At 46.5% G+C, this 143,561-nt stretch overlaps 3 protein-coding genes and 1 long non-coding RNA gene across 6 annotated transcripts; 2 read left to right on the top strand and 2 right to left on the bottom strand.

The window, feature by feature from the left end:
• The first annotated feature begins 21,668 nt into the window (after window positions 1-21,668).
• LOC104301254 (olfactory receptor 10C1) lies at window positions 21,669-22,428 on the top strand. Its single transcript, XM_009901621.2, is given in 2 exon segments — window positions 21,669-21,910; window positions 21,912-22,428. Coding segments are annotated over 2 exon segments (759 nt in total).
• A 31,496-nt stretch (window positions 22,429-53,924) lies between these two features.
• LOC128898749 (uncharacterized) lies at window positions 53,925-57,981 on the bottom strand. 2 transcript variants are annotated; one of them, XR_008462967.1, is made up of 4 exons: window positions 57,546-57,981; window positions 55,515-55,624; window positions 54,376-54,522; window positions 53,925-54,182 (listed from the first exon to the last, which is right to left on the bottom strand). It is a non-coding gene; the product is annotated as an uncharacterized LOC128898749 (long non-coding RNA). The 2 variants fall into 2 exon arrangements; XR_008462966.1 differs by lacking the exon at window positions 57,546-57,981 and having other exon boundaries at window positions 55,515-55,688.
• Window positions 57,982-67,866: 9,885 nt separating this feature from the next.
• ADRA1A (adrenoceptor alpha 1A) lies at window positions 67,867-79,569 on the top strand. The gene is made up of 2 exons (XM_009901594.2): window positions 67,867-68,772; window positions 78,064-79,569. Exons 1-2 carry the CDS (start codon window positions 67,890-67,892, stop codon window positions 78,573-78,575), a joined length of 1,395 nt encoding a protein of 464 aa, XP_009899896.2. The 5' UTR covers window positions 67,867-67,889; the 3' UTR covers window positions 78,576-79,569.
• Window positions 79,570-89,131: 9,562 nt separating this feature from the next.
• On the bottom strand, window positions 89,132-142,997 carry DPYSL2 (dihydropyrimidinase like 2). 2 transcript variants are annotated; one of them, XM_054174845.1, is made up of 14 exons: window positions 142,576-142,997; window positions 133,295-133,383; window positions 131,861-132,045; window positions 111,438-111,602; window positions 110,292-110,353; window positions 108,504-108,584; window positions 107,262-107,330; window positions 103,430-103,550; window positions 99,818-99,974; window positions 99,514-99,655; window positions 98,065-98,235; window positions 94,365-94,544; window positions 92,088-92,253; window positions 89,132-91,371 (listed from the first exon to the last, which is right to left on the bottom strand). In XM_054174845.1, exons 1-14 carry the CDS (start codon window positions 142,924-142,926, stop codon window positions 91,280-91,282), a joined length of 2,031 nt encoding a protein of 676 aa, XP_054030820.1. In that variant the 5' UTR covers window positions 142,927-142,997; the 3' UTR covers window positions 89,132-91,279. The 2 variants fall into 2 exon arrangements, with proteins under 2 accessions (XP_054030820.1, XP_054030821.1); XM_054174846.1 differs by lacking the exon at window positions 142,576-142,997 and adding an exon at window positions 136,836-137,261.
• Window positions 142,998-143,561: the final 564 nt, after the last annotated feature.

Genomic DNA, 143,561 nt, shown 5'->3' with positions numbered 1-143,561 from the left:
GTCGATTTCCATATGAAACATGTTTATTTTCATGAGGAACCAGCAGTTTGAACATGGAACAAGGAGATTTTTTGCCTAACTAGTCACATAACCAGCAGAAACCAAATATTCCACCACAAACCATAAATTCAATCTGTCGATTTCCAGATTAAACATGTTGATTTTGATGAGGAATCTGCAGTTTCAACAAGAAACAAGCAGATTTCTTACTTAAATCCTCACATAACCAGCAGAATCTAAGTTTTCCAACACAAACCATAAGAATTCAGACTCAAAGCACAAGATTTCCAGACCAAATCTATCGATTTCCTGCTGCAACACCTTGATTTTCATGAGGAACCACCAGTGTCAACATCAGGCAAGCAGATTTCTTACCTAAATCCTCACATAACCAGCAGAAACTGTTTCCACCAGAATCCAGTAGAGTTCAGAATCAAAGCACAAGATTTCCAGACTCTGTCAATTTCCAGCTGAAACGTGTTGATTTTCATGGGAAGCCAGCTGTTTCAACATCAAACAAGTAGATTTCTTACCTAAATCATCACACAACCAGCAGAAACCAACTTTTCCCCCACAATCGAGTAGAGTTCAGAATCAAAGCACAAGATTTCCAGTCCAAATCTGTCGATTTTCAGTTGAAACTTGTTGATTTTCATGAGGAACCAGCTGTTTCAACATCGAACAGGGAGATTTCTTACTTAAATCCCCGCATTGACAGCTACAGGCTCTTCAGGAGAGACAGGCAAGGAAGAAGGGGTGGAGGGGTGGCCCTGTACATCAGGGAGACACTAGATGCCATTGAGCTGGCGATCAGAGATCATCAAGTTGAGTGCCTATGGGTGAGAATTAGAGGGAAGACCAACAGGGCTGACATCCTGGTTGGAGTCTGTTACAGACCACCCAAGCAGGAAGAAGAAGTTGATGAAGCATTCTATAGGCAGCTTAAGGCTGTCTCAAGATCTCCGGACCTTGTTCTCATGGGTGACTTCAACCTGCCTGACATCTGCTGGGATCTGAACACAGCAGAGAGGAGACAGTCTAGGAGGTTCTTAGAGTGCATGGAGGACAGCTTCTTATCCCAGGTGCTGCATGAGCCTACCAGGGGCAAGGCTATGCTTGACCTCCTCTTCACCGACAGGGAAGGGCTGGTGGGGATGTGGTGGTCAGAGGCTGTTTAGGGGCCAGCGACCACGAGATAATTGAATTTTCAGTATTCAGGCAAGCTAAGAGGGGCAGCAAGAAGACCTCCACTGTGGACTGCCGGAGGGCGGACTTCAGGTTACTCAAGGAACTAACTCAGAAGGTTCCTTGGGAAACAGCCCTTAGAAACAAAGGGGTCCAGGAGAGCTGGGACTACTTCAAGGAGGAACTCTTGAATGCGCAGGAACAGGCTGTCCCAATGTGCCGGAGATGAGCCCCGGGGCAGATGGCCAGCCTGGATGGGTGATGAGCTTCTAAAAGAACTAAGGGACAAAAAGAGGGTGTATCATCTTTGGAAGAAAGGGGAGGCAACCCATGAAAAGTTTAAGGATGTTGCTAGGTCTTGTAGGAAGAAAATTAGGGAGGCAGAAGCACATTTGGAGCTTAGGCTGGCCTCTGTTTGAAGGACAACAAAAAGTCCTTCTATAAATACATGAATAGCAAGAGGAAGGGCAGGGACAACCTCCACTCCTTGGTGGACACAGAGGGGAATGTTGTAACAAAGGATGAGGAGAAGGCAGAGTTACTTAACACCTTCTTTGCCTCAATTTTTTCTAGCAGGACAGAATGTCTTCCAGACAGCTGGCCTGCAGAGCTGGCAGAAGAAGTCAGGGAGCAGCATAGTTTCCCTCTGTTCCAGAATGGGGTAGTTGGTGATCTGCTTAGCCACTTGGATCCCCACAAGTCCATGGGACCAGATGGGATCCATCCTGGGGTGCTGAGAGAGCTGGCAGATGAGCTGGCCAAGCCGCTCTCCATCATTTTCCAGCAGTCCTGGCTCACTGGAGAGGTCCCAGAAGACTGGAAGCTGGCCAACGTGGTGCCCATCCACAAGAAGAGTCGGTTGGATGAGCCAGGGAATTATAGGCCTTTAACCAGATTTGGCAACGACAGAGGTGATTGGAATCAATACGGCTGACCAATATGATCGGGTATTGATCCTTTATTGTTCCAGTATTGCAGGCCTATGGCTCAGGCCTATGGTGAAAGCATGGTGCAGTAAAGCATGGAAGGAGAGGAGACAGGACAGGCAGGAAAAGAAGTGCGTAGCAAGGAAACTGCTACAATTTATATAAACTTGGTGTGCCTTGTTGGCATGGACTCATTGGTCCCCTATGAGTGACCACACATCACACTATTGTAGATTATTGATCCAACTACGGATGACACACGAGGTTTGTTGATGCAGGTGCATGTCCTGTTGTCCCAAGATAACTTGCTATGTTTCTAGCTACCAGCGTCTTGTTTTAGTTACAGTGCTGCAAGCACAGCACTGTTTTGGCATACTGGTAGCTGGCTCTGCACTTACGCTGAGCATGGCCTACCACCATGTCAGGCCTTAGGCCTACACTGCCGGATTGCTCACACCGCTCATAGCTGGCAATCCCACAGCTAGCACTAAATTCCATGTTCCAAATGATCTGCCTTCTGGAGTCAGTGAAAATGAGCATTTGAATTCTGGCCTACCTCTTTCCTGTGCTGAGATACATGCTGTACTCTGCAGATGCAAAATGCTTGATGTCGAGATTAATCGAAACTAATGAAAACATTGTTGGGGTAAAACGTAAAGGGAAAAGGCTAGTACCAAATTGCATGTTCTAAATGATCTGCCTTCTGGAATGAGTCTAAATGAGCTTTTGAATTCTGGCCTACCTCTTTCTTGTGCTGAGATACATGCTGTAATCTGCCCAGGCAAAATGCTTGACTTCGAGATTAATCGAAAATATTGAAAACAGTGTTGGTGTAATACCTAAAGGGAAAAGGCTAGCACCAAATTGCATGTTCCAAATGATTAACCCCCTGGAATGAAACAAAATGAGCATCTGAATTCTGGTCTACCGCTTTCCTGTGCTGAGATACATGCTGTACCCTGCAGATTCAAAATGCTTGATGTCGAGATTAATCGAAACTAATGAAAACAGTGTTGGGTGAAACCTAAAGGGAAAAGGCTGGCACCAAATTGCATGTTCCAAATGATTTGCCTTCTGGGATCAGTCAAAATGAGCTTTTGAATTCTGGCCTACCTTTTTCCTGTGCTGAGATACATGCTGTACTCTGCAGATGCAAAATGCTTGATTTCGAGTTTAATCGAAACTAATGAAATCATTGTTGTTGTAAAACATAAAGGGAAAAGGCTGGCACCAATTTGCATGTTCCAAATGATTTGCCTTCTGGAGTCACTCAAAATGAGCATTTGAATTCTGGCCTACCTCTTTCCTGTGCTGAGATACATGCTGTAATCTGCCCAGGCAAACTGCATGTTTCTGAGTCAATATGAATATAACCAAAACACTGTTGGGGTAAAAACTAAAGGAAAAAAGCTAGCACCAAATTGCATGTTCAAAATAATTTGCCTTCTGGAATGAGTTAAAATGAGGTTTTGAATTCTGGCCTACCTCTTTCCTGTGCTGAGATACATGCTGTTCTCTGCAGATGCAAAATGCTTGATTTCAAGATTAATCGAAATGAATGAAAACAGTGTTGGGGTAAAACCTAAAGGGAAAAGGCTAGCGCCAAATTGCATGTTCCAAATGATTTGCCTTCTTGAGTCAATCAAAATGAGCATTTGAATTCTGGCCTACCTCTTTCCTGTGCTGCAGATGCAAAATGCTTAATGTCGAGATTAATGCAGGAAATCAAATGATCATTTTTACCCCCACCAGAAGGGAGATCATTTAGAAAATGGAATTTGCTGCTAGGCTTTTCCCTTTAGGCTTTACCCTAACAATGTTTTGAGTGGTTTCGATTAAACTCGAAATCAATCTTTTTGCATCTGCATTGAATCACATATATCCCAGCACAGTTAATAGGCAGGCCAGAATTCAAAGGATCATTTTCACTCACACCAGATGGGAGATGATATGGAAAATGGAATTTGCTGCTAGGCTTTTCCCTTTAGGTTTTGCCCCAACAATGCTTTGGTTTTATTGCATTTTTCCTAGAAAAGTGCCGTTTGCAACTGCACAATGCAGCATGTATCTCAGCACGGGAAAGAGGTAGGCCAGAAATCAAATGCTCATTTTCACTCCCACCAGAAGGGAGGTCATATGGAAAATGCAATTTGGTGCTAGGCTTTTCCCTTTAGATTTTACCCCAACAATGTTTTGGTTATATTCGAATTGTCTCAGAAATGCAGAGTTTGCATCTCCATAGAACAGCATGTATCTCAGCGTAGGATAGCGCAGGCCAGAATTCAAATCCTTATTTTGACTCTTTCTAGAAGTGAGATCAAGTGGAAAATGGAATTTAGTGGTAGGCTTTTCTCCCAACGATATTTTGAGTAGTTTCTCTTAGTCTTAGAATGAAGGAGTTTGAAACTGCATAGAACAGCATGCAGCTCAATACAGGAACGAGGTAGGCCAGAATTTTAAGGCTTATTTTGCCTCTCTCGATAGGAGAGATCTAATGGAAAAAGTAATTTGGTGGTAGGCTTTTCCCTTTACGTTTTACCCCAACAATGTTTTAATTAGTTTCGATTTGCCTCACAATACAGCTGTTTGCAGCTGCATAGAACTCTTAACAGAGGCAAGGTGCATGGAAGAATTTCAAGGCTCTTTTTGATTCTGTCAGAAGGGAGATCAAATTTAAAAAGGAATCTGGTGCTAGGCTCTTCTCGTTAGGTTCTATCCCTCATTGTTTTGATTATTTTCTACTCATCTCAGAATCAAGCAGTTTGTAACAGCATAAAACTGCATGGATCTTTTGAGAGTAATGTTTTGAGCCTGGAGTTACAAGGCTCATTTTTTCACTGTCCTGAAGAGAGCTCATATGGAAAAATAAATTTGGTGGTAAGTAGCATGCATCATGGCAGTGATTTGTATGCATAAAGCCTTGGACATGAAACGCCACCTCCCCCCCCGCCCCCCGTATTTCCTCTGTTATCTGGAATGTCTCCCAGAAGATAAAAGCACATCCTGAGCAGAGCCACGGGGGTTTTGAAATATAAAATTTGTTTCTATAAATGAAAAAAAAAAAAAAATCACAACACTCACATAGGAAAATCCACTATTTTTATATTTTTTTAATAATTTGATTGAGAAATCCTCTGGCTGGAGGCCATCTGAGCTGCTAACCATTCATAGGAGCAAGAGATGTCCCTAGCTGGTCAGTATTGCCACCCCTCTTAATGCGGTGTGTTGGCATCTGTGGTGGATGTGGGTGTATCACAGGGGAATTTGGGGGCATGCAGGGGCATTGGGGGACCAATGGAGGCTCTCCTGGGGGTATTTTAGTTGGAGAGTTAGGGTTAGTTGGGCACAGCCAGGTACTGCTTGCTGCCACCTGCTGGTAAGGCTGTGAGTGGCCTCTGGAGGGTTTGGAGGCAGGGAAAGGTATCTAGAGGAGTTTCAGGTGTCTAGGACCCTCTGGAGGGTCTCCTGGGGGGGTCTCTGTAGGGACCCGAAGTTGCTGGGGGTGCGGGGGTGCTGTCAGGGTTAGGGGTCTCTGTGGAGTTCCAGGTTTTGAGGTCTCACAGGATTTGGGGAGGTCTCACTCTGGTTTTCAGTGTCCATGATGTCCCGGGACCACCCAGCCATGTCTCTCCTCGTATGCAAAGGAGAGCTGGGGGCACCTAAAGGGCTTTAGAAGGTGAGAAAGGGGGACGGGGTACCTGTAAACGGGTCTCGGGGCACCAGGGTGGCACTGTCGTCCGCTGTACGGCACTGCCCTCTCCAAGATGGCGCCACCCTGCCCGCGACGGCGCCCGCCCTCACCAAGATGGCACAGACCTCACCCCGTCGGCTCCGCCCTCAGTAGCGTGGAGCCTGCCGGCTGGACTTGGAGTTGTTGTGTGGCAGCTGCAGGACTCTGCCGTGGATCTGTGAGTGGGGGGCAGCGGGCGGGGGGCAACGGTGAAGCAGCAGGGAGCGGTGAGGGGAGATTGGGAAGCGGCGGCGGGGGAGCAAGCAAGCGGCGAGGGCTGGGGTGGGTGTGCAGCGCTCGGCAGGGCTCTGCTCCCACCCTCACGAAGTGTTCTCCCAGGGCTCCCAGGAACAGTGGGAGACCTCTAACCCTAACCTTCCCACGCCCCCTGCCTTCTCCCTCTCCCTCCTACTGCTTCCCAGTCCGACCCAGTTCCTCCCAGGGTCCCTCCTAATTCTTTCCCATCCACTCCAGGCTGGGGTGGTGGGCGTGGTCTGTTGGACCGGTGGGCGTGGTTTATGGGCCAACAGTGACCCCACGAGGGACTGGGGTTGGTGGATTGGGGGGGGTGGAGGACAGGTCTGGAGGGGGGGGTTGGAGGGGGGTTCCCCGTCCTCTAAAGGACACTTTGGGGACTCCCACCCCCAAATTAACCTCCCCCTGCATCCCCTCCTCCCAACCGCCCCCAGCTGATGTGTGAGCTGGGGAACTGCAGCCTCAGTGGCATCTATGGGACCACGCTGGAGGAGATGGGAAGCAAGAGACCAGCCCCAATTGCTCCCGGTGAGAGACCCATGCCCAAATTACCGGCCCCCTCCAAGCCCTCCTAAATTAAACCCCTAAGGACCAACCCCCCCTCCTAAGAACCTCCTCCAAGCTCCTCAGGACCCCCACTACCCCAAGACCCCTCCCTATATTAAAGCCTCCTAAAATTACACCCCACCAAGACCTCCTCCAAGCCACCCAGGATTCCCCCCCAGACCCCACAAGACTCCCTAGGACTTCCCCAAATTAACCCCCACCCAAGACCCCTCCTAAAATTAACCCCTCCAAGACCTCCCAGGACACCTCCCAATACCCTCCCTGTCCCTCTCAAACCCATCCCAATCCCCTCCCAGTCCCTCCCGGTCCACTCCATGTCCCCCTGTGGTGGTGACAGAAAGTTCAGTTCTCCCTCCCCCACAAAGAAACCATGGCTAACTCAGTCGGAGAAGCAGAGATGAATTAAAGCTATATTTACAAGCAGGATGAGATGCAGTAAAATATATACACAATATACAGTATTTACAATCTATACAGAAATACACAGCAAAAGAACGTAATACAGAACAAAACTCCCTCCTCCAGGCAGGAGGGTCCCCCCTCCTTGTGCCCCTCTCTCTCCCCACACTTCCCTTTTTTCCCAAAAAGGATTGGAGAGAGGGAAAAGGTAATTATTAAGGAGGAAATTCTGTTAGCTCAAAGCATATGCAAGAATTACTTTTCTTATCTATTAGCTCAAGGTTAACTCCGTCCCGCAGCTGATGCTCAGAGAGACAGAAGCAGACAGGCTGAAAAGACAGACAGAACAGAACTGACTGGGATGCAAACTGAACTAAAACTTAAAGTTGCATTTTACCTATCTACCAATGAAATTCATTTAGACTTATCTTTGTTTTCAAAACATTCAGCCAGTGTTCCAGCAACTGTCCCTTTCTTAAAGGCACAGGCTAAAACGGTCACACCCCACCACCAGGTGCTGTGTGCTGCAGGCTGACTTCAGTGGCCAGCGGAGGGCGTGGCTGAGCACCCTCCAGTCCTGCATCACTTCAGCCTTCACCCAGGAACACCCAGGAAGGTGTTTGGGACCCCAAAAATCATCTTGGGGGACCCTTAAATCACCTCGGGGGGAGTGGGGACACCAAAAATCATCTTAGGGACCTCAGGACCATCCTAGAGAGGGTGGGGATTTGGGACCACAAAAATCATCGGGGCGGGGGGGGGAATGTGTTTCAAATAGCCCTTCCTTCCCCCCTTTAAAACCTTCTCTTCCCTGCAGCCCCCTGAACATCCTTGGTCAGTTTTGGGGTGCAGAGGGTTTGGGGGGGGGTGCCCCAGAACTGGAGGTGCTGGAGGTGGTTTTGGGGGGTCCCCGGGAACAGGAACTGCTGCGACTGTAGAGCTGCTGCCCCTGCCTGGGCCAGCATCAACCTGGGCATCACTCTGCATCCAGTGCTCTGGCATCCATCGGTGAGGGGAAGGGGGAGGGACCCCAAAAATCCTTGGAGCGGACCCCAAATATTTATTAGAGCACCCTACACACCCTAACCCTAAGAACAACCTCTCACCTTGCTGAGACAGACAACCCAACCCATGACCCACCCACCCTTTTGGGGCCACTTTAGGTCATTTGAGTTCAGTCATTTAGGTTCATTTGGGGTCATCTGGGGTCACTTTGTGTCATTTGGGTTCACTTTGGCACAATTTGGGGTCACTTGGGTTCATTAGGGTTCATTTTGAGTCAATTTGGGGCTAATTTGGGGCAATTAGGGGTCATTTTGGGTCAATTGGGGTCATGTGGGGTCACTGTGGTCACTTTGTGGTCATTTAGGGTCAATTTGGGGTCACTTCGGAGTCACTTTGTGGTCATTTGGCATAATTTTGTGTCACTTGGTGCCACTCTGGGATCATTTTGGGATAATTTTGGGTCATTTTTGGCCACTTGGGGTCATTTTGGGGTCACATTGGGGTCCTGCCCCCTGGGTGACCCCTCCACAGATGTCCCCTCCCGCCTGGTCTCCGTCCCTCAGTTGGTCACCTTCCTGACCGTGATCATCTACAGCTGCTCTGCTCACCAAGCTACCACCAACAGTGGTGACCTCTGACTCCGAGCCCTTCCTTTGGTGATCTCTTTTCATGGTCCTTTTTTCATCCCTGACCTCCTACTTTCCCCCAACAGACCATGACCCCTCACCCCTCTGACCCTTTTCCCTTGACCCCCCAGGACCCCAAACCCTTCCTTGGTGACCTCCTGACATCCTTTCTTGGTCCCTTTCCTGGCCCTGGTGACCTTCTGACCTCTTCCATTGTCCCCCTTGTCCCCTTTGACCCCTGGTTGGCCCTTGGATGCCCTCTTGACTGGTAAAGAGTGAAAGAAGCATCCTGTTGTGACAGGACCTGACTCACCTTGTATTCTGGGCATGGATTTGCTGAGAGAAGGGCATTTCAAAGACCCTAAAGGTTACAAAGGGGCTTTTGGAGTAGCATCTGTGGAAACTGATGGAGGAAAATTGCAGCTGTCCATCAGACCTGAGCTTTATGATGAATCAGCAGTTGTGGGACAACGTAAGAGAGGACATTAGATTGCCGGTTGCTTCTCAGTTTGTGCATCCCAGACAATACAGAACCAGCCCTGACTCTTTGGTGCCCATTCAGAATCTGATTTGTCAGTTGGAGAGTCAGAAAGTGGTCAGCAAAACTCATTCCCCTTTCACCAGTGCAGTGTGGCCTGTGCCAAAGCAGAATGGAGACTGGTGTCTGACAGGCAACTTCCCTGGTTCTCTTCTAGGCGAGATCCTGGTGCCTGAGGTCTAAAATCCCTTGAACTGGTTCTCTTCTAGGCCAGATCCTGGTGCCTGAGGTCTAAAATCCCTTGAACTGGTTCTCTTCTAGGCCAGATCCTGGTGCCTGAGGTCTAAAATCCCTTGAACTGGTTCTCTTCTAGGCGAGATCCTGGTGCCTGAGGTCTAAAATCACTGAACTGAATCACAGAATCTCTGAATCACAGAATCACCAAGGTTGGGAGAGTCCTCAAAAATCATCGTCCAAGCTGTCACCACAGACCTTATGACTAAACCATGGCACCAAGTGCCACATCCAATCCCCTCTTGAACACCTCCAGGGATGGTGACTCCACCACCTCCCTGGGCAGCACATTCCAATGATGAACGACTCTCTCTGGGAAGAACTTTCTCCTCACCTCCAGCCTAGCTTTGTATGTTCTCCACTGCCAGGATTGAATCGGTGAGATTTCATCCCAAAACATGCCTAGAACAGGGCTCCAAGCGCAAGAAGGTTTGCTACACTGTTTTTGACCTGGGTCTTAGAGCTGTGGAAGTCCTGTCTGCTCCTGCTCTATGTCATTGGTGGTTTTCAGGAGGAGACTTGATGGGGTGCTTGGTGCCATGGGTTAGATGTTTGGGTGGTGTTGGATTGGTTGATGGGTTGGACGCGATGATCTTGAAGGTCTCTTCCAACCTGGTCTATTCTATTCTATTCTATTCTATTCTATTCTATTCTATTCTATTCTATTCTATTCTATTCTAAACTTCACCTGCCACACCAGCAATCAGTGCTTGGCCCCATCCTCTTTAACATCTTCATTGATGATCTGGATGAGGGGATTGAGTCAGTCATCAGCAAGTTTGCAGATGACACCAAGCTGGGGGCAGGAGTTGATCTATTGGAGGGCAGAAGGGCTCTGCAGAGGGACCTCAACCGACTGGACAGATGGACAGAGGCCAACAGGATGGCATTCAACAAATCCAAGTGCCAGGGGCTGCACTTTGGCCACAGCAACCCCAGGCAGAGCTACAGGCTGGGGTCAGAGTGGTTGAGAGCTGCCAAACAGAGAGGGACCTAGGGGTGCTGATTGACAGCAGCAGAACATGAGCCAGCAGTGTGCCCAGGTGGCCAAGAGGGCCAATGGCATCCTGGCCTGCATTAGAAATAGTGTGGCCAGCAGGAGCAGGGAGGTCATCGTGCCCCTGTACTCTGCACTGGTTAGGCCACACCTTGAGTCCTGTGTTCAGTTCTGGGCCCCTCAGTTTAAGAAGGACATTGAGACACTTGAACATGTCCAGAGAAGGGCAATGAGGCTGGGGAGGGGTCTGGAGCACAGCCCTGTGAAGAGAGGCTGAGGGAAATGGGGTTGCTTAGCCTGGAAAACAGGAGGCTCAGGAGGGACCCTATTGCTTTCTACAACTACCTGAAGGGAGGTTGTAGCCAGGTGGGGGTTGGTCTCTTCTCCCAGGCAACCAGCACCAGAACAAGAGGACACAGTCTCAAGCTGCACCAGGGGAAGTTTAGGCTGGAGGTGAGGAGAAAGTTCTTTACAGAGAGAGTCGTTCACTATTGGAATGTGCTGCCCAGGGAGGTGGTGGAGTCACCATCCCTGGAGGTGTTCAAGAGGGGATTGGATATGGCACTTGGTGCCATGGTTTAGTCATGGGGTCGTTAGTGACAGCTTGGACTTGATGATCTTTGAGGTCTCTTCCAAACTTGGTGATTCTGTGATTCTCAGACTGCATCCTCAAGCTGGGGGCAGACATTGCCACATATGAGGAGGAGGATGGCATTGAGCTGCAGGGCTGCACGGAGTCTGTGGGTGAGTATGGCACCATGCTGGGATATCCTGCATGTGCCAACCCATAGAGGCACTATCTGCATCCTTCCTTCCTTCCTTCCTCCCTTCCTCCCTCCCTCCCTTCCTTCCTCCCTTCTTCCCAAACCTTCCCTTCCCAAACCTTCCCTTCCCTTCTCTTCCCTCCCCTCCCCTCCCTTCCTCCCTCCCTCCCAGAACAAACTCTTTAAAGGAAAACACTACCTGCAGGGAGAGTAATTTTAGCAGAAAAATAATCAATGTCATTCTCACTTTGCAGCACAGGTGTATGGGTTTTAAGAAAGGCAGCAAAATTCTTTGTTTATGAAGTTAGAAATGGCTCACTCCAGTTTGGAAAGGGAGAGGCAGAGCAGTTGTCCTGCTAGAAATCAGCCACAATTTATTGTGGTCACTTTGGAGGGACACACCTTCATCTGAAAAGGGTGGAGGGAAGAGGAAAGAAGGGTCCCCTCCCTCTTGACCCCCAGCCCTCAGATACTGATAGACATTGATCAGATCCCTCTCAGTCTTCTCTCCAGACTAAACAGCCCCGGGGCTCTCAGCCTCTCCTCACCAGGCAGTGCTGCAGTCCCTTCTGCATCTTTGCAGCCTTCCCTTGGACTCTTTCCAGCAGATCCCTGTCCCTCCTCAACTGGGGAGCCCAGAACTGGATGCAATATTCCATGCAGGGCCTCACTAGGGCAGAGTAGAAGGGGAGGAGAACCTCCCTAGCTCTGCTGGACACACTCCTTTGAATGCACCCCAGGACTCCATTGGCCTTCTTGTCCCCCAGGGCACATTGATGTCCCACGCAGAACTTGTTGGCAGCCAGCACTCCCAGGTCCTTCTCCCCAGGGCTGCTCTCCAGCAGATCCCCTCCCAGCCTGTGCTGCTGCAGTTTATTCTTCCTTCCCAGCTGCAGGATTCTGCACTTGTCCTTGTTGAACCTCCTTGGGTTCCTCTCTGCCCTGCTCTGTCTGTCCAAGACTCTGAATGGCCTCACAGCCTTCAGGTGTCTCAGCCAAGCCTCCCAATTTGGTATCATCAGCAAACTTGCTGAGCAGACTCTGTCCCCTCATCAATGTCATTGATGAAGATGTTGAACAGGACTGGACCCAGCACTGATCCCTGGGGGACTCCACTGGTCACAGCTCTCCAGCTGGACTTGGCACCACTGACCACCACTCTTTGGAGCCTAGTGTATAACCAGTTCCTAATCTATCTGAGAGTCTGTTCTTCTCCCCCACACTTCCTGACCTTGCTCACAAGGATGTTATGGGAGACAGTGTCAAAAGCCTTGCTAAGGTCAAGGTAGCCTACTTCCACTGGTCTCCCTGCAAGTTACCTTCAGGCTGGAAGCAACACATGGCTTCTGGCCACCAAAACACCCACCAGGTAGCAAAACCAGATCCATCCCTCCCCAGCTCCTCCAGCACTCCTGTGCCTGTTATGTGATCAAGTTCCCACAGCTGTGGGCCTTCAAAGCCACCAAACTCCCAGTTCTCTGCCTAGGCCTGCCCTTGGGAACATGTCCACAAAAGCAGAAGGTCCTGCAGATCCCATCCAAACACCTCACCCTGTCCAAGCAGCTTGGGTGCTCTGCTCCTCTGAGGTCTTCACCCCAAAGGGAGAGAGCAAAAGCAGACATAGCTGAGACCTGCCCTGAGAGCCAGCACTGCAGGGAGGGTCTTAGCAGAGCAGAGCACAGGTGCAGAATCCCCTCCCTCTCCTTGCTGCCCACGCTGCTGGGGATCAGCCCAGGACAGGGCTGGCAGCACTCAGTGCCAGCTCCTCTCCATCTTTGCACCTCCCAGCTGAAGGTTTGAGGGGCAGGGTTCTGCTGAGGCTTTGTCTCTCCTCTCAGGCTGGCCCTGTGTCTCAAGCAGAGCTCTCTCTTCTGGACAGCCAGAAGAGATCTCTGCAGGCCTGGGGCCCTGTCACATCTTCACTGCCCTTCCACTCTGACCCTTTTCCATCCCACCTGCCCCCATCCAGCCTGGCCCCTGCCCTGGCCCCTTCACTTTGGGCACAGTGGGGACATCCACAACACTTTCAGGAGCCTCCTCCTGGCACTGTGGCAGCTTGGTCATGCTCCTATGGCCTCCATCCTCACACCTCCTTAAAGACACTGAGCTGTTGGTGAGCTCTGATTGATTGAGGTGGAGCACAGCCCTTGGCCATTTGAGGTGTCCCTTGACCATCCAAGGTGTCCCTTGAGCACTTGAGGTGTCCTTTGCCCCCTGCTCCCTGAGGTGCTCCCTAACCCCTTTCCCTCCTGGCTCTCCAGCAGGTAGCATGGTGACTGGCACATTCGCTCAGCAGATGGGGGCCATTCTGGTGGAGTCCTCCAGCAGCCTCCCCATGACCCTCAAGTTCTCTGACAGCGCTCCTCAAGCTGAGGGACACTGTGGCCTCCAGTGCCTTCCGCACCTACGTGACAGACTCATGGGTGCTGATCTCCACCAAGGACTTCCAGAAGGCCAAGGACAGCCAGCAGCAGCTTAAACCTGCTGAGATCCCGTGGGAACTGCAACGAGTAGTTTCTGAGTTCCCTTTAAGAGATGAGACAAAGCAAAGAAGAGTTGTATTTTGGGGCCTGAAACTGTGGGATCAAACCTTGCTGGCGTCTGTCTAAAAGCATCAACTATCCAAGCCAGTCTTGACCTTGTAAGCTAAGTGGAAAGGAAGCTATGCTTGTTTCTTTGAGTGTAGCTGCAAGACCTGTTACCTTTACCCATCTGTGATGTCAGTTGTGTTAGAATGAGCTCATTGGTACAGCTCTGGGGTTTGTATCTTTCATCATGGGTTACATCTTTGGGCATGTATAAAAGGACCCTCAGATGCTATAAGAAATGTCTTCAATGACCATATTGGAGCCCATGACCAATCTGCCATGACAAGATCCAGCTCCTGCTGTCCTGCTCCGAGGCCTTCGCCAGCTGCTGCCAGGAGCCCTCCTGCACCATCGGCTCCAACATGGCTGTGCTGCTGGCCATGCTGTGGAAGCAGTCGCCCACAACCAGCACCCAAGGACCTTCCTGGGGCAGGCAGAGAGCATCCTCTTTGGGCTTGGTCATCAGACACTGTTTACCCAGCCAAGTGTCCACACACCCAGGCCAGGTGCAGCCAGGTTTTCCAGGAAGATGCTGCAGGAGGCTCTTCCAAAGGCTTTGCTAAAGCCCAGCCAACAGTTACAGCCTGGCACCCATCCACTCGCCCTGTCAGGGAAGGAGATCAGGTTGCTCAAGCAGGATCTGCCTTTCATGAATCCCTGCTGACTGGGCATGGCCCCCTGGTTACCCCTCATGTGCTGCATCCTGTGCAGGGCAGCCAGGTGCTCAGTGGGGCCTGAGCTCAGGGAGATCAGTGAGCTAAGGGCTTGGAGAAGATCAGGCTTCACCTCATAACCAAGGGGACCTGCAGCTGTTAGCATCAGCCTTGGAGAATTTCAGGGAGCAAAATAACAGAAAACTGGCTCTGACCCTGCCATAGAGAAGTTTGAGGCCTTGGGGTGTGCTGTGCTTTTGTTCTTGTCCTCTTCCAGCAAGAGAAAAGGTTTGGAAAGGAAAAGGAACACTTGGGACGGGAAGGTTAGGGAAGGTTTGGGAAGGTTTGGGAAGGGAAGGTTTGGGAAGGTTTGGGAAGGGAAGGTTGGGGAAGGGAAGGTTTGGGAAGGGAAGGGAAAGGAAGGAATCAGGCCTTGAGCAGCCTGGGCTGGTGGAAGGTGTCCCTGCTCATGGTGAGGGGGTTGGAACTGGGTGGTCTTTAAGGTCCTTTCCTACACACACCATTCTATAAATCAGTAAACTGAAAGAGATGTTTTGTCTAAAATAAAACCAGCACCACCCCCCCTCAGTTTGTTTCTTTTTATTCAGAATAAAACTGCTGAATTCCCAAACATTTAAGCCAATGTGATTCCTCCCTCCTCTTGTCTTCCTGGTGAGGTTTAGAGCAAGAACACTTCTTATTCTGTAAAGAGAATGACAAATGTAGGATCTTTTGTGGTCTTTATTCTCTTGATCTCATTCCAGACTCTGTTTCTACTATGTGCAATTATACCTATAAATTAGCACCTGGAGAGATAATTAGAGATAACAAGCTTCCCCTCCCTTTTAATTTCCTTAAGTGCCACAGGACAATATTAGTTTGAGCCTGTTTGTACAAGGGATGAGAAAGACACAAGAGTCCTTAAAAGGACTTGGGTAGGTCAGAATCTGGTCCACTGCTCATTGCAGGAATTAAAATGCCAGATGCACACCTGGAAAACCTGAGCTGGTAAGTCCTAAACAAATCAGGAGATCATATATGGTGCAAACGATTATGCTGAATGCTTCACAAAGCAGATATTGCTTATCCCACACACTTCCAGCATGTGAACTGCCTGGTCTGTAGTGAGGAGAAAAGCACACTAAGTCTTTCCCTTAAGTTTTTCTTGCCTTGATTTTGATACTCTGTCAATGTGCTTTGGCTGCAGCTGCCCTGGAAATAATGGGCAGAGGCCACTGCTATCCATACTCTCTGGAATATACACACACCTAAAAACTGTATAAAAGATCTGAGCAACTACTGTCTCAGGAGAAGGAAAACGTAAGAGAAGGAAAAGGCCAGGGCAATGCTGCTCTGAAGAAAAATGGAGAGAATACCAGGAGAGAAAAATGACAGAGACATCACCATGAAGCCTGAAAGAAGCAGACCAAGAAGCAGACCAACCCTCTCTCCGTGTCCTAAGTTCTGCCTGCTACAACTCATGGAGCTGAAGAGGCGCCTCAGAGGACAGCACAGCCTGCAAGGACAACATCTCCTCCACACCAAAGCTGCAGCAGCCTTCTCCACAGACCAGCACTTCTCTCAGCTTTGCATTGTCAGCAAACTTGATGAGGATGCACTCTGTCCTATCATCCAGATAAGGAGGTTAAACAGTACCTGGTTAAAAGGTATTAATAGTTAAATGGTATTTATTAATAGTAGTAATAGTTAAATAGTACTTGAAGTAAGGAGGGGGCAGCCACTTTTCCTTAGTGTTACATAACAAGACCAGAAGAAATGGTTTCAAGCTGCACCAGAGGACGTTCAGGATGGAAGTCAGGAAATATTTCTTCACTGGAAGGGCTCTCAGACATTGGAACAGGCTGCCCAGGGCACTGCTGGAGTCTCCATCTGTGACAGTTTTAGGCTGTGCCTTTACGAAAAGGACAGTTACTGGAACACTCTGGCTGAATGTTTTGGTGTAAAAAGGAAAACAAAGATATTCTAAATGAATTTCATTGGTAGATTGGTAGAATGCAACTTTAAATTTTAGTTCAGTTTGAGTCTCGGTCAGTTCAGTCTCTCTGTTCCAGTCTGCATGAGCAGCTTCTGTCTTTCCTTTGTGCTGGAGTTGACCTTGAGCTAACGAGCTAATGAGCTAACAAGCTAAGAAACGAATTCTCTGCTTAGCACATGCTTTTAACTAACAGAATTTCCTCCTTAATAATTACTTCTCTCTCTCTCTAACCCTTTTTGGGAAAAAAGGGAGGAAGGGAGAATACATAGAATACATAGAATACATAGAATAAACCAGGTTGGAAGAGACCTTCAAGATCACCGCGTCCAACCCATCAACCAATCAAACACCACCCAAACAACTAACCCACGGCACCAAGCACCCCATCAAGTCTCCTCCTGAAAACCTCCAACGATGGCGACTCCACCACCTCCCCAGGCAGCCCATTCCAATGTGCAATCACTCTTTCTGTATAGAACTTTTTCCTACCATCCAGCCTGAGAAGGGGGTTTTGGGGGGACCCTCCTCACTGGAGGAGGGAAGGTTTTCTGTGTTACGTTCTTTGCTGTATATTTCTGTATATATTGTCAACACTGGATATTGTGTATAGATTTATCTGCACTTCATCCTGCTTGTAAATATAGCTTATCCATTTTTGCTTCTCTGACTGAGTAAGCCATGGTTTCTTTGTGTGTGTGGGAGAACTGAACTTTCTCTCACCACCACACCATCCCTGGAGGTGTTCAAGCCCTGTGTGGACCTGGTGCTTAGGGACATGGTTTAGTGTTGACTCTTCAGTGCTGGGTGGCGGGTTGGATTGGATGAGCTTGGAGGTCTCCTCCAACCAGATGTATTCTGTCATATATTCTGTGATGCTGCACCTCATCTTGGCTTTTGGAGTACTCCACTAATGCCTGGCCTGAAGCTGGACTTCAAGGCTCTGATCACAACCCCCTGAGCACAGCAGATCAGCAAGTTTCCAGCCCACCGCAGTGCCCAGCCAGTCCAAGCTTTGCTTGTCTGCCTGCATGTGGCAGGCTAGAGTGTGAAAAGCCTTACTGAAGTCTCCCTTGGTCCTTCAGCCGCTCAGCTCACTGTAGGAGACACTCAGGTCAGTTAAGTATAAATCCATGCTGGCCTCTGGAGCAGCTCAACCCCTTCTATGTGCTGCTGGAGTCTCCTTGTGGTAGTTTTAGGCTGTGCCTAGGAAGATTTTCCACAGATCTTGAACAGAAAGTGATAGAATGTAAATAAATTACTATTGGATGTAAAAGGGAAAATAATGATAAGGTCTAAATAATCCCATTGGACAGATATCTAACATGTAGTTCTGTAAATTAACTCTCTTTTTGCTTCCTTTGCTCTGGCAGATACCAGCTGGCTCTTGCTTAGCTGCTGCTGACCTGAATGCATTCTTTGTGTGGTTAAGAACTGATGGCAACTCTTTTCTTCTTTCTTCTCTTGCCCGTGTACAGGGGGAGGGAAGGGAGCAGGGAGGGGGAAGCTGTTGGTAACCTCCTGGTTTTGCCCAGTGGGTTTTTTGTGTTGTTTATAAATTGTATATATATGTGTAAATATTGTATATTTTGGACATATTAATTGCATTTCATTTCTAGATTGTAGTTTTGCTTGTAAATACAGCTTCATTTGCTTTCATCTGAGCTGGTCCGGCAATTTTATGTTGGGGGAAATTTCAACCCTTTTCTTTTAGAGTGTAGCAGCATCCTCCATAGCACCAGCTATAAAACTCTGGAGGTCAACTTTAGATCTCTCTGCCAAAGGCTCCAGATGCCAAATGCTCCCCAGGTGTGATGTAGACCACACTCCTCACAGCTGGTCCTGTCTGACCTGTCCCGAGGGCTGCTGCAGAAACTATCTCCTGTTTGACCTGTTCAAAAGCTTATGGCAGCACAGGGTTCCAATTCAAAGAGTTCTTCCAGATCACTCAACAGAGAGGACTCACAGCAGGGTGAGAATACACTCTCCAGACTTTCCCTAGTCAAAATCGAAGTTCCACAAACTAAATCTGCAGGGTGGATTTACTCAATCAAAACTGTGCACCTGTCTTGTATTTGTTTGTTGTTCCTCAATGAGGAAGCAGAAGTCATGGTTTTGATGTTCTTCGCCTTTGGTTCTCAAGAAACAGTTGTAAAAATAACATGGAAAACATTTTGCCAAAATCACCTGTGCTACAAAAGAATGGCAATAATCAGTGGTTAACTTTGATATCAACAAGAAAAAGTCAAGTATCTCAGCCAATTGTTGTGCTTCCCTTCCTAGTCAAACAGGAGAAACAGTTCAATTTAAAGCACTCTTAGTCTCACATATCTGAGGGAGGTTGTCCTGCTGGAAAGCAGCTCTAAAAAGAAAGACCTTGGAGTCTGGGTGGACACTAAGTTCTGTGCCCTTATGGGCCAAGAAGGCAAATGGCATCCTGGGGTGCATTAGTAAAAGTGTGTCCAGCAGGTCTAGGGAGGTTCTCCTCCCCCTCTACTCTGCCCTGGTGAGACCACATCAGGAATACTGTGTCCAGTTTTGGGCTCACCAATTCAAGAGAGACACAGAGAGTCCAACAGAGAGCTACAAGGATGACAGGCACTGGAGCATCTCTGCTATGAGGAAAGACTGAGAGCCCTGGGGCTGTTTAGTCTGGAGTGGAGGAGACTGAGAAAGGATCTGTTCAATGTCCACAAATATTTGAGGGGTGGGTGTCAAGAGGGGCCAGGCTCTTTTTTGGTGGCCCCTGGTAATAGGATAAGGAATAATGAATATAAGCCAGAGCCCAGGAAGGTCTGCCTCAACATGAGGAGAAATTTCTTTGCTGGAGCCCTGGCACAGGCTGCCCAGAGAGGTTGTGGAGTCTTCTTCTCTGGAGACTTTGAAAGCCAACCTGGATATGTTCCTGTGTGGCCTGCCCTAAGTGATCCTACTTTGACAGGGCAGTTGGACCTGATGACCACTGAAGGTCCCTTCCAAGCCCAACCATTCTTTGGCTCTTTGATTCAACACTCTGCAGAAGACCTTGCCACTGAGCATAACAAACTCGTAGACAAATACCTCAAAACCAAGCATCTACATTTTAGATATCTGAAGGCAGGTGAATGAATTGTCTTAAAAAGAAGTCTTAGAAGCCCTGTCTCTTAGTTCTGAGAATATCAGGAAACCTTCAGGAAGGCTCATGGGCAGAGGCATCATTCATAGTACTTACCTTCAGCAGTTACAAAGCAGATCAATTCCCTCAGCACCAATGAATGTACCCTTTTGATGATCTTTAATCCAGAGATAGAGCACAAGGGAACTTACACCTCTGCAGCCCTGGGGGTGTCTGCTGAGGTGGAATTACTGATCTCATTCAAGTCATGATTTAATCATTTCCTACAAAATATTCCATAGAGCATTTAAGGACAGCCAGTGGCAGGCAGCTGTATGAAGTTATTCATCTGCATGTGAGGTCAGTCACATTTCTGGAAATAGACTGTAAATAAGTTCCAACTCTGTAGTGTGATTTTGGCCCTGAAGTTGTGCTTCTGAGACTCATAGCAGAGATAACCATGGCACAGATTTCTTATTTCTGGGCATAGCTGTTTGCATTTACATATCCAAGCCCTACAGGACAAGCTCTCTAAAGCAGCCTTTTTCTTCTTCATGGATCTTCAAAAGCTGCTGAGTTACAAAAGAATTGTTCCACCCTTGCCTATGGAGATGGATTGTTCACTGTGTGATGGGTTTAAAATTAGTTCCAGATTTTAATGTGGGAAAGCACCAAAAGCAACTGCATCATGAGTTCTGCTGGTCTACAACACATGTACTAGATTGCTTCTGGATCGTTCTTTGCACTACTGAAGCTGGCACAATTCAGCCTTTGTATTAGTTCAAGAACTGTTCTTTCTGGTGCTATGAATGGGAGCTCACTTGTTTTCTTTCTGCCTTTCTGGCCCAGCCTTCCATCCTTACCTCAGCTGGATTTATATCCCTAAATGAGTGCGGACTGAACTCCTCCTGTTGGAGCTTCCTCTTCCAGTGCTGAGGAGAAAGCCTCACAACAAGCCTGTGTGACAAGTCCCTCCTTCATTTGGGTGTGTTATGAACTAACAGTAATTACCTCAAAGCCAAAGACAGCTCTCAGGGTTCCAGTGGGACATCTGGGTTTATATGGAAGGGATCCAACTTGTCTCAACTGGAGAGACAAGAAAGAATGTCTGTGAGTCTGATACGCACACACCATGCGTAGCAACCAGCCTGTGACCATAAGCTCTTTATTTCTCCAATCAGTATTAGGGAATCTCTGTGAACAGCATCTAGTGCTGGGAGAAATAATTTCTTCTGCTTTACTGCAAAGCAGTGCAAAGGGTGCTGGAGTAGAATGCATTTCTGCAGACCATGACACTTATTTTATTCTTCTTCATCTTCCACCACCCTCCCAGCAAGGTAACTCCAGAATGCCTGAATACCATCAGCTGGATTCTACAAGTAAATTCTTGTGCATGCAAAGCCTGTCTGTAATGGCCTCTAACATTCCCTTGCTCTGTAGCCTAGTAATGAATATAGTCACCAGGTAATTTAGATCAGCTGATCTTGGGAGCAGCAATCATCCCCTGGAGCACATCACTTGAATAACAGAGACATTACCTTTGTTATATTCAAAAGCTGCTCCTGATGTACTGACACTGTTAGATCTTCAAGTGATTTGTCCATAAAAAGGTATCAATTATAACTTTTTTTTTTTATTCTGCAGGGTGAAAACTGTAGCTGAGAGTCTGAAGACAGTAAAAAATGTGCAAACTTCAAAAACAATGCTATGAAAGGAAAAATCAGCCAAGAAGCAGAGGAGAAATTATATAGATAAAGCTGCCTGATTGTCTTTTAAAATGTTCATAATCTCTTCAGAAGATCTCTTCAAAATCTGGGTAACTTCTAAATTCTCCTCATCCATTTGCCTGTTCAGTGCATTGTATGTCACAGTTTGCCTGGCTGTTGAGAACCTCATCAAGTGCTGAGCCCTAATGTGAAGAGAGAACAATTCTGGAGGTATCCAGAGGGATGAACCTGAGTGCAGTGAGTGAATTCCAGCTGCTGGGCTTTTCTGAAGTCTCTCACCTGCATTCTCTGCTCTTTGTAGTCTTCTTTTCTCTTTATATCCTCACCCTGATGGCTAACATAGTGATTGCTCTGATAATAAATGGTGGTAACACCCTTCACACCGCCATGTATTTCTTCCTCACTCAGCTGTCCTGTTTGGATATCTGCTATTTGGCAGTCATTGTTCCCAAAATTCTTGAGAATCTAGTGGTGGGGACAGTCAGCATTTCTAAGGCAGGATGTGCACTGCAAATGTGTTTTTCCCTTTTCTTTGGAGTTGCAGAGTGTTTCCCCTTGGCTGCCCTGTCATTGGACCGTTGTGGGACCATATGCTACCCCCTGCATTACACTGTCACCATGCACAGCAGTCTGCAAAAGCCTGGTGGCTGGAGCTTACATTTGTGGGTCTGCTGTAGGCTTAGTGCACACCAGCATAACATTCAGCTTACCCTTCTGTGGTCTTGCCATCAGCCACTTCTGTGAGATTCAGCCCCTCTTGGAGCTGCTTTGTGGTAACACTTCCCCAAGTGAAATCCAAGTCATTGTGGTGGTTGTCTTTGCTATTGTGGGTCCCTTCTTAGTCATCATCTATTCAGACACCTGCATCATTTCCATGATTATTAAGATGTCATCAGCTGAAAGCCAGCAGAAGGCCTTTTCCACTTGCTCCTCACACCTTTTAGTTGTAACTCTTTTCTATGGCACAGGTAGCTCCATGTATTTGAGGCCAAAGTCCAGCTACTCTGCGTCTGGTGATAAGCTGCTCTCACTTTCATACACTGTGGTGACTCCTTTACTAAATCCTATTCCCTACAGTCTGAGGAATGAGGAGGTGAAAAGGGCTTTGAGGAAAAGATGGAGGGAAATTAATTTTCTGTGGAAATGAAATAGAAAATGTCCCTTCCTTCAGGAGTTTCAGTGATATATTTCACTGCAAACACTGGTGCAGTAGAAATTTTTTAACCATTCCCATGCAGATTTCTGGGTTTTGAGGAGGAAAGAGGGAGAACAGTGGAGATTTTCAACCATAAGAGACAGTTTTGGAAGAGTTCTGTTAGGATTTTGGAAGGAAAATTATTTCAAACATTGAAGAAATTCTTATATAAATCTTTCTCTTTTTATTTTTTACTTTTCCCTTACTATTTGCCAGAAAGTTCAAAATTGTGTTTCACGTTTCCAACATTTTGAGCAGAAGAGCCTGATTCTACTGAAAGAACTGAGAAGAGTTGCAGCAATCTGCATTTGTTTCCTGAAAATATTTAGTAAATTTCTTTGGGGAAAGGAGATAATTTAATTCAACAGGAGTCCAGGAAATTGCTGATTACCAGTTATGGGTTCTGAGATATTTAGTGACAGAAGGAGAAGGCTGAGAGAGGATCTGATCAAGTCTCTAAATGAGGGGTGGGGGTCAGGATGAAGGGGCCAGGCTCTTTTTGGTGGTGCCCAGGGATAGACCAAAGAACAACAAGGTACAAACTGGAACCCAGGAGGTTTCACCTCAACATGAGGAGAAACTTCTTTGCTGTGAGAGAGCTGGAGCCCTGGAGCAGGCTGCTCAGAGAGGTTGTGCAGTCCAGAGACTTTCCAGCTCCACCTGGATGTGTTCCTGTGTGACCTGCCCTGGGTGATCCCGCTCAGTCAGAGGGGTTGGACTGGACAATCTCCAGAGGTCCCTTCCAACCCCTAACATTCTGTGATTCTGTGATTTCTGCTCCGGATTTTGTTTTTTAATGACTGAACAGGCATTGTTTTAATAATTTCAGAGCAAGACTCATTTCTTTCCGTCTGGTGAACAGTCTGTGATGTGTAGAATTTGGATCAAAATCTCATGGTATTTTCATATATGGTTCTCACCTTTAATGTTCCTACTACAGATTGCTATGATGCTGTTATTAGGACATATTTCACATTATTAACTAGAGAGATTTATACCCCATGACTGAAAGGGCAAAGTTTACAATCCCTAATTTAAGTGTACAAAGGTCACTCATCTAAGCCTGAGATGAGGCCTTGAGGTGTCACTGCCCATGGCAGGGGGACTTAAACTAGATGGTCTTGAAGGTCCCTTCCAACCCAAACCATTCTATCAGTCTATGAATAATTATATAATAAAGCTAATGTTTCCTTGGTAGTCAAATAGCATTCTCCAGAAAGATTTTTTTGTAACCTAGGTATCAGACGTATTTCAGGAGATGAAACAACGTGGAGACTATAGAGGGGGGATTTACCAGCCTAAGAACAAGTTTTCAGTTTTATCTCATATGCCTTAAAGAGCTAAAAGTGTTTCTCAAATATGACTTAGAATCTATGGGAGTCCCAGAACCTTCTGTAGTGATGACCAGAAAGACATTAAGGGAATTCTAAAGCATCTAAACATTGTTTATTTAATGTGTTTTGACAGGATACTGTGTCCTGTTCACATATGCCCAGTGAAAGCAGAATAATTCCACCCCAAATACAGAATGGAATGGAATGGAATGGAATGGAATGGAATGGAATGGAATGGAATGGAATGGAATGGAATGGAATGGAATGGACCAGACCAGGTTGGAAGAGACCTTCAAGATCATTGTGTCCAACCTATCATCCAACAGCACCTAATCAACTAAATCATGCAACCAAGCACCCTAGCAAGTCTCCTCCTAAACATCACATCCAGTGATGGTGACTCCACCACCTCCCCAGGCAGCCCAGTCCAACGGGCAATCACTCTCTCTGTGTAGAATTTCTTCCTAACCTCCAGCCTAAAACTCCCCTGGTGCAGCTTGAGTCTGTGTCCTCGTGTTCTGGTGCTGGGTGCCAGGCAGAAGACACCAACCTCTGTCTGTCTACAACCTCCCTCCAGGTAGTTGTAGAGAGCAATAAGGTCTCCCCTAATCATCCTCTTCTCCAGGCTAAGCAGCCCCAGCTCCCTCAGCCTCTCCTCACCAACTTTCTTGCCCTTCTCTGAACACATTCCAGCAAGTCAACCTCCTTCCTAAACTGAGGGGCCCAGAACTGGACACAGGACTCAAGGTGTGGCCTAACCAGTGCAGTGTAAAGGGGCAGAATGACCTCCCTGCTCCTGTTGGCCACACTGTTCCTGATGCAGGCCAAAATGCCACTGTCCCTCTTGGCCACCTGGGCACACTGCAGGCTCATGTTCAGCCTACCATCAACCAGTACCCCCAGGTCCCTCTCTGCCCGGCCATTCTCCAGCCACTCTGACCCCAGCCTGTAGCTCTGCCTGGGGTTGTTGTGGCCAATGTGCAGAACCCGGCACTTGGATGTGTTCAGTCTCATGCCGTTGCACTCTGCCCATCTGCCCAGCCTGTCCAGGTCCCTCTGAAGAGCCTCTCTACCCTCCAGAAGATCAACTCCTGCCCCCAGCTTGGTGTCGTCTGCAAATTTACTGATGACTGACTCAATCCCCTCATCCAGATCATCAATAAAGATGTTAAAGAGCATGGGGCCCAGTACTGATCCCTGGGGCACACCACTGGTGCCTGGCTGCCAGCTGGATGTGGCACCATTCACCACCACTCTCTGGGCTCAGCCTTCAGCCAGTTCCTAACCCATCGCAGTGTGCTCCCATCCAAGCCATGGGCTGACAGCTTGGCCAGGAGTTTGCTATGGGGGACGGTGTCAAAGGCCTTGCTGAGGTTCAGGTAGACTACATCCACAGGCCTGCCCCACATCCACCAGGTGGGTCACCTGATCATAGAAGGAGATCAGGTTGGTCAGGCAGGACCTGCCCTTCCTAAACCCATGCTGGCTGGGCCTGATCCCTTGGCCATCCTCTAAGTGCTGTGTGATTGCACTCAGGATGACCTGTTCCATAATCTTGCCTGGTACTGAGGTCAGGCTGACAGGCCTGGAATTCCCTGGCTCATCCAACCGGCCCTTCTTGTGGATGGGCACCACACAGGCCAGCTTCCAGTCCTCTGGGACCTCTCCAGTGAGCCAGGACTGCTAAAAAATGATGGAGAGTGGCTTGACCAGCACATCTGCCAGCTCTCTCAGCACCCTAGGATGGATCCCATCCAGTCCCATGGGCTTGTGAGGATCCGAGTGGCTCAGCAAGTCCCAAACTATTTCCTCGTGGATTTCAGGGGTACTACACTGCTCCCTGACCCCATCACCCAGTTCAGGAGGCCAGTTATCCTGGAGTCCTCCTGCCTTACTGTTGAAAATTGAGGCAAAGAAGGTATTTAGAACCTCAGCCTCTTCCTCATCTTTAGTTACAGTGTTCCCCTCCAGGTCCAATAAGGAGTGGAGGTTCTTCTTGCCCTCCTTTTAGCATTAATGTATTTATAAAAATGCTTTTTATTATCTTTCACAGAAGTGGCCAGCTTAAGTTCTAACTGGGCTTTTGCCTCTCTAATTTTTCTCCTACATGACCTAACAACATCCTTAAACATATCTGGAGTTGCCTCCCCCCTTTCCAAAGGCGATGTGCCCTCTTTTTTCTCCTTAATTCCTTCAAGAGCTGTTTGCTCATCCAGGCCCAGAGCCTTCCCTTCAGCTCATCTTTTGGCACATGGGAACTGCCAGTTCCTGTGCCTTCAAGAGCTCCTGTTTGAAGTAGCTCCAACCATTCTGGACCCCTTGGTTCTTAAGGGCTGCTGCCCAGGGTACTTCCTGAATAAGCTGTTTGAACAAGCTGAAGTTTGCCCTCCGGAAGTCCAAGGTCAGGGTTCTGTTACTGCTCCTCCCTATCTCCCTGCATACTGAAAACTTCACTATCTCATGGTCACTGCACCCTAGACAGTCTCCTGCTGTCACATCTCCCACCAACCTTTCTCTATTTAAGAACTGCAGGTCAAGCAGAGCCTGACCCCTGGTAAGCTCACTTAACAGCTGCATCAGGAAGCTGTCCTCCATATGCTCTAGGAACCTTCTGCACTGCCTCCTCTCTGCTGAGTTAAGTTCCCAGCAGATGTCTAGCAGGTTAAAATCACCCACAAGGACAAGACCTCATGATCTTGAGACATCCTCCAGTTGCTTGTAGAATGTTTCATCTGCCTCCTCATCCTGGTTGGGTGGTCTATAACAGACTCCAACTAGGATGTCAGTTTTGTTAGGCCTCCCTCTGATTTTAACCCACAGGCTCTCAATCCTTTCATCCTCAACCTCAAGTTCTGAGGCATCAAGAGATTCCCTAATATCCAGGGCCACCCCTCCACCTCTTCTCCTTTGCCTGTCTCTCCTAAAGATCCTCAAGAAGGAGCCTCCTATGGAACTTAGAAGCTGTAATGGCATGGTTCCTTTGACTGGAGCTAATAGTTTAACTCTAAATTCTAGTACAAACTCATAGAAATTCTTACTTTCACAGAATTTTGTATTTTTTACCCCAGCTTCTTGTTAGAAACATAGTAGGAGCTGGAATTATCTTCCTGAGGGATCAAAATGCTTGTTACATTTCCAAGGGTATGTACTGCCATGAGCAAGGCAATGTCTGCTGCTTTTTCACAGCCAGTTAGTTGCCTTACTCAGGAAGTTGGAATCACACTTCTCCCATTCTACAACTCCATTTTTGGAACCTTTCTCACTCCAGCTCCACCAGCAGTATTACAGCACGGCTGCCAGGTGAGAGGATTAAGTATATGCGAAGAAATAAATGACAAACAGTACCTTTTAACAGCAGAAGTGACCACTCCAGTGACCAGGTTCTTCTGCACATATTGAGCATTGAGGATCTCTCTGTTGAAGATGCCCTCCCAGAGAACTGGAGCCAACCAGGGTGTTGTGGTGGATTGAGGGAGAGCCTAGCTCTCCCTCCCCCACAGAGAAAGAAACCACAGCTAAACTCAGTCGGAGAAGCAAAGCTATATTTACAAGCATATATGGAATGCAGGTTATATATAACACAATATATACAGTATTTACACTATATATAGAAATATACAGCAAAGGAGAATAACACAACAAAATTCCCTCCTCCAGACAGAGAGGAGGGTTCCCCCCCCGTACCCCCTCGCTCCCCCTACCTCCCTTTTTCCCCAACAGAGGTTAGAGAGAGAGAAAAAAGCAGTTATTAAGGAAGAGAGTTCTTATTAGGCTTCAAAGCACATGCAGGAATTAGTTTTGCTCATCTCAAGGTCATTCCGGCTAGTTTTGCTCAGAAGCAGACAGGCTGGAAAGGCAGAACAGGCTGGAACTGCAGAACAGTCTGGAAAAATTCCCACTGCACTAAAACTTAAAGTTGCATTCTACCAATGAAATTCATTTGGAATATCCGAATGTTTTCATTTTTATACCAAAACATTCAGCCAGAGTGTTCCAACACTGTCCCTTTCTTAAAGGCACAGCCTCAAACAGTCACAGGTGTCAACACCAGCACATCCCTCCGCCTGCAATGAGTGTGAGAATGAAGATTCTCTTTATAGGGCTGATAGAATTCATGCAGACAAACAGAAACCTCTTCAGCACAGCTGTACCTTTACGCTAAAGATCCCAGACTCCCTCTGAAATGTGTCCAGAAAGTGCTGTCAGTAAAAGCTGACAGCTTATCCTAGAGTAGACACCTAAAATAAGTCAGTTGCCACTAAAACATCTGCTTTTCTACAAAGGATCTGACTGGAAAAGGGCTGGAGGAAGTTTACAACCTCTGTTCCAAACTCAGCCTTTGGTGACAGAGCTGCACCTAACTGTCCACTGCCTGCTGGGTCAGCTGCACAGAGCCATCTCAGCACTGGTGTCACACAGCATTGTGTTCCTTCATTCAGTTCCAGCAGCCAAGTCCAGCACATAACACAGCTCTGTAAGAGTGCACAGCCAGGGCTTTAGGCATGAGTGTGGGCTCAGCTGCTCTGAAAGTAGAGAGAAAACCAAAACCGGCAGAATGTAATTTAGGGCTGAGACGTTTGGATCACCTTTGGAGATGCCACTGACTATTGAGCACCTTAGCCCCTACAGCAATTACATTTTTCTCTATGATCCTTCACATTTTATAAACCAGCACCCATGTATTTCTCTGGGCACTCTTCTGCCCATCTGTAGATGTCTCTCCTGTGTGCATCTGAAGTTGTCAGGGACCCAGAACTGTAAAGTGAAAATCAAAAAAGAACTTTATGTATGAGGGTGGTTGGACTCTGGAATAGGCTGCCCAGGGAGGTTGTGGATGCCTCCTTCCTGGGGGTGCTCAAGGCCAGGTTGAGCAGCTGAGTCTAGTTAAGAGAGTTCCCTGCCCATGATGGGGAAGTTGCAGTAGATGATCTCTGAGGTCCCTTCCAACCTGAACCATTCTAGTATTCTAAGGTATGATCAGTGTTCTCCTAGTACAGGTACACAGACAATGGTTATGACACAGACATGTTTACTGTGAAGGGTGCCTCAAGGACTAGACGCAGACACTAATGATCCTTGCACTGCATGGGACTTCTGATAACTTCTTACATCCTCAGTGCAGATTCCTGTACCATGTACAGGGGTTGGGGACTGACTTGTTGAAGAATGACACAAGGGAAAGGGACCTGGGGGTGCTGCTGGAGAGAAGGATGCCCAAGAGCCAGCAATGTGTCCTTGTGGCCAAGAAGGTCAATGGCATCCTGGGGTGCATTAGAAGGGCTGGTGTTAGTAGGTCAAGAGAGGTTCTCTTCTACTGGTGAGGCCATATCTGGAATATTGTGTTCAGTTCTGGGCCCCTCAGTTCAAGAAAGATCTCAGGGAACTGCTTGAGAAAGTCCAGCATGAAGTCACAGAGCTGCTGCAGGCACTGACACACATGCAACATGAACTCCCCACATGCACAAAGACCTCCCTGAGGGATCCCTCTGTAGCTGGCCTTACACACTCAGTCTACTCAGCGGCTGCCCTGTGGATCTTCTCATCTGCAGCTGGGGCATAAACAGACACAAATATGTAAATGAGCCTCTCAGGTAACCCCAGACCTTACAGTCTCTCCAGCAGTTGGCTTGGGCCTTATGGTGTCTCTAGAAGCCAACTCTCAGATTACCTGATATCTGGAGCATCTGGAGTAGCTTTATGGCCACTTTGATACCTGCCTCCCAGATCACTTGTCCTACTTGCCAGCAAATGCAGCTTGGCATTTGTTAGCCCTTACACCTTGGCACAGGTACCCACACAAGATGCTTTGCATAACCCTCAGACGCTCTTCCCTGCCATCCCATACCCTTCTCTCAATCCAAAAGCTAAGCTGAGAGCTGCTAGAAGGCTGAGGCTCTAGAGAGCCTCTTCCTTTGACTCATCTGAAGAGTTATCATCCCTGGACACTGAGGGTGTTTGCTTTCCTGTTACAGTCTTGGTAGCACCTTTACACTGTGACTCTTTCTCTTGTGCTGCAGAGGTTCTCTGCCCCCTGGTGTCCCTCTGTGCTCCTTTGTGCTGTGATGAGCACAAAGATGAATTATCACATAACCTAAAAAGTATCTAAATAACAAAGCTCTGAAGTTATCTGAGAAGAATCATCCTTTGTACATCTTTTTTTTCTTTGCAATACTTAGTGTGATGGGTTGAAAATTCCCCCCAACATAAAATTGTCAGACCAGCTCAGTTAGAAAACAAATGAAGCTGTATTTACAAGCAAAACTACAATCTAAAATATGGAATGCAATTAATATGTACAAAATATACAATATTTACATATCAGTACAATTCATAAACAACACAAGAAGCCCCCTGGACAAACCAGGGGGCTACCAACAGCTTCTCCCTCCCTGCTCCCTTCCGTCCCCGCTCCCTTCCCTCCCCCGTACATGGGACAAGAGAAGGAGCAGAGAGTTGCTGTTAGTTACTTAACCACAAGAAGAACATATTCAAGGTCAGCAAATCCAGCGGAAGGCAGAGGTAGTATCTGGTAGAGCGAAGGAAGACAAAAAGAGAGAAGGTTCGTTTACCAAACTATGTTTGTTGTCTGTCCAGTGGTAATTTATTTATATTCTACTACTTTCTGTTCAACATCTGTGGAAAGTTTTTCCAGGTACAGCCTAAACCACTTAGATTTAAAAATCAAACTTACTGTGGTTTTGTCAGAAGTGGCTGAGGATATAAAATGCTGTAGAAAAGCAAAGATAAGATCTATATTATCATGGGGCAATGTACATGGTCATTCACTAGCACTGCTATCCAATAATAACAACAGTGCTGGAAGTCACATCCCTGAAGGTTTTTAAGAATCACAGAATCATTCAGGTTACAAAACACCCCTGGGATCACCAAGTCCAACCATTAACCATAAGTCTACAAAGTTCACCCCCAAACCATATCCCCAAGCACCACATCTAAATGACCTTTAAACACCTCCAGGGCTGGTGACTCAACCAGCACATGCCTGGGTAGTACATTCCTGTGTCTGACCACTCTTGCTGGGAAAAAGTTTTTCCTGGTGTCCAGTCTGTGGCCCTTTGCTGAACTCTCTCCAGTATTTCCATCTCTCTCCTCCTGCTTTTTCTACTAAAGCCAATGGCTCTAGAATAGGCAATTCTAGAAAATAATTCTTCCCATTCACCCAACCCATCCCTTTCACAGACATTTACAATTCATCTGGAATGCTGACTGCCACCAATAAAATACTATCAACCATGGACCCTTCTAGCTTCTGAGATGGGTGGCAGCAGGGCAGGGAAGAAATCACTTAAGCTCTAGGTAAACTGCAAGCATTTCAGCATTCACCATCATTTGCCCCTTTCTTTTCTGAAAGCAAACAAGTGGAACATTCTGCATCTACACATCTGTTCAGTGGCTTCTGGAAGAGCTCTTTCTAAAACTAGGAATCCTTTGCCATTCACTCAGCCTTGTTCTCAGCTGTCCTGATTTCTGTGTACCACAAACAGCCATGAGAACCATGTCATAGCCTGTTAACGAAGCCAGAGAACTTATCCTTACCGTGGAAGCATTGGAGAGGTTTCAGTCAAGGCTGTTTGTCTGTAAATGAGAGAGCAATAAAATGAGAGAGAAGTAAACCAGGTCTTGGCACAGCAGCTTTGGATTTCCTATTTCATGGCAGAAGAGATGACCCCACCAGAGATCCTTATGGGTTCCAGCATTAATCTTCCTTCATCCAATGTCAGTTGGGCTCCATCGCACAGGCTACTTAACCTCCATATCCAGAGTTAACTACCTCTAAGTAATGGTCCTCTCAATATGTCCAACTACAGCTGTGAAATACTTTGAGATTATTTAAATTTATTTAAGATTACTTTAAGATTATTTAGGATTATTACAGCAAACTTGTTCCTGTAGTGTGGCCTCAGGAAATTTGACTTCTAAATGGTGAGCCTCTGGCCCACTAAGTCCAACCACCTTGAGTACTGTTTGTAGTTTACTCATGAGTGCACATCTCTATGCCTACAGTAGAAAGGAGATAGGATACAGAGCAGATGTCACTGCTGTCCATTTCCATTGCTTATGCAGGGTACCAAATGGGAACCCCCCAGTCTTGGTTCCTACACTTTCCACTAGTAAAAAGGTTCTATAAAGTGGAAACACTCCATGAAAGTGGCCCTCCCTTGGAGCAAGTCCAGAGGAGGCCACAAAGGTCATCCAAGGGCTGGAACAGCTCTGCTGTGAGCACAGGCTGAGGGAGCTGGGGGTGTTCAGCCTGGAGAAGACTCCAGGGGGACCTTAGAGCTGCCTTCCAGTACCTGAAAGGATCTTTCAGGAAGGCTGCAGAGAGACTTTCCCTGAGGATGTCTAGAGATAGGACAAGGGGGAATGGTTTGAAGCTGAGGGAGAGCAGGGTTAGACTGGAGCTGAGGAAGAAGTTCTTCAGCAGGAGGGTGCTGAGACTCTGGAATAGGCTGCCCAGGGAGGCTGTGGATGCCTCCTGCCTGGGGGTGTTCAAGGCCAGGCTGGACGAGGCCTTGGGCAATCAAGTCTAGTTGAGAAGCATCCCTGCCCATGGTGGGGAGGTCGACCTCTGAGGTCCCTTCCAATCTGAGCCATTTTGTGGTTCTATGATTAAGTAACAGATTAAGCAGCCTAAGAGAGATTAAAAAGGAATCATTATACATAGGAGTGTATGTGGGAGTGGGGTGAAAAGACTCTCATGTTGGATCCCTTTTCATTTAAAATCAGTTGCAAAACTAATGAATTCTCTTTTACATTGTTTTTTTGGAGTCAAAGTTCATTTCTAATTCAGCTACACACATCAGACTCCCTGCAGAGCCATGGGTACCTCTGTGAATGTGCTCAGAGCAGCTTTTCCAGACAGCAGTATGACTGTGCATTGACGAAATGATGGAAAGGGGAAGCCTAAGTCAAAAGGCAGTGATCGGATTCATGGCACAATAAAATGAAGCATTTTTTGTTTAAAAATATGGAAGTGTTTTATTCCAGTAAACTACTCAGTGCTTCAGAATCTGTTACTTTTCAGATTGTTTTACTCCTCGGACTGTGGACAATATGCCAAAGGGCAAGGCTGCCATTCAGGGAACCTGGAAAGACTGAAGAAATGTGCTGACAGGAATCACAAGAACTTCAGCTAAGGCAAATCTGCTTCAGAGTAACTCTGTGCAGCAAGGCAGCCTGGGCCATGCCCGACTGAAAATGAGCAGCTAAGATAGGTGTCAACAGTGGGTACTTACAGCAGAAGACCTGCATTGTAGGACATCACAGAAAGAATGCAGCCATCAGCAAACAGGAGAGACTCTTCCCCTCTCTGACATCTGGAAGATACATCTCAGTACAGTGTCCTGTCTGGGGCTCCCCAGGACATGGAGGAGACAGAGGAGACAAGAGATAGGAGTCTAACAGAGGCCACCAAACTAATGAGGCCTGGAGCACATGAAACAGGAGGAGAGGCAGACAAAATGGGGACTTTCATCTATAAATCAGAAAGGCTAAGGGGAGACCTTGTTGCTATCCAGAACTAACTGATAGCAGGATACAAAGAAGATGGAGAAAGGCTCTGTGGTGGTGAGAGAAAGTTCAGTTCTCCCCCCCACACAAAGAAACCACGGCTAACTCAGTCAGAGAAGCAGAAATGAGTATGAGCTATATTTACAAGCAGGATGAAATGCAGATGATTATATACACAATATACAATATTTACAATATATACAGAAATATACAGCAAAGAATGTAATACAGAAGAAAACTTTCCCTCCTCCAGCCAGGGGGATCCCCCAATGGTACCCCCTCCTCCCCCTACCTCCCTTTTTTCCAAAAAGGGTTAGAGAGAGAGAAAAAGGTAATTACTAAGGAGGAAATTCTGTTAGCTCAAAGCATATGCAAGAATTAGTTTCTTATCTGTTAGTTCAGCTAATTCAAAGTCAACTCCATCCAGCACAGCTGTTGCGCAGAGAGAGACTGAAAACAGACAGACTGAAAAAGACAGACTGAAACTGACTGAGATTCAAACTGAACTAAAATTTAAAGTTGCATTCTACCTATCTACCAATGAAATTAGTTTAGAATATCTTGCCCCCAGGCAAGAGATAAGGCATGTGAGGAAGGATTACATCAGAGCAGAGAATGAGCCAATTCTAACCTGGCTTGGTAGATGTTTCAATACAGGTGCATCAGCTCTAATAGTGGGAGACAAGTCAGCATCTCAGCTAGGAACTCTCTCAAAGGATAGTGGAATAGACAGACATCTAGGCACGTGTCTTGGTAAGGTTTCTCTGTGGACATGCCTTTTACTGGCAGTCCTTTGAGATACCCATCCTGAGGCGGCCTTCCATGGAATCCTAAACCCTGGAATACCATGGATGAGGGAATTAAGCATCTGAGAGAATTTGCAGGGAGAGAAGTGCTCTATGGTGACCATGGCATTCTGAATCCTGATTAAATTCCTGTGCAAACTGGTCTTGCTAAAAAGCTCAAACCTGCTCCTCCTAATTATGCTACTATTTTGGCAAGCAGAATGGTGGCAAGAAATTATGGTGGAGCTCATCCTACAGTTGGCCATTTCACTGATCAAATGAGACAATTGAAGGATAGTCTCACACATGTTTCTTTGGTTTCAGCCAATGAAAACTCTGTCTGGAAAAACTGAAAATTGCATGAAAGAGCTGAAAAATTCCATATCCCAACTGACATAAAGAGATTACTCCAATTTTTCCTCCAGATGGATACAAGTTTCAGCTGTTAGAAACAAAAGTCCTCCAAGGAGGTCATTCCAAAACAGATCAAACCAAAACAGACCACAGAGGCAATCACATGGGAGTATTCGGATAACTCTGCATGATCAGTTTGGTGAGAACATGAACAGATGGGATGGATGGTCAAGCAACTTCTTCTAATCTTTTAAGGAGAATAAGGGAACTGCAAAGTGGCAGAACCCGAGGTAGCAATACCAGAAGGGTGGCTGTTACTTCCACAGTTTGCCAGAACAACTCGAAGAGCTCCAACAGTGATTCAAATTCTAACACTGGACAGTGTGCTCATTGCACATGTGGACATATTCCCCTTAACTAGGGATGCCCTGCCTCCTGCCAGGGGGAGGAGCGGGATAATAGGGATAATAGAATCCATTGGGATGTGTACATCCAGTGGCCTGGCACTTCAAAATTTCAGAAGTACAGGGCCTTGGTTGGCACAGGAGCTCAGTGCACCATATTGCCATCAAATTATCAGGGATCAGAGCCTGTAACTATTCTGGGAGTCACTGGTGGATCTCAAGACTTAACTAAGGTAGAAGTTGATATAAGTTTAACTGGTAAACAATGAGGAAGCATACAGTTGTGACCGGACCTGATGCACCTTGTATTTTGGGAACTGATTTTCTGAGAGAAGGGCGTTTCAAAGACCCTAAAGGTTACAAATGGGCTTTTGGAGTAGCATCAGTGGAAATTGATGGACAAAAATTAAAGCTGTCTATTAGGCCTGAGCTTTCTGATGAATCTGCACTTGTGGGACAACATAAGATAGAGGACATTAAATTGGCAGTTGCTTCTCAGACAATACAGTCCTAATTCGCATGGTGCTGTGGTACATTCTTCTGAATGATGTTTTTTGATCCCAGATGATCGATGTTCAACTTCATGGGAGATGCTGTTTCCTCATAGTCTTGATTCTTCTGCTGTTGTTTATTGCGATGATTACAGATAGCAGGGAAAGAAGGCTCGAGGTGACCTTATTGTGGCCATCCAGTATCTGAAGAGAGCCTACAAGAATGCTGGGGAGGGACTTCCTAGCATGTCAGAAAATGACAGGACTAGGGAGAATGGAACAAGGCTGGGGATGGGAAGATTCAGGCTGGATGTGAGGAAGAAATTCTTCACCATGAGAGTGGTGAAGCCCTGGGATGGGTTGTCCAGGGAGGTGGCCGAGGCCCCATGCCTGGAGGTATTTGAGACCAGGCTGGACGAGGCTCTACCCTGCCTGATCCAGTGTGAGCCCATGGCAGTGTGGTTGGAACTAAATGATTCTTGTGGTCCTTTCCAACCCTGACTCATTCTGTTGATAAAATGCTGAAAACCTATTTAGTTTCTTCATTAGCATTGTCAAATGCCAGAACATCCAGCATTTTTACCTTCATATCATGGGTCAGATCTGAATTAGTATTCATGTCATATGTAAGGCATCGACAAAGGAACCAAATGGCTCTGTTAGACCCTGCTGAGTAGTGAAAAGCACGGGATCAGAGTTATTGTCCTGGATTCTGGACCACTCTTTGATCAGTATATCCTGATTTAATTGCAAAGCCTTATCAGGAAGCTGCAATTGCTGACACGATCTAGCAAAAGTCTCACCCCATCCAGCTGGTTAGCAGTGTCACCTTGTAAAAAGTCTGCTGGCTGCCGGGGCGTGGCTTCCGAGGCGTTTGCAAGTGAACTGCCACTTAATTGCAAGGTCTGATGCGGTGTTATTTGCAACTCTCTGCTTGCTGACATGGGCTGAAACTCAGAGAGTACTGTCTTAGGATGTAGCTTTTTTGCAATCAGGATATCATCCATAGAATTACAGGTGAGGAAATCACAATAAGTCTATCTAAATGGGAACAAAAGCCAAGCCAGAGAATTCTGGCATGCCTTGAGGCTACCCATTGATACCGGTGGGTGGAGTATGCCTTAATCGATGACTCAGTAGATGCAGACTTCGTTGAATCCTCCGGATGTAAGTAAATTGTAAAGAAACAATCCTTCAGATGAATAATAATCAGGTCCCAATTTGTGGGGAGTGGGAGTTGGGAGGCCAGGTTATAAGGCACCCATCTCCTCCAGGATCGATTGCTCTCAGATCAAGTAATAAACACCATTTGCTGACATATGTGTGTCAAAAGGGATTAACAAATGTGTTGAAAACAACTGATTGATTACAGCAGTTGTGTATCCTGACTGTAACCCATAGGTAGCTATGGCTTGTCTAGCTTCCTTTACCATTTGTCAGTCCAGAGATTGCCATAGTCGTTGTTCACCTTCTAATACCACAGGGGATGCATGTACAGACTGTGACTACATTTCCCACAATACCTTTCCACCAGCGCAGCGGGACAGTTCCCTGTCCTTCCCACCAGCCGATCATCCTATCAGAACTCGATTGGAACCTCCGTCGGAGTGCTACACTCTGCTGATAATGTCTGGAATGTAGGAGGCGGGGGTTGTAGCGCAGCTGAAACCGCTTGGAGGGGAAGGGCTGCTGGTGCAGGCCATTCCTGTCGCGGCCGCTGCCAGTGTCGGTGCTGGTATCAGTGGGAGCCGTGGGGGCTCGCAGGAGCCGTCACCAGGAGAACTGCCGGGGTGTGGGGGGTGGGCCCCGCCGGGATGGGCGCTGCTGCCGGGGTGGCCGGGGCTCGCGGGAGGGGCGCAGTGGTCAGAATGCTGTAACCGTGAGCCTGCAAGAGCTCCAAGAGGTGGTGTAGAGTCGGTACTGTCTGGCCTCCCAGTACCGGTCCTCTCGTATTCCAAGTCCAAGCTGTCGCTGGCGGCATTAGAGGAAGATGTTGATGAAGGGGATCGAAAATGCTGAACCACAAGTTTCGCGGCCTTTTTATTGCTGTCTTTGCTGGGGGCGGACGGCTGTGGTGGTGTCTAATAAACACAGTGTGCTCGCCGAGATGGCGGGCGTGGCGTTTTTCTCTAATTCTTCATACGTAGTGATTTCGCGTGCCTTATCAGTCCGATCAGGATTTGCTTCTACCGCTATCGACGTGGCAGGAGCAGATTTTTTCGCACAAAAGGACGGTAATAAGAGAGCCACGATTCGTGTAGAGGGAGGAATAGCGGGCAATTGAAAGTGTGACGTGGATGCTGATGGAGCGGCAGACGATATGCAGGGAGAGAGGAGGTGGGGGCGGAGGGCAGGGGGTGCCTTCTGAGTCTCCCTTGTTCATCTTGGTTAGAAACAAACGCCGCAGCAGCTGAATCGGGAGTAGACTGCTCTGCTTTTATCGATTGCAGTGTATGTGACGGTCCGTCACACGGTGCTTTTGCGAAAAGCTTCTTTTTAAGTATTTAGCACCTCATCCCACAGCTGGGCTCTAATTTTGTCCCGTGCTTCGGAAGTAAAAGCTTAGTTGCCGTGGGGATGATTCCGGGCCCAGGCTAATTGTCCTTTTAAGATCCCAGAATCGCCAGTAACACCTCTCACGGAGAGGATAGTTTGGAGGGCGTTTAGCACAGCCTCTTCTGTTTCGTGGAGTGCTCCCCCTTGCCCCTCCTCCGGCCGCTCACCGGATCCTGGTGAGATTCACTTCCTTTTCTGAGCGTGCGCTGCTTATTTGTCAGCACCGGGGTAGTGCTGGTTCGACCGGCTTTCCGTATCGCTCGGATGCACCTCTTTATGCTGAGTCGAGCAGCATCGTAGTCCGAGGATCCCGAGAATCCATGTGTATTCGGGCGCCACTTATAGACGACGGAGATCGGAGTCAATACAGCTGACCAATATGATTGAGTATTGTTCCTTTATTGTTCCAGTATTGCGGGCCTAGGGTGCAGGCCTATGGTGCGAGTATAGCACAGTAAAGTAAAGCATAGAAGAAGAAGGGAAAGGAAAGGCAGAGGTGCGTAGCAAGGGAACTTCTACAACTTCTATGAACTCGGAGTGCCTTGTTGGTATGGCTTCATTGGTTCTATATGAGTGACCACATATCGCACTATTATAGATTATTGGTCCAACTACGGATGACACACAAGGTTTGTTGATGCAGGTGCATGTCCTGTTGTCCCAAGATAACTTGCTGTGTTTATAGCTGCCAGTGTCTTGTTTTAGTTATATGCTGCAGGCACAGCACTGTTTGGTACACCACCAGCTGGCTCTGCACTTATGCTGAGCATGGCCTACCACCATGTCAGGCTCTAGGCCTGCACTGATAGATTACTCACACTGCTCGTCGCTGGCATTGCCACATACCGGATGTGATGGAACTCCAGTTGGAATCCAAAGAGGCCAAATGGTTATGCTACCATAGACACTGCTTATGCTTTCTTCTCTGTTCCCATATGTAATGGGTTGGGGCAAAAACCCTCCCCACCACACGCAGAAATAACGACTCAGACAAACTGATTGCAAAAGTAGTGGAGAGTTTAAATAGAGAACAGTGAGTGTGCACAAAGGAAACAGTGACAAGAAAGAGACCCCAACCCCACCTGAGGGTGAACCCAAAACCCCCACGGCTCCTCCTTCCCCCCCCCTACTGTTAGGCTAGTCTCAGCTGGCCAGATCTGAGACTGCCCATCCCCCAGTGGCCTTGGGCCCAATCAGGCCCATGGCCGGGAGATCTCTCCCCCAGTTACCAAGTCTCAGAGAGGGAAGGAAAGAGGAAGTGCCAGAACCCACTGCAAAATTTATAATGGTGCAAGGGATTATGGTAGAAATACAGAATTTCCTGCGTCCACCCACTGGGCTGGACTTCTGGACACAGTGCAGTGGCAGGATGGACGCCGACACATTCCAGTGGGTGTGGTAAACAGTCTCTACCAGGGCAAATCCCATGACAAGCAAGAAACTCTTCGTTTCTTGGGTATAGTGGGATTTTGGAGACTGCACATTCCTGGATACAGTCAGATTGTGAGACCTCTGTATGATGTGACTCGAAAGAGGCACAGTTTCCACTGGGGACCTGAACAACAAGCAACCTGTGACCAGATAAAGCAAGAAGTAGTCCAAGCAATGGGTCTGGGACCTGTCCAAGATGGTCCAGACATTAAGAACATTTTGTAAATGGCTGCAAGTGACAATGGTCCAACCTGGTGCTTGTGGCAAAGAGCTCCAGGTGAGACACGTGGATGACCTCTTGGTTTCTGGAGTCGAGGCAACAGAGGTAACAGAGGTTCAGAAGCAAATTACACTCCAACAGAGAAAGAGATTCTAGTTGCCTATGAAGGAGTAAAAGCTGCTTCTGAAGTAATTGGAACTGAGTCACAACTTCTTTTAGCTCCCAGGTTTTGAATTGGATGTTCAAAGGTAAAGGTTCTACACCACATGATGCCACATGGTCCAAGTGGATGGCTCTAATAACACAGAGAGCTCAAACAGGAAATCTTGAAAGACCTGGTCTGGTGGAGATGATCACAAGTTGGCCTGAAGGTACCAACTGTACTAAACCTCCAGAGGAGAGAGTAACTCATGCTGAGGAAGCTCCTCCTTACAATGACCTTTCTGATGATGAAAAGAAATATGCTTTGTTCACAGACGGTTCCTGTCATCTTGTCGGGAACAAGCGAAGGTGGAAGTCTGCAGTGTGGAGTCCAACACGCCGAGTTGCAGAAGCAAAAGATGGAGGAGAATCCCATTTGCAGAGGTGAAAGCTGTCCAGCTAGCTCTCGACGTAGCTGAACGTGAGAGATGGCCAAAGCTTTATCTCTACACTAACTCATGGATGATAGCCAGTGCTCTGTGGGGTTGGCTAAAGGACTGGAAAAAGAATAGTTGGCAAAGGAAAGGGGAGCTGATCTGTGGCAGGACATTGCTGATCGAATCAAGAGAAATCCAGTGAAGGTGAGACACATTGATGCTCACATTCCTAAGAGCAAAGCTACTGAGGAATAACACAACCATGAGACAGATCTAGCTGCAAGAGTTTCTCAAGTAGACATGAGCTCTGATCTTGATCTTGACTGGAAACACCAAGGTGAGATGTTCTTAGCTCGGTGGACTCATGATTCATCAAGACATCAAGGCAGAGATGCAACCTACCAATGGGCTTGTGACAGATCCATAGACATTTCCATGGATGCTATCATGCAAGTCATCCATGACTCTGACATTTGTGCTGCTATTAAGCAGGCAAAGCCAATTAAGCCCTTGTGGTATGGTGACAGATGGTCCAAATACAGGTATGGTGAAGCTTGGCAGATTGACTATATCACTTTACCACATTCTCGTTCTGGTAAGCAATACATGCTTACTATGCTAGAGGCAAACACTGGATGGTTGGAAACTTATCTAGTTCCACATACAACTGCATGCAACACCATTCTCGGTCTGGAGAGGCAAATCCTATGAAGACACAGAACTCCAGAGAGGAATGAGACAACAATCTTGTAAAGAGCTGGGCCAAAGAGCACAGCATCAAATGGATATTCCACATCCCCTACTATGCACCAGCTGCAGGGAAGATTGAATGCTACAATGGTTTGCTGAAGACCACTCTTAAAGCCATGGGGGGTGGATCTTTGAAAACCTGGGAGAAGTATCTAGCACAAGCAACCTGGCTGGTGAATAGTAGAGGTTCAGTGAGCTGAGCTGGACCTGCACACTCAGATTTGCTACAGAAATTAGAAGGTGATAGAGTTCCTGTTGTTAGAAAAAACAATTTGTTAGGCAAAACTGTTTGGGTATTTTCTCCCTCAGGAGAGGCTAAACCTTTTTGGAAGGGTGGTTTCTGCTGATCACAGTTACTGGGTAATGCGGGAGAATGGTGAAATTACTGAATTTGATACTGTATTCCACAAAGAAATGTAACTGTAGCTGAGAGTTTAATTTCAGAATGTTGTACAGATACATCACGCCCAAGGAAGAATCTATGGTACACAAACCCTGAAAGCCCTGATTCAGCTGAGAGTCCCCAATTCCATTTTTTCACTTTGTCCTCAAAGAGACAAACTGTTTTAGAATAGAATAGAATAGAATAAACTGGGTTGGAAGAGACCTTCAAGATCATCACATCCAACCCATCAACCAATCCAACCCACCTAAACAACTAACCTATGGCAGCAAGCACCCCATCAAGTCTCCTCCTGAAAACCTCCAATGACGGCAACTCCACCACCTCCCCAGGCAGCCCATTCCAATGGGCAATCACTCTCTCAGTATAGAACTTCCTCCTCACATCCAACCTAAACCTCCCCTGGCGCAGCCTGAGACTGTCCTCTTGTTCTGGTACTGGCTGCCTGGGAGAAGAGACCATCATCCGTCTGTCTACAACCTCCCTTCAGGTAGTTGTAGAGAGTGATAAAGTCACCCCTGAGTCTCCTTCTCTCCAGGTAAGCAACCCCAGCTCCCTCAGTCTTTCCTCATAGGGCTTGTGTTCCAAACCCCTCACCAACTTCATTGCCCTTCTCTGGACTCGTTCCAGCAAGTCAACATCCTTCCTAAACTGAGTGGCCCAGAACTGACACAGGACTCAAGATGTGGCCTAACCAGTGCAGTGTAAAGGGGCAGAATGACCTCCCTGCTCCTGCTGGCCACACTGTTCCTGATGCAGGCCAAAATGCCACTGTCCCTCTTGGCCACCTGGGCACACTGCAGGCTCATGTTCAGCCTACCATCAACCAGTACCCTCAGGTCCCTCTCTGCCCGGCCACTCTCCAGCCACTCTGACCCCAGCCTGTAGCTCTGCATGGGGTTGTTGTGGCCAATGTGCAGAACCCGGCACTTGGATGTGTTCAGTCTCATGCCCTTGGACTCTGCCCATCTGTCCAGCCTGTCGAGGTCCCTCTGCAGAGCCTCTCCACCCTCCAGCAGATCAACTCCTGCCCCCAGCTTGGTATCATCAGCAAATTTACTGATGATGGACTCAATGCCCTCATCCAGATCATCAATAAAGATGTTAAAGAGCACGGGGCCCACCACTGATCCCTGGGGCACACCACTAGTGACTGGCTGCCAGCTGGATGTGGCACCATTCACCACCACTCTCTGGGCTCGGCCCTCCACCCAGTTCTTAACCCATCGCAGTGTGCTCCCATCCAAGCCAGGGGCTGACAGCTTGGCCAGGAGTTTGCTATGGGGGACGGTGTCAAAGGTCTTGCTGAGGTTCAGGTAGACCACATCCACAGGCCTCCCCACATCCACCAGGTGGGTCACCTGATCATAGAAGGAGATCAGGTTGGTCAGGCAGGACCTGCCCTTCCTAAATCCATGCTGGCTAGGCCTGATCACTTGACCATCCTGTAAATGACCTGTTCCATAATCTTGCCTGGCACTGAGGTCAGGCTGACAGGTCTATAATTCCCTGGCTCATCCAACCGACCCTTCTTGTGGATGGGCACAACGTTGGCCAGCTTCCAGTCATCTGCGACCTCTCCAGTGAGCCAGAACTGGTGGAAAATGATGGATAGTGGCTTGGCCAGCTCATCTGCCAGCTCTCTCAGCACCCTAGGATGGATCCCATCTGGTCCCATGGACTTTCGGGATCCAATCTGCTGAGGAGAGTTCCAATCACCTGCTCATGGAACATAGGGAAACTGTGCAGCTCCCTGGCTCCTTCTGCCAGCTCTGCAGGCCAGCTGTCTGGAACACGTTCTGTCCTTCTAGTAAAAATTGAGGCAAAGAAGGTGTTAAGTACCTCTGCCTTTTCCTCATCCTTTGATGCAACATTTCCCTCCATGTCAACCAAGGAGTGGAGGTTGTCGTTGCCCTTTCTCTTTTTGTTGTCCTTCACAGCAGAGGCCAGTTTAAGCTCCAATTTTGCTTTTGCCTCCCTAATTTTCTTCCTGCATGATTTGGCAACATCCTTAAACATTCTGTGGGTTGCCTCACCCTCTTTTTTTCCGTTAGCTCTATTAAAAGTTCATTACCCACCCAGGCTGGCCATCTGCCCCAGCAGCTCATCTTCTGGCACATTGGCACAGCCTGTTCCTGCGCCTTCAAGAGTTCTTCCTTGAAGCAGGTCCAGCCCTCCTGGACCCCTTTATTTTTAAGGGCTTTATCCCAAGGAACCCTCTGAATTAGTTCCTTGAGTAACCTGAAGTCCGCCCTCCAGCAGTCCACAGTGGAGGTCTTCTTGCTGCCCCTCTTAGCTTGACCGAATACCGAAAATTCAATTATCTCGTGGTCACTGGCCCCTAAACGCCCTCCGACCACCACATCACCCACCAGCCCTTCCCTGTTGGTGAAGAGGTGGTTTTCTTGTTTACTGATTTTTTTCTTGGACTTGTGAATCATCTACAGCTGAGATCAGCCAGAAATGGACCGTGAACTTCACTTACGAATTGTAGATATTGTTTTAGATTAGATGGACAGTACTAACAGCCAATGAAATTGTATAGAAGGGGTGGATTGTGACAGTTTAGGCTGTGCCTCTAAGAAAAAAGATAACTGCAAAACTCTCTAGCTGAACAGTCGGGTGTAAAAAGGAAAACAAAGATTAATTCTAAACGAATTTCATTGGTCAGATGTGAGATGTACCATAGCAAATATCTCTCACATTCCTTTCTCTCAGGCACTCTGACTTCTGTCTTTCTCTTGGCATGCATGCTGTTCTTGGACACAGAGAGAGGCCTCCTATCTAGCAAACCTTCAGATAAGCATTACTAGCTTTATCTAACAAAGCTTTGAGCTAACTAAAATACCCCTAACATCTTTTTTCCTACTCTTCTCTTTCTTTCTAATTAACTGGAGGGAAAAGTGGAGGGAGAGAAATTGGGAGGAACCTGAGGTGGAATCCTCCTCCCAAGGAGGTTTTCTGTGTTGTTTCTTTCTTGTAAATTCTTGTATGATATTGTAAATACTGTACATTTCATATATATTTATTGTATTCCATTATTGCTTCATTTGCTTCTGTGACTGGGTTTCAGCTGAGCTTTTTGTTGGTGTGGGTGGGCTAAACCACCACACTACAACATCCCCCTCCTTGAATACCTCCTCCTTCTTTCTTTTTTTTTTTTTTTTTCTTGGTCTCAGATTTTTTTGGTTTCTTAGTTTTTAATACAAATGGAAAAACCTCTGAGCAGAGCCCAGCAAAGCCACTCCCCATGCATAGGGACAGGAGACACCCCTCAAAACAGTCAGTATTGCAACTCCTCTTACAGGAGTCTGTGGGCATTTGTGGTGGGTGTGGGGGTAACAAAGGGAAATTTCAGAGTGCAATGGAAGGTGTCCTGGGGGTATTTTAGCTGGATGGTTAGGGGCTGTTTTTGGATCCAACTAATCCCAAATATCCAACTAAAAGATCCTTTGTGACCCTCCAGAGGCTCCCCACATCGTCCCCAAATTCCCCTACAATAACCTCACACCGACCATAGATGCCAACAGCCCCCTTAAGAGGGGTGGCAAGATGGACCAGTTGGGGGGGGCATCTCTTGCCCCTGTGCATGGGGAGCAGCTCAGCCAGCCTATATTCAGAGGGTTTTCTGTTCAGATAAAAAACCAACCAAACAACAAAATCAGTATTTTTAAAAAAAACCTACAACACACACAAAGAAAAATACACCCTTTTTATATTATAGATACACACTGTGTATGTATATATTTCAGAACCCCATGTAGCTCATTTCAATGCCTCCTTTCATACAAATTAATGCCAGCCACAGCCACAGCCACCCACAGCCACACACAAAGGCTGGAGCCGCAAAACCACTACACACACACCCCCCAAACACAAAGGCCAGAGCTGCAAACCCCACACCCCCCCTCAAACACAAAAGCCGGTGCCACAAACTCCACACCCCTCCCCCCAAACACAAAGGCCGGAGCCACAAAACCCACCCCCTCCCACATCTAACCCTAACCATCCAACTAAAACACTCCCAGAAGACACTCCATTGGCCCCCACATGCCTCTATGTGCCCCTAAATTCCCCTTTGATACCCCCACACCCACCATAGATGCCAACAGACCCCCTCAAAAGGGGTGGCAACACTGACCAGTTAGGGGTCCTCTCCTGCCCCTGTGCATGGGGAGCTGTGGAGGGTTGGCTGGTTACTAAAGGACATAAGAATGAGCTGACAGAGAATGACTTAGCAAAGCACAGAATACAGCTGGTTTAGGCCAATCATGAACAAGGACAAAGCGACCCTGGAGAGTTTCATGAGGAACTTAGCTAGTAGAAATAGGAACTTGTGGTTAGCTTAGCAGGCTGTAAAAACCGCAGGAGGTAGGCTTGACATTTAACATGTAACCAATAGTATGATGAGGATTTGAATATATGAATGAGCTATCCTATATAAACTGTGTGATTTTGAATAAAGATTGAAGCTTGCTTATCAATCATATTGATTGTCTTGTCAAGTCTTCCCGCACTGCAACAGGGAGCAGCTCAGCTGGCCTTGGTTCAGAGGGTTTTCCATTCAGATAAATAACAACTCATCAACAACTAAACAAATACATTTTAAAAAGCCATACAACACGCACAAAGCCAAAGTCACACAGTATATTTCAGAACCCCACATACCTCATTTCAAAGTCTCCTTTCATGCAAACTATTACCATTTTTCTACATCTAGTTAAACAGGAGAGCTATTGAGTTGGATTGGTAGGGTCAGAGTCAGCTGGCCTCTTAGGGGTTTTAATCCCCTCCAAGAACCTTCAGGCATTTCAAAGGCACTAACCTGGTGTGGAGCCAAGCCACCAAAGGGAGCCCATGGAAGCCAGTAAATGCAGAGCAAAGAGACGATATCAGAAGAGCAGGGAGGCATCTGGAGGAGCCAAGCCTTGCCAATCCCAGTTGGAAGTAGCCAAGCCAGATGGAGCCTCTGTCCTTTTAGGGGAAGGAAATCCTGTCTTCACTGAGAGAGCTAAGCCAACTCACCCTAAGACTAAAATTCCAACTAAAAATCTCTCCCATTTATCTAGATATTGAAGATAGATATTAATTGCTATGTAAAAAGGCTTTGAAATCACCTCCACTGTATCTCTATTACATACAAAGGCTTCTGGAATGTAAAAGCAAATTCTAGGGAGAGCAAAACAGGGTTTCAAAGCATAAACATAAAATGTGTGTCAATTAATTAAAAACAGTGGACCTTCTTTTTTGCCTATCATGGGGGGGGGGGGGTGTCGTTCTTTGTTTCTTTGGGGGTTTTTCTTTTTGTTTCTTTGTTTTCAATACAAATCGAAAAACCTTCAAAGAGGGCCCAGCTAAGCTGCTCCCCACACACAGAGAAGCCCCTAACTGGTCAGTGGTGCCACCACTGACCAGTTGACCATGTCTCTCCCCCTCTTCCCCTAAGAATTTTCAAGAACTTCAAGCATCCAGCGCAGTTTCCTGCAGCACTGAACGTCCATGGGGCAGTACACGCCGCTGGACAACTGCAGTGCCGACCGTTACACACGTGGGGACAGCACTGAGCACTTCCCTGGGCGTGGGGAGCAGCTCGGCTTGGCCCTGTTCAGAATATTTTCTATTTACATTAAAAACCACAACACACACAAGCCCCTGTTTTTCATTTGTACAGACATAGGCTGTGTTTATAGTTCAAGGCCCTATGTGATTTTATTTTTTCAATTCTAAAAGCCTTTAAAAAACAGAGGAGAGATGGGGTCATTTCAAAAGCTTTTTTACACATCAGTCAATCCCATTCTTCACTCTCTAGGTGAAAATGAGGTTTTTCTCTGCATCGCCTCACACCAGTACTTACATTTTTTAATATTTTGTGGTCCCCTCTGAGAATTTTCAGCATTTTTGGGGGGTGCTCCCAGCCCTCGCACACTTGCTCCTCTGCTGCATCCCCCTGCCCCACGTGGCAGAATCAGTCCACCCAGAATCCCCCCACTCCCTTTGGTTCACCCCCAAAAAAGGCACAAAATAAAGCAAACTGCCCAGCTAGCAGCTCGTTCCTTTCACAGAAATAACTAAAAATTGTATCTTTGGCCAATATTATCTGCAGAAAGGAAGGCCTGGCCCATGATGAACTAAATGTAAGAGTACTATATGACAGAATCACAATCCTGTGAATATTGCAAAGTAATAGTGCATGTAAAATAAGTAAATTATGAGAAACTTAACTGCTGCTCAAGCTTTACTCAAAGTATCCTATTCAGTTTTGGATTCTACTTAACACAAAGAAAGTAAAAATAAAAAATGTCAGAGGGAAAACCAACTCTGCCTATGAAATACATAAAGAAATACCACAATGAAGGGGGCATTTATTCTGCTATTAATAGATAAAGATAACATGAAAACTGACGGGCTAAATCAACAGGGGAAGATTAGAATAAATATTAGAACAGAATATACAAAGCTTCAATTACATCTATTTATCAATTACTCCAATTAGATAACTTTAATTACATAACTTTACTGAATTCAAACAAGCCAGTTTGTGAAGTGTCTTTGTTACAGTTGGTAGACAAGGAGACATGCAGAAGTCAGATGCAAGTGAAGAAGTTCTGAGCTTTGCTGCAGGTTGTTCTGCAGGTTCCAATACTGTCTCTTTAGTATACATCACCGCAGAATGAGTTATGTGAATTTTGTCTCAAACCAGATACTAAGACAACCTCTGCTTTTCCCATGTGTGTGCACTTGGGTTTTGTTTCATCTGTCATGCTCAATATTGCATTCAGGTGTAGAACAAGGCTCTGGAAAGACAAACCAAACATACATATTGAAGAAAAGAAAGTGGAAACACAGGCTGATGCCATGAACTCTAAGCATTCACTGAGCCCCAGGAAATGCTTGTAATGTGTTGGCTGCTACCACATCCTTGGTGTGTAGTGAAGGATGCTTATGGTCAGGATTGTGCCCCAAACATTTCTGGAACATACTTCTCTTGAGTGTTAACCCTCCTTTGTTTCCCCCTCCTTTCTGGAGGCAGCAGGGGGAATCCTGGTGCCACTGAGTCCAGGTAAACAGCCTGCCTGGGCGTGGTCTCACCCCTGTGGTACGCAAGGTCCAGGCTATATGTTTTGTTTCCCTGGGTATGGCATATACTTACGCCATATTTGGTAGGTGTTAGTCCATTGGTTAATCTTTGCGTTAGCAACAGACTGCTCATTGGACCAGTATTCACTGGGGCAAATGGTAAATAGGGGTCGTTTGGTAAATGAGCCCCCCACATCGTGTTGGAGCCTGTGAGTGTGTGCGTGCCAGTGCTGCCATGGTCCACCTTGCCCGGGACTCAAGCCAGTGCCCCAAGAGGCCTCACGCTCCTTTGCCACCATCACCCAGCTGCAGTGCCGTGGACAGTACCCCGTGGGATCAACCACTGCGCAATCCATTTGCTGCAGGAGGAACGCCAGCAGCCCGTGTGAGCCAGCGTCGCTGACCTGACACAGCCCCTCCTCGAGCGGGAGATCTTTGTGTCCTGGGAGAAGCAGCAGCCACGTGGTGCAGCCACGCGGCCGGCGCCATTTCCTGTCTCCATCTTACGGCACATCTGCGCCACAGTCTCTGGACTATAAACATTATTAAGGGGAGACTTCATGAAGTTCTCAGCTTGTAAGTCAAGCCTTTCTTTATAGAGTTTTCAGTTAGGGTAGCATTCAGATTGCTCCGGGTGGAGGGTTGTGGGTCACTGACCGACCCCTCCCCTGCCGCTTTCTGAATTCGTTTCGATTCTAAGTTCTGTGAATTGTTTGATTCAAGTGCCCATACATAAACATTCTGTAAAGACAGTTTCACTAACCAAATATAGATACCTGTGAAGGGTGACTGTAAATATCCCGTTACAGAGTTTGTATATGTTGCAAGAGTATCTGTAAACACTGCATTCAAGTTGTGGTAGCAAACCCTATGATGGACTCTGATGGACTCTACATGGCAAAGGTGAGGGGTCTGAAGTGAACTTCTGAGCATATGCCCTGTATTGAATTAAATTAATTAAAATATTTACTAAACCATGGTGATCTTTGGGGAAATGTGACTTTTTTTTTTTTTTGGAGAGCCTGTCTCTAGAGAGCATATGGATAGGAAATGTTGAAGAGCGCTGGTGAAAGAGTCCTATTTAGTCAGTAGTCAGGAAAACGTAAACACAAACAGTTGGGTCCTAGGCAAATGCATGGGTTTTTTCTCACAAGTTTAGAACTAAGAAGCATATAAAAAAAGCTGACAGATGTAAACATACTGTGTGAGATACTGAAATGTAAGATTACAATGGATAGGTCAGGCTGTCCTGAGGAGTAGGCATTACTATACCTCGAGAGCCTCGAGCTTCGAGGTTCACTGAACAATTTGCTCTTCATGTGCCAAGTGTCTTTTTCAAGTGAAACAAACTGTAGCATCTGGATTGAGTTTAAATCCAAGTGTATGGCAGTATAGATGATCCTAGAATATCCTCATATGGCCAATCTACATTACGTTGTCTTTCAATCTCCAATCTGGTTCAACAAGACCAAGTGCAGGGTCCTGCATCTGGGTCGAGGCAATCCCAGGCACAAATACAGGCTGGGCAGTGACTGGCTGGAAAGCAGCCCTGAGGAGAGAGTCTTGGAGGTGCTGGTGGAGGAGAAGCTCAACATGAGCTCTCAGTGTGCACTGGCAGCCCGGAAAGTCAATCAGATCCTGGGCTGCATCAAGAGAAGTGTGGCCAACAGGTCACGGGAGGTGATTCTCTCAGCTCTGGTGAGACCCCACCTGGAGTACTGCCTCCAGTTCTGGAGCCCCTATTACAAGAGGGATATGGACATGCTGGAGCGTGTCCAGAGAAGGGCCACGAGGATGATCAGAGGGCTGGAGCACCTCTCCCATGAGGACAGACTGAAGGAGTTGGGGCTGTTCAGTCTGGAGAAGAGAAGGCTCTGAGGTGACCTAATTGTGGCCTTCCAGTATCTGAAGGGGGCCTACAAGAAGGCTGGAGAGGGACTTCTCAGGATATCAGGTAGTGATAGGACTAGGGGGAATGGAATGAAGCTGGAGGTGGGGACATTCAGGCTGGATATGAGGAGGAAGTTCTTCACCATGAGAGTGGTGAAGCCCTGGAATGGGTTGTCCAAGGAGGTGGTTGGGGCACTGTCCTTGGAGGTGTTTAAGCCCAGGCTGGATGAGGCTCTGGCCAGCCTGATCTAGTGTGAGGTGTCCCTGCCCATGGCAGGGGGGTTGGAACTAGATGATCCTTGTGGTCCCTTCCAGCCCTGACTGATACTATAATACTAATCTGATGTTTTGCAGCACAGCCATCACATTATTTCTGTCAAGTGCTCTGAATTGAAAAATCATGCATGAGAATAAAAATTTAAAAAGAATACAGAATTAACCAGGTTGGGAAAGACCTTTGAGATCACCGAGTCCAACCTATCACCCAACACCATCTAATCAACTAAACCATGGCACTGAGTGCCTCATCCAGTCTCTTTTTAAACACTTCCAGTGATGGTAACTCTACCACCTCCCTAGGCAGCACATTCCAAAGGCCCATTTCTCTTTCTGTGAAGAACTTCTTCCTAACATCCAGCCTAAACCTCCCCTGGTGCAGCTTGAGACTGTGTCCTCTTCTTTTGTCACAGGTTGCCTGGGAGAAGTGAATGACCCCCACCTGGCTACAGCCTCCCTTCAGGTAGTTGTAGACAGTAATATGGTCTCACCTGAGCCTCCTCTTATCCAGCCTAAACACCCCCAGCTCCCTCAGCCACTCCTCACAGGGCTGTGCTCCAAACCCCTCACCAGCTTTGTTGCCCTTCTCTGGACACATTCCAACAACTCAGCATCTTTCCTAAACTGAGGGGCCCAGAACTGGACACAGGACTCAAGGTGTGCCCTAACCAATGCCGAGTTCAGGGGCAGAATGACCTCCCTGCTCCTGCTGGCCACACTATTCCTGATAATGGCCAGGATGCCATTGGCCTTCTTGGCTGCCCATGCACACTGCTGGTCACAACCAGAAGACATGGATCAGAAGAGCCTTTGGCCAGGCTGTAAACCTTGTAAAGGTGCAGCTAGTTTTAAGCAGTGTGGTCAACAGTCTTCTCTGCATAGCCTGACTTGAGGCCCAAGGTTGTGCAGTGGTTTAAGTGCAGATGAAGCCAAACAAGGCAAACAAATTAACTGCATCAACACAAAATGTTCTCTCTGATCTGAAAATGTCAGCTCTAAATAGAAAGAATACTGTAAGAAGGTTGTGTTATTAATCATTTAAATACAATGGAAAACTCAGAAATAATGAAAAACTCAATTATTCCCACAAAGATTGGTAAGAAGTAATTTTGGGACACATTCTAAAACTACTTTTAGATGGTATAAGGATTGTCTCTTGCAGCAGTTATTTTTATATAGTTCTGATTAGACCCTAAGAACTTACTGAAATTTTTATTGTTGGAGAGTCATTTCAAAATCCTGATGGCACTACATTTACATTCTTCTTCCCTAGAGGAATGAAAGGAAAAAAATATAAAATTACACACAGAGAGAGACACAGAGACCCTATTTAGGTAAACAAGGGGACTCGAGAAAAATGAGCGATGCTAAAAAAGAAATTAAAAGGAGAATTTTAAGAGATGAAATTTTTAACTGTGCAATAGAAATTTTGTAAAGTTCATGACAAGAAACAAAATCATGTTACTGATAAAAAGCAGAATAAAGAAACTCCCTAAATAAAAATCCTACTCACAAAGTGAAATCTGCAGCCATGTAAGGAAGATGAGAATATCACTTTATCTTAAAGTGTCAACAGAAGTGATTTTAGACCGAAGAGATCCATGGATAGTAACAAATTGCCAAGACAAGATGGTATAAACTCAGAGGTTCTTAAAAAAACTCAAATATGACCTTGTTTTGAAAAGTTGCAAAAGCTCCTTGCACAACCAACTGTGTGGTATAAAGGCAGAGGCAACGAATACCAGGCTATGCAGATGGGAAAATGACAAATTGAAATTTTCACTGTCTACCTCTACACTAGGTATTTTGAACCCAGGAAAGATACCTTGGGGATACACCTAAGAAAATGTCAGTTCAACATTCAGTGACAAACAAAAGCAAAAAAATCAACCAAACACAAAACCCTAGGGATGATCAGGGCAGAAAATCAGAACAAGTCCTTTACAGAGCAAAGTAATTATCAGAGCATTAGGTGAAATTATAGTGGAGTGGGTTTAATTTTTAATTTTTTTTTAACATATGACTAAACCTTGGGATTCATTGTTACAGCTTACTTTGGATGCCAATGGTGGAAGCGAGTTCAAGAACAAGTTAAGAAGATAAATGGAAACTCATAAAGGGCTGTAAAACATTGAGATACAAGCTCTGGTTTAGGAAGTCCCCTAAGCCACACAAAGCTGAAGAAGTACCCTGAGGAGTACACTGGTCTGCACCTGCTGGTTTGGTGTGTAATTGAAACTGATAAGCACCAACACTTGACTGAAAGAAAGTAATATAGGGCTGGGCTTGGACCTTTAATCTAATCCTCAAGAGCCACTCTGATTCCATTTTCTACTCCCATGACACCAGAATGTTGAGAAATGCCATTTGCCCAATAGATGGAGTCACCTTTCAGACTGCAACAATCAGTCTCCTGCTGATGGGGATTAAGAAGAGTTCCCTTCTTTTGGTATGAAAGTACTGGGTTCAATGAAAGATCTGGCTCCACCTGAAGGACAAGTATGAATGGAGCATTCAAAGTACCACACTTCAGACCCTCCTACTTACTAGCACTAAGATAATTGTTAATGTAGAACTACTGGCTGTAGAAAACACTGCTGCAGTAGCTCAGCTGCCTGACTGTCTAAATTCAAATGGCTTAGGATCTCACAGAGGGTACCACAAGAACCGAGTGTACTGCAATGTTTGCAGCTTGAACTTTTATTCTCTGCTACTTCTTTTTTTTCAGATGTATTTTTTTTAAAAGGACTGCTGGATAAAAGAATAGGGTAGATGACTGGGCCCAAAGAGCAGTGGTGAATAGAGTTAAACCCAGCTCGTGGCTGGCTGGGCACAAGTAGTATTCCCCAGGACTCAATTTTGGGGCTAGTTCTCATTCATGTCTTTATCAATGATCTGGATGAGGGGATTGAGTGTTCCCTCATTAAATCTGCAGATGCCACCAAACTCAGTGGGAGTGTTGAAGGTGTGAAGGCAGGAAGGCTCTGCAAAGGGGTCTGGATGTGCTGAATTTATGGGCTGAGGTCAGTCGTAAGAGGTTCAACAAGGCCAAGTGCCAGATCCTGCACTTCCGTTGCAACAACCCCATGCAACACTGCAGGCTCAGGGCAGTGTTTGGAAAGTTGGTGAGCAGAAAAGAAATGGAGGTGTTGGTCAACAGCCATCTGAACATGAGCCACAGTGTGCTCACATGGCCAAGAAGGCCACAAACAGCTTATCTTGTATCAGAAATAATGTTGGCAGCAGTACTAGGGAAGTGATTGTCTCCTGTACTCAGCACTGATGAAGCCACATCTTTGAATACTGTGTTCAGATTTGGACCTCTCACTACAAGAAAGACATGGAAGTGATAGAGTATGTCCAGGGCAACAAAGCTGGTGAAGGGTCTGGATAACAAGTCTTATGAGGAGTGGCTGAAGGAACTGGAATTGTTTAATCTGTAGAAGAGGAAGCTGAGGGAATTATGGTGTGGTCTGGCTTCAGCTCTCAACTATTTCAGTGTTGAACAAGGACAGCTTGTACTCACAGAAATCACTTGGTGGGTTGTGTGCAAGGTTCCTGTAGAGCTCAGGTCTCTGAGCCTTTACAGCTGTGCTTAGCCCAAAATCAGACAGTTTCACATGACCCTGAAAAAAAAAAAAAAATCAAAGAAAAGAATTCAGAAAGATTGTGCTTGAACAAAAGAAAAGGTTTAACAGCTGCACAGCCTTCTGAGGCCATGGCAGACTCGCACAGAGCTACTGTGAGCCCCACTCTGCACGGCCTCAGCTGCAGACTGGGGGGTTTCAAGCACTGGCACTTCACCTGCACACCACTTACCCTCACACCCAGCAGAAGGCTCTCTGGTGTAATACTCCTGCGGATGACTCCTGTGGATGAACAGCACTAGTGGCCAACACAGATCCAGGCCTGTCAAACTGTGTCTCCTGATAAGGTATCTCTTCATTAGTGAGGTCATCCTGTCACCTACACAGAGGGAAGAAAACACAGCTGTGAAATCAGACCACTTGAATCATGAGACTCATTCTGTGTGACCCCAGGAGAATCCAAACCTAACCTTGTAGCTGGCCTTAGAGCTCCTCTTTGGAAAACTATCGCTACCAGGACCCACAAACCCAACATCCTCTGTCAGCAAACAGCTTAGCTCCATGATGAGGTCAAGATTTCTTTTTATCCTGAAAGCTGTAAAACATTTTCACTACCCAGGCTCCATCTGCTTTAACCAAAAGCTCTCTTTCTGCTCAGATGGGCTACCTAAAGTTTATTTTAGAAGTACTTATTACTAAAGGACAATTTAAACACTTCAATAAGTAGCATGGGATTATATCCCTAGTCCTATAATATATTTCCATCTTCTTTAGCCAACAAACTGCTTTCCACACTCTCCTCGTAAATCATGTTGTTCATAATGGGGAAGGGTCTGAAGAACAGGGCTGAGGACCAGATGAGGGAACTGGGCTGTTTAGTCTCGAGAAGAGGAGGCTGGAGACTTCATTGCTCCCTGCAGCTCCCTGAAAGGAATCACAGAATGAGTTGGGTTGGAAGGGACCTCCAAAGGTCATCTAGTCCAAACCCCCACAGTGAGTAAGGACATCCTCCATACAGAACACAATTGCATAAATAACCTGGTTCTAGACTTTTAAAAGTTGTGATTTTATATTCTTTAGTGAGTTTTTCTAGCCAGACTTGGGTAGCTGGGTAGAAGGGAGAAAGGAACACCGTAAGCATGCAGAATGCTACACTAGTCAGAAAAGACCCAAACTCTGACTTGCTCTGTTCAAATGTTACACTTAGCTGCAAGCCGGGAGAGTGGTTAAAGCTCAAAGAGGAATCGACAGCTATAGATTAGATCATTTTCAGGATGTGAAAAGAACACTGTGTCTGCAATCTTCAAAGCAGAGTGTACTGACTTAGATGATCACAAAACCCTCCCATGGATTGCTTCCTTAGATGCTTACCTGGGCTGACACATCTCTCCTCTCTCCCTTGAGCAGCACATTTTGCCAGGCTCCCAATCCTGACCTGCTGCCATATAAAGCAGGCCACAGTAGATGTGATCAAGACAAGCCTGGAAGAAGGAAAAGGGCAAACAATGAAGATAAATGGGGGGAATGAGAGGGGGCAAAGCTAAGTTAAGAAGAACCAGCACTGCTCAGCCATGATGAGAGAAGGACAGAGGACTGGTTTTGAAAGTAGGAAGGTGTTTTTGGCAGCATATGAACTGCCAGCTGCATCTGTTTCACGGGCTGGGGTGCACCAAGTCACTGCAAAAGATGCTAAAATAAATGTGCTTAGATGGAGGCTTCTGCAATAAAAGCTACAGGAATTGACAAAGGCCACTGCTTGCTCGCATTTTTCTTTAACTGAAAAGTTTCTCACTTTGTTCTAATTCCCAAAAGGTTTTCACTGCATTCCTAGGGCAATTGCAGGCTTGCTCTGGATGTATTTAATACCTATAAATTCCCATCAAAATCTTTGCAGTACAGCAAGAAAAAAAAAAAAACAACCAAACCACAAACTGCTTTATATTATTAAGTAGGAACACAAAATCCTACAGGAATTGTTTTTTATGACAAATTATTTCTTTTTGTTTGTTTTGGTGTCATACCAACTACCTAACTGAATGTCACAGTTGTGACTCAAAGCCAAGCAAGATAAAGTGTATCAAGAAAAAAAAAATAGAGAAAGAGAAAGCTAAAGAATTCTCCTTCTCTTCACTTTTTCCCTTGAGAGATCAAAAACTATAGTAAGGCAGGCCTGAAATTCATGAGCTCTGGGATTCAGATAAGCTTGGGAAATTATTTTGTTTGCACTTCATGGTTCTTGTGTTCAGTTGTAGAATGACATCCTTGCAACATGAAATACAGGCTTCTGAAACTGCAGCTTCTGTCTCACTGATACTTCCATGACCTTCTATCCAAACCCTAATTATATATACTTTAAATTATTCATAGCTTTTACCACAGATCAGTCTTAGCACCTGAGTTTCTGAGCCTAGGTGAGTCTTACTGCTGTCTCGCTCTGAGCTCAGGAAAACATGCCAAGCTGCTGGCTAACTGCAGGCATCACATCTATAGGACTGAGTCAGTCCAACTTTATATTTAAGACAGCATCTGTCTGAATGCTTGTGACCGTTTGAGGCTGTGCCTTTAAGAAAGGGACAGTGCTGGGACACTCTGGCTAGATTATTTTGTAAACAAAGATGGATCTAAACGAATTTCATTGGTAGAATGCAGCTTTAAGTTTTAGTGCAGTTGGAATTTTCCTCAGTTCCTCTGTGCTCTCCCTTTCCAGCTTGTCTGCTTCTGGGCATCTAGGCAGAACGACCCTGGATAACAGATAAGCACTAATCCTGCATTAATCCTGGAGGCCTACTAAGATTTTTCTTCCTTAATAACTGCCCTTTTCTCTCTCTAACCCTCTTTGGGAAAAAAGGGAGGTAGGGGGAGAGAAGGGGGTAGGGGGGGAACCCCACTCTGTCTGGAGGAGGGGGTCTTATTCCTGTATCTTTCTTTGCTGTATATTTCTGTATATATATTGTAAATACTGTATGTATTGTATATATATATATATATATATCCTGCATTTTCCCATTGCTTGTAAATATAGCATTCCTTTGCTTTTCCGACTGAGGTAGCCGTGGGTTTTTTTCCTTCTTAGTGGGGAAGGGAAAGCTGGGCCCTCTCTCTCAACCCACTACAATGCTGTATTCAAATAAGTGTGCCTAGGAAGATCACACAAGCAGACTCAATGTTCATCACAGCCCTGAGGGCACTTGCCAGCTAGCAACTAAGAATCACACAGCTGCTCTCCGTACACAGCAGGATGTGGGAGAATAGAATTGGAAGGGTAAAAGTGAGAAAACTCATGGGTTGGGATAATAATAGTAGTAATAGTAAAAATAGTAACAACGTCAGTAACAACAACAACAGTAAGAACAACAGTAATGCTAAGAAGGATAAGAAATGCAAATGAACACTATTGCTCACCATCAGCTGACTGATATTAACCCAGTCCTGGAGCAGCAGACCACTGGCCAACCTGCTCAGCAGTAAGTAAAATGTCCCTGCATTATCAACATTCTTTCCAGCACAAATCCAAAGCACAGCCCCACACCAGCTGCGATGAAGAAAATAAGCCCCACCCCAACCAAAGCCTTCACACAGTCTCAGGCAATAGACATAAAAGAACAAGGACACGGTTGGAGCCAGGTGCGGGCCGGTCTCTTTTCCCCAGTAGCAAGTGCTAGGAGGAGAAGAAATGGCCTCAAAAAATCCTTCCCATGTCGTCAGCCCCCCTTCAGAGGCTCCTCAGACCCCCCAGCAGCACGTGGCAGCAAGCCATAACCTGCCACGGGCACAAAGCAGCAGCAGTGAACGTGAGAGTCTGCGGTGCTTTGGCGCTGAGCCCCCAGCAAGGCCATACAAGAACACTGTGCAGACGCCACGGAGACCCCAAACCCACACTGAGACTCTCCCCAGCTCTCAACGGAACCCTGCAGAGAGGCTCCGAGAGCTCCCAAAAGGTCTTTCAGAGGTCCCCAGACATCTCTACAGGATCCCACACCCTTTCAGATGCCCACGAGATGCCCACGAGAACTTTAGATAGCCCCAGACCCTTTTAGGTGCCCCCAGACCTCCTTTGGCACCCCCAAAAGCCGTTTGGATGACCCCAGATCACCTTTATAGACACCAGAACACGGCTGGGGGTCACGCTGAATCAAGGGCTCTCGGTGACAATTCCGGTCCCAAAGTGCACAGAACAGAGCGCTGCACACCACGGCGCGTGCGCTGAATCCATGGCAACGCTCGACTTAATCTCTCTCCCTCTCCTCCCCTCTCTCCCCTAAGAATTATCAGGTGTTTAAAGCATCCGGCGCAGTTAGGCTGCAACACTGAGCGCCAACGGGGCGGCACACGCCGCTGCACAACTGCAGTACCGATCATTACACACGTGGGAGCAGCACTGAGCGCCCACGGAGCGACACACGCCGATGCACGACTGCAATGCCGACAATTACCCACGCGGTGGCAGCACTGAACAAGTCCCTGAGAGTCGGGAGCGGCTCAGCTTGGCCCTGTCCAGAATTTTTTCTATTTAAATTAAAAACCACAACACACACAAGATACGATTTTTAATTTCTATAGACGGAGACTGTATTTATATTTCAAGCCCCTATGTGACTTTTTTTTTGTTCTAAAAGCCTTTAAAAAATAGAGGAGATAGAGGGGGGGTCATTTAAAAATCTTTTTAACATATCAATTAATCCCTAGTTGAAACTGAGAGGTTTTTCTCTGTATCGCCTCACCCCAATGCTGAGAATTTTCAGCATTTTGGGGGGGTGCCCCCAGCCCTCCTTCAATCACCTGCTCCTCTGCTGCATCATCCCCCTGCCCCACGTGGCAGAATCAGCCCACCCAGAATCCCCCCCATCTCCTTTTGATTCACCCTCAGAAAGGCACAAAATAAAGGAAACTGCCCAGCCAGCAGCTTGTTCCTTTCATAGTTAGAAGTGTACACATCCCCCCTCCCCAAAAAGGGGAGCTCTGCTGGAGAAATAAAGAGGGGGATGGGAGGGGAAGGGTTCCCCACAAACAGCTGCAGCTACCCTGGCCCTTGTGCTACCAGCTGGTGGTGGGGAACGTGCCAGAGGTCAGTGCCACATCTCTCACACCCTGTTTTGGTTGGACCCCTCAGCAGTGATGCTCCCCTCAAGGCCTCCATTGCACATTGCAGGCAGGTTCCATGCTGCTGTCTTTGCACCTCAGACATACGCACCCTTTGATCCTCCTGAAGCGATGCAGCCTACTGTGGTGCTCCAGCACCCTACAGTGTACCCCAAAAGCTACTTTCTAGACTTTTATAGAGCAGAAAGACAGCTCATTTTTCTCCCACTAGGAACACGAGACCAAATGCCCTTCACCCCTCCCACAGATGCACTCTGCAGAGCCAACACTTGTTCCCAGAGAGATTTTAGAGTACAGGTGGATGGAAGATGAAACACAACACACCCAGCACTTCTTTCTCTACAGTAACAAGCACCAACTTGTCAGCAATACTCAGGATACTTACACAAGTGCTCTAAAACATGCCTCAGATCCATCTCACCTGACCAACTGATCTGCTGAATCATTGTGTGAATGAGAAAGAGAACGTACCTTTGCCAGGGAAAGCAAGAGCATGTCCTTCTCCCCTTGGGGGGATGGTGGCTTGCAGGCACCCAGGACTACTCAGCAGCCTGCCAGACACCCAGTCCTGGGCTCTGTGGCCACAGCTTCCTGCAGCAACAACAGACCAGGAGAACAGCAAAGATGTTTACTTACCTGTCTTTTAAGATCATGCTGCAAGTGAGGAGCAACAGCTCTCCGCTTCTTCAGCTGGGCAGTACAAAGTACATTAAATACATTCCAGGAGTAAAACAACATGAAAAATACCACAGAAACACAGCACACACAAAAGCCTTTTACAGCAAACACAGCCTCGAACTTTAACCCAGCACAGACCCAAATCCCCTGTCACTGTTGAGTGACAGAGGCTGTTCACACAAACAGCAATCTTCACAGAGACAGCCCTGATCAGCAAACAGCAGGCTCAGCTAAAGATCTCAATTGCTTTGGCCACCACATCAGCCAGATCCAGACAGCTTTTCTTGCTTGCTACCCACTGACTGTAAAGTGATTTCCCCAAGGGAAAGAACTCCCTGCCGGAGATGTAAGCTACACCACACCGATCGGTCTCTGCAGAGCGGAGGCTACTCCCCGCACCTGAAAACTCCCTTCAGTTTTCATCACCTCGCACCCTGAGCTCTTCACCCTTGGCGAGCATCGGGACTTGGAAAGACCTAAGGAAAGCTCTGTGCTACTCTGCTCGGCAGATACTCACAGGTGAGCCACAGGGTCCTCAGCATTTGGCAGCAAAACCAAGTATTACAAACCTGCTGCGTCTTGTCCAGCCAAACTCTTCGCAGAGCAGGAAAACCACAGGGGACAAGAGTCACAGAGCAGCTGAGGGAGAAGTTCATTTCCTCCAAGCAAGCTCTAAGTGAGAAAGTAAAGGCGGTTAGAGTCTCCAAGGCTGGCACTTTGCAGCAGCTTACCACAGTGACATTATTGCCCCCACTTGCCAAAGGAAATTCATTTCTGAGCCACTCACAGTGTGGAATTTGGTTTCCAACAGCTCCACTTTCTGGTACCAAAGCATCCCACTCCATGTCAGGGTTTCTGGCTGAGGCCGAATACAAATCTGCAACTTGTCACCAGGCAAAGCAGTTGAGCTCCCTGAAAAAAAAAGGAAAGAAAACAAGAGTGAGACAACCTTAAAAACAAGACCTAAACAAAACCCCAAAGCCATTTTTCAGGAAGCCTTCAAGAACCCACTGCATGTTGAAATTCCCTTCCCCTGTGGCTCCTGGTTGGTCAAGAGCTGTGGAACATAAAGCAAGGCACAGGCTTGTGGGTACCTGCTGCCCTGTAGCCACCAAAACCAGAGCACCAAGTCACTGTCTATCCTAGAGCAGATCCCAGACACAACAGGGACTCCACAGAGACCCCAAAACCTGCAAACCCCCCAACTCCTTCAGGACAGCCAGAGATTTAGGTGGCCACAAAACCCCTTTTGATGTACTCAAACCCCCATCTGATACACCCATGTCCATTTTAGGTACCCCCCCAGATGCTTTTAATTCCCCCAGACCCACTGCAGATGACCCCAGAAACCCTAAGTCTGTCCCGTATCCTTTTAGGGGGCTCCAGGCCCCTTCTAGATGCCCATAAAAGCTTTACCTGCCTCCAAACCGCATTTGGAGGCCACTCAGACCCCTTAGCAGCAGGTGGGAGTAAGCAACTCTGTTGCTGTCATCAGTTAAACCCTTTGATGGTTTCAGCTGTCTGACCCTGTGTCAGTACACGTCCTTGTCGGGGCACCGCAGAATGAGACAAACCTTCCTTCTGTCCAATAGTTCCAGTAAGAGTTCTGGCACTCTTAGGCAGGCAGCACTGGGGTGGCAGCCGTGAGGTGACGCCTGGCACTGGAGCTGGGCACCCTGAGCAGCTGAGGAAACCTGAGTAACGCCTGCAGAGAAATGCTGGCTTCTCTGTCGCGGAACGCTGGCATTAGAGACAAAGCCGACTCCTCCCGAGCCCAGGGCGGAGGGGCAGCGGCCGGCGCCGACCGGTGAGGTGCGGCAGAGCGCTGAGGCGACGCGCCGGGAGCCTCAGGGCGCACGGACGCTAGTGCCGCCAGCCCTGCTGCAGCGCTCACAGCCGCCCCAGCTCCAAGCCACCCCCACACCCCAGCCCTCCTCCATGGCCCTCAGGACTCTCGCAGCCGCTCGGCACACACCAGGCCGCCCCTGCCTCCCCCGCCCGACCTTGCCCCGCACCTGCCACCACCTCTCTGCGGGAGCCTGCCTGGAGAACAATGTCATACTTTTGTGGTTAGTACAACATAATTCATTAGTATGTATATCATGAACCCATGAGTCAATGCAAAGTAGAGCTCTTACGAGGAGGTTGGAAGGGACTTCCGAAGATCTAATCAACCCCGCGCTTCAGGGTTGCGCAGGAAAACGTCCAGGTGGGATTTGAAAGTGTCCAGATAAGAAGACTACACAACTTCTCTGGCCAACCTGCTCCAGGGCTCCAGCATCCTCACAACAAATAAAGCTTGTCCTTAAGCTCTCCTTTTTGTTGCATTCCAAGAGGTGGGTTTTCTTCTTTCTGCAGCAAGCTACTTGAGCAGTCTCCTCCTCCTCTGCAGCTGACTCATCTCCAGTAGCATTTTTCATGCTATTGCCTATATCCCTGTGCAGTATGGAGTTTTCTGGTAAAAACAGAGAAAGCTGAAAACTTCAGCTATATCAGAGCAGATTTTATAGCAGACAGCTTGATTCCCCTTCAAAACAAACTCCATTTGCTGAGGCAGAGAGAATTTAAATTACAACAAGAAAACAGCAGAAAATCCACAGCCTCTTAACAACCCCAGTGAGATTTACAGGTACTATACACAATGAGTAGATGAAACAGAATCCTTTTAGATTTTTCTGTGGTGATATCCCTATGAACTCCAGCTGACTGTGCAATATGTAAAGTGGCACAGTAATATCTAAGAGTATGTGTCTGGCATTTAATATGTAATTGTCCACTTCTTTCTTCAATATCACTGCCTCCTCATTTAATTTTCCCTTTTCATATTATTTGGGCTCTAGTGTTCATGATGATGAAATACCTAATCCAAGAGGCTGCCAAGTGAAATTTTAATCAAAGCTGAAAATTGGTTTTAAGTGATCAATATCTACTGACAGGAAAGAGCCTAGGAGAAAAATAATTCTCTTTGCTTTCACAAAGGAAAAAATTACCAGATGTTATTAGAAACATGGGTCAATTTACCTCTCCTGCATCTCTGAGGAATCTGGTTCCAATGTTAAATAAACAGATTGGCTGAAATCTCTACACAACCATTTTAAGAGATCTTCTAATCTGTCCTGTTCATTAGAATATGAAGAGACTGCTGATATCTGACACCTTGGGAAAGAAAAAAGCTGCTGCAGTTATAATTATGTGCACCACAGAACTCGTTCTCTATCTCAAACCTGCATTTGTTACTTAGCTATGCAATGGGCTAAAGAAAAAGAGACTGAAAGTACATGTGGAATTCTGCCAGATGTAGAGGGCTAGAATGGTGAAGAACATTAATTAATACGCTTCTTTGGCAGCATTACAGCTAGGAGGCAAATATGGGCACCACCAGCAAGAACCCAGAATCATATCACAACAGAATAGGAAAGGAAGGCATGATGAGAGCAGGAATGTGCTACAGAGAACTTGATTGCAGTTTATTGTGAAGTGATTCAAAAGAAACAGCCTGTCAGCCCCGAAAAAAAAGTGATGTTTTGCAACATGAGAACAGGTTCATTAGCCCCACTCCCTTCAAGGACCACCCCAGTCCCCTCAGCATCCTCATGGCCATCCACTGGACTCTCTCCAGTACTTTCCTCTCCCTCTTGAACTGTGAAGCCCAAAACTTGACACACTATTCCAGGTGTGGTCTGACCAGGACAGAGTGGAGAGGGAGGAGAAACTCTAAATGTGAGAAGGAACTCCTAGACTTTGAGGGTGGCAGAGCACTGGACCAGGCTGTCCAGAGAGGACTCCATCTCCGGAGTCTTTCAAACTGTGCCTGAACACATTCCTGTGCAACTTATCTAGGCAAATCTTCGTTAGCTGGGAGGTTGGTCTAGATGATCTCCAGAGGTCCTTCAATTGTGTGATTCTGTGACCTTCAGATCCAGGAAGCAACTGCTCCATTGTGGCAGGAGGGTTCTAAATGCAGCTCCTGAAATGTGGGGTTGAAGAAGCCAGTAAAACGAATGGATGATATAAATAACAAAGTAGTCATGAGTATTATATTGTTGGTTTTGTTATGATAACACCTCACAGATGCTTGGTCTATCTTAGGAATAGCCCTAAGGAATGACAATTTGATCTCCATTTCACAACCAAAGTAGATACCTTACTCCAAATAATAAAGAACTTTTCCCTCTCCCCATTCCTGTACCTAAACCATTAATCATTTTCTTCCCATACTGCTATACTGTTTTTATCTTAATCTCTAATAAATGTCATGTTTGTGAAAGATGTTATAGAATATAGGGAGAAATAAATACAAACTGTATCCAAAGACTAAGTCTAATAGCAAGTGTCCCTTATACTATGACAGTGCTGGTCAGCACTAAATTTAAAAGCACTGTGACAGGGTCATTACTCTGAACAGAACAGATACTTGAAGTCTTGCTGAGAACCCAAAGCTGCAGCGGTTTTACAGATGGCTGTAGACATGTGGCACCTGTAAGCTAGAGAAAAGACCCTCTTAAATTTTATGTCTGGGAGGAGGTGGAGACTTTACCATGTAAGAACAGGTACATGGCTTCCCTGCTTCCCTGGGGCTATGGGAATTGCTTTTGTTGATTGTAAAAGCCCAATCTGTGTTTTCTTCCTTCCTTCCACTTTAGGACCATAATTTTTTGAGGCTTAGATACCTGGTGCTGTTTAGCCTGGAGAAAAGCAGACTGAGAAAGGATCTTCTCAATGCTGATCAACATCCAAAGGGCAGGTGACAGGAGGATGGAGCCAGACGCTTCTTCTCAGTAGGATCCAGTCATAGCACAAGGAGTAACGAACACAAACTGGAACACAGGAGGTTCCACATAAACATAAGAAAAAACCCTCATTCTTCACTGAGGGTGACAGCACTGGGGCAGGCTGCCCAGAGAGGCTGTGGCGTCTCTGGAACCATTCAAAACCCACCTGGAGGTGTTCCTGTATGGTTTAGGTGCTTCTGTTCTAGCAGGGGGGTTGGACTAGATGTGATTCTTCAGTTCATCATCAGTAACCTGGGGCACTTTAAAACAACCAACCAACAACAACAACAACAACAAACCCAAACCAACAACAAAAAACACACAAAACCCCCCAAACAGACAAACCAAAAAAAACATATAAAAATTAAATCTCACCTCAGCAGCACATTCTGCTCAAGGTATTTCATACCAAAACCTCCATCTGCAGACCTAGCTGTGGTGCCTACTTCAGTACTTCATCCCAGCATGCAGATTGTGTGGTCAGCATGGCTATCTCTCCATGTTATGTTCCTCATGCTCTATTTGCCTGCCAGGCAATTCCCCTTTTATATCACAAGAAGTAATTGTTAACTTATAAACAAGAGCCTGTTAGCTGCCTTCCTCTGTCTGATCTCTGCAGGAACTGGTAGTCTGCATGGGAGTGAAAAACAGTAATTTCCAACCCCACCTGTCACGAGCTTGAGTGCACTTTCTTTTTGAGCAATACGGGACTGGCAGGGAATTACGGTAATGGCGAGGACACTGCCTGCTACATCAGCAGAGCAGCAAACTTACTGCTTGTGGAGCTGAGCACTGCAACTGGGGACGGATCCCTTAGGGGATGCTGGACTCAAGCTCCTCACATGCACTGGGATACAGGGAATCGGTGCAGCTGGGAGCCAGCAAAATACTAGTAGGAAAATAAAGGGAGAAAAAACAATGGATTTTCAGGCACGGAGTCCCATCCCTGCATAAAGAGGAGCCTACTGTGTTGTGCTGTGAATCTCCTTTCCAGATGCTTAGAGGAGCTGTGCTGCCTTCTAGAGATTAAAGAGGTGAGTGTGGACTGGGGCAGGCACAACAGTGTGGGGTATGCCCTTCCCTAAACAATCTTTCTCCACAGGTTGAGCATTTTTCTGGTTGTTTTTGAGCATAAGCATTTCTGTCAGTGCTTTCTGTCTCACTAACTTACTGGGAAGCTTTGTTTCATGTACTTAAATGTTGTTGGGTTTTGTTTTTTAAATAGTCAAGCTTGATAGCTCCTTAATTTTCTAGCACACCATCACTCCTACAAACGACCATAGTTGCAATGGTTAGAGAAGCTTAATGCTAAAGTCAGTTTTCATGGATATGTTTCATAAAATCTGTCCTCTACACCCTTGGAATTATTCTTCAACTTGTTCCCTCTTACAGGAAAGAAAATATAAAGATTTGATTTCGTTTCAGTGCAGAGAAGGCAAATTCCCACAGTGCAACATCTCTTCATTTTCCCTCGGCCACCCTCCCCTCTTTGAGAACTGGGACTTTTGGGGGTTCAGAGTTTTAAATGCCTTTGCCTGCAGTGAAATTCAGGTTTGAGCTATGTGACAGTCATTGCCGCTCACTGATTCTGTAAAGTGTGATCTGAGTGACTCATCTGAAAGACCTAATGTTAGGACACTCAGAACCTTAGCTCATGTCAGATTTTACAGGGTTAGTTTTAGTGATGTTTTTTTCACATGCTTGGTCAGTGTTTTGGATAGAAATGCTACATCCACACCTAGGTGCTGTGAAAGGCTTGTCAGCTCCCACTTGTAGCTTCCCCACTCGTGCCCCTATGTCTCAGTTCCCAGGCTTATCCTTACTTTTCTCTCTGATGTACCTTTTCTCCATATTTAGTCAGCTAAGGCTGAGCTTGGCTTCCAGATGCTCAGAAACATTGTGTCACTCAGTAGGAAACTTGTTCCTTGCAACATCTGCTTGGCAAGGATTGCTTTTCCCTATAGATTTCTAAAATGGGCAGTTCAGCTGGATTAAAAAGCTGTTCAGTAGGTGAAGGAGTCACTTAATAAAGAAATCTTAGAATAAAATCCATTTTTACAAACCTGCTGAACAGCTTGTAATCCTGAATTGTGTCTTGCAGGCTTCTAACTCTCCTAGAACTGGTCTCTGAAGATGAGCTGATAATTGGGATTGATTGCTATCCCCAAAGGAGAAGGGACTGCAGCTGAGAATGTGCTGAGAAAATCTAGGCAACAAAATTCATGTTGCTCTTTTAGTGGTTGTTAAACAATACTGGGCTGAAAAAGGTTGGTTCCACTGCCTGGAGCCAGCCTGAGAAAGGCTCCCTAAAATAGCCTCCAGCTCTATTCTTATATGGGAACCCTAGCAGTGAGTAAGCCTTGCTTCTGGAAACCATATTGTTTTTATCTTTGTCTCCTTCAGGGGGTGTGATGAACTCTAAACAGTACAACACTGAGCATCTTTGACACAGCAAACTAAACCTCAACGTCCCCTTCCAAACAAGCAAGAAGCTGAGTTAATCTCCAATTCACAGTCCAGAAGCTGAAGTGACAATTGCTCCACAGCATAGAGAAGCTTTTGTTGACAATTCAGACCCTGAAGATGGGCAGTGACAAGTATCCCAAATGACAGTGCTGAGCAGACACAGGAGCAGCCTCCACCTTGCCAGGTTTCTAAGCCAGTTGTAAGGCAGAATCAGGACTAACACAAGGTAATTAAAAGCATCAGTGATTTCCTCTTGGGAAAGACCAAATCCTGAGATCCTCTTGGGAGAAACCGAAACCTGAGACCCTTTGAGAATTTATGTTACAGAAAGATTGAATCTTCCCCAAAAGACAAGAATTATTTTAACATAGAGTTCCAATGTTTCTCACCCTGTAATCCTGGAAAGTAGGATAAATAGCCTCTCTTTTGTGCAGCCCCACTTCTGCACTGCAAGAAAAATGCAAAAAGAGTTTAACTTTACTTGGAAATGGTGGCTATAAATTGTGCTATGATAGTAAAAGGGAGAAAGGTCAATCTTTCTAGTATGTTTCTGGATCCTTCTCATTGTTCCTGGTGCTTCCTGTCTATGACTTTCTGAAAATCTCTTTTCCCTAGCCAAGACAGACAAAGGTTGCCTGTAGCACCTTCCAACAACTGACCCTATCACTTTTTCTCCCTGAGCTGCGAGTGAAGTACAGCAGCCCCACATGAATGTTACCAGCCACTCACCATGGCTTTCCTCCCTGGAAACTCCTCTGACTGCTCCAACTGCACCCACTCTGTAGGGCCCGTGAACATTTCAAAGGCCATTTCACTAGGTGTTATTCTAGGGGGGCTAATAGTTTTTGGGGTTTTGGGTAACATTCTGGTTATCCTCTCTGTAGCCTGCCACAGGCACCTTCAGAGTGTTACCCACTATTATATAATTAACCTGGCTGTAGCTGACCTCCTCTTGACTTCCACTGTCCTGCCTTTCTCAGCTACTATGGAGATTTTAGGCTATTGGGCCTTTGGGAGAATCTTTTGCAACATCTGGGCAGCTGTTGATGTCCTTTGCTGCACCGCATCCATTATGAGCCTCTGCATCATCTCAATAGACAGATACATCGGAGTAAGCTACCCGTTGAGATATCCAAGTATAGTGACAGAGAAGAGAGGTCTTCTGGCCTTACTGTGTGTTTGGGCTTTGTCTCTGGTGATATCAATTGGACCACTTTTTGGCTGGAAGGAACCGGCACCAGAAGATGAGACCATCTGTCAAATTACTGAGGAGCCTGGCTATGTGCTGTTCTCTGCTCTAGGCTCCTTCTACCTCCCCCTGACTATTATCTTGGTGATGTATTGCCGAGTCTATGTAGTGGCCAAAAGGGAAAACAAAGGTTGGACTTCTGGTCTGAAGACAGAGAGATCTCATTCTGAAGAAGTCACTCTACGCATTCATCGTAAAAATACTCCTGAAACAAGTGGATCAGCATCCAACCCCAAGAGCAAGCATCATTTTTCAGTGCGTCTCCTCAAGTTCTCCAGGGAAAAGAAAGCTGCCAAAACCCTGGGAATAGTTGTGGGATGCTTCGTTCTCTGCTGGCTTCCATTTTTTGTAGTAATGCCTCTCGGTAAGTAAAGCAAAACTTTCTGCCTTTACAGCTCCTTCCCCAGAGCAAGGTACATGTCTGTGCCTGTACACGGTAATGTTGAGCAGAAAATCTCTGGGGGAACCATTTTCTGTTGGAGAGCTGTCAAACCCAAAACCATCACCATCACAGAGTGGTGAACATGAAAAATGAGTCTCAAATGAAACAAAGTATCTCTGGTTCAAATTTAAGCTAAACAGTCTGGAAAAAAATGAAATGATTTAGTACTTTTTCCATGCAGAATATCCTCTTTCAGGGGTAGGATTTATTTCTGACCATCTCTGCTACAGGAATAATATCATTAGATGTGTCTGTGTTCATATCTGAGTCTGCAGCCAGTTGTTCAGGTGATAAAAAGATGCAAAATGTCAAGGGATAAATGCATTCAGAGTCAAAGTATCTCAGCACCTAATAATTCCCACCATGAGGAAAAAAAAAATTCAGCTTGCTATCAGGAAATCACAGAATTATTTTGGTAGGAAAAGACCTTTAAGATCAAGTCCAACCATTACCTAACTCTACCACAACTAGGGCTAAACCGCATCCCTCAGAACTACATCTCTGACTCTTTAAACACCTCCAGGGATGGGGATAACACCCCAAAGGACGGTGAAAGATGCTGTTTCTCATTTAATGCATACTATGAGGTACCATACTCCAAATGACCCGAATGTCATATTTAATTGCCATGGTAATAATTATATTCTAATCATAATCAAACCAGTCGAAAGTCATCAGGAATGATCCTTCAAACTCATTTTATACTTCTCTGGCTGGACTCTATTGTAGACACCTGTTGAGCCCGTTGGCCAAATACTGCCTTCAAGTATTGTGCTGAATATGAATATTTATTCAGCATCTGTAGTTCTAAAGGGGAGGAAAGTCAGGAATTTGTTCTGCTTTGCTATCACTGAAATAGAAAGTACTAATTAAAATTCTAATTAAGCCTTGTTCAGTCAACTGTGATGCAATTTCAGGCTTCAAAAGCAGAATACTAATTGCATACCTCTGTGTGTGCTCTATGTGGCACATCACAAAGGTTGCTCTGAAAAAAGCTGTACTAAATACTCATCGTAGCTTTTGAACCTTGGAACATTAAATATGTGGCAATTTCAGCATCTTTTCCTATAGAAAGGCCTTGTGCTGTACAGGGAAAATACAGTGAGACTGTGTTCAAGTTTGGGCTAGTAACAGAACAATGTGTGCAGCTAAGAAGGAAAATCAGCATGACCTAAGCATGAAAAGAAAGATTTGGGCATTTTTTATTTAATTTGTTTTTAAACCTTGGACAAAGTTGGGTTTATTTTTCAATAAGCCTCTACTGGATTTATCGAGATTTCTAGGTTGCTTCACAAAAACCTGTCACTGATGTTGCCATGTGAAAAACAAAACAACAAATACGGACTTTTCTGTTGGCCAGTCCTGGAGGAAGAGATGTAGATGTTTCATAAGGAGGAGCCCTGGAAGGCCTGGCTCATGCTCTCCAGGATGTCAGCATGTTGGAATGCTGGTTGCCAAGATGTCTGAAACATACCCAAAAAGGATTTGCGAGAACACATTAAACCACATTTTTCATCTGCAAATGTGATTGCCCACACAGAGCACAATTAAATTAATTAATTTACCCTTGATTTAAAAAGAAATTCTGGATGCAAGAGTGGCTTTGCATCCTTTGATGCCTTAGAAGGAAGCTCTGAGATTGGTTTCCCTTTCTTTGTGGTCTTATTACATTATTTGTAAAGCACATAATAAGTCTTTCAAAACATATTTGAAACTCTTATTTAAAAACAACAAATTACTAAGCAGAGAAGCATCACCAAAACAAAGTCTCCAAAAAGAGCCAAGGAAACTCATGAAGCAGGCTGTCCCATCCAGCGACAACTGCATGCAGAATGCCACACCTGTACCCTGCAGAACTCTTTCCAAAAGACAGCCACCACTGTCAGATCTAGTCTGCTGAGAGGGGACTGTGGACACAGGGCGGCAAAGTGATCCCGTCAGGATCACACAGCAAATTAGTGGCAGACGTCAGACTTTTCAGAAGCAGAGGATACTTCACCACTGAAACCATTGGCAGCTGTGGAACCCATAGCAGAGCCATCTGGGCAACAAGACAGCTCTGCAGCTTTGTGGTCATGATGCAGACCTATCAATGGTTTCATCAACCAGTGCAGGCTGTCTGAGACAGACATTCCTAAACTATGCAGTGGCAGGTGCTTACCATTATGTGCAGCAGAAGCTCCCCAGACAAGTTTATTTTACTGTGTTCTACAGCATCTTCAAGATTCCCACATCTATTAACATCAGGTCTACCAGCCAAGATCCAGTTTTCATCAACAACAGCCTTGTTAAAGCATATAATAAATGGGGTAGAAAGTTTTGAGGTCTAGGTATGGGAAGGGCAAAAGAGATAGAAGGGTATTAAGAGGGGATGAAGGTGTGCCATGCACATCACCAGGTGCTGCTGAAAGGAGCTGGAGGAAAAAAAAAATAAAGAGACAATACCTGCAGGGGCCAGCTGCAATCTGTGCAGGTAATGTCTGTCTTTTTCGGATGGAGTTTCATTGCAGATAAAGGGGCCATGCAAAAGCTTTCAGTTGAGTGGTCCAAGTCATCTTCTTCTCACTTGACTTTGGTGTTTGTAGAATGAGCCAGGAAGGATAATCTTGTTGCATGAAAACAAGCGAGGGTAAGATTTATTTTATCTGCATGCTGGAGCCCTCAGCTCCTTTGCTGGTGTCTAAGAAGAGCTTGGGCTTTATTTTGGCTGAATGGAAGGGCTGGCAGGGGGAAGTGGATTTGAGGCTGCTGCCCACTCCCCACCCCATGACAGGCCATTGGGGCTTTCCTGTAGCAGCAGAGATGAGCTGGGTGGGAGGCAGCAGCAGCTAACAAGGGCAATGAATGCCACAGTGCCTGCCTCACCCACCTTGCGTGTCATTAGGTCAGCCACCAGTGCCAGACCACTGTCATTCCCCTCTTGACAGGGGAATGTGGACAGAGGGAGGCAAAGTGATCCAGACAGGATCACACAGCAGATTAATGGCAGGGGTCAGACTTTTTAGATGCAGAAGATATTTCACTAAAACCATTGGCAACTGTGGAGCCCGTAACAGAGCCAGCTGGGCAACAAAACAGCTCTGCAGTTGACCAGTGACTCTGCTCCTAGTTTCAACATTTTCCTCTAAAAGCTTGTTTGAACTCAATATATCTTCAAAAATTTGAAAGAACTGTTGTCCAATCTAGAGCTGCAGTCTTGGCATCCCCCTAATTAAATCTCAGTACCTCTGAAAGCCCCAAGGGCAACAAGAAGTCCTTTTACACAATGGTTCAAGGAAGTCTTAGACTGACCAAAGCACAGGGTAGGAGGTAACAATGAGGTTTTTTTCAACTATGTATGACAGTGCTTGGGGGATTGTTTTGAGGTGAAACATGCACAGACCTGGTGCATAAAAGAGAAAGAAAAAAAAAAAGGTTGGGATATTATAAAAATGGCCTAAACTGGGGCTGACAGTTCATCTCCCTGAGCCAGCAGGTTAAAGGAAGTTCTCCTCCCACTCTACTCTGGTCTGGTCATGCCACACTTTGGGAGTATTGGGTCCAGTTCTGGGCTCCCCAGTAGAAGACAGACAACTAGTGGAGAGAACCATAAGGATGCTCAGGAGACCGGAGCTTCTCTCTTACTAGGAGAAGCTGAGAGACCTGGGGCTGTTTAGTCCAAAGAAGAGAAGCCTGAGAGGGGATCTGATAAATGCTGATCACTATCTAAAGGATAGGAGGCAAGGGTGTGGGGATGGGCTCTTGTCAGTGGTATTCTTCTCTGGAGACTTTCAAAACCAACACAGTTTTCCTATCACAAAATACTGAAGTCCAGCCACTGAAGAAATATTCAGAGCTAGATTACCTATGCTGGTATTTCAGTGTGTTCCCTCAATGACAGAAACAAATAAACAAACAAACAAAAAATTCACAAAAGCCAGAATAAAGCCCCAGATAATTTTCTGGAGCAGTGGGAAGGGTGTTCACACTCCTTGAGCCATGGAGTACAAGGGTGGGGTGGGGGGGTGTTAAACCACTGAATGGGGAGAAAATAAGTGCTGGAGAGAAACAGCTGAGATACTTCCTTGGCAATTGGGGGTGTGGGCTTTTTTTGCTTGGTTTTGGGTTTTGTTTGGTTTGGGTTTTTGGGGGGGATGTTGTTGGTTTTTTTGTTTTTTGCTAATAATTGAGTGTTTCTCATAAACACAGGAAAGGCAACACTGGCCTGGGTTGGTAACTCAGCTACACCAAACCCAGTGCCAAAGATCCTGCTGACATCCCTGTGGCTAGCATTTCTCTGACATTACCAAGTCCTGAAATGTTGTGTTCTGCTGACTCACACTCAGCAAAGCAGCAGAAAGAATTGGTGATATTAATAGCCATTTTCATTGGAAATGAGACAGAAAGAGGAGTCGTACTTTGTGATTCACTTCTGTGGTTCTCCTGCCTGTACTACCTGTCAGAGGTTTGTCCTTGTCTTCAAAACATTCACCACTTTCAAGTGCCTGGAGTAAATGAACCAAGAATGTAATTTTTCAGTCACGCTCTAACGTCATGGTGCAATTTAGGATTGGTTAGTGACTGAAAAATTGATGAGTGATCTCCCACCCCACTCAGCTTTTCCTGCAGAAGATAGCTCCTGGCTTGCTTACACTGAGGATTCCAAAATCACAACGGAGAACCACACAGAGACAAACTTGTGAGACAGGCTGAGACAGACTCATCTCTTCAAACTATTCTCTGAACCAAAGCCTTGAGTTTTATTTAACTTTTTAAGGAAAGTTAAAATTGTATTGTAAGGACATGACTCTGAGAGCAAGGGGTTTGGGACCAACATCAAATATCTTAAAAATGTGAGCAATGAGATCCAGAATCATTCCAGTGCAGCAGCAGGATAGGAGCTGGAACTTCAACAACAATGAAAGTTATTTGTTTGTTTGTTTGTTTAAAAAAAAAAAAGGGTGGTGGTGGTGTTAGATTGGTTTATGTCAGTATAAAAACCTCAGTTTACCTTTCCATCAGTTTACCTTCCCATCAGTTTTTATCAACTTTCTAAATCTGAAGCTGCCCACAGTGAATCTGGAAATAGTTGTGTGCTGAGATGTTTGCTCTTGGCCAGAAATATCACCCATCCTAAGTGGGTACAATATGACACAGAACATAAATTAGGTCTGAAAAAATCCAAATAACCAGAGCACTGTTCCCAGACTGACCCGTTTCTGTTGCCTGTCCTTCCCACCTCTTGCCTGTGTCCAAACACTTGCAGTCTCCTGCTGCCCCAGAGATCTCAATTCAAGCCCTTGTGAAGAGGAACAAACTCTTACTCCTCCTCCTATGTGTTTAGTGTGGGTTAGGGATAGCTGGGCACAGAGTCCCTCTCATTTTCAGCCTGAATCAGCCTCAAAATTCCAGGCTCAGGCACAGATGTAAACTTGCAGGAGTTGACCAATGCTGGCTTTTACCTTTCCTTGCTTGTGGAATAAAGTCCAGTGGTAATGTTGATCTTGGGAACACAAGATGTAACAATGTTTGTAGAGCAGGCTGCCCCTGGTCCCATGTGGGGACATCACTGCTTCTGTGTTTCATCCTCTGGCTCTTTTGGGGCAATTGTTCTGGAGTAGCTGCTGCCCTTCAGCTTGACCCATTTAGGGCAGACCCGAGATGATGAGTTTCAAGCTTTGGCTCCCTGTAAACCAGTCCACTATTCCCATTTCCTGTTTGCTGTGAGTACAGCAGCATGGCTCCTATACCTCAAAGATGTTATGGGTTTGGTCTGATTTCTACACAAGGTTTAAAATGGATACTTCTAATTCTCTAGGACACTTCAAGCCTTGATAACAGAGCACTTACAAATACTGCTTGGTTCTCTGCTCACAAGGTTCACAGGCGCTGCTGTACCCTCCTGAGTGGTGTCTGCAGCTCCTGACTTCCAGGTACTTCAGTCAGCTCCTCACTGCAAACTCTGAATACAGGGGAATGACTTCTTGGCAGGTTGTTGCTGGTCTCTCCTCACACAGGGGTACAACCCCATCTCACCCACATACTAGAATGACCATGCCCTACTGCCTGCCTTTTCCTGATCTCTGACTCCAACACCACTTTTGTGCCACATGACATAAAAGGAGGAAAACAGTAAACTCACACAGAGCTGCAGGACTGAGTAGTGGAGATGGATTTTAACACCATGATGGGTCCATGGGTAATAAAAATATATGGGATTATATTTCCATGGTACTGACAGACGATGCAGGGTAAACACCATAATTTTCTGTAGTCTGGTGGCTTCTAAATCTCTTTGCTGTCCCTCAGTGAAATGACACATTACAGCAGTACTGGTTTTAAACAACTTATAATCAAGCAGCTCTGACTTCTGACAAATGACAGTCAAATTACATCTTTGTGACTGAACCAGCACTTACCAGAAGGTGCATCAAAAAGTTCTCAGAACTGAAGAAACTTCTACTTGACAAACAAGAAAATAAATTATGAGGGAAGGGGTAAGTGATGAAATACTTAATAGCAAAGGATCTCAGAAGGCTAACAGTACATTTTATTTTATCTTGGTTTAGTTAACAAGCAACTGAATTGTGCTACTGACACTTGAGAGTCCTCAACCTCTTCATAGAATCTAAAGGATTGGAAAAGACCTCTGAGATCAAGTCCAACCATCAACCGCACACCACCATCCCCACTAAATCACATCCCCCAGAAACTTCACTAAAATATTGGTCAGGCACTGGAACAGGCTGCCCAGGGAGGCGGTGGAGTCACCGTCCCTGGATATGTTTAGTAAAAGGGTGGACATGGCACTTGGGGAGATGGTTTAATGGGCACAGTGGTGTTGGGCTAACAGGTGGACATGGTCATCTTAGAGGGCTTTCCCAACAAGATGAGCAAAATCTGTCTGTTAAAGCTATTTGATTTTCTTTTCACTGTGTGTTGTTCCAAGGCAACAAGTCTCAGCACTGATGAACCAAAAAAGGTTACGTTAATAAATTAACATACAGATCTTCACCCCAAAAAAAGAGCAAGAGGCAGGCTCTGACACTGGCTGATTTCTATTTTTAACAGACTTTGGCAAGGCACCAGCATTCCATTTAGAGTGAGCCAGAAGTGGCAGCAAACAGAAATTGTTATTGTTTACCCGTTTTTACATTCAACCTCACAAGGCTGATTCCCCAAACTGAGCTTTGTTTCACCTTTAGTTTTAAGACAGAACGGGGAAGTAGTGGAGATGCTGCAATCAAAGGAGGAAATCAAGGGAAAAAAAAGATCATGATCAGGGCATTTTGAAGCCTTTTTTAATTTTTCTATCTGCCAATGACTTCAGCTAGGAAGCTCTTTGAGAAGGTTGGTTAGTTGTTCTTTCACTAAAGGAAGGCAACATTAAAGTTCTGAAGAAAAATCAGAGCAAGTATCACAGAATTATAGAGTGGTTGGGAGTGACCTCTGGAGATCATCATCTAGTCCAACCCTCTGCTAACTCAGGTTCCTGTAGAGCAGGTTGTACAGGACAGTGTCCAGATGAGTTTTGAAAATCTCCAGAGAAGCAGACTCCACAACCTCTCTGGGTAGCCTCCAACAGGGCTCCAGTACACTCACATGAAAGAAGATTATTCCTTAAGTTCAAGTGGGATTCTGGTTTGTACTTCTTACCCCATGTCCTGTCACTGGGCACCGAGAAGAGCCCAGATACATCCTTAGAGACATAATTGAACTGCAGAGGATGACAAATGTATGGATGCATGAATCTTCCAGTGTTTCTTTCAACATGCACTTGCTCACAGTTTTTCAGGGGCAAACAGGAAGACAAGCGTTTGTCAGTGCTAAAACTTCTGTTTATGATAAACCTGACACTGAAGTCCCAAACAAGCCAATTGTGTTTTCTGGGAAATTATTTTCTTCCTTTGCCTGAACTAATTAATGATACTGATTTGACAGAAGCACTTGGCTTGGGTTTTTTCCCCTTTATTTTAAATGGGGCAAGAAACAGCCTTTACCCTTGACAGCATAGGGCAAATAGTTTTCTCTTTTTCTGGTTCTAAATTTATTTTGAAAAATTGGTCTTGGAAGTGCTGTTATCACTTATTCCCACCCTAGTCCCACACTGAGTTTAGTTTTCTGGCTCATTCACATTCACACAAGATTGGCTTTATTTCTAAGAAAGAAAAGGAAAAAAAAAAAAAAAAGAAAGAAACGAAAAGAAAAAAAATACCAAAGAACAGAATTAAAGGATCCTGTTACAATAGGCACTTCCCAGTGTCATTCAAGAAACCCAACAAGTATCTAAACAACTCTCCATAAGCAGCAGAGCTGACTCCTAGATGTTTTAAGTTCTAGAATCATAGAATGTCCTGGGTTGGAAGGAACATTTAGCAGTCATCCAGTCCAACCCCTCTGTCGAAGCAGGATCACCTAGGGCAGGCCACACAGGAATACATCAGGCTGGTTTTGAAAGACTGTAGAGGAGTCTCCACCTCCTCTCTGGGCAGCCTGCTTCAGGTCTCCAGCACCCTCACCATTGAGAAGCGTCTCCTCATGTTGAGATGGAACCCCCCCATGTACCTGTTGTTCTTTGTCCTGTTACTGGGCATCACCAAAAAGAGTCTGGCACCTTCACCCTAACACCCGTCCCTTAGATATTTATGGACATTCGTAAGATCCCCTCTCAGCCTTCTCTTCTCCAGACTAAACAGCCCTAGGTCTCTCAGTCTTTCTCCATAGGTGAGAGGTTCAAGCCCCTTCATCATCTTTCAGTGTCTCTGAATTCTAGATGCATTCTATGCAATAGGAAAATATGGATGGTTAGATTTTCCAAAGGTTTCCAGGGAAAATGAGTACCAAATAGTTCATAGCCCACTCAGTAATCCTACTTTCCAGTCACTCTGGCTTCTGAAGTGGTGCTATTTTCTTGCAGTTTGAAAGCTATTTTGATGACCTCCTAGATATGACCGTTATTTGGCTAACCGATCTTGGACTGTCAGCCCTTGCCTCTCTGGCTGCATAGGGGATACGTTTGTATAATATAGTAGATGTCTTGAATTGATTTCTGATAGAATATCCACATAATTGTATGACACCATCTGTTCTGAAAGACTTATTCCTGCAGGAATTGAACCTTGAGTCCTACGTTTTCCAAGATAAAACAGAATCTGATTTATTTTTTCTAGTGTTTAAGTTTCTTTGGTTACCTGCAATTTCTCATTGCCTCTGCCTGTGTATTTTCCATTTTAGGCTCTTTCTTTCCTGCAATCAAACCCCCGGACACACTTTTTAAAATAACATTTTGGCTTGGGTATTTAAACAGCTGCATCAACCCCATCATCTATCCATGCTCAAGTAAGGAGTTTAAGAAAGCATTCCAAAATGTCCTGAGAGCGCCATGCCTCTCAAGGAAGCAAACAGCAAGAAAGCAATTCCCAAGTTTCAACCTCAACCACCCCACTAGCCAAAGCACAGAGAGTGGCAGAGGTGTGGTCTGTATTCCTGCTGGCTCAGGAGAGACCTTCTATAAGATTTCCAAGTCGGATGGGGTCTGCGAGTGGAAGATATTCTCTGCTGTGCAAAGCATGCCTGCAAAAAATGTAGTTTCTAAAGACTGTACAGCTGCCAAAGTGAAAAGCAAAGGTTTCCTCCAGGAATGCTGTTGTGCAGGCACTTCAGGTAACCTTGTCAACAAAAACTGTCAAGTGCCAACCATTAAAATACACACCATCTCCCTCAGCAAAAATGGGGAAGATGTCTAAAGGACCAGCAGCACGGGCTCACAAACTCAGAGACTCACACAACCGCAATATGGTTACAATTGGAAGGGACCTCTGGAGACCATCTAGTTTGACCTCCCTGCTACAGCAGGGTCACCCAGAGCAGGTTGCTCAGGATCACATCCAGGCAGATTTGGAATTTCTCTGAAGAAGATTCCACAACTTCCTTGAGCATCCTGGACCAATGATCCTTATCATGCTTGTGACTCAGCTAATGGGATGTTGCTCTTTTTATTGGGAAGCAGAAGTGGATGCTATAGCAGTTGAAAGGATCCAGTGAAGCAAATATCATACTATAACACAGGGACAAAGCCTTTGAGGAGACATGTTGTATAGTGCTGATAGCCTAAACAAAACCCCTTAAAGACAGTGAATGGCTTCAGCGGATGGTGAGCACCCTTCAGTCTTCCCAGTGACTGACCTCTGCAAGGGATTGGCTAATGTTTCAAGGCTTCATTTTTTTGTTATATTTGTGTTTCAAAGTTTCCACTGATCTGATTTAAGTGCAGTGGGGGAGGAAGAGCAAACTATGGAAAACCTCATGCTGATTTTAGCATGGATACTTCCAGACAGCTCCACATTTAGAGCCATTCTACAATTCCACCCCCTCAAAAAAAGACTAGACCTCGATTCAATAGCCAGGAGAGCTAAGCCTGAGAGGCTCAGGTCTTGGGACAGCATTTACAGATCTCTGCTCATCTTTCATTAATGGGCTGTGGACAAGAACATTTTCCTACCTTGTCTTGCCTCTTTTGTTTGCATCTAGATTGTGCTCTCCTTCTGAGCAATGGAAGTTAAGCACATTAAAGAACTTAAGGATCTGCATCCCCTTAGAAGGGCCATCCTTTGGGAATCAGGGAGAAAAGCATTTGGAAGCATGCTATATTTTAATATAGCTAATAAAAATAAATAAATTAATGAGCTGTTCAGCATCTGGAAGAAATAGTGGGAGAAATTCTCTGTACAATATTAGACATAACTCCTCCTGAGCCTGCCAAGTGAGAGTGCATCTTCTTGAAACAACACATAAGCCTTCACTCAATATCAACTCCTGTGCTGAATATCTACTGGTTTGAGAAGGAAAAGGGCTTAAGACAAAGTTAGCTTTCAAAGGATAGAGCCTTGGAATGACACCTTGCTGTTATTAATGAGGAATCATCATTCATTCATGTCTCATTCAGTATTAAGTGCCCAAAGTTAAGAGAATTTCAGTCTTCTAGGAAGGGGGTGGGGGAAGGATAAAGGATGGAAATGGCTCACCTTTTATATTTTGCTGTTATTTAAAATGAACTTGGCTCTGGTGAAAGAGCTGCAGATGCAGAGGCTGAATGTATTTGTCTATCCAAAAAGCACTAGCAGAACAATAAATTTCCCAGTGGGTTGCCATCTATCATCATGCGTGACATCTTTCTAAAATCAGGACTTGTCTGTCATGTGAAATACCATAGGAGCACAGAACAGAGAGCAGAAGGTGGTCATATGGGAAGTAAGAGTTCAGTGGAGTGCTCAAAGCCACAGCCAGTGGATCACACTGACCTGTCAATCAATGTGTCCTGACTGAATTCCTTGGGGGATGTGTCTAATATCCCGCTGTCGCTCAGTATTTACTGTTGAGGGCAACAGCCAAGATTTCCATCCTGGGCAGAGCAGATAATCTCCCCTGCACAGGACTGAGAGCTGAGGCATCATAGAGACAACTTCTAATTGACACAGGCTGAGGCTAAGCAGACCACCAATCTCCTCCTCACAGGGCATGGAAAGTTCAATATTTGAGTTTCCATAGATAATGTTCATTCGGCTTTACTGTCTCATGTTTTTGAGACTTCTTGTACTCGCTAGAATTATTCAGATCCCAAATAGTTCAGATCTACCCACTGTTCAAATAAAGGTCTCCTCTTTTTTTCCTTTTTGCATTATGCTCTGCCAAGTCCAAGGATAAGTTAAGCATTGTATAGAAGAATATTTTCCTTTGCCAGGTTTTAACATCTTGAAAATCAATGGCATTGAAAAGAGGAAAGATTAAGCCAGGAATATTTCTTGCCTTTCTACTTCTCAGAGCCAGCAAACCCACAAAGTTTCAGTCTCTCTTGAAAAAATTTCCTGCCTGCTTTTTTTCCATTTTCTAGAAGGCAACAGTGGCAGACTGGAGAATCAGATACTGACTCAAGTCAGTTTAAAAAGATCTTACTGCTGCACTGAAGTGGAATTTACTTAGTTCTAGGTATGCCTGTGGGCCTCACATTAACTAATGCTCATGTGTGATTGGGGTTTTATGAGGAACACCCCTTTAAAATAAAGCTTCTGAGGCACAGAGTGACTCAGTGGTTCGCTTAAGGAAGATTTTAGCTGCCCGGTGTTGAATCCATGCTTGGTAATAAACTTTGTGTCCTCCTCAGAGATACCTTTATGCTCTTCCCTGTCTTAGTATTGTTTGGATAATCAAGCTGATGCTAAAAACCAACCCAGAAGGAGAAGCTGTTGACAACAGTTATTTCTGAATGATCCTTCTGACAACAGAGCCAAAGAGAAAATCCATTTGGGTCTTTAAGATGTTGCCCATTTGGGACCTGCATCATTTGCTAGAAGAAAAAAACTTTCTAATAGCTCACAAGAGAACAGTTGTAATGAGCAGCCTTTTGTGTCTGCTCTCTGCTTGCTACTTTCCTCATCCCTGCTTTCAGCCACCCTCCTGCCCAGAGGCTTTGTTTCTAAATAAGCTCAAGAGTCCACAAGCACATTGTTATGGTTTAAACTTTCCTGGAGTCCAAAAGCCCAAATGGAACAGATTTAGCTTTGCCTCCCCTCTCCCTTTTCCCCAGTAGGGTAAAGGCAAATTAGGCAAGAGAAAAGAGAGGTAAAATTATGAAAGAAAAGAGTCTGGAATCAATTTGAAAGTAAAAAGGTAAGTTTAACAAACTATATGTGGCATTTGAGTAAAAGGGAAAGTTACAAAGGTATAAATGAAAAGGGTAAACAAAAAAAACAATATACAAAATGAGGCCCATCTGGCGTAGAACCCTCTCAATGTAAATGTGGATTCTCCTTAGATACAGTCCTTAAGAGTGTGGATGCAGCATGGAGCAGGCTTCACCATGTGTTAGCCACAGGAGCAGCAAAGGGTCTGTCAGGCAGGACAGTGGCAAGAACAAGAGGAAGAGGCAGGACGATGGCTCCCCTTAAATAGGCTTGCTGGACAGGAAGGGGAAATGGAATAGCCCTTGACCTGAGGAGCCCTGTCGTAGTTTGGGCTGGGTGCCCTCTGCTACAGGGGTGTTTCCTGTGTCCAGAAGTCCAGCCCAGTGGGTGGACACAGGAAATTCTGTATTTCTACCATAATCCCTTGCACCATTATAAATTTTGCAGTGGGTTCTGGCACTTCCTCTTTCCTTCCCTCTCTGAGTCTTGGTAACTGGGGGAGAGATCTCCTGGCCATAGGCCTGATTGGACCCAAGGCCGCTGGGGGATGGGCAGTCTCAGGTCTGGCCAGCTGAGACCAGCCTAGCAGTAGGGCGGGGGAGGAGGAACCCTGGGGGTTTTGGGTGCACCCTCAGGTGGGGTTGGGGTCTTTCTGGGTCTATTTTGGTCTCTTTCTTGTCACTGTGTTTCTTTTTTTGTACACACTCACTGTTCTCTATTTAAACTTTCCACCACTTTTGCAATCTGTTTGTCTGAGTTGTTATTTCTGCACGTGGTGGGAAGGGAGTTTGCCCCAACCCATTACAAACCCTCACCGTGGGTGGGGGAACCAAGTCTCTCTGCCCACCTGGGTCAGGTTTCTATGTCCACCTGTGGGCTAGGTTCTTTTCAGCCCCTCCAGGAATGGGTGTAACCTGACATGTTCTCTGAATGAATCTATCTAGTATTTACTGTTTCTGGCCTGATTATAATGAGACTCACAGGGAGAAGGTTTGACTATCTAGCCAGACCAATCCTGTCATTTCCTATCAGTGTACAGAAGTAAACTAAACCTTCTCCATCTGTAAAAGGGGGCTAATCCGTAAGCATCATCAACCAGCTTTTGAAGGCATTCCCAAACAGATCACTTAATATATGACAGCATTATGAAAATCCAAAGCATTGCAGAGGTAGCTTGTGGTGCACTGAAATAAAGATCTTCCATGCAGCTTGATAAATGCAATTGAATCACTTATTCCCCAGGTATTAGGGATTCAACTGAAACATCATACCTTCTACACAGAGCATGCTGCATATTGCTCCTGCTGACAGAGAAGAGGAAAATAATAAGCACGAGCTAAAGGTGTCAAGGGAGACCTACGCACTGCAGGAAACTGTCACCTAAGAAATAACTCATCTTTTGGTTCCACAACACATTCAGATCTCTAGTTAGTGCAGATTACTGTCTGCTACAGTGAGATCAAACCCAAACTGAGAAATATCCTCCTTTAGCACCATGATAACATTAAGATCTTTTTCAAAGTCCAAAATGTCCCAAGTGTTAATAGTGGAAAGCAAAAATGATGTTCCAGTACTTGTTGTCTGGGAGTGACCGTCAAGACTGTCTTGCATTGCTCTGAATTTCTTCTCTGATCTGATAAAACTCTGTCCCTGGGAAACATTTTCTGAATTAAGAAAATAAACCTAGCCAGCACTTTGGCTGTGTTCCACTTAAAAAGCAGTTCGGAACTCGGCTGACAATCACAGCTTCATTGTCTACTGATACCAAACCTTGGCTGAACGTCACCAAACACCCAGGTCTATTTACTGGCCTTATGGCTGTGGGAATTGTGAGTGAGCTGGTTTGGGCTTTTTTTAGCTTTGTCAGACTTTGGTTGCAAAAATGTTTCCTTTTTCTTTTGCCTGCTGCAGCATTTTGCCTGCCTGTTGTACAAGCCTGGCTGCCAGTGTTTCTTAAATGTGAAAGCAGGCACTGCATTTTCTGAACATGGTGTTCTAATGTCACCCAATTTCAAGACCCATTGTTTACCATGCAACATGTTGGTCATGCTGGTCATCTTCTTGAGCAAAACTGAATGTCTATGAAATATTGCTAGGTCCACTTATTGGGGGAAATGTGCACTTTGGGATGTGACCTACAAGTCTCTTTGGTTCTTTGTTGTGGTTTGGTTTTGTTTTGTGGGTTTTATTGTTTGTTTGGGGGTTTAATTATTATTATTATTTTATTTTTCTTTCCCAAAATTATTTTTACTTTTCCCTTTCAACAAACATTTCAGGCAGAGAATCAGTAGAGATTCCCACCAGTAGGGCTGTTCTCAGTAGGGTTTGGGGAGAGGAAGGTACAAGGGTAATAAAGAACTCAAACTTGTATTTCTGCTTGAAAAATTTTGAAAGGAGTTTGAAAACTTCATTTGGGCCCCAGATCCTCACTATGCCTATTTGGTTTGCTTACAGTAAAACATCATCTCTCAGATGAAATCCAGCTCATTTTGCTGTATTCCTTATAAATAAACACTAAGCGAATATTCTCAATCCAAGAATGTAAATCCTCTTGGGAAAGGCAGTGCTGAATGACTGTTTTCCATGATTTATAAAGGAAGAACTATGACACAGTGAAGGAAAGACAGACTTCCAAAGCAGCTGATGCATGAGGAACCTAGAAAGCCCAGGCTGTGGCTGTCACTGGTGGAACCTTGGAAAATGTCATCCTAAGCCTCAGGGAAACTGGGAAAAATCTATAAATGAAAAAACCCAGTTGCCCTCCCGCTTCTTTTATAGGTCTGTACTTCTCTGGTTCACAGACTTCAGTTGCAAAGCCCTTTAAGATCATAAAGCTAACAATTCTCTACCAAAGCTGGTGCTAAATTATGTCCCTCAGAACCACATGTCTGTGGCTTTAAACACCTTCACAGATGGGGATTCAACCACCTCCTTGGGAAGCCCTTTCCAGTCTTTGAGAACCATTTTAGGGAAGGAGTTACATGGTTGCATAGAATCATAGAATGGTCTGGGTTGGAAGGGATCTCCAAAGGTCCAACCCCCTCTGCAGTAAGCAGAGGCATTTTCAACTAGGTCAGGTTGCCCAGAGCCCTGTCAAGGATCACCTTGAATATCTCCAGGGATGGGTCCCCAACCACCTCCCTAGGCAACCTGTTCCAGTTTCTTCTAAGGGCCAACCTAAACCTCCCGTGGTGCATCTTGAAGCCGTTTCCTCTCATTCTATCACTTGTTACCAGGGAGAAGAGACCACGCCCCCACACCTGGCTCCAACCTCCTTTTTTTCTCTCATTATAGCTGCTGAGATGAATGCAGCTGGCAGCAAACGAAGCTTTTGGCTAACACCTCCTACTTTCAGTTGTGATGCTCCTTCATCATCAAGTTGCTGCCAGAAATCACACTGAGCTCCTTTGAGGTGTCATGATCCAATGCTGGATAATTTAGCAGAAGTTAACCCCCCTCGCTTTCCAGCTTGTTCTCAAATTTTAGAGGGGCTGGGTGCGGCTGAGCTTAACTTCTGGGCGATGCCCAACTGGATCTTTAGTGTGACCAACTTAACATTCTCGAGAACAGAATCAAGACTCAAACGGAGCCAAGTGCCAAGCCACTTCATTTAACAGCAACAGGTCTGAGTACCCCGGGGGTCGGAGCCGTGGGGAGCGCGCATCGTTATCCCGCGTGTGGGGACCAGGCAGGACTGCAGCTCCCGGTGGCTGCTCTCCGCGACGACAGCAGCTCCCGGTGGCTGCTCTCCGCGACGACAGCAGCTCCCGGTGGCTGCTCTCCGCGACAGCAGCTCCCGGTGGCTGCTCTCCGCGACGACAGCAGCTCCCGGTGGCTGCCCTCCGCGACAACAGCTCCCGGTAGCTGCTCTCCGCGACGACAGCAGCTCCCGGTGGCTGCCCTCCGCGACAACAGCTCCCGGTGGCTGCTCTCCGCGACGACAGCAGCGCGCTCCCTCTGGGGCGGCGGCAGCAGCTCGCAGGAAGTTCTCCTAAGAGTTTCTCGGCAAACCCTTCCAAGCAGTTCTAGCAACCCGCAGAGGCAGCAGCTCCTGACATATCCTCACTGCAGCTTCCCCCAGCAGTTTCTCTAGCAAAGTTCTTCCCGATTCCCGGTAGCTGATTCTCAGTCTCTAGCAGCCAATGTCCCGGTAGCCGAATTCCCCATCTCCGCCCTGCTGTGACGCCTTTTATAGGTTCACACTGCTGCTGAAAATAGCCCCCTGCCCCAGTTCGGCAGGGGAATGCATGCCCAGGGCAGTCTCCAGGGCCCGACAGGCTCTCAGTCGACCTTGTCGCCAGGGAGTCTTCAGGTTCCCAAAGTCCCTCGGTCGATCCCAGGGGGCTGAAGCCGAGCTCCCCGTGTCCCAAACGATTCTCCCAACAATGTCGAGCCACATCTATAATAATTTCTGGTCCTTCACAAGATGAAACATTTACCACCTGTTAGTGAATCAAGTAACAGCATCAGTGCGAATTCATTGGCTCCATGTCACTTACACCATATATCCCCTCTGTTGGCAGCTCCCATGATTTAGCCTTGGGAGAGACCAAGGACTCCAAAATGCTACTTCTGTATCAGGAATGTTTTGCATTTCTCTTGAGAGTCATAAAAACCTCAGAGTAATGGTGCTATAGCTGGAGATGGAGTGGAGGAGGGGGCAGGCAGGAAGAATATTGCCACAGAGTTTTAGGATTTAAAAGCATTCCTTTCCCGGAGCACTTGTAAAAGGAAGGACAAACCCAGTCTGGTGGTTATGGGCAGTTTTGTTAAACCCAGGGACCACTAGTCACACACACACACACACACACACACACACACACACACACACACATAAAAGATAAAGACATCAAACCCTTCCTAATATTTTATCTATTTGGTTTTAATTCTAAGAATTGAGAGGGGGCAGGGAATCAGGTATTTTGGGAAAGAAGAAGAACATCCTTCAATAACTTTTATAATCTGAGGATGCCCAGCAATATCCCCTGATCCTACCTGAAGTCTGAAGGGATAATGTAGGGGAGATCTCATCTATCTTCCAGTACCTGAATGGGGCTACAGGAAAGCTGTCGAGGGGCTTTTTATAGTCCCTCTGGATCTGGACAGGTTAGACCAATGGGCCAAGGCTAATTGTGTGAAGCTCAACAAGGCCAAGTGCCAGATCCTGCACTTGGGTCACACTAGCCCCATGGTAAGCTACAGACTTGAGGATGCATTGTTGGAAAGCTACGACTCAGAGAAGGACCCCAGGGGTATAAGTAGACAGTTGACTGCAATGTGCCCAGATAGCCAAGAAAGCCAATGGCATCCTGGTTTGCCTTGGAAACACTGTGGCCAGTGGGAACAGGGAGGTGATCACCTCCTGTGCTTAGCACTGACGCAGCCACAACTTGAGTATTGTGTTCAGTTCTGGGCCCCTTACTATAGGAAGGACACTGAAGGGCTGGAGCATGTCCAGAGAAGGGCAAGGAAACTAGAGAAGGGTCTAGAACACGTGGCCTACAAGGAGGGGCTCAGGGAGCTAGGGTTGTTTAGGCTGAAGAGGAAGCTGAGGGGAGACCTCATCACTCTCTACAGCTCCCTGAAAGGAGGTTGGAGAGAGGAGGGGACAGTGTTTTCTCCTAGGTGTCAAGCAAGAGGAGCAGAGGGAATGGCTCCAAGCAGCACCAGGTGAGATTCAGATTGGATCTCAGGAAATATTTGTTCACTGAAAGGGTTCTCAAACATTTGAATGGTCTTCCCAGGGCAGTGCTGAAGTCACTATCCCAGCGGGGCTTCAAGCAGCATATGGACCTGGTGCTTAGGGACATGGTTTAGTGCTGATACTGCAGCGCTGGGTCGAGGGTTGGACTGGATGAGCTTGGAGGTCTCGTTCAACCAGGTAGGGTCTGTGATTCGGCGTGATTTCCGCATCTCCTGCTGCCACCTTACGGCAGTGAGCTTAACCTGCACCTCCCGTGCTGGACAAAAATGGGGAGGAAAAAAAGACTCCGAGGCTTCCAGGCCTGCAGAGCAAGCAGATAAAAGTCCTAAATCCTTCAACTTTTAGCTCATAAACCCGGGGAAATTTAAGTTACTAAAACCTAGCGTTAATTAATAGGACTTTAGACTTGTAAGATCATCAAATCCAACCATTCTCTACCTCTACAAAGTCTGGTGCTAACCCATGTCTCTCGGCACTGCATCTCTGCAGCTTTGACACACCACTTCTCCTCAAGAGCTGACAGCTAGTGTTCCAGGTCATTGGATCAGATTCATCTGCTGCTTGCTCTGCTCCCTTTAGCTACTAATTCCACATCAATGTTAAGATCAGATAAGGTCCACACACTAGGTCTTAAATGAGTGGCCAAAGACCAGTCAACAAGAAACCTGCAGAGAACCAAATGAGAGCCCTAAGATGAGTCTCACCACTGCCAGCTTAAGGAATTAGCTGGGTTAACTGGTTTACAGAACACAGATTTGCCTGTGTTCTTCTGTAGCAACAAACCAGCATTAGCTTCAGCATCTTCCTGGCATTTCTGACTGGTTTTGCGCCTCAGGACTTGCTAGGTTTAGGTCTTGCTGTTGATGACTTCTTCCTCAGAAACCTCCATATGCTTCAGGTAGGTTTGGAAAGCCTACAGAAAAAGAGACTCCACAGCCTCTCTAGGTAGCCAGGGCCAGGGCTCCAGCACCCTCAAAGTACACAAGTTTCTGCCTTCTCTGTGCCTCCTGAACTGGGGAGCCCAGAAGGGGACCCACTACTCCTCTACTCCTCACCAGTGCAGAGTAGTGAGGGAGGAGAACCTCCCTCAACTTGCTGGCCACACTCTTCTTCACACACCCCAGGAAATTACACTGTGGACCACTGATTCATCTTTTCCATCACCATCTTCCAAGGAAGCACGGGACCTTTTCCTCAGCTCTACTCCTGCACAGCTCACTCCTGCAGAGATTGGAAGGTTGGCTGTTACCCAGAACAAGCATCGCCACGAGACAGACACACCTAGTGAAACAACAACGTTTTGTCTTTATTAGGAGTTCCCAGGTAATATAACACAGAGTCCTTCAGGAATAAAACACAAGACTTGGGGTGGGTTTTGCCATTGAGACAATGGTCAAATATCAGTACTCCCTTTTGTCTACACACATGATCAGCTTTAGCACTTACAGCTCCTCCACTCATGGTTCACAATCACAAATCCAAGGGTTAAAATCCAGCTAGTATTAAATCCTACTTTTATTTTTAGAGCTTCAAGTCACTGCGGTTAATTAATTAAGTCATCTTTTTTTTCTTTAAGCATTTACATATGACATTCATAAAACAGACACAAAGCGGACAAGCTCTCACAGGAAAAAAACATGCTTACATAGCCTGCAAAAATCTTTTTGGGGGATTTTTTTCTTCCTTTTGAAGAACAAATTAAAAGATCTTCATGAGTCAGTGAAGGAAAAAATAAAACAAAAAGGAAGACTTAAGTGAATACTGAAGAGCCGCAAAGTGTTTCGGAGAAGTGAAACGGATCTGCAATTCTTTTCTCTCTCCCCAACTTGTTGAAATTGGTTTTAACACACAGGTGGGGAAAAAAAAAAACAACAAACCAACCCAAAAAAACCCCACACACTAAAACATCCCTCCCCCAAACCAAACAAAAAACCCCACCAAAAAACCCAACAAAAACAACAAACAAAAAAACAACCAAAAGAAAAAAGCTGCAATATATAATTAAGTTCACAGATTACTTAAAGTGCAAAACTCTTACGCAAAACTAAAAGACACAAGAGGCATGGCAATGACTTTACTGAACTTTTGTGCTGAAAGGGGCCCAAAGGAATCAGGTGCTGAAGCTGGGAGGCTCTGGGTTACTAAGAAGCTTCCAGATCCTTTACAAATCCCAGCATTAATACCTCCTAAACCCAAATTTTATACTTGTTTCTCAAAAGCCTTCACATACATAGGTTGTTTTATTTTTTTTCCCCTAAAAGAACCTGTAAATACCATTTAAGAGAATTCAGATATGGAAAACCAAGGTCAATGTAGGTGGCAAAGTACAAAGAGAAGAGAAAGCAGAAGATGCAGGCAAGTGCCAGGGCACACAGACAGTGGAAGTAACGCTGTGTTAACTGTGGGTAGAAAAGCTCTTTATGCTAAGAGACAAGTCCTTGGGACCACCTAGGACTCTAGCTAAGTGGGAATTTAATGGTCCAGATTTATTCTGTGTCCCAAAAATGATAAACCTCCAACACCAGGGCTAAAAGACCTTCCATCCCAGAAGACAGTTAAGCACCCAGGTCCCACTGACTGCCACAGAAGATTCCAAATTCATTTAAGGACCACCCATGGGCTTTGGTCTCAAATCTGGGGCAGCAGGCATCTGAGGAAGGATGGGGAACCACCAGGCCTTCTGAATATTTGCACAAGGGAAGATTCTTGAAGAAATGTGCAATTGCATCATTTGCACTGGCCATGAGAGATTCTCAGCTGCTGTTAAACCATGGAGCTGCTCTGAGGCTCCCAGTTTACATCATCTGGGCATCTGGACTGGAACTGGAATTGCCATAGATGCTTGGGCAAACACTCAGTCGACCAGCCTTCTGATGAGAACTTAGATGGCCAGGAAGGGGGAACATGACTGCTACAGAAATCTTTCAAGCAACATGTTGCTCTTTGTGGCCCCCTTCTTATGGATTTTCACTTCTGGGAACAGAAGACAAACTAGCTGCTAGAAACTTACCAAGAGACACCATCCCAGCTCCTCAGCTGGAATCCAGCCCCTTTATTTGCACCAGTTCAAGACCTATAGTACACTGAAGTGAAGATCATAGCTTATGAACCTGCTCTGCAACCTCCCATTGCAGCTAAGTGGGAAGTGTTGGCTGGAACGATGCAACCTAGAAACACCTGAAATACCACAGTGGCTGTGGCAGTGACACTGGTGACAGTCTGTGATTTGAATGAGGTTTAGGAACAACAGGGAAGAAAAGGGAAACCTCCAGTTCTCAGCTAAGGCTTTTGTAAATTCCATGACACAGACTTACTAAAAACACACAGGCAAACATAAAAAAGCCCCACCAATGACAGAAGTTTCCTGATTTGCAGCAAAATCCAGAAGGAAAAATTAAATGAAAACCCAAAGCAACAGAAGCAAAGTCAAGGATTCTAGCTCAGCCAATGGCTGGGGGATGGTGTGATTGGGCACTTCCCAGTGATGGGTCCTGCTTCCTCTCTCTGGCAGCAGGCAGTTACTCAGTGACCTCCAAGGTGGTGCTGGGGGTTGGACAGGCTGGGATTGCTTCCCTCTGTGCCCACCTAGCTATCCTGCTAGAACACAGAACCCTACAGAATATCCAGTTTGACACCCTTGAACTACTCTGTGGTGTGACATCAAAAATAAGAAAAAAAAGGAAAAAAAGAAAAGCTATCTTTAACATTTAGTATAATATATTCCTGTGTGTGTGTCTTAAAGGCAGCTCCTGGGAAATTCACTTTATGCTTCCTTTATTAAAAGAAAGATGATGAATGGGACAGAGGCCACGTATCTCAAACATCCTCTTTACATGTACTTTTTGCATGTCAGATGTGTCAAAACAGGGTTTGTTTCTTTAAATGTGTAGGAGCTGAGGGGAAAAGTGAGAGGGGCTGATGAAAATGAGAAGGGAATCCGAGGGGATTGAAAGCCTTACTTCAGCACCCCCCTCACCGGTTGCCCACAGTAACTGTCACAGGCTCTAAAAGAATCAGAATGGGTCTCCAGGTGCCCCCGTGCCCCAGTCCGAGAAGCGGTTGGTCCTTAGCCCAAGCTGGTGATGTTGGCACGACCCCCGGGCGGTGCCACGATGCGCTGGGTTGTGCGGCGTGGGATGTTGTCGTCAATCTGTGCCCCTGTAGAAGAGAGAAGCAACTTCAGGTTCCATCCTGTGCCAGAGTTTGAGATGAACCTACTCCTGCTGGCCACACTATTGCAGATCCAGGCCAGGATTCTGGTGGCCTTCTTGGTCACCTGGGTACACACTGCCTCGTGCTCAGCCAGCTGTCAAACACCCCAATGTCCTTTTCTGCTGGACAGTTTCCAACCACACTGCCCAGGCCTGGAACCTTTGTGGTGGTGCTGTGACCCAAGTGCTATAATCCTGCTGAAAGCTGTTCTGCAGGTTCTCCTGCTCCACCTGAGCAGACACCTGAACCACCCACCCCTGCACAGATAAAGGCTGGCTAAATCATTTTCCCTTAGCAAGTCTTTTCACAGCCTTTTTCCCTTGCTGCACTGAAACACTATGCTGAGAAACCATCTGCCCAACAGCTGCTCTCAGCTGGCAAAACTCCACTCAGGATGGTGCCACCTGTCCTCTTCAGACATCTGGCTGAGGATCGAATCCAGAAGGCAATTGGACTCAGCACCTGTGCTTGTGCCATGACATGAAAACAGCAGGACTTTATGATGGTTCCTGTGCTGCCCTTCTTCCATTCTAAGGGGATAACCTCCAAGCTAGAAACACATCACAGACTAAGCCACTCCCTGTTCAGCAGAATTAATGTAGAGTAAGGGAGTGCAATTTCCTCAACAAGCCATGATTTCAAAGCCCCATGGCAGTATGTACCAGACAAGCTGAATCCAGACTGATGCAGGTTCCTCACAGGTGGGGCCTGCTGTTTGGCAGGAGATGTCTTAGCTGAAGACGCTGGTGTGACAGTCTTCGGTGTCACTGACACTTCGCAGACAGGTCCATCATAGAGGCCTCGAGGCACACCCCGCAGCTCAGCCAGCTGCAAAACACAGAAGCAGGCAGCCTTCAGGGTCAAAACAGCCTTCAAAACACAACTAAACAGCTGCCCAGATGTTGCTAAGGCAACAGCACACACATTCAGATTTGTCTTTGGTAAGAGGATAGGAAGGCATCCATCACTGACTCTGTGTCAGGCTCTAGAGCAGCACAGCTCAAATCGAACATATTTTGGACTTCTGTGGCTCCAGCAAGTTGCTGGCAAGTGTGAGCAGCCTACAGAAGACAGCCAGTCTGTCCCTTGTACCACAGCTTCTGTTCTTTAATGATCTCAACCTACCTGTTGTTGGATTAAAGGCTCCTGACTCATCTACTCATCCCCCAAAAGCCTAACCATGCTGAGACAGAGGCAGGTCTGCAAAGAGAGAGAAGCCAGCCCAGCTTCACAGCACTGTGAGCTCTGGATTGGGTTAAGCACAATTACTCCAGCTGAGGTGCTGCCCAGTTGGATTTATAGGTCAGACATATTTCTGTGGGAGACCAGAATACAAAAGAAACCACAGATCTGTTCTCTGTGGTGCTACATTATTTTAGGTTGTAATTTTGATAACTTGCAATTTCTTCCAAAGAACAGTAAGGAAAGACCAAGGAACACAAAGATCACCTGTGGTCTGCAGAACTAGCACAGCCCTGGCTCTGTCCAGGAGAGGGAAACACTTCAAATATCAAAATACTTTCATTGTCAGAAAACTGACTTCACCTATAAATAAGACTTCTTAAATTCTCGGCAACTAAGCTACAGATGAGTTCAGTGTTCCCTTCTCTGTCAGTTTTTACCAACTAAAAGCACATCACAAGGCAGTTTCTGCTTTGAATGGGTGTATTTGACAAAAACTTTCCCAACAATATTAGCCTCTTAAAAATAGGACATTCTCACTTTTCAACAGGCTGTAGGCTGTGCCTGTGACTCAGCAGTCACCAGATACAAGCATCTGATCATGTCTGACAGAAGGGAAATAGCATCATATATTACAGACTCACAGAAAGGGACCTCTGGAGATCATCTAGTCCAACCCACCTGCCAGAACAGGTACACACAGGGCTGTGCCCAGATAGGTTTGGAATGGTTGCACCTATAACAATAAATTAGAATTCTACCTGATTGCTGAAAGGTTTGATATATAAACACCATCAATAACTTCTCTTGGTTCTTCTACAACATGAGAAGTCTCCTGGGTTATCTGCAGATTGATTCACATCCAAACTGGATGGTTCCTACATACGTCCTCTGTCCAGGTGTCCCAGGACAGATAATCATAGAATGTAGGGGGTGGAAGGGACCTCTGGAGATCATCCAGTCCAACCCCCCTGCTCTAGCAGGGTCACCCACAGCAGCTTGCCCAAGATCACAATGTCCAGGTAGGTTTGGAATCTTGCCAGAGACGGGAGACTTCACAACCTCTTTGGGGAGCCTGCTCCAGGGTTCTGACACCCTCACATCAAAGAAGGTTCTCCTTAATTTCAGTTGAAACCTCCTGGGTTCTGGTTTGCGCCTGTTGCCCCCTGTTCTTTCACTGGCAGCCACTGAAAGGAGCCCAGGCCCATACTCTTGCCCCTCACACCCTTTAGCTCTTGCTGAGCTTTGAGAAGAGCCCTTCTCAGGCTGCTCTTCTCTGGGCTAACCAGCCCCAGGTGTCTCAGCCTTTCCTCCTCACAGAGATGCTCCAGTCCCCCAGTCATCCTCCTGGCCCTCTGCTGGACTCTCTTCAGTAATTCCCTGTCCTTGAACTGGGGAGCCCTGAACTGGGCCCAGTACTCCAGGTGCGGCCTCACCCGGGCAGAGTAGAGTGGGAGGAGGACCTCCTTTGACCTGCTGGCCACACTCCTCTTCATGCAAAATTCTGTGAAGAACTAAAGAGCAGAAAAATCAAATCTGCAGAGAATCCTATCTCAGGCCAGAGCATTCTCCTGTCCTGATTCCAGTGAACAAAACAAGGGAAAGAGGAGCTGAGATGGATGTGGCTGGTATCCAGGGAACATTTTCTGTTGCAGAAGTGTGTGTCTGTGAGCCAGGGTACAGCATCTGGTTTCCACCCACTTTAACTCAGGCGTTCCAGTGAGAGAACCAATGCGCATCCAACTGTTGCTGCTCACCCTGCTCCTTGCTTTGATGCGCTTGTATACGAAGTCAGGAAACGGCTTCCTGGGGATGTAGCGCCCAGACCCCTCCGTGACGTGCAGGTTCCCATCCTCCAGCACGATCTTCCCCTGGCTGATAACCACCAGAGGAGACCCACGGCACTCCATGCCTTCAAAGATATTGTACTCCAGAGACTGGAACAGACAAAAAGGCAAAATGAGGCAAACTTATTCATCCCAGCAAAGCGTGCTGTGCTTTAATTCGCAATCATCACCAGTCATGCTAACTGGCAACATTTTAAGGACAGATGGAAATAAATTCAACGGCTTTCCCTGAGTTATGCAAGTTGTGGTTCAACAGAAAGGTTGGTCTTTATTATCCTTACAAAGGATTTACTCATGAAGATGAAACACAGTTTGGAACAAGAGTTATCGCGAAGCCTACCTGCTGAAATGCACAGAGGGCTTTTCTTTTCCATACTGTGATGGATTAAGAAGCCAAAGAAAGTTTTCTCTGAGCATCACCCCACAAATAAGGATAACTTAGGAAAGCTGTGTTTCAAATCACTGCTTTGTTTGATGGGTGGGGGACGAGGACAAATCTTGTTTTACTCTAATGGGATTGCTCATCCTCAATTAACAAGACTGTAAACATCACACCATGGAAAAAAGGCAAGTTTGAAAGGAATCACTGGTAAATGATCAACCATGAAGTACCCTGGATGAGATGCACTCATGTTATTTGGGGACTGCTACTCTAGTTAGAATACATAGAATAAACCAGGTTGGAAGAGACCTTCAAGATCATCGCATCCAACCCATCAACCAATCCAACACCACCCAAACATCTAACCCACGGCACCAAGCACCCCATCAAGTCTTCTCCTGAACACCTCCAGTGATGGCGACTCCACCACCTCCCTGGGCAGCCCATTCCAATGGGCAATCACTCTCTCTGTATAGAACTTTTTCCTGACATCCAGCCTGAACCTCCCCTGGCACAGCCTGAGACTGTGTCCTCTTGTTCTGGTACTGGCCGCCTGGGAGAAGAGACCAACATCTGTCTGTCTACAACCTCCCTTCAGGTAGTTGTAGAGAGCAATAAGGTCACCCCTGAGTCTATTCTTTTCCAGGCTAAGCAACCCCAGCTCCCTCAGCCTCTCCTCGTAGGGCTTATGTTCCAAACCCCTCACCAACTTTGTTGCCCTTCTCTGGACTCGTTCCAGCAAGTCAACCTCCTTCCTAAACTGAGGGGCCCAGAACTGGACACAGTACTCGAGGTGTGGCCTAACCAGTGCAGTGTACAGGGGCAGAATGACCTCCCTGCTGCTGCTGGCCACACTGTTCCTGATGCAGGCCAGGATGCCATTGGCCCTCTTAGCTGCCTGGGCACACTGCAGGCTCATGTTCAGTATACCATCAACCAGCACCCCCAGGTCCAATCTCAGTTACCATCTCAGAGACAAACCCAGGTTGTTTTTACTGAGTTAATGATGGAGTTTGCTCTTGAAGTGCATTGCAAGTACAGGCAGGCTTAACTGCAGATGCACAATTAGCTACAATGGTGGTTAAACTGACACTGAACTGGGCCTAGTCTGAAAAAACACTTGTGGTGGCAAAGAAGGATGCTTGGTTAAGAGCTTATGATCTAGTCTGGTTCCAAGAACAACACTATCTTCCTCTCTAACTCCTAATGTTTCCCTGCCAGACAGTGGTAAGAGTAGTGTGAATTCTTGGAAAACATCCCTGTGCTGCTCTACCATTTAAACAAGTAACAATCATCTGATGCCACATAATCACCACATCTCCCTGTGCCACAGCAACTGTTCTGCCTTTCAAAGAGGCTTTTGTTTTATATTTGACCCAAGTAGGATGACTTGGCTCTAAAGGTATCACTCCTATCAGCTTCTCCCCTAACCCAAGGAGCATGTGCAGCGTGAGACAGAGAAGAATACCCCAGCAGGTGAGAAGCCAGATATAAGAGGGGATGCAATGACAGGAGAAGAGGATGGAGCTGGATGTGTAAGAAAAAAACCTAGAATTTCTTAGACAGCCCTTCAAGCTCTAAACAAACCACTTGAAAATGAGAACTATTCACCCTCCATGGTCTTGGCACAACTTAAAATTGCAGCCTTTGGTAACAGCTGAGCACTGAGTGTTGGAGTCTTGTATGGTGCAAGAGTTTCAGGGGGATCTGCAGTCCTTAATCTCTAAAGTATTTCTGAATGGTCACTTCATGGTGGATCTGGTTCTCCTTCAGCCTGGCCTAGATATATGGAAAAATCGTGAAGTCAATCCTGATTGCACAGGAGCATATCCACAAGAGGTAGAGTTTTATGTCAGGAAATTTAAAGAGCCTAATTAATTTCCTAAAGACAACAGCATTAAATTCAATGACCTTCAAACACGCCACCCAGCAAGCTGCTTCCAGCTCACTGAGCCCTTCCTAAGCACAAATCCAGCGTCACAGTATCACAGTATAACCAAGGTTGGAAGAGACCCCAAGGATCATCAAGTCCAACCTGTCCCAACAGACAGACCACTAAGTTTGGCACCTAATAGCACCATGTTCCTGGGCCCCCTGCTCTAAGTCAATCCTCTCCAAAATGGAGATGTGATGAGTCTGGAAGCACCTCCAACGTGACTGAAGTGACTACACCTCTGAGCCTGGATGTCTCTGTTAGAAGTCTAAGCACAGGGAGGGTGAATCCAGGCCACCTCTGACCACTTCTGACCCTGAGTTAAGCCACACAGAAGTGAACTGTATAAATGTGCCCAGGGATCCAAGTGTGGAAGAAAATTTTGCTCCTTCAGTTCCAGAGTGAATGAAAGCATTCAGAGAAAAAAAGAACAAGGAGGTTTTTTCTTTTTTCCCCAGGGAAACATTCCATAGGTTCATTGCCAGCACTGAAACAAGTCATCAACAAATGCAAACAGTGGTTGCCTTCTCTGAGACACCACTCAAATGTCACAGGGCGATTCCAACCAGCCCTTTGCACTGGGACTGTCCTGAAGTTTCCCCCAGGATGGGACACCTTTTTCACCATAGGAGCCAGGTGTAAGATATGGGACATGGCTGGGGTCCACAAGCTAACAGTGCCTCCACATCCCACCACAAAGCCACAGGAAAAGCAAGAGGAAGATATGGCTAGCTCAGATGCTGCCTTGTGCCAACTAACATCAGGATGACCACCAGTAAAATCATGTCTGACTGAACAGACGTGTGCCAGATCAGCATGTGGTATAAATCCACTCAGACTCGGTGGTCTGGATCAGATCACCACCAGTGAAGGTGTTCACAAGCTGGTAAGCTTCACTAACCCCAAAGAGAAAAGGAGCAGTTCACATTCTCACTGCCAGTGAGCTAGGTCACAAAAGGCACATTGTGATGAGGCCTTCTGATATTTTAGAAGCACTAGAAAGCTTTCTGTGGAAGCACTAGAAAGCTTTCTGTGTGCTCAAATCCAAGCATCCAACACTTAGAGCAGGCAATCTCTTTGCTCCAAGAGGAATCTCTGGGTATTCATGTGATTTCAGACTTGGACTCAAAGCATCCTCCCTTCTGCTCACATAAGTGAGCTGCACTGGGTGTGAGACCTGAGAGGGCTGGAGCATCAAGAAAACAAACCCACTGAGTTGTCATGAGCTCTAGTTCTTGGCAGCAGTCTGGCAGTGAAAGGAAGAGAGGAGGGAAAGAGCAGCAGAGCTCCCTTACTATGTTATGAGTCTTGGCAGAGATTGTCTTGACACTGTCAGGATCCCAGATGACGAGATCAGCATCGGAGCCCACGGCAATGCGGCCCTTGCGGGGGTAGAGGTTAAAGATTTTAGCTGCGTTCGTGCTGGTCACAGCGACAAACTGGTTTTCATCCATCTTGCCAGTCACCTGGGGAGAGACAGGAGTCATCACTGCACTAGCCAGGTAGGGACCACTTTGAAAACCAAAGAGCAGACAAAGACAGAATCACAGAGTGGTGGGGGTTGGAAGGGACCTCTGGAGATGATCAAGTCCAACCCCCTGCTACAGCAGGGTCACCTAGGGCAGGTTGCCCAGGATCACAGTGTTCAAGGGGGTTTGGAATCTCTCCAGAGGAGACTTAATTTTTCTGGCCAGGCTGGTCCAGGGCTCTAGTAGCCTCAAAGTGAAGAAGTTTCTCTTTAAGTTCAAGTGAAATCTCCTGGCTTCTAGTTGTGCCTGTTACCCCTTGTCCTATCACTGGGCACCATTGAACAGAGCCAAGTCCCATCATCATGACCTCCACCCTTCAGATATTTATAAGCATTTATAAGATACTCTTTCAGTCTTCTCTTTTCCAGCCTAAAGAGCCCCAGGTCTCTCAGCCTCTACTCATCACAGAATCACAGAATTTCAGGGTCTGGAAGGGACCTCAAAAGATGATCCAGTCCAACCCCCCTGCCAGAGCAGGATCACCTACACCAGATTACACAGGAATGCATCCAGGCAAGTTTTGAATATCTCCAGAGAGGGAGACTCCACAACCTCCCTGGGCAGCCTGTTCCAGTGCTCCATCACCCTCAGTGAAAAAAATTTTCCTCATATTTATGTGGAGTTTCCTATGCCTCAACTTCCACCATTGCTCCTTGTGCTGTCATTGGGCACCACCGAGCAGAGCCTGGCTCCATCCTCTCAGGACTCACCCTTTACATATTTATAAACATTGATGAGGTCACCTCTCAGTCTTCTCCAAGCTAAAGAGCCCCAGCTCCCTCGGTCTCTCCTCAGATGGAAGATGTTCCATTCCCTTAATCATCCTTGTGGGTCTGTTCTGGACTCTTTCAAGTAGCCCACTGTCTTTCTTGAACCAAGGGGCCCAGAACTGGACACAGTATTCCAAATGCAGCCTCACCAATGCAGAGTAGAAGGGGAGGAGAATCTCTCTCGACCTACTGGTCACACCCCTTGTAATCCACCCCAGAATGGCACCCCAGAGTGGCCCTTCCTGGCCACAAGAGTACGTTGCTGGCTCATGGTCAGAGAGATGCTCAACTGAGAATCAGCACAGAAAATCCCCAGTGATCTCTACAGGGGCAAAGAACTCAACTGGAAGGACCACAAAAGTATCTGAGGGTAGATAACAACACATTGCTGCAGCTCTTCCATCTCTGAAATGCCTAGTTGCAGCATAAGACATATGTGACATACCACAGCCTTATCCCAGATGATGGACATCCTCTCTTCAGTCCCATTCGTTCCTTCAGGGATCAGGGTGAAGTTGTCCTTTCCAACAGCTTTCTGAGCAGTGTTGAAGGTGCAGTGGGCACTGCCAGTAACTTGGAGGTCTCCACTGGGAAAGACAATAATGGGTATCTAAGATATTTTATTGTCACAGGTTTACTCCTAAATGTAAACCATCCTTTTGCTTGATGGCAACAGCAGTTCTTCTTTCTATCACCCACTTGTCTCATGATGAAGCACGTGTTATCTGAACACAAAGAGCTCTACTCACCAGGACAGTAGTGAGTTGAGAAAATCAGGAGTGGTTGGGTCAGGACTCAGTGGTGGAGAAGTGACAAAAGCAGCTGCCTTAGCCCAGTTCTTGCTCCAGTAATGAGACCCGTCGGTACCCAAGCTGGCTGTGATGGGCTCTCCATACACCACAGTGCCTACAGGACAGATATACAGACAGAGCCAGCGTGAGCACCAAGCAACACGCATCTCCAGCCCGGCTTCCAGGCATAAAGCATCCTTCTGACAAAGGACAAGTTGGGCAAAAGCATCATACACAGCAGGGTGTCTTGGTAGTTTCTCTTAAGTATGTGGTGACAGAGACAACATTGGACTGAATTCACTGGTCTGCATAACCAGGCAATCAGATACCATCCAACTCCCAGAAAGCCTCCTCAGAAACTGTGCTATGCTACATGGGGCATGTTTTTACAAGCAAACTCTTAGTTTTACACCCCTACCCTGAGATCTCTAAAGAAACACTGAGCATTTTCCAACAGTCAGTCCCTCACACCAAGTAACCAAACAGCTAAAAACCCAAGCTGATAACAGAGATATTTACTGATAAGAGCTGGGGGCAGCAAAATGTGCACCATGCCTTCACACAACTGCTGAGATTGGTAATGGAAAGGGTTACTGTCAAGATTTGTTGGATTCTATCCTGGGCCAAGAACCTTATGAAGGTTTAGGACAAGAGGAAATGGCCTCAAGTTGTGCCAGGGGAGGTTTAGAATGAATATCAGGAAAAGTTCTTTTCTGAAGATGGTCAGGCATTGGGACAGGCTGCCCAGGGAGGTGGTGGAGTCACCACCCCTAGAGGTCTTCAAAAATCCTGCATACACAGTACTTTGGGACATGATTTAGTGGGCGTGGTGGTGGTGGGTTGAGGGTTGTACTTGATGAACTTAGAAGTCTTTTCCAACCTCAATGATTCTATAAGAAGGCTGAGGGGAGGAGTCAGAGTGGGAGGAGCTCCAGTCTGATTTAGAAGGGATGGGGAAGAAAAAGAGTGATATGAATAGCACCTGCAGTATCTTCATAAATGTGGATATATCGCAGATCTGATGAGGGCGAGTTTCTTGGAGCAGGCTCTGTGCATAGATCAGATAAAACTACCAGGAAAGTTTCCTCCCTTCCTGCCTCACAGAGGAAGTATCCATGTTTCTGGTTCACAAATGCAGCTCAGGGAAACAGAGAGACTCCCAAGGGGACATGGTGTATCTCTGTCAGAACTAGAAATTGAATTGACTCTTTTAGCTCTCTCTCCAGGTAGCAAACCACCACTGCATCCTTCCTCTTCATTAACATTTTTGGAACCACATAAAGGAAGAGCAGATCTGTAAGGCCAGGGTACACTGTGAGATGGAATGCACCAGCACCATCTGTACACCAAGCAGATGCAAGATGCTGCAACTTCAAAAGCAGTGCCAGCAAGCAGATCCACAGATCTGCTCACCAAACAAAGCCTTCTTGAGGGCTCTACTTCTATTCATCTGGCTTCTAGCATGGATTTTGATCTGCCTGCAGAAGACAGGGGTAATCAAAATAATAACCCTAAATAATTCCGTCAGAAAAGACTAGCAAAGGCATCTCCAGAAGCGGTCTGTAAGGTCTCACACACCTTCCCATGCTGAGTAAAAGAACAGGATATCTTTTTTCACCATGTTGTCCAAGCTACTGTTCTGTCTACAGGCTCTCAAGCTCCCTGGGAAAGAGTGCACTATCTGAGGCAGAATGATGCTTTAACTGGCTTCCTGCTGCTTCCAGGATCACACTGGAACAGAAGATGTGGGAACAGACTTTGTCAGAGGGGATCCACCAGCAGAGGAAGAAGCCGTCTGACATCACTTGCCACAAATAGGGTTACAAAATCAGAACAAGGCAAAAAGCACGCTGGCTGCTAATGGGAGACTTACTCTGGGCCAGTACACTGGGAGGATTGTTCTGCAAGGAGTGATGGTTTGAACTCCCAGGTCTGCCAGCGACAGACAGCAGGGAGTCTTCTCCATGCAAATGCCACTGGGAACATCTGGCTTTAAGTATCGTCCATTCTTTGACATTTAGCAAATCAATTCTGGCTTGGTTTTGCCTTGGATTGTGTTTCCTCTGTTGCTTGGGAGGACAAAGTTAGTGTGCGTGGCCCTCTTGGGTTACCCAGTTGGGTAACTGCACAGCATTTAAATCATTTAAATAAAGGAACAGGGGATAGTGTGCCACTTTTACCCCAAATTCTCCTTATAAGGAGAAAAGGCATTTCGAATGAAAACGGCACGCTGCTTTGCTTGGGAGGCTGAGTGACGTGAGTTCTGGGGAATCATTCAGCTGGGCAATCCCAGCATCTTGCACAAGTAGAGGAACATCCCCCACCCATCCATCAGATTGTGTTTTATGGCTTCTACAACATAAGTCTATGATTCCATTACCACTCTTTCTGGTCTCAGGGGACAGTGAGCACAGCAAGAGGTGGTTTTGTTGATGCTCCATCTCTGTGGTGCATATATCTCCAGAAAATCCCAGAAAAAGGCAGGGATGCTTCCCTGGCTTATTGGATTGAGTTGCTCAATGACATCAAGTTATTGTCTGAGGTAATGCAACATGCAGTCACTCTGCCAACATCTCTTCATTTCAGTACAATCTCCACTAACGGAGCTAGGAGAGGTAGGGTTTATCCCAAACAGCTCGAGCTGTTCCCATGCCACAAAGAGAAAGAGATAACTTGGAAATCAGTTCTCCTCACCAACTCTGAATTAATTTAACAGGAATCATGGGACCAAAGTACTTCTGAGCCAGTAACAGACACCAATCTGTTTTCTGCTGTAGGAAATTAGCTCTGCTCACATCAAACACCCAGATGGAAAGTGATGTCATCTGTACATCCATTCAGGCTTATTTATACCACACAAAATTAAATCCAACCCTTCTAAGAAAGAAGGGGGAATATCATCCCTCCTCCTTAGTCACCCACCCAGAGCTGCTTTAAATAGAAATTAAGGGTTTAGTCACAGAATAAAGCAGGGAGACAGCCACTCACTGTGCTTTTTAACCCCTTCTCCCTTGGGGTAAGACAGCAAGGTCAGGAGAAGCTCCTGCATCCGTCAGAGCAGCACAGCTCCTTCACAGAGGAAGCTCAGTTACACAGAACACAAGACAGCAGGCTCCACAGCAAGTCTGAGTCTTTCTTCTTGCAACATCCTCACAGTTACCAGAAGTGATAATCCCATCCTCACCCAGACTACTGGATCCCAATTCCTGTTTGGATGCCAGGCTATGAGTTATAGCACGTGAGGAGTATCTATTTCACAAGCAAGGAGCACAGTGGATAGCTGGAACCAGGAACCCCTCGCTAGGCCAATTAAATCCAACAATGCTTTTGAGTTGAAACCTCCATCAGGACTCTTGGAAGCATTTCTGACCTCAGGAAGCTGCTGAGCAGAAAGTACCAAGGAAAGTCTCTGGAAGGTGAGACAGAAACAGTTGCAGGGGACCTTTTGAAAAAGAGCCTGGACAAAAACACTGGAAAAGGAGATCTTTCCTGCAGCGATGAAGCTTCTGCTGGCAACAAGCTGAACTGCATGAGCTAACAGGGCACTTTCATCCAAGGGCAATAACTTACCCTTTTTCCTGGCTTGAGCAATGACATCAGCAGCACTTTTGCTCATCACCTTGGTGATATAAAGGGGGCAGTTGGTTTGGTTTGCAATGGTTATTGCCCGGTTCACAGCTTCTGCCTCCACCTGAGACACAAAATCAGCAGCAAGTTAGTAACATCCCCCATGTTGGCACATAACATCCCACATGCCAGCATATCCCATTTACTCCAGAGGGTCACAGCCTATGCTTTCATGGGACACAAAGTGTGCAGGGCTGAGACTAGAGACCTTTCCAGTTCAAAGACAGAAAAATGTAGTGCAACCATGATAATTAAAATGACATCAAGCTCTCATTACTCCCTTTTCTTCCAGACTGCTTCTAAGTTTCTCTGCAAGCAGATTAAGTCCTAAAGTAAGACTCCAGGCACTCAAGGTCAGAATGATTCAACCCAGACAAAGGTAAGCAACTGAGTGTCTACTCAACAAAACTTTTCATTCTCCAGCCCACACGGAAGAGAGATGCTGTAGCCACACACCCTGGTAAGCCACGTTTGCAAACAAGCTTCCTAAACTGCACCCTCCACTATAGTATCTGGCTTGGGATCTGAGAAGAGTCTGAACCACCCCATAAATTAACTACTATTTTGTGCATGCACAGAGAGAGAACCTCAACAAGACTGATGGTCACTTTATAACTACAGCCTCAGAAGGAATGTCACCACTCTGCAGAGTTTCAGGGATCACACATCCTAATCAAAGCAATCCAGAAGACAGATTAAGCAGCAGGGTAATGCTCACAGTGCCTGCTACCACTGAGAACTGAGCCTGCAACACCACAAACATTGTTCAAGTGAACAACAGAGGAAGCTGAAACCCTGAGCAATCAGCCAGCTGATCCCCAAATGCGAGAGGCCACCAGCACATCCCATGGACTCCACATGAATCCATGAATCCCATGGATTGACACACACTCAGCACCTTTGAAAATGTGTTCTACAATAACTTATCACAATGAAAGGGCTGCAAATCGCCACCAGCGCCCAACTGGAACGCACTGGCTCCCAGCATTGTGCTTGGTCCCTGAGAAGGAGCTGAGATTAGGAGCTTTGGAAACTGTCTTCCTCAGGCTGATGTCCTAAGTGGCCAAAACAGCTCTGCTCACACTGGCAAAGCCACCACTTGTGCCACTGCTCTGCACTGCTCAAGAAAAACACCACAACGGTTTTTAAAAGCAAACCAGCCTCCCAGACCCAGTAGGTTGGTCTCCAGCTCCCAAAGGGTTAGAGCCCATGCCTGTCACCACACCAGGGCTTGTGGCTAACCCTCCCCAAGCAGGGTGATGTACAGGAAGGGACGTTTTCTGGCCCAGCTGTCCCAGGAAGATGGAAAAGGCAACACTGAGGAGTGTTTATTCCAGGATATTTGACTCAAGTATGCCACAGCCAGCAGCACTTGCCGACAAGAGGGAGGCTGAAAGGAGGAGCCAAGAAAAGCATTCCTGTCCCTCCTGAGAGACAAGGAGGGAACTCAAATGGGCCAATGCTTCCAGGCAATGGCACTGGAAACTACCCATTTAAAGCAGATCTGCACACTGCTCTGTCACTGCAGCTCTTGGGAGTCACATTTCCAAGCTGTGCCTTAGTTTCCCCACTTGTAAAGCAGGGATAAAACAGCACAAATCTTCATACTTTTGACCAAAAGGCACTTGAGCAACTGCTAAGCAGGAGGAGAGTATTTTCTGTGCAGAAGAGAGCAAGGCTGCTGAATTCCTGTCTTGTGCCCAGATGCTATGGTGACAGGCAAACAACAATAATCAAACAACTAGTCCAGAGGGGAATGTTTGCAATCACCACAATGCATTAGAAGCCCTAGCACAGCAGTTCTCTTGGAAAAAAAAAACAGACAGACATTTCCTGGAGCACTTGGGACTGCCTGTGCTTTCAGCATTTTTGTGGCTAAAATAAAAACAAAACCACGGCAGATTGCTCTGAAAAGTCATCACAGAAGGATCTGAGCTATGAAGGGGGGGGGAGTTTTCTAGAAAAGTGATGGGTGATGCTGACCTGGGATGGCAGTGTCTTAATTAAAACTCCTTTTGCTGACTGGAAACATGTGGTGAACACCATCACCTTGGCTCAACCCAGGATACTAAGGTGAGCGAGCTAAACCCATGAGTCAGCAGTGAAACTTAAGCCTTAATTCATGTCTTTTGCTCAACCTGGGAACTCAGACACCCACAGTCCAAGTAAGACCTCCCTGCCAGAGCAGGGTCACCCAGAGCAGTTTGCACAGGATGGCTTCCAGGTGGATTTGGAACGGCTCCAGAGACTCCATCACCTCACTGGGCAGCCTGCTCCAGAGCTAGTCTGCTGTAGATGAAGGTCTGAATTAAGCAGCTTTTCAATTAAGATGACAACCACCTTCAAGTCCTTGGGACAAGCTCTGCACTTCCTAAGGGGTGATGTGGAAGGCCAGAAAGATGCCAAGAAACATCCTCCTGAAGACAACAGGAATTAGGGATGTGTTACCATCCTCAGAACCTAGCCTCTGTCATCAGCCAGCTGTAAGGAAGTTTTGTTTTTAAAAACACAAAGTTACTGGAGCAGAGGTGGGGAGAGAGCCAGCTGACAGCATTTCCTGTTCTGTTTGCTATGACTTGCAAGGAGGAGAATTTTGAACCAAACACTTCCACAGTGGGCAGACAGTGCAGCTGGGGGCAGCTGCTGAGAGGCTGCCCAGTGAAAATGGGAGGAGTGTTCCAGTGGAAGATGCCCATGTATCCTCAGGCAGCCTTCCCTGCTCTGCAGAGAAAGAACTTATTTCTGCACAGATGGAACAAAGCAACCAAGCCAGGGAGCTACACAGTTCATGCTTTACAGCTTCTGCCCCTGTAAGGCTGAGCTTTGGAGCAGCTGGACAAGACTTGGTTAGCTTGATGGCCAGATCCTTTAAGGTAAGGAGCAGCCTTCCTTTGATGGCAACAGAAGTTCAAGGGTATTCCACAGATGACCCCCAAGTGTCATGTCAGCATCTCTTCCTGCTCTCCTGATGCAAGCCAAAAAACATGTCGTTAAAACCTGAAGAGGTGGGTGAGTGGAAATCTCAGTGCAAGTTTTTGCTCACAACTTTCAGGAAACTAAAACCACAAATTCTGTGAGGGTTCACATACTGCCCAAGCTGAGCATTATCTTTCTTCCCCTTCTGTATGAGGTGATTGAATGATTTATATCCCTACTGAAACATCTCTGGATGTCACTTGTCTCAACGAAGGGAAGGAAACAGAGAGACAGCATAAGGGGCAGGTGTAGATGATCTCACACATCCAGCTTCCAGCTGCTGCATCTGGCAGTCAGTATAGCCCAGCTATCTTGGGGGAACAAAAAGAACTTCTTGCACCTGAGATGGACTTCACAGAGTCAGAATGCCATGGTGAGATACCCAGTCTGGTGATGCTGAAGACTGGAAAGGAAGAATGTGATGGGAACCCAAGACATCTCACCTCACTTTAGATACCTGATGTGTGAGCACAGCCTCTACAGACTGTGTTTGAGAATCAAGAGAAAGAAACAAGCTTTTCCAGAGGGTTAATGAAATCTTAGGCTGGATGAGTTGCTCCCTGGAGATGTCCTCTTCTCCAGTACAGAAGCTGAGGGGCCTCCTCAATTCCTCCTAAGTTACTCTCAAGAAAGGACTAGCTATCAGTTAATCCCTAGAAGTGACTGAAGTTCTTCCCTTACCCCACACTGCAGCAATGTTTATAGCCAGGATGAAATTGTGTTTCTGGCTACATTCATCCCAGAATGTTCTTGATGGCAATATTATGAATTGAGGGAGTAAAGGCAGTGGGGTACTCACCTCTTCAGGTCTGCTCAACACATGCCCTTCAGGGCCTGTGATCCCCAGTTCCAGGATCCTTTGCTGCTCCTAAGGCAGACAGAAGAAAGATCAAGAAAAATATTTAAAACACCCCCCATTTTTTTCTTGCAGCAAAAGCTGTTTGAAAGAGCTATAAGTAAGCATGCTAGCTAAGGATCATAGAGAGCTCTACAAAAGGGCCTTACAACCAGTGTCCTGTCCAACTTCCTTTACTGAGAGGAACCTGAGGTCACAAAACTGTTGCTTATTTGTTCACAAGAGGTCAATGTAATCTTTTATTTTGATTGGCTTCACACTAGGTTCACAGCCCTTCAGCTTTCACTACTAATTTGTGACTATAACATTCTCGCACAAAAAAGATCATCCTGAAGCTGCAGGTGACTGGGTTCAAAGACTCAGGCAGGCTCCTCCCAAGACAGGTGATGCAGAAATCCTCTGCAACACCAGTTTTGCATGCTTGCAGCAGAATGCATGCAGTGAGCTGGAAAGCACATTGAAACTAAATGTATTACTAACATTTGCTCTTTGTTGGTGTTTAAAAGATTAACAGATCCCAAACAGCAGCATCACATGTACTGTTTCCCCTTCCACTTCACAGAATCATGGAATGGTAGGGGTTGGAAGAGATCTCTGGAGACCATTCAGTTCAACCCCATCTGTCAGAGCAGGTTTACCTAGAGCAGCTTGCATAGGATGGTGTCCAGGCAAGTTTGGAGTAACTCCATAGACAGAGACTTCACACTGGGCAGCCTGTTCTAGCAGTCTACCACTCTCAAAGTAAACAGTGTGGTAGAGGGTCCTCATGTTTGGATGGAACTTCCTATGTTCAGGTTTGTGCCCTTTACCTCTTGTCCTGTCACTGGACGCCACTGAAAAAAAAGACTGGGCACCCATCCCTGAAGGATTTATAAGCACTTCCCCTGGTCTTAGCATACATGGAACATTATATTGTGCCCAGTGACAGCCACACTCAGACATAGCTTTCACATAAGGAAGAGATGGCTGATATCCATCACAAACTGAAAGCTGCCATGGAAACCTGCTTTAGCAGTGGCAACAAAGGGGTAAGATTTAATATACCGCTCTGCTTGCATTCTTGACACAGCTCTGCCATGCTTTTAATGGTTCTTGGCGACTTTCTGCTTGCAAAGAAGGAATTAGGAGTTTAAATCCCTCCCAGGGATTTTGAAGTTAATAGTCCACAGAATAAACACTACATACCTCAGCAATGATGTCACCATTCTCTGCATGCACTTGAGCTGTCGCACCAATATCCCGGATTACACTCAGGACTTCATATATCTGCAAGACAGAAAACACTCATTTCAACATGCACTGAGTATACTCTCCTGTAACAAATGCAGAAACATTCCAGACTCCTTCAGCAAACAGAATTCTGCAGAATGGAAGTGAGAGACAACCACAGAATCCCAGTGGTGGGGGTTGGAAGGGACCTCTGGAGATCATCCAGAGGTCATCTTGCTAAAGCAGGTTCTCCTAGATCAGGTTGTCCAAGAGTGTGCCCAGGTGGGTTTTGAAAGTCTCCAGAGAATGAGACTCCACAGCCTCTCTGGGCAGACGGCTCCAGCACCCTCACAGCAAAGAAGTTTCTCCTCACATAGAGGTGGAACTTTGTGCATCCCACATTGAGGTGGAACTTCCTGCATCCCAGTTTGTGTCTGTTGCCCCTCAACGGGCCCCATCTTCTTTACATCCACCCCTTGGATATTTAGCAAGACAGAATCATAGGATTACTTTGGTTGGAAAGGACCTCTAAGATCATCTTGTCCAGCCATCAACCTAACACCATCATGGCCACTAAACCATGTCCCCAGGAGCCATGTCCACAAGTTTCTTGAATGCCTCCAGAGACGGTGATTCCATCACCTCCCTGGGCAGCCTGTTCCAATCCCTGACCACTCTTTCAGGAAAGAAATTTTCTTTAGTATCTTAATATTTGCAATCATTAACAGGCTGCTCTTCTCCAGACTAAGCAGCCCCAGGTCTCTCAGCTTTTCCTCATCAGACTGATGTCCCAGTCCCTTCATCATCCTTGTGGCTTCTGTTGGACTCTCTAGTATTTGTCCCTCTTGAACTGGGTTAAATGTGGTTTTGCTGGATAAACATGATCCCTTTTCCCACCTGTAACTGAATTTCCCAGCCTGCACAGTTGGATGCCACTGATATGGGAAAGAAGCACTGTTCAGCAGCCAGGTGTTTACCACACTGGTGGAAGAAACACAGGGCTAGATCTGGAGTGATTTTAAAGAGCTGACAGAGTTGTACCTGTTTCATGCCTTTATTTATTGGTGATTGGCATGAAAAACAAAACAACTCAGAATCATAGAATGGTTTTGGTTGCAAAAGACTTTTAAGCTCATCCAGTCCAGCCATTCTTTAACTTTACCAAGAGTGGCACCAAACCATGTCCCTCCGTGCCACATCTCTGCTCTCTGAAACACCTCTGGGAATGGGGCTTCAACCACCTCCCTGTGGAGCCTGTTCCAGTGTTTCCTTAGTTTTGATTTTCATGGAGAACCTGCACCCACCCCTCTTGCTGCCTGGGACAGAAGCAGTGTGATTTCCCACTCCAGCAAACCAGTTTGAGAGGGCTCAGGTTGAGTAATCAACAACCGATGTTGTCACTGTCAATGGTCACCCATTAAGATGCTGACCAGAGTCATTAGAGATAATTGTCACAGACCACTGCCTCCCACACCGTTCCAAACTGTTCACAGGCATTCCTCTTCTGCCACCATGTTAGAAATACAAACTGCCCAAGTATCCAAACCCATCCACCAGAAACACAAATGAGATGACAAATCCTTTGTACAGTCCCACTGATTCTAAGGCTGAAGCCAAAACCCCACAACTGGAGCGGGACCGGTTGCAGCTTTACGAACACCCAGAGCAGGGATCTCCTTGTCCTGCCCTGTGCCTGCACATAGAGCAGCAATTTATAAACTGTCCCTGCAGTGACAGAAGGATGTGAACATGAAGCTTTCCTACCTGAGAGTCAGTTAGCTGGAAGCGATCTTTGAAAGCCATGTAAACCAAGAAGGAGTTCACACCTGGCAGAAAGAGAGCAGAGAAATTATCTCTGGGGCACAAACTGCAGGCACAGACAGAGCTACAAAATACCATTTCTCCTAGAGAACACATCCCCCTCAATCAGGCCCCCACACAAGCAGCAGTAGACAGTGGACAAATAAATTACTAAATGTGTCCACACACAGACACACGAGTTCTCAGAAGATCCCAGCACCCTGCCAGGATATCCTCAGCCATGTGGCATCTATTAACCCAGCTGAGGAGCCTGCACTCCAGCCTTGGAGACAGCTACAGCCCATGGCCTCCACTTTGCATTGAAATAAGAAAAACTCCAAGGATCAAACATTGCAGGAGGCTGAGGAAAAAGAAAGGCAAAAATCACACACAAAAAAAGGCAGAGACTAGGTTCCTCCACCAGATCCCCCATGGCCTCCTGCTAGAGTAATGGGAGATCAGTATCCGCAAGCACATCCTCCTCCCATGTGCATACACTGACCGAGACACAGGGAGTGCTCCTAAGCTGGCTTTCCTTTTCCTGCCTCTTGAGCCAGTAAAAGCTTGTGTGAAAAAGCACTCATTAGGATGTGAAAGGGTGTTTTTTAAACTACACACAGAATGGAAAATTGCTCTAGCCTAATGATGAAATGTCAAGGAAATTAAAGAGGGGAAAAACCTATGAGGTCATTTTATTCATCTCTTCTCCACTTTCAGCAACCTTCCTTCTAGATTGTTCCTCTGGGCTGGATTTTTCCCTTTTTAGTTTACAATAGTTTAGTAGCTGAAGATATCACCTACTTGCAGTAATGAAAATTACAAGGACCCCACATTGAACAAAGGTGCTTCTCTGCATGGCAGCAGCAAGATTCAGCTAAGCAAAACCAATGCTTACCCACTGGAGGGGCACCAGCATGTACTATCTCCCTGAGCCCCCTATGACAGTGACTGACAAAACCTTCAGAAGAAGCTAGAGTGGGTCAAACAGCCAGAAGGGCCCAAAACAGCCTTATGGGGACGTAAGAGTCAAATATATCACAGGAACCAGTCTTCAATAACAGGGTAGCCAGACGTAAAAAACAAGAAGGGAAAAGGCTTCCCTGAACTTACCATGATCTTTAACCAGAGCTTCCATCTCCTCCTGGACACCTTTATGCCACTCAGTGATATCCACATGCAGAGAGTAGTCACAGCAGGATTTGCTGTCTGCCCATTCTCGCCACTGGTCAAAGGCAGTCAGCAAACTGGTCCCTGGCTCAGGAACCACATGATCAACTGGGAAAGACAACCAAAGCACTGGTAAGTGGATGAACAACAGCTTGCCTGGATGTCCAAGACACTAAGCATGTTGCATAGGCTGCCACAAAAGCATGACATTCCTGCCCCCTTAAATATCTGAGTTTGAAAGACCTGGTTTTGAAAGCCCCACATAAGAGGAAGCTGGTTATGGAGCAGAAGCTGAAGGAAATGGTTGAATTACTACAGCTTGTATACTACAATGAGTTGTGAACAGGGCAAACAGAAGACCAAACACAAACCACTGCAGAGCGTTCTACAAACACTGCTCCCGGGTCCGGTGACAAGCGAACAATGACGCAGGCAGGATCTTCGGAGAACCCCAGGCAGCAGCTTCCAGCGCTCAGCAACTCGTGTTCAAGAAGTGCCTGTCTCTGTGCCCCTGAGTGGGCCAGAAAAGGTGTCCAAAGAGTGCAGAGGCGTATCACTGAGCATAGGCAGTGGCAACCAAGTTTAGTTTTGGGCCACTCATTACAAGAAAGACATTTTGATGCCAGATGAGTTCCAGAGAAGGTCTAAGGGATACTCTACCAGCCTACAGATCCAACCTCAAAGGGTAACAAGAGGTTTGGATGTGAAGGTTTAGCTCCTCCCAGCAACCCGAGTAACGTTCACATTTTTATCTGAATGTAGGGGATCTCTGTGATGTTCACCAGACTCTGTGAAATAAAAGAAGCAAGCCAGCATCTCAGAATTTGAACTGCTGCTGAGAGGAGGAAAAGTCTGTGGGACTCGAGGGGTCACAAACTGGGCAGACACTGCTGGGGAGAAGGAGAGAGCCCTGCCTGGATTTTACACCAAATCACATCAAAAAACTTTAAAAGTTGCTTCAATAATCCGCAGAGGAATTCAAGCAATTTATTTTCAATTTTACTGCTGAGTATCTGGGATGCCCTCAGCGAGTGGTCAGCTTGAAATCACAACTGATGTAAGACACAAACTCCTCAAGCCCTGCTCACTCTCAGTGAAGCACAAAACTTCACTTCACCCCCACACGGCCCAGCCAGGGTTTACTGCCTCAAGAGCTGGATTTACACCACAGGTTCCACGAAAGCAATGCAGCTCTCCTGAACAGCCCATAAGCCTCAAGCACCTGAGTCAGCAATGACATCTCCAAAGTCTGGGATTTGCAAAGGCTGTATAAAGCCAAGATTACACAAAGCAACCATCCTGCCCTCTTCTCGCTTCCACAAAACTATGATGTGGCAGAGAGTGAAGCAGCAGTTAAAACATTTGTGCTTTTCCAAAAGGCTTGTGCCTGCCCCTCAGAGCATCATGAAACCCTGCAAAGGGAACAACATGGTGTCTCCTTCTCTGCTGATACATCAGCAGCAGAGCTGCAACTTGGGGGTTGAGGTGGCTTTTGTCTGCTCAGATGAGGAGGCAGATGAAACATTCTACAAGCAACTGGAGGATGTCTCAAGATCATGAGGTCTTGTCCTTGTGGGTGATTTTAACCTGCTAGACATCTGCTGGGAACTTAACTCAGCAGAGAGGAGGCAGTGCAGAAGGTTCCTAGAGCATATGGAGGACAGCTTCCTGATGCAGCTGTTAAGTGAGCTTACCAGGGGTCAGGCTCTGCTTGACCTGCAGTTCTTAAATAGAGAAAGGTTGGTGGGAGATGTGATGGCAGGAGACTGTCTAGGGTGCAGTGACCATGAGATAGTGAAGTTTTCAGTATGCAGGGAGATAGGGAGGAGCAGTAACAGAACCCTGACCTTGGACTTCCGGAGGGCAAACTTCAGCTTGTTCAAACAGCTTATTCAGGAAGTACCCTGGGCAGCAGCCCTTAAGAACCAAGGGGTCCAGGATGGTTGGAGCTACTTCAAACAGGAGCTCTTGAAGGCACAGGAACTGGCAGTTCCCATGTGCCAAAAGATGAGCTGAAGGGAAGGCTCTGGGCCTGGATGAGCAAACAGCTCTTGAAGGAATTAAGGAGAAAAAAGAGGGCACATCGCCTTTGGAAAGGGGGGAGGCAACTCCAGATATGTTTAAGGATGTTGTTAGGTCATGTAGGAGAAAAATTAGAGAGGCAAAAGCCCAGTTAGAACTTAAGCTGGCCACTTCTGTGAAAGATAATAAAAAGCATTTTTATAAATACATTAATGCTAAAAGGAGGGCAAGAAGAACCTCCACTCCTTATTGGACCTGGAGGAGGAACACTGTAACTAAAGATGAGGAAGAGGCTGAGGTTCTAAATACCTTCTTTGCCTCAATTTTCAACAGTAAGGCAGGAGGACTCCAGGATAACTGGCCTCCTGAACTGGGTGATGGGGTCAGGGAGCAGTGTAGTACCCCTGAAATCCACGAGGAAATAGTTTGGGACTTGCTGAGCCACTTGGATCCTCAAAAGCCCATGGGACTGGATGGGATCCATCCTAGGGTGCTGAGAGAGCTGGCAGATGATCTGCCAAGCTGCTCTCCATCATTTTCCACCAGTCCTGGCTCACTGGAGAGGTCCCAGATGACTGAAACTGGCCCAGTATGGTCCCCATTCACAAGAAGGGTTGGATGGAGGAACCTGGAAACTCCAGGCCTGGCAGCCTGACCTCAGTGCCAAGCAAGATTACGGAGCAGGTCATCTTGAGTGCAATCACACAGCACTTAGAGGATGGCCAAGGGATCAGGCCCAGCCAGCATGGGTTTAGGAAGGGCAGGTCCTGCCTCTCCAACCTGATCTCCTTCTATGATCAGGTGACCCACCTGGTGGCTGTGGGGCAGGCTGTGGATGTAGTCCACCTGGACCTCAGCAAGGCTTTTGACACCATCCCCCACAGCAAACTCCTGGCCAAGCTGTCAGCCCATGGCTTGGATGGGAGCACACTGCCACATCCAGCTGGCAGCCAGGCACCAGTGGTGTGCCCCAGGGATTGGTTCTGGGCCCCATCCTCTTTAATATCTTCATTGATGATCTGGATGAGGGGATTGAGTCAGCCATCAGCAAGTTTGCAGATGACAACAAGTTGGGAACAGATGTTGATCAGTTAGGGGGTAGAAGGGCTCTGCAGAGATACCTTGACTGGCTGGACAGATGGGCAGAGTCCAACATGATGGCAATCAACAAGTCCAAGTGCCAGGGGCTGCACGTTGGCCACAACCCCAGGCAGAGCTACAGGCTGGGGTTAGAGTGGCTGGAGAGCTGCCAAACAGAAAGAGACCTAGGGGTATTGATTGACAGATGGGTGAACATGAGCCAGCAGTGTGCCCAGGTGGCCAAGAAGGCCAATGGCATCCTGGCCTGCATTAGGAACAGTGTGGCTAGCAGGAGCAGGGAAGTCATTGTGCCCCTGTACTCAGCACTGGTTAGGCCACACCTTGAGTCCTGTGTCCAGTTCTGGGCCACTCAATTTAAGAAGGCCATTGAGACACTTGAAGGTGTCCAGAGAAGGGCAATGAGGCTGGGGAGGGGCCTGGAGCACAGCCCTGTGAGGAGAGGCTGAGGGAGCTGGGGTTGCTTAGCCTGGAGAATAGGAGGCTCAGGAGAGACCTCATTGCCCTCTACAGCTACCTGAAGGGAGGCTGTAGCCAGGAGGGAGTTGGTCTCTTCTCCCAGGCACCCAGAACCAGAACAAGAGGACACAGTCTCAAGCTGCACCAGGGGAGGTTTAGGCTGGAGGTGAGGAGAAAGTTCTTCACAGAGAGTTGTTGGCTGTATGTGCTGCCCAGGGAGGTGGTGGAGTCACCGTCCCTGGAGGTGTTCAAGAGGGGACTGGATGTGGCACTTGGTGCCATGGTTTAGTAGTCATGAGGTCTTGGGTGACAGGTTGGACCTGATGATCTCTGAGGTCTTTTCCAGCCTTATTGATTCTACGATGGCAGGGTCCTGCCCATCAGAGAAATCCATGCTGGAAGTGAAAGTTCTGACATTTCCCTGATAACTGGCATCAGGTCAAGGATGTGCTTCTCACTACCCTCAGGAAAAGCAACCCAAATGTAACCAGACAATAAACTCTCCTGTTTATTAAGAAATTCATCCAGTTCCTGTTCTATGATGTCCTCCTCCCCAGTGGCCAGAAACCTTTTGCTAACTTCCAGACTCAACGGTTTCTTGACCAGTGTGCAGCCTTTTGTTACTCTGCCAAAGTTAATCTTTAGCTGAAGTAGTATGAACAAGGAGAAAAACAACATTCTCTCTGCATTACCAGTGGAACACAGAGGAGGTCCAGGCCTTCACAAATGGCCAGGTTCTTAACACAAAAGCAGTCTTCCTCAGCCCACTGACTAAATAAAAAAAAGCCCATTTCATCTCTAACACATCACAGCCATCAATCCATCTCTATGTAACATGAGGTGCCCCAAGAGCTGTATCAACCCCGCAATGAGCCATGTCTTATGGGCATTAGGAAATTCTGCTCAGAGGCACCAAGGGGTTAACAGAGTGGAGTCTTGGCAGCCCAGCAGAGGGCCCCTCAGAATGACTGTGGTGTCTAGAGGAGAGGTTTATCACCAGCCCATTTCATGTGCTGCCCAAGAATGACTAATGGGAGTTTGTGGAGGGAGTGAGACAGGGTAAGGGAGCTCTATCAGATGTTTGACAAAGACAACCCACAGATGGTTGCAATAAGAAGAGATGGAGGTGGTGCTGTGTTATCTGCACCAAAGTCAGCTCTGGTGATCAGGAGTATCTCATGTGGAAGCTGTGCTGCTGACATCTCATAGCAGCTCCTTTGAGCTCACCCATAGCCAAATGCCCCCTCACGCCCATCAAACCAGAACAGACTGTTGCCATAGCAGCTTGCTGATGGGTAAATCAAAGGATCACAGGATATTAGAGGTTGGAAAGGACCTCCAAAAATCACCAAGTCCAAACCCCCTGCCAGAGCAGGACCATAGAATCTAGCACAGGTCACACAGGAATGCATCCAGATGGGTCTTGAAAGTCTCCAGAAAAGAAGACTCCACAACCCCTCTGGACAGCCTGCTCCAGTGCTCTGTGACCCTGACAGTGAACAAGTTCCTCCTCATGCTGAGATGGAACCTCCTGTGCTGTAGCTTGTATCCATTACCCCTTGTCCTATCCCAGGGTGCAACTGAGCAGAGCCTGTCCCCTCCCTCTTCACTCCCAGCCCTCAGATATTTATAAACATTCATTAAATCCCCTCTAATTCTTCTCCAGACTACACAGCCCCAGGGCTCTCAGCCTCTCCTCACAGGGCAGTACTCTAGACCCTTCATCATCCTGGCAGCTCTCCCGTGGACTCACTCCCTGTCCTTCTTGAACTGGAGAGCCCAAAACTGGATGCAATATTCCAGGTGTGTCCTCACCAGGGTAGAGCAGAGGGGGAGAAGAACCTCCCTCAATCTCCTCTTAATGCTCCTCAGGACCCCATTGGCCCTCTTGGCCACCAGGGCACACTGCTGACCCAAGGATAACTTGTTGTCCACCAGGACTCCCAGGTCCTTCTCCACAGGGCTGCTCTTTCACACATCCCCTCCTAACCTGTACTGGTGCAGTTTATTATTCCTTCCTACATGAAGGACTTTGCACTTATCCTTGTTGAACCCCACTGCCCAGCTAATTACTGATCAAACACTCTGTTATATTCATGTGGAAGAAATCTTCAAGAGGAAGGCCTTAATGTGCAAGGCAAGCCAACAGCCTTCAAAAGCCTGTGATTATGAGGAGTAATGGCTTCAAACTGATTGAAGCTGGACTGAGATCAGACATTAGGAAGAAATTTTTCCCCATGAGGGTGGTGAGGCACTGGTACAGGGTGCCCAGAGAATTATGTGGAGACTCCAAGCCTGGCAATATTCAAAGCTAGGCTGGATGGTGCCTTGAGCAACCCAATCTAGTAGGAAGGGTCCCTGCTCATGGCAGGGAGTTGGAACTAGACAATCTTGAAGGTCCCTTCCAACCCAACCCATTCTATGATTTAACGAGTCCAAAGAGAGTCAGGGAAGCAACATGATAGAGCATCCCATGGGATAATCACAGGGACATACCTGGACAGAAGTCCAAGTGCTGGAGGGCAGCTATACCTGACAATGACACCCTGGAGCAGGAAGGAATCTGTCTTGCCACAGATGAGACAGCAAAAGCAGAAGATAGTGCACATAAGACACGAGGAAGTCGCATGTAAACCCTAAGTGCTAGTCCAGAGGTAAGTCAGACACAGATGCAAATGTCTCCTCAGTTTCACCATCCCTTGATACAATGAAGGAGCCAACTACATTGCAAGGTCATGGCCTACGTCTCCACATGCTAGGGTTGGGGTTTTGGGAGCTCAAGTAAGCAAGAAGCAGCCTAGAGCCTTTAAAGGTTGATTCTTCAACTGCTGTTCAAAGAACTGAGCATTGCAACTAGTTCTGCCTACAAGACAGTTCAGAGGAAGTTCTCCCTCCAGTCCCCAGGCACATCTCAAGAGCTCAGAGTTAAACAAAAACCTTTTTCTTTAAGGTCCCTGTGCTTCACAGTACTACAAATCAGCTGATGAAAGCTCCGTCCACCATATTCCCACAGACCTAGGTTTCACAAGATGACCCTTGGGTATGATCTGCCACAGGATCAAGGACACAAGGTCTCCTGACCCACCAGAACATGTAGCAAATCCAGCTGTGGAGACTATCCTAGAGACTGTCCATGTGAAAAAGAAGAGTGTTGTCCTGACCTCACTGAACCACTTCTCCCCAGGGAACCCAACAGCTCACTGTCCCATCTTTTATTCCATCCATCAGGAATGTTCAATGCCTGCAGTCACTGGAATGGCCTCCTGTCTGCAGGACATTCTCAAGACAAACTGTTGCAACACAGACTGTTGTCACCCCTTTATCTTCGAGAGCACTACAGCCTTGATCTTTTTGTGCTTCCAAGCCTACGTTTGCTTCCTGTTGTTCATTATTGTGGTACAAATGATGTCACAACTGCCACGCTCCAAAAAGGAAGCGGCCAGATCAATTTCAGCACAAAGCTTGCACCAAAAATAGAAGCAAAATGAAGAGGGAAAACAAAAACAGAAAGATAACTAAAGTATCATTTCATCAGCACTGAAACCTTCAAAGGAGGAACTGCATAGCTTGTGGTCCTTGTACTGGCTCCCTGAATCAGAGGGAATTTCAGCAATTTCAGTCCTAATCTTAATGTTCCTCTTTATTTAGCACAGGCTCTCAGCAAGCTCTGTGGCTGTACCACGGTTAGGATTACAGTGGTTTCTCAGCTATGAAGATTTATCCATAAACCCTGAAAGATGGAGAATCCAAAATGCAATGGCCTGTGGCAAGCACAAAGTAACAAAGCACATCAGTTTTCACAATAACATTTGAGCGCTGGGTTCAGTTTGGGAGCCCTCACTCCAAGAGGGTGCATTTTTGACCCTGCAGCAAGCTCAAGAGAAATTACTGCTTCGGTGGGAGAGCTGAATTAGCCTTGCCTTGAAAACAAAACTTGACTTTTTGGATCAGTGTCCCCATGGGTGGAGATCAATGGGTTCTATAGCTTCCTGCTATTGTGGTATGTTCCTTTTTCTTTTTTTGCGTTCTGCCTCGCTGGAGCAGGCCTTGGCTTGCTAACAGCCCCTTCCTGGACCTTCTACTAACAGCCAGTGGCTCCAGCTTTCCCCTGCAAAGGTAATTAAACAAGCTGAAAGACACAAGTCATCTAAAGCAGGCATTAAATTTTTCTTGGTGATCAGTTCATGAGCACCACTACCAGGAAAAAGGGAAAAAACTATTTGATATGGAGAATATAAATGTCAGGGTCAGATGTTACTAAAATTGTGTACATCATAAAACCACGTATGCAGGGTTCCAGTTGCTACTATAAACTGCAGTTGTACACATTATTTCCTTCTCCTCCTAGCATTAAACAGGCCTGTTGCTCAAGAGGAGTTTATAAGGTGAAAATCCTCAACATTTAAGCTGAACTGTTAGCAAGCAAATTTCCGCTACCCAAACCTTGAACTAGCAGCTCGATCGCTACAAACACATCTGCCTTTGTAATGCTACTCAATCTTCACAGCAATGCCATGTGATGAAATCTGGTGAGTTTATGGAGTTGTACTTTCTGTCACAAGCCATTTTATTGAGAGGTTGCAACTAAATTCAGCCCTGGTAATTGCACAGTTCCCTACTTAGGGGAGTCTGAGTTGTTGCTAGCCTATGGTTGCAGTGGTGCTCTCCGGGCACTGGTGTAAACTGGGAGTAATGCTATGAAAGTGAGTGGAGTAAAATCAGTGAGTGTGAACTGAAAGTCATAGAATCACTTTGATTGGAAAAAGACTTTTAAGATCATAGAGTACACCCAACTGCCAACCCAACATCACAATGGCTATTGAACCATGCCTCAAAGCTCTCCTCACATCAGGCCCTTAACTGACCCAAGAACCTTCACAGAAGATTATTCCCATAGTAACAGACCCAGAGACTTCAAATTTTCACCTGGTAAAACACCCCAACCCCTTCTGCTACTGGACAACAGAAGAAACTTCGTCACTGAAAGGGTTCTTGAAGACCAGAACAGGCTCCCCAGGGAGGTGGCTGAATCCCCATCCCTGGAAGCACTTCAAAGCCCCAGAGATGTGGTGCTGAGGGACATGATTTAGCCCCAGCCTTGGTAGAGTCAGAGAGTGGTTGGACGGGGTGAGCTTCAAGGGCTCGTCCATCCAGAACAATTCTATCATTCTATGAAAGGGGGAGAACTTATCTTCCTTACCCCCCAACAAAAAGGCCCAAATACTCAAGTGAAAATATGGCTTCTCCAATCTTCACTGCAGATGTCTTACCCAGGCCACAGGTGGACTAAGTGCCTTTAACTGGTGCTCATGTCTATTACACATCAAGATCTCCTGGGTGTAGGAATGGCCCTTGCCAGGAATAGGCAGGCTTCCATTGTAGTTTTATTTCTTTCTACTGCTTTGATTTTGTTGGTTTGGGTTTGTTTTGTAATTTCATCCTCCTCTGTGGCTCCTGTGAAAATACCAAGTCAGATGCTCAGCTGTCAAAAGTCACAGCAGAGGCCTTGGCTGTGATAGGAGCTGCACTGACAAAGACCACTCGCCTATGTGCTCTTTTCTGCCAGTTCAGATCCAGTTTATTAGACTCCTTGCTGAGAATCAGAAGCTGGACCAGCAGAATTGGACACATCCCTGCTACATTGATTACATTCTCACACTGCAATGCTCTGTTAGTCCCTCACTGATGTCACACAGACATTTCACTTGTCTTTTTAGCTGATTAGATGCAAAAGATGATGAACACTTCATGGCAGCTGGATAAAAATGTAAAAACCAGGGGTCTGTATGTCCAACGAGCAGTTACTGACCCTCTCCAACAGCTGCAATGACTCCATGCTCAGATCAAAGCATGAAAGTCTCCATTTCTTTGTGGTACAAATATATTGGACATCCAAGCTATGCTTGTATCTCAGGAGGTCACCATGGGAGAGGAGGCAGGTAGCCAAGTTCTGAGGAGACATTTAAGTGTTTCCAAGTAACCTTTCTTTTAGGCATACTCAACACTGAAAAAGCACCAGGAAAGGTACAGAGGACTACAGAGACTTCCATAGAAATCAGCCTGTAAGCCCTGAGGGAATGAGATTGAAGCAACCTGCTTGTAGCTGTGGATTTCAAATCAAGGCAAACACAACTACAACAAGGGGAAAAAGCTGGATCAGGAACAAGGGGACAAAAAGAGGAAGTGCTGTAAGCCAGCTCTGTCCCACTCAGGTACACCCTGCCCATCAGGCTTTTTCCACTAGCTGGGAAGCTGGGGCAATTCCGGATTTGCATCCTTGTTGGCAAGACCAGATTTTGGCTCCTCAGCTTCATTTTATTGCCCACAGTTGTCTCAAAGGGGTGTTGGAGATGAAGAAAAGCATAACTACAGAATGGGAATTTTTACAATGGACATTTGTGATGATTCTGAGAAACCTTTATGACATTTTCAGGACCAAAAAGATTATGTGTTTCTGCCTACAAAATAAACTAAGTGCAGAGAGTCCTGATTCTACAGAACCACTTTGGGTTTTTAAACAGACTGTGAGAGAAACAGATTAAAAAAACATCTGCTTGCTGAACCTGTCCTTTTCCACTGTGTATTTCCCATATAAACATCTCCACTTGCTGGACAAAAACCAGACACTTCCCCTTCTCGTGGCTGTGGTGAAGTGACATCTCATTTTGAGAAAGAGGTTTCCATCCATCACCATCATTCCAATTCAACCTCCACCAAGATACCGAGTCTCTCTTTTGTTCTCAGTTAAACCATTGGCTTTCATACAATCCCAGCATGGTGGGGGTTGGAAGGGACCTCCAGTGATCACTCAGTCCAACCCCCCTGCTCTAGCAGGGTCACCCAGAGCAGTGTGCCCACAATGTCCAGGTCGGTTTGGAATCTCTCCAGAGAAGGAGACTCCACAACCTCTCTGGGCAGCCTGCTCCAAGGCTCCAGCAGTCTCAAAGAAGATTTTCCTTAAGTTCAACTGAAACCTGGATTCCAGTTTTGCCCATTGTCCCTCATTCTGTCCCTGGGCATCACTAACAAGAGTCTGGCCCCATCCTTTGGCCCCCTTTAGTTCTTCCTGAGCACTGATCAGATCCCTTCTGGGGCTGCTCTTCTCCAGGCTCAACAGTGCCAAGGCTCTCAGCCTTTGTTCTTCACAGAGATGCTGCAGGCCCCTATATCTTTGTGGCCTTCAACTGGACTCTCTCCAGCAGTTCCCTGTGCCTCTTGAACTCGGGGACCCAGAACTGGATCCAGTATTCCAGATGCAACCTCATCAAGGGAGAGTAGAAGGAGGAGGAAAACCACCCTCAGCCTGCTGGACACAGCCCAGGAGACCATTGGCCTTGGCCATGAAAGCACATTGCTAATGTTGACCTTGTCTTCCAGTACTCTCAGGTCCTTCTCCATGGAGCTGCTTCCCAGCAGGTCCCCCCTCACCTGTACTCATGCAGAGAGTTATTCCTCCACAGGTGCAGGACCCTACACTTGCTCTGGTTGAAATTCACAATGTTCCCCTCTGCCCAACTCTCCACCCTGGCCAGGTCTCACTGAAAGGCAGCTCAGCCCTTACCCCATCTCTTACTATGCTACACTTTGGGAACTTCCCTTCACAGAAGCTCTGCTAAGAGCACGGATTGCTCTCCAGGAGCTCCTTCACCAGCTCACGCTGCCTGTGGGCTGTGCCAGGGAATTTCATTCAGATGTGAAACACCACAGAATACCCAGAATCCCAAAATACACACTGCACATATGTAACTTCTCTCAGGAACAAAGCAATCTGGTGAAAACGTGCCTTAGGAGCAGGCAGGAAAGGGAGCTTCCAAAAGCACAGCTCTTTTTGATGGGTTTCAGAATTTCACTGAGAGATTTCCCCATTAACATTTGCATCCTGCAGTCCAACAGTTCCTTCTATTGCTTAAAACAGGCTTTCAGGATTCAAAGCCAAAAGCACTTCATGCACACAGGGCTCACCTCATCTCTTCCTCCCAGAGGGTTTTTCCTTTTATTCCTACCCTGACAGTAAGCAGAGCTGTGAATCACGAGCTGCAAGGACCGGGTGCCCAGACAGATCCCAGCAGGAAGGGAGGAGAACAAACTCATTGCTAAGTGGCATCCAACACATCAGGCTCTCAGGCAGCTCTGCATAAAAATAATAATGGTGTACTTATGATGGTCTAGACAACCCTAACTAACCTAACTAATTCTAGATGAATCTAACTAATGGGCCCTCTACACAAGAAGAACACAGACCTGATGGAGAGGAGGGCCACAAAAATGATTTGAGGGCTGGAGCATCCCTCCTGTGGGGACAAGCTGGGACTGATGGGGCTGTTCAGCCTGGAGAAGAAAAGGCTCAAGGCAGACCCTAGAGCAGCCTTCCACTACCTGAAGGAGGCTACAGGAGAGCTGGGAAGGAACTTTGAACAAAAGCTTATGGTGACAGGACAAGGGGCAATAGTTAGAAACCAGAGAAGCTTAGATGTAGATTGTACTCTAGGAAGAAGCTCCTTACTAGGAGGTTGGTGGAATACTAGAGCAGGTTGCTCAGGGTGGTGGTGAAGGCCCTGTCCCTGGAAGTACTCAAGTTCAGGCCTGACAGGACTGTGGTTGAAGATGTCCCTGATTACTGCAGACTAGATGGCTTCTAGAGGTCCCTTCCAGCCTAATGCAGTCTGTGATTCCGTAATTAATGCTTACAAACCCTCAGCAGCAAAGCTCAACCGACCACACCACCTCCCATTATGGACAGCTAGCAGCCAGCATGGAGAAACTGGCACACCCACTGGCACAGCACTAACACTGTACAGTTGTACCACGGGGAGAAAAGAGCTTTCCAGAAGCCCTAACTCCCAGGTGTCCACCGCCTGTATGGGAGGTAGGGCTGTGCAAAGCTGCAGGCACAACCCTGAGTGGGAAACAACCTGCAATTTCTAAGCACAACTCAAGTGCGCTGGACAGGAGCTAATTTGTGTTCCTTAAACATTTCCCTTCTCACTAGAAAGAGTTAAAAAATCCAATTTCTAAACAATAGATGGGATCTATGTACTGAAGGCATGGTGGCTGAGGAAAGCTGGAAAAAGACTCCACTGACCCAAGAAGTCCAATTCCATCCCACAAGCAGTGCTCACCCGAATCTAGTTTTAGCCATCAATTCCTTTAGGCATCACTTGCTTCCCTCCCCTGACACACAAAGCTAATTCCCAACAGGGAAAGTGAAAAGTTCCTGTCTGACCAGGATGGTTTCTGCTGTGTGAAGCTCACAGGGAGGTAGAAGCAGCCAAAGGATGAACACTGATAGGAAGGCATAAATCCATTCCCAGAAAAAGTCAAGAAAAGAGCTGGAGACACCATCCCCAGCTGTTTCTTTTAAGGCCTTGTCTCAGCTTGAAGGTGATTGAAAGGTTCTCTCTCAAGACAGATGCCCTGCAAACCCAGCACACACACAGCTCATGATGTCACATTAATAGAGGTGAGCAATTGTAGTTTATTTTTTAGGATCACTTTTCTGTTGCATCCCATGAAGAACTGTAACAGGCTGCTCAGGGAAGCAGCAGAATTATTACCCCTAGAAGTGTTCAAAAATGTGTAAGCATGGTGTTAAGGAGACACTGAGAGCCCTGGGGCTGCTTAGCCTGGAGAAGATCAGCCTGAGAAGGGATTTGCTCAATGCTCAGCAAGAGCTAAAGGGTGGGGAGAAAGACGATGGGGCTGGGCTCTCCTCAGTGGCATCCAGTGACAGAACAAAGGGCAATGGGCACAAACTGGAACCCAGAGGGTCCGTCTGAAGAGGAGGAGAAGCTTCTTTGGTATGAGGGTGCTGGAACCCTGGAGCAGGCTGCCCAGAGAGGTTGTGGAGTCATCTTCTCTGAAGAGATTCCAAACCCACCTGGACACTGTGATCCTGGGCAAGCTGCTGTGGGAGCCCCTGCTAGAGCAGGGGGGTTGGATGGGATGCTCTCCAGTGGTCCCTTCCACCCCCACCATGCTGGGATTTAAAATCAGCTCTTCAAACAAAAGAATGTGAACTCTTCTCCACACTGTAGGAAGGTAGCACCATTGATTCCAAGCATTACATGGAATAAGAGGGATTAAGTGCTTTTGTATAAACATGGGTTGTTTCTCCTGAGTGAGTGCCAAATCCTTTTCTTTTTAGATGCATGGAAAAATCTAGGTCAGTCACATCTGCAGGAAGACAGCTGCACTGTCAGTACAGTTGCCATTTCAACATTCATTTGTTCATAACTAAATCAGTCTCCAGGCTCCAGTATGTGCTGGGACAACCTCCATCCATTCCTCCCTCCACAGCAATGGGGTGGAGCAGAAGGCAGTAAAGTGGAAATGGGGTAGAGGCCCCATTCACCTTTCTTTAAATAATCTCTGCTGCCCAAAGAAGCAGAAAGCTGGGAGAGAAGTGAGGGCCAGCAATCAGAGCAGAAGATGGGAAAACAGGTAAAAATCTACTACCTGACTTACAAACATGCCATGCTGGACCACACTGGCTCCAGTTCAAAGTCAGACACTATTTTACGTTTCAGTACTATAAGGAAAGATAGCCCAGCTCCTAGGCAGAGCCTGAATACCTGACAGCCAGGGTTAAAGACACCAGAGGCCTCCTGCATAAACTCAGGCAAAGCTACACAGCTCCCAGAGTCCTCATCTGATCCTCACAGGAATCTCTTCTGTCAGCAGCAGAGCACTCATAGAATTGTTCCAGTTGGAAACAATACTTCAAGATCATCTGATCCAATCATCAACTCAAAACCACCATGCCTACTAAACCACATCCTCAAGTGCCATGTCTACATGTGATTTCTTAAGATCTCCAAGGATGGTGACTCTACCACCTCCCTGGGCAGCCTGTTCCAATGCCTGACTACTCTTTCAAGAAAGAAATTTTTCCTCATATCCAACCTAAGCCTCCCCTGGTGCAACCTGAGAACATTTCCTCTCATCCTGTCACAACACAGATGACAGACAATAATAACAGCCCAAAGGGAAAACAAACAAACAAAATGCACACAACAAATTAGAGGAATGAGCTGCTGCTTCCTTCTGTGCTAACTAGCAAGAGACATCAAGGGCTGGCAGATTGGTTTTGTGGACTTTCAACAAGCCCCCTTTGGAAACTCCTCCAAAACAACAGAGGGGATCCCATCCAGCAGGTAGTCAGTGTCACCGGTCTGGCTGAAGGAAGAGCCAGTCCCAGTAAAGCTGGTTGTCACCTGTACAGTAGCTGCACACAGTACTGCAGGCAGAGATGTCTAATGGACTTGCAGGGTTTTAAAAGCTTGAGATGAGTATGTCTCAGTGAGGAAGTACCCATCTCTGCTTATAGACCTTCCCATTAATGATTTTAAGCCCTCTGTGCATGAAAACAAGAAACACATCAGTAGGAAGATGGTGGTTGGTGAGATTTATAGCCATACACAGTACACACTGGGTTGGAAGAGACCTTCAAAGCTCATACAGTCCAATCCCCCTGCAGTCAGCAGGGACATCCCCAACTGGAGCAGGTTGCTCGGAGCCCCATCAAGCCTGACCTTGAATGCCTCCAGGGATGGGGCCTCCACCACCTCCCTGAGCAACCTGCTCCAGCGTTTTACCACCCTCATAGTAAAGAACTTCTTCCTAATGTCCAATCTAAATTCAGCATGAGTCAGTGCAGAGAATGAAGGTGATGGGGTAGGAGGTTGGGTGTACAGAAAAGGGAAGGAAAGGACCAGAGTGACTGCGCACAATAGTGTGGTAACATCATCATCTTGGTCACCGGATTCAAGGAAGCCTCTACCCATCTGCATCACCAACAATCCTCTACACAAGGGAACATTTTCATTGCGTTTCTAGAGAACTGAGCACTTCTTTGCTGCAGAAGAACCACTGCCAGCTGCTGGAAAGTGAAACAAGCCATGCAGCCCAGCCCAGCCCAGTCCCCAGCAGCACAGTTCCTCTTTTATTTCTGCTTTTGGGTGCAAAAAGCAAAGGCAGAACGGTGCCTGCAGAACATGGTGCTGTGCAAGCAGCCACAGCAACTGGGGGAGACACTGCAGCTCTCTGGTCAGTGCCCTTGGACTCAAAACATTTGGTTTTATCCTTGCAGCTTGGCCACAAGTTACTTCACAACCACTGCTGTGTCACCTCCTTCTGTTTCCAGCCTCCTCCTGTGCCCAACGTTTAGTCTCTTGCTTTCTTCCAGGATACAATAGTTGAACTTGATGATCTCAAAGGTCTTCTCCAACTGAAACAATTCTGTGATTCAACGAGAGGGCAACCCCGCTAATATAAAATTGCAGCACCCAGCAGGGCAGAATATGATCTAGTCTTCACTGGTGGGCCTGAATACCACCTCATGCCAAGCTGCACTTGCCCCTGAACACTACCTACCCCTTTTCCAAATCCTGCTCTTAATCTTGGGTTGTGGTTTAGACTCTGATCTCGTTTGAGGTGGCTCCATTCTCCCAAGTCATGTTCAGTTCAAAAACAGAGAAGCAAGGAAGCATGTTACACTGGAAACATTTCACAGAATCCCAGCATGGGGTGGGGGGGAAGGGACCTCTGGAGACCATCTAGTCCAAGGCCCCAGCTCCAGCAGGGTCACCCATAGCAGCTTGCCCAGGATCACAATGTCCAGGTGGGTTTGGAATCTTTCTAGAGAAGGAGACTCCGTGACCTCTCTGGGCAGCCTGTTCCAGGGCTCCAGCACCCTCACAGTAAAGTAGTTTCTCCTTAAGTTCAAGTGAAACCTCCTGGATTCCAGTTTGTGGCCACTGCCCCCCTATTCTAATTTGTGCCCATTTTCTTCTAGCAAGGCAGTGATCCTCAGATGACCTAGAAAACCTGGTGGCAACTCACTACAGACCTGCTTGCAGCTGAGCAGCTAAGACACTCCTGAAAACCTCTGTCACCCTGCACATGAGCTTTCTCTTTAACAGCAGCATAAAGCATTAAGAAACAGACTGCAGCCCATCTGAAAGTCCCTTTCATTTTCTGAACCTCCCAAGACACAAAGGCTCACATCCCAGGGCACATTCTCCATGTTATTAGGATAACTGCGAGTCAAGTTCAAAAGGCAGCTGGCTTCCGAGTCACCAAGCCAGAAAGAACTGTAATTTCTCTTGCTGTAATATGTCTCTGTGATTGTGACAGTGGTTGACCGAGTCAACACAGGCAACGTCAGCAAGTGATCTCACTCAAGGACAACAGATACCCAGAAAGAAGCATAGTCTTCAGGAGGTGGAGCTGAAGTGTGTGGGGGAGCTGGCCTGGACTGATGCAGTTCTCACTAGCACATTAATCAGGCGTCAGGATCAGAGTGCCACTAAATATACACAGCTTAGCTTCATCCTTTATGAAGGGTTAGGAGCAGAGAAAGGCAATCCTGCCTCTGCTGAAATCAGGGGCAGTTTTACCATTATTTTTGGTGGGACCTCACCCATCATAGTTCATAAGAGACCAAACCTTCACAAGATTTGGAGAGTCCACCCTGTTATTAGTAGTGATGTCTTCCTTCCCTAAGAGCTCCAGAGAATGTTTTATATCCCAGGACACCAACCTGTCTCAAGATAGGCTGTTATCTAAAATGATCTGGAAGGAGGTTGTAGAGAGATGGGGGTTGGTCTCTTCTCCCAAGTAATTCGTGTTAGAAGAGAGGAAATGGCCTCAAGTTGCACCAGGGAAGGTTTAGGTTGGCTTCTGTGGAACCAGCAACGAGGAAAAAGAAACAAGCCCTAATTCCTGAGTGAAGCAACCCAGAGCGGGGGGCTCAAGCAGGCCAGGGCCGGAGAGCTCTAAGGAACTCATCGAGGATATAGAGTCTCCCTCTCTGGAGACTTTCAAGACCCATCTGGATGCATTCCTGTGCGACCTGCACTAGATTCTATGGTCCTGTGTGCTTCTCTTGGATGGATTTGCCATAAGAAGTAAAGGCACAGCACTGCTCTTGAGTTGATCTGCAAAAGAAGATCACTGAAACCAGACCAGATACGCAGAGTGAGTTCCTGGGACAGATGAAGTCAATGACAAAACTCTCCTGCACCTCACTGAAGCCAGGATTCCACCCATAGTTTTTATAAACCAAACCAGCAATAGAAACCTCTCCAAGATTCTTGGTTTAATTTCACTGAAAAACAAACATAAACCAGATCTTTCCCTGTTCTGATTGTAAAGAGCCTTAAAGTGTCCCCCTGTATGAAAACATGAAACAAATTGAAGCATGAAGCTGACTGACCTGTTCCCTTGCCCAAAATGATGGATGTGTATGAAAGAGGAAAATGGAAGGAGTAAGGACACTAGTAAATAAATAATACAGAGTTTGCTTAAGGATAAGTGAAGAAAATGGGTGCTGTTTTCCACGGGGATAACATCCATGGGGCTCTTCCAAAACAGCCTGAAGAACAGTGGTGCACAGCTGGACACGTTCCCATGAGGGGAGCATACCCTCTTCTGAAAAGAGGTATTTAAAATCTACAATGACAAACATTCATGTTTCATTTTCAGGCTGTCATTTCTTCATGATATTATGAATACAGTCCCCTAAATGTTGCCCTATTTATTATAAAATAAAAGATACTGCAAATAAGCACAATCCCCACCTGCTTTGCAGGGGGACAAAAAGGCCACCCCCCAAGAGCATGTTCACCAGGGCACTGTCCATGTTTAACTGCAGAAAAACATCTTTGCAAATGGCATAATTTTGCTAAGAAGGGAACAGCTGAACTGACACAGAGCAGAGTCTCCAAAGCTTTGAAGTCTAGTTGCATTATTTATCCTGTTTTCCACTGTTAAGCTCCTGTTGTTGATACCTGCCCATCAGAAACACCTCCATCATCCTAAGCAGTCCAACTGATGTCCTTGTTGCTATACTTCAGGAAGATGTTTTTTTGTTCAGGGATGATTGTGTGTTTTGGTATCCTGATCCAAGACACAGGAAGGCAGCAGGGTCAAGTTTAGTCACCAGCCTCCTCTATGTAGTTTGCCAACAGACATACATTGTTCTAATTTTCCACAGCTGTAAAATGAGACGCTGGGAAGGTTGGAGGGGAGGGTCCTCCATTTTCTAACTCAGAGATGTGTCCAAAAACCCTTAGTGTCATAAAGGCGATATACATCCAAGCATTTCTGAAGGATGATGCTCTTTAAATGAAGCTGGACAACCAAACTAAAGGGGCTACTATAGAAAATTTTGTCTAAGCAATTTCTCCTTTTCTGAAGTGCTACTGGGGGGAATAATGTTGTTGAAAGATCAGATGCAGATGACAGAGAATGCTATTCTGATCTAATTCAACTTAACAAGGAAGGACAAAACGATCATTTGAGTAGGAAACAGGTGTGCTAATAACAAAGGAACAACCAAGGAAATAAGATCAAGGAACTGAGGCTGAAAAGAAAATCCCATTTCAGTGTTATTAATTTAATTGGACAACAAAGATTTGAAGAAAAATGGATATTAGTATGCACAACTACAGCTGCACTCCCCTTATGTTCTCTGTATGTCTGAAGTTATCTTCACACAAAAACTTTAACTCTAAAGTAATAATAATATGGGTTATTTTAAGATTATTTAAACCATTAGGTCAAGTTGTAAGCCAGACACAAGCTCTTTGCAAGGTTCAGAGCCAGAAGACTACTTGCTTCTGAAATAGTCTATCCATGTTTGGACCACTAGCTCCTACTCTCACATTCAATCTGACTCCACCCACCATGCCAGGGATCAAAGACTGGCCATAACCACCCTCTAAGGGATGAGGACGTTCTCATCCATAAGGAGCTGGGTTTGAAGTGAGGAGAGTTAGGCTGGTGCCCGGCTGTGGATTTGACAACAGCCACGAGTACCTGTGCTGAACCATGTTCTGAACTCCTTAATTCTCCTCCTGTAAAGTGGCAGCACCTCACAGTACATGAAGAAGCACAAGATGCTCAGCTACTTAATTCCCATAAGCAGCAACAGACTCCAGGACACGGTGTTAACAGTTTACACAGGATCAGCTGCACTGCAGCAGAGGGGGTAGCTTCTTTTTACTCTAGCTCAAGCAAGGTTAACGACAAGGACTTACAAAGGTCCTGGCTCTGACAAGCCAAGGAATCTGCAGCCAACACAAATGGCAATGGGTAGCCTGGAAGTCATTCATGAGGCATTTTAGAGCCAGAGTGGAACAGCATGAGTGTCTGTCTAATCCTGGTGTCAACCAAACAGTCAGTCTGTCTGTCTTTCTATTTTGAGATATTTTCATTTCCCCACTCCTCTCTTCCTCCAAAAGAGGATATGAGCACAAAAGAAACCAGGCTAACAAAAATCCTGCTGCTAGAGCTGCACACTCTGAGCATATGCAAATCCTTAAATAAGTGGCCCAGTTTTCAAAAACACACTGGCATCCAACTTCTGGGTGAGAACCACAAGATGGACATCTATCCTTAGACAGCATGGAGAAAGGCTTCTCCACAGGGATGTGGAGAATTTGCTGCTCACACTAGAGCCAGAGCTCAACATAGCACCGATTTTAGTAGGAGCTGACCCAAAAATCTAGCAAAATCACCCAAGCAGTAAGGTAAACCCTGCCAACAGAGAAGACAGGGTTGAAATGACTGACAGCTACAAGATATGGAAATCCTGGGGTCTTGCTTTTCCATCCTTTCCCACCCCTACCCAAGCTTTTCTCAGCAATCTGGACAGAAAACAGAAATTCCCCACTGCTGGTAGCTGGTCCACAATACCACACAAGTACTATAGCCCACAGTTACTGGACTTATCTGAGAAAGAGAAAAGCAAAGTTTTCGTGGAGGAGAAAAAACATCCAACTTACTTATCATGGTGGTGCCCCCAGCCAGTGCAGCCTTGGTCCCTTGGAAGAAGTCATCAGCAGATGTCATCCCCTGTTCTGGCATCTGGAAACGGGTGTGCACATCAATCCCTCCAGGAATCACCATTCTGCCATGGGCTTCAATAGTTTTCACTCCCCCTGGCACAATCAGGTTCTCTCCTATTTGCCTGAGTAAACAGGTTTCAAACGGCACATCAGACACAACCAGGGACAGCAGCCTGCGAACATACACCCCACTTAACCTGGCTACTGTTTTCTTTTTCCCACATACAGCATCAGCATACACAGCTGATAAAGATTTTTTTTCTTCCACTTGAAGCAGTTGCATAACTGAGAGCAAAGTGTGCAAATACTTCAGGACCTTGGGGCAGTATTAGGCTTAACAGGAAGGAAAAGAAGGAACCACATTGGCAGGCAGCTGGAGAAGAGACCATGAGGATAATTAGATAATTACAGCACCAAACACAGCAAAAGCCTTGTGAGCAGCTGCACTGAGAGTGGACTGGGGTTGCTCAGCTGAAGCTCAACACTGGATTCCAGCTAACAAACAGCAATTTAGATGTTTGTGTTGTTTTGGGATCACAGAAAAAACTTTGCATCCATATTGTCTGCTTCCATGCACAGCATTTTGTAATCCCTGCACAACCAGACAGGGGTTACCAGATTCCTGGTGTGACCCTCTCCAGTCTAGTTCTTCACAGAAGTATTTTTAGAAGTGCAATAGTAGATGACACATTGCAACTAATTAGCTATCTTTGGCTGGATCCTTTAACTTTTAACCTTGATTAACAAAGCACATGTATTGACCATTTATCCAGAACAGGAGAAATCCTTGTTTGCAACCTCTGGCTCATTTGTTCTTTTTCCTACAAGTAATCTTACAAAGAAATCTGTACTATATTTAACATACCAGAAACACAATTCATGATTGAAAACACAGAAGTGTGGTGGACAGAGGTCTGAACCTTAAACTACAAGGTCAATCCTCAAACTGTAAGACCATTTCTAACTTTTGTGGGGGGCTGGGCTGATCCTTGAATCATAGAATCATGGGAGACAGTGCTGCAAGAGACCTCAAGAGGTCCATTAAGTCCAGCCTCCTAGCCTGAAACAGATTTAACTTCAGGCTCAAAACACTTTGTCATAACTGACTAAAATGCTCCAACACAGACAGCTTCAAATAGCTGCCAAAATGAAGCACCGGTAAGCACCTACTTAACTCACACTTTAATAACAGTAGGGTTTGGGGCCACCTGCTTATTTAACATCTTGCTTTTAAAGTTGTTCCATCAAACAGCAGGATATAGGTGAAATATTGATTTCCCATTGCAGTCTAATATAGTTCCCTGCGACGAAGTTATTCCTTGCTAATTTCTGTACAGCTCAGATCGTATCATGGCATTGGGCTTCACTTACTTTATCAACCCATCTTCCATGTAGATGTCTGCATAGAAAGACTGGTCATCATTAACTATTTTACCACCTTTGATCAAAAGACGATCACTCTGCAAGGAAGAAGCACACAATGACACAGTATTACTCTGTGAGAATGCTGACAGTCTGCAGTGTCACTTCAGAGAGAGAAAGAGCAGAGACAGAAACAAACTCTGCATTATTCAGAAGCAGGTGTCAAAACAGGAGTCAACTGCTGCACTTTCAACTGGAAAGATAAAATATTTTATTTCATCTGCAAGTCCTTTAATCACAGTAATGATCAAGAAAACATCAGAACTGAAGATTTCTTCCAGAAGGCTTCTCTCCTTGGCAGCTTCACTCATGTCTGCAGTCTCCTCCATCACCTCCAGAAAAAGCATTAAAGCATACTTTGAGGGATGCAGAATAGCCACATCTGTTTTTTCTGCCTTGGTCCTATGCACAACCACCTTCCTACATGCACCCACACACTGGAGTCACTCCTTGGCTAACTGCAAGTCAACTGATGTCAGGGAAATGGACCAAAAGTCTGTTGCCAGGGGTTACACAACACAAACAAGCTCATTTTGTCCAACTTTGCGATGTTTCAGTCTACTGGATGCTTTTACTGCCTTTCCAGAGCGCTATTGCATAATCAGATAGAAATAAGCACATAATTAGCAAATTGAGTTTAAGAGAAGCATTTAAAAAGTGATTATTAAGATCTCCTCCAGTTAGAAGACAGCTTGCTAAGAACAGAAAGGTAACTGCAAGAAGGCAGCTTTCAGCCCAGGATATATCTTGCTTTTTCTCATTCAGTGGTTTGGGTTGGAAGGGGTCTTAAAGTTATCATCTACTTCCAAGCCCCCACCATGGGCAGGGACACATCCAGCCAGGCATTTGTTTTGGGGTTTTTTTGCAGTGGTCATGAACAGGAGTGAAACACACTCTGGATGAGGAGGCAAGTTCAAAGCGACTGCTAGCTTCTTCTAGCTCCTTCATTCCCCAAGTTACAGATACTTAAAGCAAAGCACAAACACCTTGTCCAGCATTTAGTTTAACCTACACCTTGGCCCTTACAGTTGCACTTGTACTTGCTCTGATTCTCCTTCTTCCTCCCTAGAGTGTCTTTACGAGGACAAAGCTAAAACAGCACAGACAGGATGGCGAAGCCAAATGTTGAATTCAGGTAGTTGAATGCAGGATGAGGAATGGCTGAATGACCCACAGGCCTTTTATGCCGGAGAAGACTGAGGTTATCTTGTCAATGCTTATAAATGGAATGGAATGGAATGGACCGGACCAGACCAGACCAGGTTATGTAAGGGAAGGATGTCAACAATATGAGGCCAGACTCTCGTAATACCACTCAGTGACAGGACAAGCGGCAGTGAGCACAAACTGAAACCCCAGCAGTCTTCACTGAGAGGGTTGTCAAACATTGGAATGGGCTGCCCAGGGCAGTGGTGAGTCATTGCCCCTGGAGGCATTTAAGCAGTTGGAGGAGTTGGATTAGATGATCTCCAGAGGTTCCTTCCAACCTCTGCTGTTCTCTGATTCTATGATTCTGTGTGTGAACTTAGTAATGCCTTGAATTTATAGCAAATATACATATGACAGTGACAGTGATTCACAGAGACCTTATTTGCAGCTGGGGCTCTGCCCATCAAACGGAAGAATCAGGCATGTTCCCAAAGAGCTTGGAACAAAACTGAAGAGCTGGAGCACCCACTTCTCAACTGGCACAAGCTGACATGGATCTACTGATACATAAAGGGCTACGTGGATTGCATCAGCTGCTGATTTGCACCATTATACCCCCCTTTTATAAAACTGCTGAGTATATGAGATGTTAAGTGCCCCTCCTTCCTCCTCCTGCTGCAATGGAGTTTGTCTCATTAACATCACCGCTTGAAAAAAACCACACACAGAAACAAACAAAAAAAACAAACCACAAACACAAAAATCCCCAAACCAAAACAATACAGAAAGAAACCCCCAAGATTTCAATTTAGGATCTGCTGTGAATGCCAACGAGTCAAATGAATTAATTTGGGCATGAAAAACCCACCTGACTTTCAACGCCAACCTCTAGAGCAAACTGTTGTACATGTTCACCACAGACAGGAACACTGCAGAATTTATGCCCATCTCTAGTGCAGGCTCCTTGTGCTATTACAAAGGCAGGGTACCAGTAAAACCGGCTACTTTGGCACTGACAGCCCATGTCCTACTGCACTGGGCATCAATTAGGAAAGAAAAATATCTCTATACATGTAGTGAGCAACAAAAAAGCAGCCTGGACCGGTTTAATGATGCTCTGGATGCTTCTGCTAGTAAACAGGTCTCCTGCTGAGGCTGAACCATAGGCTCTGAAACCAGCAAGAATCCTTCCACTCATTTCACCTTGGAGACAAAGCACACGCAGTCTGCAGCCCTGTGGGCCTAAATCTGGGTGTAGTTACCCTCCTGATGCTGGGCAATAACCATGCTCCTTCTTCAAGCCTTAGCCTACATAGATCAGTTCCAGGTGTATACAACAGCAAATGCAACCAGAATCAGGGGTTTTTTTAGCCCTTCCCCTCACAACTGCAGCGGGTGCACCAAACATAAATCAGAGCATTCAGTCAGAAGAAAAATGCGTCACACTTCTGGCCTGTGACAGAGGTTCAGCAGCAGCCTTCACTGCTGTTTAAATACTGGCATAATCTTAAACCATCATTTGGATAGAGGTTTGGACTTGGGGTGTCTGTGTATTATCCCCTTTCCTCCTCCCCCCAGCCCTTCACCCCCTACTCCCCTACCAAAAAAAAAAAAAAAAAGAAAAAAAAAAAGGGGAGGGGATGCTCCATTTCCCACACATCCGTTTTGCATATCCCCTGCCCAGCCCAGCAGCTCCCGCACAAATGTCACAATCCAAAGCTCCATTTCAGAGATGACACTGCTGCCTGAAAGGCTGGAGAATGGGAGCACTGGGATGGGTGTGTCCGTGGGGCTGCGAAGAGCCGCTGCGAGTAACCAAAACCTCCCGTATCAAAAACCCGCCGAGGGGGCACAGCCCTTCAGATGCGAACATCTCGCCTTACGTAAGGAAAAGTTGATACCCTGGGGTTTGCCCTAAATCGGCTCCCACAACGCCGAAATCCAGGGAGGGGTTTATATAACGGCTCCTTCCCCTCTCCCCCAGGATTACATGGTGGAGCGAACCTTGCCAGAAGCTTCTTCGGGAGGGAACCCTGATGCACCTCCAGAGCCGCACCGAACACCCACACCCCAGCCCTGAGCCGCCTTTGCCAGGCTGTGGCAGGAGGGTGAAGGGGGCGAAGCTCCATCGCTCCATTCTCCCGCAGCCCTCCGGGAACACACACGGCAGGCGGGGAGAGCGCAGTGTTCCCAATGCTCTCCGGTGACCCGCCGGTGTAATTCCCCCCTCCCTTCCCTGCCGCGCACCCCGCTGCTCCCCGGCCCCCCCGCGGCGATCGCCGCTCCTCCGCGCACACAAAGGGCTTAATCCCCCCTCCCCCTTCCCGGCTCCCCCACTCACCGTGATCCGCGGAATGTTTTTCTTCCCTTGATAAGACATCTTGTGAAATCGCTCCCCAAATTATTTATTGAATAATGTTAATTATATTGAATTTTTTTGTTCCCCCCCCCTTTTTTTTTGTTCCAGAGGAGCGGGGCAGCTGCTGTATCGCTATTGTCTGCCGTGCAGCAACTGCTCCCCGACCTCTCCACCACAAGAGAAAAATAATAGTTAGATTAATAATAAAAATTAATGCTCGAAGCCCAAATCAAGGCGGTCACCAAGAAGGGAAGCGGGGGTGGGGAGTGGGGAAAAGGTCCGCGGGGGAGGGCGCGGCGAGGAAGCGATTTCTCTCTCCGCAACGGCAGGAAGGGGAGAAGCAGCCAGTCTTGCGCGTCTCCCTTTCTTCCCTCTGCCCGGAGCCCAGCCCAGCCCAGCCCCGCGGAGCTCGGCCCGGCCCAGCCCAGCCCAGCCCAGCCCAGCCCAGCCCAACCCAGCCAAGCCCGGCACGGCACGGCACGGCCCGGCACGGCCCCGACCGCACAGGGAGGGGGCGAGCGCCGCCAGCGACAAGAGCGGCAGAAGCAGCGGAGACTGCGCATGCACACCGCCCTGACCGCACCCTTTCCTCTCCTCAGCGAAAGGGGGGCCGCCATTGGCGGAGATGCAAATGAAAGACGGGCCCCGCCCAATGGGGAGACATGAAGGGGCCGACATGCAAAGTGGCGCAGTGGAGACGTCAGTGTGGGCGCGGGGTCGTACGGTGATGGCGGCGGCAGGCGGCGCAGCACTGCGGAACCGCTGCGCCCCTGCACTCCTCGCCTTGTTCCTGTGCCTGCTGGGGCTGCGAGCCTAGCAGGAGGGAGAGGCGATGCCCTGCATCTTCTTTATGCTACCTGCCCGGGGATGGCGGGGCGGGAGCGGTGGCAAAGTGGCGGGGGAAGCGGGTGTTAAAAATTCCGGTTAGAATCCCCTCCCGGCCTTTTGATGTCCCCCATGGCTGCAGTGCCTTCTGAATACCTTCTCCCATAGCCGGGGTTGCAGACCCCCATCCTGTGGTCACTGACCTGAAGCTTTAGTGCCAGGGCAATGTGGACTCAGAGCTACACACACAGGTATGGGGTCCTCTCCATGGCCATTCCTGACTATTCCCGCGTTGCAAACTCCGTGTTCAACCTTTCAGTCCCACTTGGAGTCTGACATTTCCCAGTACTGGCACTTCAAGGAAAGACATGCATTAAATAGCAGAAATACTTCCTCGTTCACAATGTGCTTGCCTCACTTCAGTGAAGGAGAAGGATTCATGGGTACAGTGTGAGATAACACCATTTCCTCTTAGATCAGTTGCACATAATGGTGGGGGGCTGGAAGGGATTAAATTCAATCCCACAGCTAGAAGAGGGTCACCCAGGAAAGTGTCCAGAGAGGTTTCAAATTACTCTGGAGGTGGAGATTCCACCATCTCTGAGCGGCTTGCTCCAGTGGTCTTACCACCCTTGAAGTAAAGAAGTTCCTCCTCATGTTTAGGTAGAACTTCCAATGTTCTTTATGCCCATTGCTTCTTGTCCTGTCACTGGGCACCCCTGAAAATACTAAACACTAAATGAGTTTTCCTGCCCCTCTCTGATGGGTTCTGGAAGAGCTTTTGAAACCTCAGAATAGCTTTGCTCAGAAGATGGAAGAAAGCATCTAAATTTCTAAATTCAGACAGTGCAACTGATTCCTTTTTTTCTTTAATGCTATCTTTCCTCAATTTTAGATCTGAATGGTTTCTTGCCTTTGCTTGCCAGGTAAAGCTTGTCTTCATCTCTCACTGCCTAAAGATTTGAAAGAGAGCATCAAGGCCCTTTGGCCAAGTCCAGCTTTCATTTCAAGATCCTGCCCTGGCAGCAGGAACATGATTACCGAGGAACCACCACAAACATGGGCACAGGAAAGCCTTCATTTCCAGCACTCGTTCTCCTTCCTGACCTTGGGCAAGTCATTTCTGCTGTGGAGCAGCAGTACTACCAGAAGAAAGAGCAGCATCATTAAGGGGTTGGTGGCATCAGCAAGCTAACATTTCTTAAGCTATTCTCATCTGCCCATCTAAAATAGTGTTTTGAAGAGGCAAGCCTTCCTGCACATGGTGCTAATACCAAACAGCAGTTCTTGGCTTTAAACACATTCCATACCTGAATCCAGTAGTGGCTAGATTCAGAAAGTGGTAACATTTCTTTAGAGGACACTTACTTAGCTTTTCCTTCCCATCACCATGATGCAAGAACCTGAGTAGTACAGAACACAATAAATGAAGAGATTAAAGGGCCAGCATTGTGGTTGTTCCCTATTCAACATGTACACAGCACCACATTTTAAAACTTCCACAGGATTTAACATGTAGCCAGAGGACCAGAATGGAGCTCCCAGGTTCTAGCTTCTAGTTCCATATGGCAAAAGAGCAGAAGAAGGGAGGAAATGCACAAACCAGAGCATTATGCCCACATTTGCACTGCCAGCCTCTGCCCTGGCTGGGAGGCTCTGGCCCATCCATAGCCTTAGGCTGTTTGGGGGGTTCATTGGCCAGTGAACACATCAGATATTGCCATCAGCCACTTCTGCACAGATAGCAGGTGGTGCAGGACATCTTGTGCAGGCTCTCTGCAGCAGAAATGCATTTTGTATTAAAGGAGCATTTATATCTAAATTTGTCTTCTGAAAAGGTCTAGTGGCAAAATGGCACAAGAATGAGAGAATTTCTGCATAGTGATAATCTATGCTAACATAAATCATCACAGGCATCAGTGGAAATCAATCTACATCAGCTCTGAATCTTAACATTACAGATTCTGTAGGCTACCATAATGCACTTAGCAAGGAATTTTATTCCCACTATGGAGTTAATGGATGGTTGGGGAAAAAAAAGCCAACCAAACTATTAAAAGAGTCTCTTTCTCTGTGGACTTTTAGTGTAATTGCAACAAACCTCATGGAATTTCTGCAACAGCCAACTGCTTTTACTCCCGCTGAATTCTTACAGGTTTATCTGCAAAGACATTTTGCTATGAAATTATAAAACCTGCAAATGGAAATGGACATTTTTACATGGAAAGGAAAAAAAATAGTATCAGAGATGGATTTACTGTGTTCCTGGAACTATCTGAAACAACTGCTAGATTTCCTTTTAGTCTTGTTAGATGCTAATAACCCCTACCCAGTGCTGGGGGTCATTCCCTGCCAAAAGTCATAGAAATATTTTGGTTGGAAAAGCCCTTTAAGATCGTCCTGTCCAAACATTCTACCAAGGCTGGGGCTAAACCACGTCCATCATCACCACATCTCTCTCAGCAGTTGCTCTCATTGCTTTTGTCAGCCAGCTTTGCCTACTTCTGATGTACAGGACAATCATTAATCCAGACAACAAGAGAAGAAATTCTGACTTCTGTTCTCCCACTCTGAGATTCATTCCACATCTCTGGAGCTGACCAAAGAGCAGGATGTTGTGTTTCTGTGTTAATCCCCCAGTAAAGAAGGGACACCAATTATACACACAGGAAATCTGGGAAGTCCACACAGAGAAGTGACCCTGGTCAAAGAGGCAATGGCCAAGGTGTCTCAAACCTCAGATGAAAGCATGTGTCTCAAGTTTGTTCATTTAAGCAACAGAGGACTGATGTCTGGGAAACCATTTTATCAGTCCCTTGTTAGGAGACAAGGTAGCTTACAGCTTCTGCACCAAGTTCCATAGGTCCCTGCCCTGATGCTATCCAAACATCAAATCCTACTGTGGGAAATGGGTGCAGAAGTGCTCAAATATTTATGGAAGTCAGGCCAAGTGTTTATTTTCTTGTTCCAGAAGTCACAGCTTTGAACATGACACTCTTGTTAGGCTGCAGTGATGGTCCAGCTGGGGTCAGGGTGTTGAAGCACTGAGCAACACTCAGACATTGATTAAGTAGCTCCAGGACCAGGCATTAACAGACCAAACAGGGCAGATGCCCAAGTTTAAGCTGGGAAATAGAAGTCCAGTGAATTCTCCAAGGCCTGGCAGCTGGGAAGAGGTAGAATTTGCCTCAAATTTGCTGAGCTGCAAACCTGTTGAATAGGTCACGCTGCCTCCAGAGGCCTAACCATAAAGAGCTGCTTAAACTGAGACAGAGCCTTTCTGATACCTCCAGAGATGATCTTAACCCTGAATTACGAGGCAGCATGGCCCAGAGGCAATAAAACCAGGCCATGATAGATACCTATAGAATACCCTAGACAGAATAGACACAAAGAGATTATCTTTGCCTGCAGAAAAATATATTGCAATTTAATGTGCAATAATTACAGAATCACAGAATGTTAGGGGTTGGAAGGGGCCTCAAAAGATCATCTAGGCAATTATTTCTTTCCTATCCTTTCTTTCCTATCCTCTGGACATTTAAGACTTCAGAAAAGTTGTTTGGTTTTTGTTTGGTTTGTTGTGTTTTTTTAATAGCTTGTCCTTCTTGTTTTGTTAATTATTTCAGGGGTGGTTAATACAAGATCTTCCTGTGTAGTGACAAAAAGGCTTTGGCTCCATTTGCTGGCTAAAATATTCCCACCTATCTTCATCAGCTCCAGCTGATCAGCAACTATTCCCAACAGAGATATGGTCCTTTGGTTGCTGGAGCAGAGCATGGACCTGTACACTGATTGTTACATGAGGTGATAAAAATCCAACTCTTGTCAGCCTCAAGCTAAAGAAAAAGAAGCAGCAAGATATCTAATCTGTTGTGAAACAACTGATGCAAGTTATGCATTCAGGATCCTATAAATTAGCATACTGGGCCTTTCCACTATCATTTAGATTCCTATCACATGGAAATAGTTCACAGGCTATCCGTGAAGAACCTATGTCAGATGTGTTGTGGAAATACAGCTGGATGGAGCCCTCAGGTTACTGTAGGAAGAAAAAGCAGTGTAGGGTCTGATTTGGTGAGGATGACACATGGCTCAGACCTGAATGGAGCCTGTTTAAATCTATTCACCCACAAAAGAAAATGTGCACAGTGAGCTACACCAGTGGGTAGGATAAGTTTTGCTTCAGGAAGAGGCTTTGTCGTGCTGTGAGACATAGAGTGAGGAAACAGCTTCAGCAGTCTTTTAAGACTGAGAGGAATTCAGTGGGTTTCTGAGAAAACAGCACATTCCTGTGAAAGTCTCACATTTTCCCAGGCAAAAAAAATCTCACAGAGGCTTTGATCAAGATTTATATTGAAATACAGCTCTCAGGGGTAACTCTGGAGCCTGTAAGAGAGGGCAGAAGTTTCCTCTTGAAGAACCCTACAAGGATTTGATCCCTGTAGGTAGAGGCTCACTGATGCACTTTTGCTATTACATTTCTGTTCCTGTGAGCTGCATTCATAGAGTTATAGAATCAGTGGCTGGGTGGGGCATTTTGCTGCTGTTGTGCAGGGGGGAATCTCCTAAGAAACAAAAAATGTCCCTCTCCATCACCAAATTGGAAGATAGGGCAGGGTGTTTGTGGATGTGGGGGCTCCTTTCTTCTTCTGCCCTCCTCCCTGTGTACACACACACACACACACACACACGCCTGCAGAGAGCACACAGATAGTATTAGAGGTCTGGTAGGAAGGTTCTAGGAGAGATGCTGCTTATTAGAGGAAGAGGCTGACTGCCACATACATGAAAGTGACACAAAAGCGAGAAACCAGAGGGTGGAACAGATCACTCCCTTCTGCAGCCTATCGCGTGTTCAAGTTGCATCTCACACAGCACACACACATGTACCCACCTTGTCATTCAGGTTCTGCAGCGCCTCCTTCCCAGTGGCACTCCTGATTTCCACCTTTCTCCCGAAATCAACAGATGGTTCCCCTCCCTTCCCGCTCTGCCTGGAATAGAGGGACTGAGCATCCGGACCCAGGTGGGCAACATCCTTCTGTTTCGCCACCACTTTGTTTGATCCACGGCCCACAGAGAGGGAGTCGAAGTCAATGGTCTTGTTCTCCAGGGAGCCTTCCACTGGGCAGAACATGCCACAGAATTTCTGGCGAGGCTTGGGACTGCCTGAGCCCAGGTTTTTGAAGAAGGCTGGCACTTCTTCTTCCTCACCTTGACGGCCAGACTGCTTCCTCTCAGCCATGACTTGGGTGGTCTCCCTGCTAAGGCAAAATAGTAACCAGCGGTAACCAGGAGGATCCTTCACACAAACACACACACCAAAAAAAGAGAGGAAAGGGGAAAAAAAAAAAACAACCCAGGGAGATTGCTCTAGGTCCTAGAGATACGGCCACATCAGCTGGGAAGGGCTGTGCCTGACAGCTTCCCTGCCCCCATCGGTACAACCCAGCCTGTGGCTTGCTCGGTTTTCCTTTGATGCAGTGCAAAGTTGAGGGAAGGTTGGGGCAGATCCTGCTGCAATCAAGGGAGGAGAATTTCAAGTTCCCAGCATCCAGACGGGGAGGGAGGGAAGGAAAAAGAGAGAGAAGAGGAAAAAAAAAAAATTAAAAAAAATCCTCACTCTGCAGCAGAAGCTGAGGAGTGCTCCGGAAGTGATGCGAGTGGTGAATTGGCAAATGGACTTGATCAGGTTGGAGCAACAGCCCCCATCACACACCTCCCTTCCCCCCTCCCTTTTCCTGCTGTCGCTGCAAGTTGCCCAGAGGCTGATGGGGACCGAAGACCCTCCCTCGCCCCCGGCTGCTCCCGAGGCTGTTCCCGACTAGGGCAGAAAGGAGCAATCCCTTCCTCCCAACGCCCCTTCCCCTTCCTTCCCCG

This window comes from Dryobates pubescens, chromosome 31 (genome assembly GCF_014839835.1).
Source record: "Dryobates pubescens isolate bDryPub1 chromosome 31, bDryPub1.pri, whole genome shotgun sequence".
NCBI classification, from domain to species: Eukaryota; Metazoa; Chordata; class Aves; order Piciformes; family Picidae; genus Dryobates; species Dryobates pubescens.
The sequence above is the reverse complement of the archived record's forward strand: the minus strand, read 5'-3'. Positions and strand labels throughout refer to the sequence as shown.

Coding starts and splice junctions, on each gene's coding strand:
- ADRA1A (XM_009901594.2), top strand. CDS start 67,890: ATGGCTTTCCTCCCTGGAAACTCCTCTGACTGCTCCAACTGCACCCAC. Junction 68,773..78,063: donor TTTTGTAGTAATGCCTCTCG/GTAAGTAAAGCA, acceptor TTTCCATTTTAG/GCTCTTTCTTTCCTGCAATC.
- DPYSL2 (XM_054174845.1), bottom strand. CDS start 142,926: ATGGCTGAGAGGAAGCAGTCTGGCCGTCAAGGTGAGGAAGAAGAAGTG. Junction 99,656..99,817: donor CTCAACTCACTACTGTCCTG/GTGAGTAGAGCT, acceptor TGTCTTTCCCAG/TGGAGACCTCCAAGTTACTG. Junction 98,236..99,513: donor TCATCTGGGATAAGGCTGTG/GTATGTCACATA, acceptor GTCTCTCCCCAG/GTGACTGGCAAGATGGATGA.